Here is a 135,545-nt window from a genome sequence, read left to right on the forward strand (position 1 = left end):
TCCAGGAAGCAAGCTACTAAAAGTGACACCACCACTAGATCCTCCTTTGCGCTCGAGCAAAACTGGATCTGGTCTAATTATGGTACCAAGAATGCTTCTGTTGGGGCCCAGAGACAAGATGGCCTTCGGATTAGTCAAGGTACTAAGAGCCATCCCAAAAGCTGATCTAATCTGCATGACAATACATTATATTCTCACTAAGAGTTTTGATAGAGCCAAACAAATTCCTCACTTCAAACCTTACATAAAAGGTTGTGATGACTAAAACATGAAAGCCAACCTCATCTAACTTGTCCTACCAGGCACCGAAACCTAAAAGTCAACTATCCTTTAGAAACTCAGTTATTTATTGCATGAAATGGGAATAGTAATTGTGCCTGTGGGTTGAGGGGGGAAGAGGGTAGCAATGAGTATAAGGTCTTTCCCCCTTAAAATACAGTGACAAGAAAGAGATAATCGGTAACCTGGATAAAGTTAAATGAATTCTTCCCGATGTCATTGTCTGGAGCCTGTTTCATTAAAGAAGGGATCAATAAAAATGAATTGAAAAAACACTAGCACATCAAAGGAAGCATGACTATTGCAAGTATGGAAGGCTGTGATTGCCAGTAACATTCCACAAATTAGGATACAACAAGTAACAATATTCAAGGCAACCTGTGGATCCTCAATGGAGATGAGAAACGGCCGTCCTTTGTTTGAAAACCTAAATGAGAATCAAACCAAAAAGAAGAATATGCAATTTTAGTCACCATATATTAAGAGCAGATGATCACTTTGTCATGAAGAAAAAATTTTCCTTTTACCCTCTGCTACTCTTCAAGAAGAAAGTGCCTCCTCTCCCATTGCAAGACACACCAACATCCGCAGTGTTCAATTTGCGTCCATAAAAATCAAAAAAGTGTACCTAGTTTCCAAAAACACATTTGTGAAAATGCATGTCTGCTTTTCTTTTCTGTTTTATTCTTTTATTGCAAAAGGTTCAGATTAAAAGAGCAGCAAAAGAGAAAAGTACAGTGTCTAAGAACGCATACCAAGAGAATCCCCAAGTTATGTTCTTGATAAGCTTGGGATTCATGCAGACTCTGAAGCACAAAAAGGTATATTATAGGTTAGGCAACACCGATTAAACCAGACGAAGAAAGAAAGGTGCTACAGAGTCCAATGCATTATCCAAAATCTGAAAATGCTTATTCTACTCTCTATCGTTCATTATTTTATTCAAATTCTTAAAAGCAGAAGTAGCATGGATATCAGCCTGGGTATAAGTAACATAACTCGTCTTTGCTTATTAGAGTGAGCTCATTGGGGCCAAGCAGAAGCAAGTGCACATACTGCCTGTAGCTCATATTGAAAATTTGAATACATTGAGAATTTTGCTTACCTGCAACATGGCCATGAGCATTGCAAGGAGAGCATATGAACCTATTCCACCTGAATATACCTGCATAGTTTCAATAGCATTTCAAATCAGGCACAGTATAACGACAATATTTTGAAGAAAAAGAAGAATGCTTCAGTATAATAATAATAAAAAAAGGCAAACTCAAACCTCATTCAGGTCTCTCTGTTGCAAAAATACTTTCAAAATCAAACACAATGGTCGTAATTGAGGCCATTTCAGTACCGCTTCCTAAGAGGACAACACATAAACACAGTTTAACTTAGTAAATACAAAGAAAAAAAATCCACAAAGATATAATCAAAAGGAAGCAGAGCTTCAATACACTAGAGAATTGCCAAAAAATGCCCTAAATTTATAAAACATGTAGAAGTCAAACCCAAAAACCGCTAAATGAAATACCAGAGCACAGGAAAGTCCATATTTGCAACAAACCTTGATAAAGTCAGCTGCTTTCGGTCCATTATCCACATCAAAGCTGCAGTATTGATCACCCAAATAAATATTAAATTCTGAGATAGCACTGTCAAATATCTAAATACTAATTTGAAATGTTGATTAGTTGCAATATGTAATATCCAAATACTTCAACTCTCCATTTTTCAAGGCACCCAAAACAAATCCCACAAAAATAACTTAAAACTCCTATCTTTTTAACTTCCAAAAGAGCCTTCTCGCTAAAGTTTCATAAGTGATTCAGACTTATATGATGATATTCATGCAAAATAAACTGTTACTAAAACAAAGTCAGCTATGTTTGGAGGCAAAAATAAACGATCTATTAGGTAAGACTTTCGGTTAAAAATATATGTAGAAAAGAAAAATGAAAAAAGTTGAAAACAAATATATATTCTAAGTGTATAATACACATTACAGATTCCAACCAATACAAAGATACCAAGCAAGTAGAAAATGTAGCAAATTTGAAATTCAAATCAATCCAAAAGTAATGCAAGAGGAAACTAGAGCTACCTTATATCAAATGCAACACCACTTTTCTTTTCTACAAATTTAACTATTGGCACACGAGCTTTTGCAATCACCTGATGAGATTTGAATTGTTAGATAAATATACTCTTTTGCATCAACAACATTTCTAAACAAAGAAAAATACCTGCATCTTTTTTGCAATTCCCTTTTGAGATAATGCCCTGGAAAGAGCATGCAAACCAGTCTGTGGATTTTTTATACCTGACCCAAGAATCACAACCTACATACAGTATAAACAAATAACTATGAAACCAAAGCATACAGGCCAGGGGTGAAAATATATATACATATAAAAGCAGCCATGCTATCTTCTCTTTTATATTTCCAAAATTTTTTGGTCAGTTCTTTCCTTCCAATTCTTTTTTTTTTTTTCTTCATAAAGAAGGAATTTTATGCACTAGACTACATTACCCTAATGAAAAACCACCCAATATGTAACACATGCTATAATATAAAAGGATTAGACTTTAACACAAATTGAGTTGCCGGGCATAAATTTTATGGGATAATAAAAAGCATAATACTCACATCAATATCACTTGTTGGTAAATAAAGTCCTGTCCTGAATGACCCAAAAACTTCTGGCTGCAAAACAACAGTCTGTTACGTTTTGGCCTTATATAATGTGTGTGCCTTTGTGTGTGAGAGAAAGAGAGAGGCAGCCAATTATACCCCGCATGCAGGCCATATGTATTTGATAACATCAAAAACAGAGTCTACAGCTGCATCACGTGCTGCTTGCTCTTCTGGAGTTGGGGATAAGAAATCACAGAAGTCCACTATCTCTGCAGTACAAAACATCAGTGGTAAAGTTTAAACTCTGCTTATGATGTATACACTTATTAAAATGGCATTTCATAATGTTCATCACCATCTACCATCTACAAGCACTCTATGCACTACAAACATAAATAATTTCAATAAAACAAAGCTACAATATATATTTAATCCTGCTCCAAAAATTTACAAGATAACACGAACAGAACTCAAAAACCTGAAGTACTTGATGGTTCATATGCCCATTGACTCCAGGTTACATACAATGACCAACAATCTATTACTCTTCACTGATAAATTTATGCACCACAATGACAACTAGACATGCAACTATCCATCATTTTTCTAGACAATCCTATTCACCAAACTAAGCCAGCCATAAAATCACAAAAATCAGAGTAACAAAGAGAAGAAGGCAGAACTTAAACTGAATCATCAATTACCAGCGCACAAACTAAGGCAAAGCCATGAATTTTATCACAGGATATCTCAATTGAAAAACTAAAAATTTCAATCCCAGCTATATTCATTACTAAAAGAAATGGCATTGCAATATTTTCAAAAACAATTGAACTAATTTGACAGCAATAAAGCTAGTCCAATACTTTGAAAGAGGACCAAAAACTAAAATTCAACTAAGTTACATCACCACATAGCAAATTCTAATCCTCAGAAAAAAATTGTAAGATTTCCCAGAAACCCAGCTAACTTAATGAAAAAAAAAATCAAAATATCCATATGAAAAGGCAAAAAATAAAACAAAGAACAAAGCTTAATTTTTCACCAAACCTTTATGCAACTGAAGCATTGGACTCTTAAACCTACTATTCCCACGAAACCACCACTCGTTCTCAAGCCTCGGCTCATCCACAACACCCGGCGTCTTCGGCTCCGGTTCATCCCAAGCCGAGACCGAAGCCTGAACTATCACCGGCTCAGCCGGGTCATTAACATCAAGGGAGAAATAATCCGGCGCCGCCGAGTCCAAGGAGATGGAATTTTCAGCTGATAGAGAGATTTCGTTGCGGAAAACGGTGTAGGGTTCGAAAGGCGGTTCATTGAACGGCGGAGATTGGGCTGCAGGCAAAGAGGGGAGAGAAATTGGGGTTAGGGTCTCGTAGAGTATGGGTTGCGAACTGGTGGGAGTCTGGGGTTCCATTGTTTCATGGAGGTGAAACGATCAGGGTTTTAGGATTGGGGAAATTAGGGTTTATAGATTTGGGCGGGTAGATTTGACGGGTTTAATGATTATCGGCGTATGATTTATATTTTCTTTTATTTTCCTGATAATTTTGTTTTCTAAAAAATTAAAATTTACTATTTCAAAGAGGGCTTTCTTTTGTTCTTATTTGTTAATTTAAGTAATTAATTAAAAGTTTCTATTAAAAACTTTTCAATTTATTTAATTTAATTCTGAATTATGACACTATTATCTTGTTTGAACTTTCAATCCATAAAAGAATTTTGTTTTTGTAAAATCACTTATTAACTATGAATTAATAATAACTTACTAATAAAAAAAATAAAATTTTAACTTATTTATTATTTTCTTTCATATTATTGTTTATTAATAAAATTAATCCTCAATAAAAAATTTCTATTTTGCCAAAAACTCCTGAAAAAATTTAAAATCCATTCTCGACTCTTCATTCTTTTTAAATATACAAAACCGTATTTATATCGACCACTTCAAAATAAATATAAATATGAAACATAAATATTTCACCTTAATATTTCTTACAACCCAAGTTAAATCCAAGCACTTAATTAATTTGGTAATTATAAATAAAAAAAAAGCCTTATTAAAAGCCTCCTAAGTGTAACCAAAAACCAAATTCCATTTACTACAAGAACTAGGAGAAGCAACACTTACATATATACATATATAAATGGAAACATAACTCAAGATTTCGATAGTGAAAACCGACAGATCAAAGCACAGAAAAACAAAGCCATGTCTCCTGATTTACTGGAAACATTAGTAGTGTATCTTGCTTTCGTCCTTTATGCCATAGGATTTGCCTTCTTTCTGTTCAGCATCTTGTTTCAATGCTGGGGTTTGTTCTTTAACAGAAACCGGAACCAGCAGGTTGATGTTGACTCATCAGCTGGTGATATCGAATCAGGTGAAACAAGTAATCCTCCTCCTCCTCCTCCGGTTCATGTTCTTTCAGCTATATCCGAAACCTGGTTACCGGATATTCCAGGAGCCAAGCCGCTGACCATGTATGCTGCTTCTGATGAATGTGCTATATGCCTGGAAGATTTCAAGGAGAAAGAGGTTTGCTGGGTTCTTGTCAAGTGTGACCATGTTTTCCATAAGCCTTGCGCAGAAGAATGGTTGAAGAGAAGCCTTTCATGCCCCCTTTGTCGAACCAATGCAACCTCTATCGTTAATGTGTAATCAAATTTTCTTGCTTCTTTTTTCTTTGGATGATTACTTGATGCTTGAGAGTTGAACATGAAACCAAGATTTTCTTGGTTGCCTTTATTACATGTAAATGTTTTGTACTAAACCTGAAGTTCCTTCTCTTTTAACAAGCTCCCACTGTTTTTGTCTAATTTTATCAAAGATGAGTCTCTCCTATTATATTAAATTATTTGTTTTTATCATTTAATTTGTTAATACAATTAAAAATTGAGTAACCATCTTAGCATCTTTTACTTACTACACACTTTAACGTCAAAAATATATATGATAAATTAAATATTTTAATTTAATAATAAATATATATGTTCCCTGAATCAAATTCATGTCTCCTTTCCAAAAAAAATTATACTAATAAAAATGTAATATTTAAACCATGATGGTTCACGAATAATATAAAATCCATATTACATATCACTCTGTAATAATTTAAAGTCAAGAAATTAAATATTAAAATGAGACTTCCACCTCATTGTATATCTTGTCTTGAATCTAATAATCCTTCTCTATAAAAATGCTTTTTTTTTTTTGAAAGACAGAATAAAGTTCATTTCAGTCAAGATATATAAAAGACTACCACAGAATTAAGGTAGTGAGGCAGCTCCTTACTGCCTTTCTATATTATTGTGTATTAGCAAAATCCTCAATAAACAAATTTCTATTTTGTCAAAAACTCCGTAAATATATATAATTTTAAAATAATTAAACGTAATCTATTCTCAATATTTTATTTTTTAAAATATACAAAATCATGTGTATCTGACACTTTTAACTAAATATGAATATAAATTTCTATCGTTTAAATATAAAAAAATTTACTAAAGTTTGAGCATACTTTTGTCCAATACTAATAGACATATAAAACATAAAATTTTCATTACCATTATGCTTGAAAAAATTTCTAAACTATTTTTAAAAAATTCAAAAAAAAAAAATTCAATTCTTTATTATGTTCAATCAAGTCCATTACTCTTATTTTGAGTGAAATAGGGCTTTTATAACTAATTGTTAATCAAATATCATTGATTAAAATATTCATTTATCATTTTATACTCACGTAACGTTAACATAATGCTGACATGGGTCACTATATCATATTAATATAATCATTATTTATTATAACATATCAATATGGACGTTAACATTATGTTGTATAAATTTCGAATGACAAATTATATATATTTTGACTAACAATAATAAATTAACAATTAAGTATAATAGTTTATTTGATTCAAATAAAATATAAGAGTTTGATTTAACTTAATAAAATAATAAGAATATATTTAAAATTTTTTAGGTATTATAATTATTTCATCTTAATGTTTCTTACCATCGAAGTTAACTCCAAGCACTTAAATTTAAAAATAAAAATAAAAAAAAAAAAGATCTTTGGTAAATCGTTATAAGGAGCCTTAGTTGTATCCAAAAACCGAATTCTATTTACTACAAGAACTAGGAGAAGTAACACTTACATATACATATATATATATATATATATATATATATATAATATATATATATATATATATATATAAATGGGAAACATAACTCAGATTTCACAGTGAAAACCAGTAGATCGAAAAACAGAACAACAAAGCCATGTCTCCTGATTTACTAGAAACATTAGTAGCGTATCTTGTTTTCACCCTTAATGGCATGGGATTCGCCTCCTTTTTGTTCAGCGTCATCTTTCAATGCTGGGGTTTTTTCTTTAACAGAAACCAAAACCAGCAGGGTGATGTTGAATCATCAGCTGGTGATATCGAATTAGGTGAANAAAAAAAAAAAAGATCTTTGGTAAATCGTTATAAGGAGCCTTAGTTGTATCCAAAAACCGAATTCTATTTACTACAAGAACTAGGAGAAGTAACACTTACATATACTATATATATATATATAATATATATATATATATTATATATATAATATATATAAATGGAAACATAACTCAGATTTCACAGTGAAAACCAGTAGATCGAAAAACAGAACAACAAAGCCATGTCTCCTGATTTACTAGAAACATTAGTAGCGTATCTTGTTTTCACCCTTAATGGCATGGGATTCGCCTCCTTTTTGTTCAGCGTCATCTTTCAATGCTGGGGTTTTTTCTTTAACAGAAACCAAAACCAGCAGGGTGATGTTGAATCATCAGCTGGTGATATCGAATTAGGTGAAACTAGTAATCCTCCTCCTCCTCGGGTTCATGTTCTTCCAGCTATATCCGAAACCTGGTTACCGGATATTCCAGGAGCCAAGCCGCTGACCATGTATGCTGCTTCTGATGAATGTGCTATATGCCTGGAAGATTTCAAGGAGAAAGAGGTTTGCTGGGTTCTTGTCAAGTGTGACCATGTTTTCCATAAGCCTTGCGCAGAAGAATGGTTGAAGAGAAGCTTTTGGTGCCCCCTTTGTCGAACCAATGCATAATATATCATTAATGTGTGATCAAATTTTCTTGGTTCCTTTTTCCTTGTATGATTAGTTGATCCTTGAGAGTTGAACACGAAAGCAACATTGTAGTAATCCTCAAGTTTCTAAATTTTATCAAGATTCTTGTTATTCTCTTTTCTCTCTTATTATATTAGATTAGCTGCTTTTATCGTTTAATTTCTTTTACTTACTACACACTTTAACATCAAAATAGATTGATAAATTATTAAAAATTTAATTCAATAGTAAATACATGTGTTTTTTTCTTTATAGAATCGGACTTGAATCTCCTTTCAAAAGAAGAAACTATTAATAAGAATATAATATTATTGAAATTTCCTAAAACGGAAACTTAAGAATTTGCCCAACTAGCCAATGGAAAGACAAATCTGTTTGACAACTACTGTTTCAAGAAAGGTTATTGGTGAAAACTAAGGGTATATTTGCTTGGCAATATCTTAATAAACAACCTTGCCAACCCGAGCTGAGAACGAGAACCTTTAAATGGTTGGAATTTGGATTGAAGCAGTTGCTTTATTCTATTGATTACTATTGTATTGTATTCTAATAAGGATCAAAAACGAATACACCACCTTCACCTTGTGATAATGAAAAGCTCAACTTGCCACCAATCGTACGTTCATTGTTGGCTCAAAACCTTGCCCTCGGATCTCCTTCAACAATTTCTAACAATGTTACTTTCAATCTTGATGACTTTCCAACTTCGATCTTCGTTTGCATCATCGGGTTGATGCTCTTCTACCTCTTCTATCAAATTCTTGACAGATTTCTCAACTGCCTCCCAAATGAAAGGTACGACCGAGATATCGAATTACAAGACATAGCTAATCACCGGTCTGCAGCCAATTCTCATTGGTCTCGTGAAGTTACCGTGCACAACAGTCTATGGTTGTTGGAAACATTGAATGGATTCATGACATTGTTAGCAGAGAGACAAGGGCTAAGCCCGGAGGACTCGGAGAAAAGTCTGCCCCTTGTACATTACAAAAGCCTAGGAAAAACATTAGATGAATGTGTCATCTGCTTGGAGGACTTGGAAGATGATGAACCATGCCGAGTTTTTCCAGTGTGCAAACATGTTTTCCATTTCGATTGCATAGATAACTGGTTGAGAAATCACACAACTTGCCCGGTCTGTCGGAATTGTATATTAGATGTATCATGTATGACAATGTAAATAAATGTTCACCAAACTTCTATAGTTTCAAAATTGCAGAATCTCATCAGGTCAGTTCCTTTCTTTTACATGTTAAGAGCATAGAGCAGGGGGCGGTTTTCAATTGAAATTTACATTGATTAATATTTTCTAAGCTAAGAAAAACAAATACTGTCAGTACTTGATTGTATTCTTTCATCTATTTTTCACTATGTCAATACAAATACCAGAACTCAAAAAACCTGATTCCAGGGCTGTAAGCTCTACCAGCAACCATTAATGGGTAAAGAATTTGGTTTCACAGCTCCTCGTTCTGAATTATGGATGAAAATGATTTGGCAGAGCCTAAAAAAACCTCCCAGAAGAGCTGGTGTAAGTTTCTCAAATCAAAGGGGACAGTTTGGAACCAAATTCTCTAAAATTAGAACACGAACCAATCCTTCATTTTCCTTTTCACCATATTTACAAGTTTGTTTTTACTAATGTAATTAACTGTAAGGTTTTGTTATAGGTAGTTTGTAATAAAGAATTTAAATCAGGAAATTACATTGTAGGGTCATCAAAGTCCTAGTCATGCAAAAATCCGATCTTCAAGAACCATGGTTACCCTAAGCTTTGCGATCCATTCTTTAGATTACCCTCTTATTGTTTCTTTGATTACTGCCATTGGCATTGTCTTTCTCTTGTTATCCTGCCTGATTGGAGTCTGCATCATTGCAACATCGTTCATCATCCTCATCATCTACATTATTTGTGAATGCCTTAGCTGGCCTATATTCGGGAAGTTCATTTCCGATCTGCTGAGAAGAGCAATTCATCGAGTTCGGGTAGTGACTTACCAAGCAATAATCCCAAACTATTTGCAACAATCGGGGATGACAGAAGGGTTTCCGCAGAGTACAGACGACAGAGTCATGTTAAGGCAGCAGACCTTTGAGAAACTGTTACGGCCAATGATTTATGGGGTTGGTTCACATCCGTTGAAATCCAGAGACTGCGCCATATGCTTGGATGATTATGTGGTTGGTGAAGTGTGTAGAGTTTTTCCAGCGTGCAAACACACGTTTCATTTGAGTTGCATTGATCACTGGCTCGAAAATCATCGAACGTGCCCGGTTTGCAGACAATGTATTTAAGATGCATGCTCTTTGCATGTAATGATCAGCTTTAAAAGCCATAGATCAGTTTAAAATCAAGGTTGGATCTAATCACATCCATGCGATAATTTTATTTGACAGCTAATTTAACGTGATTAATGGTACTGATTAATTTGGTGTATATGTTCATGTTCCTCCGCTTGATTTTATAAAAAAGTGGATAGGGAATTTCAGAAAAAAAAATTGCTACCTATCTGCTGGTGGATAGGAGTAATATGGGACACAACCTGTCATTGGATCAGGAGCTAGCATGCCCTCCTCTTTCTCTTCAGTGAAGATGGAAGCAGAGAGCAATGGGCCACCAAATGCAGCGGTATATAAACCTAAACCATAAACATTAATTTAGCCGATGTGGGATGTATGGTACTTAGAGGGCGTCTCAATATTTACTGCAATTGCAAAACGTTTTCACTCAAGATTAGTTTGTTTTTATATAAAATATTTTTTCACAAAACATGTTCATGACTGATGCTTATTTGAAATAATGAAAATTTATTTTAATTGTAAAAACATTTTATGGGTGATCAATAGATAAAATAACTATTGTTCACGGAAATTATCTTGCGCCTTTGAGAGATATAAGATATTTTTTAGAGAATTAAAACAAAACTCTTATATTAAATTTAAGAATATAAATTTGATGAATATTAATTTTAAACTTAAAATATTAAAAAATTAAAAATATATTACTATTTAGCTTAAAATTTTTTTAACATAAAATATTAATATTTAAATTATTCAATACTATTAAAATTAAATTTTTTTTTTAATTTTAACCATTCAATGCAATTAATTTTTTTATTTATGAAGTGAATAAATCTTACTAATATTATAATAAAAATATTTCAATGATTATCGTTTGATGAATACATACAAGTATTTACAAGATTCATAAATTTCAAAAGCCAAAAGTTTGAAAATTATCACAAGACACTTAGATTTTTAGGGTTCTAATTTCAATGAACTAACTTTGAGCCATTGATTCTCTTAACACAAAAAGTCCCTAATCAAGCTATTGACAACAATTTAAAGAGCACATTCCATACTATAAAAACCCCAAAGAAACGACTCAAAACATTACTTCGATAGTTAAAACTATTAAAAATTGGTTTCCAATCAACTTAAAAAATTCATATATTCGTAATTACTCAACTAAATAAGGTGTTACAAAGACTATTAGAAAGATCTTTTCGAGACCTTTCCATTAGTACCTATCATACTGTCAAAAAATCACCGAAACAGTACTAGATTTGAACGAAAATTGAAAAAACACAAAATAACTTAAGACTTTTATACCAAAACTATAAAAATATAAAAATCTCATTCTTTGAAACCTAATCATACCTTGATCAACACTTCTTTGAATGTATTTCCCCTTTCTTCTTCTCCTTCTAATTGTTTTCTCCTTAACATGATGATATAAAACTAACATTAACTCCTTCTACCTTTCTTTTAAACTTACTGATATAAAACTAACATTAACTTCTCTAACTACTTCACTACTTTTCTTTTAAATGTGATAATATAAAATTGATATTAACTTCCTCTGACCGCTTTGATAATGTAAAACTGATATTAACTTTCTCCTGCTTTGATAATGTAAAAATGCTACTTTTCCTTTAAACGTGATAATGTAAAACTTATATTAACTTACTTTGATTTTTTTTTACGTAATAATATAAAATTGACATTAATTAAAATAAAACTATTCTATTTGCTTAAAAGTCCTTTCTTATTTTCTCTCTCTGTTAATAAACCTCTACATCATAACTGTAATTATAAAAAAAAATAAAACGATATTTTACTCATTTCTTTTTACAAAAACTATAACTTAATAAATATAAGCCTTGCGCAGAAGAATGGTTGAAGAGAAGCCTTTCATGCCCCCTTTGTCGCACCAATGCAAACTCTATCGTTAATGTGTAATAAAAGTTTCTTGCTTCTTTTTTCTTTGGACGATTAGTTGATCCTTGAGAGTTGAACATGAAACCAAAATTTTCTTGGTTGCCTTTATTACATGTAAATGTTTTGTAGTGAACCTGAAGTTTCTTCTGTTATAATCAGCTCCCAATGTTTTTGTCTAATTTTATCAAAGACGAGTCTCTCCTATTATATTAAATTATTTGTTTGTACCATTTAATTTGTTAATGCAATTAAAAATTGAGTAACCTTCTTATCGTCTTTTACTTACTGCACACTTTGACGTCAAAAATATACATGATAAATTAAATATTTAATTTAATGATAAATACATATGTTCCTTGAATCAAATTCATGTCTCCTTTCCCAAAAACATTATATTAATTAGAATATAATATTTATCATAATTTTGTAAAAATTTAGAACATGATGATTCACGAATAATGTAAAATCCATTTTACATATCACTCTGTAATAATTTAAAGTAAAGAAATTAAATATTAAATTATGAGACTTCCACCTTATTGTATATCTTGTCTTGAATCTAGTAATCCTTCCGTATCAAAATGTTTTTTCTTTTTTGTTGAAAGGCAGAATAAAGTTCATTTCACTCAAGATTTACAAAAGACTACCACATAAGGTAGTGAGGCAGCTCCTTATTGCCTTTCTGTATAATTGTTTATTAGCAAAATCCTCGNGAAAAAATGCTACTTTTCTTTTAGACGTGATAATGTAAAACTTATTTTAACTTACTTTGATTTTTTTTTTTTACGTAATAATATAAAATTGACATTAATTAAAATAAAACTATTCTATTTGCTTAAAAGTCCTTTCTTATTTTCTCTCTTTGTTAATAAACCTCTACATCATAACTGTAATTGTAAAAAAAATAAAACGATATTTTACTTATTTCTTTTTATAAAAACTATAACTTAATAAATATAAATATTTTTATGACATAATTAAGTATAATATTTTTTTGTGAGGGTATTACATTTTTCCCGCTAAGTGTAACAGCCGTATGGCTCTCTTTGATGTGGGAGTTACATTTGTTTATCGCCGTGACACCTTGCCTTGCTAACCTTTCTTCTGTAGCTATGGAAAGAGATCATGGAAATTAAACTTCTTTAATTGGGGCTTTAAATTATTAATCAAGAATCTCATAAATAATTCTTTTCCTCTTAATATTTCATTTTAATGATTGCTTTGAGAGACCTCTTGGATTTCTTTTGGGTTAGAAAATTCAACAAAATGCACCCAGGATGTTCTTAGCATGGACCATGTAAATTCCATATTGTAGAGATATGCTCCTAGTGAGTAAAGTCATAAGTCTCATATTGAAGAGAAGCTCTTAATGAGGAGTTAAAGGAAGATGTCGTAGTCGTAAATGAGGGTCATGAATCCTGCATCAGCTATGTACTAGAATGATACTAGACTTATAGAAGTTCATACCACTTTTAATCTGTGAAATGTCTTTTATGGGATAAAACAGTGAGGTCAATGCAAGGGTTAATGTGAACTGTGATAGTTAATGATAACGGTTCTAGTGTGGACAAAGTTATAAGTCTCACATCGAAGAGTAGTTAAGATGAACAATACCTCAAAAGAGTTGATATAGACCATTTTTTACGTAAATTGTCAAAACCCTAACCCAGTTCACCCCTTGTCAACTCATGGGCAGAGCTGACACACTTCTCTTTAAAAAAAAAAGAATAAATTCATTTCCAAAATCCTACATAACAAACTCTTTATCAATAAAACTGTTTCATGATTTAATTCATAAATTGAATAATAAAAACATGTTACAAACAATTAATTACACCAAACATAAATAAGTAAATAAATTACATCAAATATAAATAAAGTTTCAATCTTTAACACAAACTACAATCCCATCAACATAAGTATATAGCAAAATAAATAGAAACTTAAAGACTCATTTATATCCTTTCCAATTCTCATCTCAAGCAAAACATTAGAATCTTATTTGGATAGCAATAATGTTTCAAGGTATGAATCATTATCATTTAATATTCATTGCCATAAAAGAAACAAAAAAAGATAATGAGTTTTAATCTTAATTAAAATTATTAATTTGACAAGCAAAGATTAAAGATATTAAAATATATAAAATAAGCAGTACCATCGATAGCTAAATTATTAATTTTATATAACTAAATATATAAAAATATTAAATTAACAAAAATTATAAATTTATTTTTTTCTTTCAGCCCATAAGGCTAACCCATCCCAATTAGAGATGACCCACTGATCAAATGGACTAGCTCATCTAAACCCAATTTTAATATAGATATAAATTTTCATACCTCAACCCATTCTATTTTTAATAAAAAATAAACCGACCCAATAAATTAGGCCTATTTTGATAGATCTAACCCTGACATAGGGCACCAAGCCTAAGTTTATCAATTACAATTTTCCTTAGATGGACACCCCTAGTCCTTAATATCCTATCTTTTCTTCATTCTTTTGGTATTAATAATCATGTTTCAAACTTGATCTTCATCGTTATCGGTTGATTCCTAATGATCTTGCTTTCCACCTGCTTATTTTTCATTAGTAAAATTTGCACATATGAAATAATATTTCCACTTGTTTCAACCATTGGAAGCATTACATAGCCCTACAATTGTGACCAGAGGAACTGCCGGACGGCACAGCTGGAGCCAGTACCATTACAACCACAAGTGCTATATAAATAAATTCCATAATGGATCTGATAACTGTTCCATTTGCTCAAATGATTCCAAGGTGATTTAGTAATCTTATAATGTGCTAGTTTAATTGCTAAAAATCTTATATCATAGAACGTTGACCCAAAGTTATAGAAACATCATAAAGCAGGGGCAATGGAACCCAAAACCCATATTTCTAAGAGTGATTGGAAATTCACCTATTTGAGTAATCCAACCAATATAGTCAAGGCCTGATTATTATGGTTCCTCAGGCCCCTGTTCCTCCATTTCTTTCTGCTGCAGCAGTTTCTACTAGAGACTTAGGGTATGCTTTAGATCCAAATTAATATTAGTCAACTCGATTCTCTTCAGTTTTGTTCAATGGATTCCATAAGGGCAGCTAGATGTCTTATCTTGCACCCTTTAGTAGAATGCAGATTACATAAACAAAGAATGCCCTGAACATTTTCAGGATTTTTCTGATTACAGGTTTATTGGACCTAATTCTTCTATTTGAATATAAGAACTTTTAGGCTTAGTTTTAAATGTTGGAGAATCCTGCATTGTTGAGAACCAAAAGAAACATTAAACCCAAAATCTGGACTTAAAAAGGACACATGCTCATACTCAGATCAGCTCTGTTTGCTCAGAAAGGAAGCAAAAGCAAAGGGCCTTCAGCTTCAAGCCATTAACGAATAGTGAAGCATCCTTAAGATCAAAGTGAAGGCTTCTCAAAGATAACAAGGACTGACATTTACCAAAAAAATTCTTGTGACATAAATAAATGACTTTGAGTTGCAGGCTATCCCAGAGCAGAGTGGGATGACCAGAGAAATGAAGAAACTGTTTAAGTTGGCATGAACTAGACTCTAGAAACCTATGCCAGCATAGCACAATCAAGATTTTTGCTAAATTTATCTTTGAATAAGCAGATAATGCTATTCTATTTATTTCTTTTGAACTTATTTGCATAACCAAAGGCCAGATTGTGAAGCAGATATAGATTACACTGCTAAGCTTGATTGTTCTAATAGGCCCCAAACATCAAAACAAAAAGAACCAAGTTCATAATTTTAAGCAAAACAAAGTAAAATAGTGAAAGCATAGCACTTTAACGGTTAATTACATCCTTTTTCTCATATCATCCTCACCATCATCATCCTCGTCATTACTATAAAAATCATCACTATCAGCATCCTCAACGAAATCCTCAAAATCGTCCTCGATATCCTCATCTTTAATCCTTCCGTACTCATACACTTCATCAAAATCATCATCATCATCACTTACCACGCGCTTCCCACGTGCCTCGACGACGACGCCACGCATCCCACGCCCATCTCCTTCCTCCGCCAGGCTTAGCCTTCCAGAAGACCCAACAAGAGAACCCATTTCACTAAAATCAAAAATGGGTATTTGGGCATGCATCTTTTGGTTTGAAACAAACAAAGATTGAGCGATTTGATGTTCTTTAGCCATGTTATTGATATAATTGGACCGATCAAGGATTTGGCCCCTGAGAATCTGCGGCAAAGACTTGCTGTTTCTGAGTAGATTCCTTGCAACAGCTGCTGTGGTTGCCATGGATGCAAATAAGTTTGATTTGGAGGTTTTGGGAGATGGAAACTCGGAGGTTGATCTCCTGGGGTTTTGAGTCCTTTGCGACGAGCTTGATATAGGTGAGGCAGAAGGGTTAAGGGTTTAGGGTTTATGGGAAGAAGTAGCTTTCTGCCACGTGGCAAATGACGGTGTGGAAATTAGAATACAGATTCTAGAATTATCTGCAGAGAGTAACTCGACCGGGGCTTTTCCAGTTACAATTGTTAAATAGAAATATATAATGGCCTTTGTTTTGGATTTCGGCCCTTCTTTATTGAATGCATTTTGGGCCTTTAACCCAGTTTTATAAAGTTAAATCCTGTGGATATGTCCTGATATTGAAATTGATCAGCCATCTTACTTGTCAAACAATGGTATAGGTAGATTTCCAGTCTGAACTCACTCAAGTGTTCCCCCTACTAGGTTAAGCCACAGACGGCTATGTTTCTGTCATTACTTTGCATAAAAGTGCTTGCAATGGAATGCCAAAGTAATCATATTCTAATGCAAGAAATTGGAGAGTTCAAAGACCACATTATTGGCTGCTAATTCATGTTCTTGTTTTGATTCCCATTCTTGGACTTCAATTCGTCTCTAGCTTTTGTTATGTCTGAAAATGTTAAGTCATATACAGACAATGATGGATTATAAATAAATGATAAATTACTGTATAAACTTACCAAAACAAGAGTCATGTTAATTATAATTACATTTCAATCCCAGGAAATGACACCCTTAAAATTCAAAATGATGGATTAAAAGTTTTAGGATTTACAGATTCTTAGGCTCTTGTACTTCTAGCTTTTGTCATCTTTCAAGAATGAGTCATATAGAATGGTTATCACTCATCAGAACACAAGCATTTGAAAGAAAGGAAATAATCATAAGCTACCAAAATAGAAGACAATGCCTAAAAAAACAAATCATGTCATGCATATTTGAGCAGTCATTCAAAGATTAGAAAATATTATTTAGTTTCCGATAAACCATCTGTGTTAATCCACATCCATCAAATTTAGTCCAGACACTATTGGAACTAAGCATCGGTGTCTGTTCTCCATGAAAACAGAATGTAGACCTCATTACCTATAAAAAGGATGCTTCTGTGCACACTTTAAGCACCAAAAGCAATTCAAACACTTGCTAAACCAGAAAGAAAGATGGCAATTAAGTCTGCAATCTCACTAGCATTCATCAGCTCAGTCATTCTGATGCTAATTGTTGGTATCGATGCTGGTGGCATAGCAATCTACTGGGGTCAGAATGGAAATGAGGGTACATTGGCAGAGACGTGTGCCACAGGCAACTATGACTTTGTGAACATAGCTTTCCTTCCAACCTTTGGCAATGGTCAGACTCCCATGATCAACCTTGCTGGTCATTGTGATCCTTACAGCAATGGATGCACTAGTTTAGGCTCTGACATCAAATCATGTCAAGCAAAAGGAATAAAAGTAATGCTTTCACTTGGAGGAGGAGCAGGGAGCTACTACCTTGCCTCATCCAAGGATGCTCGACAGGTTGCAACCTATTTGTGGAACAACTTCTTGGGGGGACAATCCTCCTCTCGCCCTCTAGGAGATGCTGTCTTGGATGGAATTGATTTTGATATTGAAGGAGGAACAAACCAACATTGGGATGATCTTGCAAGCTACCTCTCCAGGTATAGCACACATGGTAAGAAAGTATACTTGACAGCAGCTCCTCAGTGCCCATTCCCTGATGCTTGGGTTGGGGGTGCCCTTAAGACTGGCCTTTTTGACTATGTTTGGGTGCAATTCTATAACAACCGTCAATGCCAATACACACCAGGTGATATTGCAAACCTAGAAGATGCATGGAAACAATGGACTACAGATGTTCCTGCTACCAAAATTTTCTTAGGACTTCCTGCATCACCTGAGGCAGCTGGTAGTGGCTTTATCCCTGTATCCGATCTTACTTCTCAAGTACTTCCTGCCATCAAAGGTTCTGCCAAGTATGGAGGCGTGATGCTGTGGTCTAAGTACTATGATGATCAAAGTGGATACAGTTCTGCCATTAAAAATGATGTCTAGAAGAGTTTGTCTCTCTGTTCTATTTGTATTAATGTCTATGTTTAATGTTTAATGTAATGGAAGTATGTATTACATGTTTAAAACTTCTCCTCGCTTTTGAACTGAAGGCCTCATATTAGAGTTGTGAATTTATGATATAATTATGTTTTACACAACAACACAAACATGACTATAAACGAATTAAAATATCACAGCCTATAGCTTGCATGTTTCACCGTTCACTATGTGTGCTTGGACCTTTCATCAGTCCAAGTTACCTGAACTTACAAACTGCCAATATATGCATAATACACCATGTTGGATCATTTTGTCCCAGATGGCCAAATGTTTTCCTTCCGATTTTAGTACAGTAGCATATGTAACATAGTAAGAGCATTATTTCACCATTTTGTCATAAATAATTATTGATCCGGAGTATTGTCAAAAACTGAAATAATAAAATTAAGCCATAGTTGGCAAAGGGAAAGATGCAAATGCCAGAAACACAGGCAAATTTTATACATACATGCACATATATTTGTATATAGCTTAATATAAACAGAAGACATTCTCACCCCTCCATAGTAAATTCTTGCAAGAAGATCAATAATTTACCATGATGGAAGACCAGAACATATATAGAAAAAAGAATTTTTTTCTGACATTAGAATATAACAGAAACTGATTCGTGGTATCTCCTAAAGAAAAAAAACCAAAACTCATCTGGAATTACAGGATAGCAATCAGCATCTTGGTTTTATGTTTGTGCAAGTTCTACTAGCAAAAATTCCAGCTTGAGGTGGGGCTTCTTTAAGAATATAATGCAGTTGTGACTGTTTTTCCTTCTCCTGTTTTATTGAAGGATTGGCCATACACGGATACACCTTTGTTGTTTTGCTTTGCTGCTATCTTTTAACCTGTCCTTCTATTTTTACATTATGATCATTTCTGGACAGCGTAGCTCTTTGTCCTTTTTGCTGGCTGTCTTTCTTTCTATATTTATGGATCTCCCCTGAGAAAAGAGAGTTGGAACTATTTTCTGAGTAGCATCGGTCATTGAAATAATGATAAGACTTCATCATACAATAATATCTTCTATCAGTTACAAACAGAATATGACGGTGCCTAATTTTTGTAACAAGATCAGCCAAAAATATTTGGCATACGGAGATAGACAATGCTGCCTTCCAAATACAGTAATTTTCTGTCCAAGAGAAGAAGCACCATGTCATTTGGTATGAATTAGCGCATGGATCCTTAGCACTGATGCCACAAGCAGGAGGATTTTGTCTGCCAGCAACAGTAGGCTTCACTTTAGAACACTTGGATGTGGCCTTCGCCTAATAATGATTATAGGAGCAAACTGAAGGTCCTAAAAGCAACCATGTAGCCAATATATTTAAACTAATTTATTTATTTTAAAATATTAAAAAAATTAGTTAAAATTATATGGCCTTGACACAAAGGTTTAAACTAATTCATGGATGTGTCTTGCTGTAAACGAGGATATTGGATAACAACCGGTCTTATTTTGGAGTATAGGGTCTCATGTTGATCTCTAAAGAGTTCTTAACAATGAATTTGTGGTAGTGAGCTGATAGGGTAGAGGAATTGATAACTGTTTAGGGTTTTTTGTTTTTGGGTTTGTGCTGCCATCTGCATTTTGAGCAATTAATGATATGTTGCAAATATACAGGGACCCAAACAACTAAAGCTAGAGTTTTTTAAGTCTTTGACTTACATAGCTTAAGATTTTGGGTGACATACTAACTATTGGGTGGATAATAAAACAACTGCTTGCTTTAAAAAAAAAAAGGAATTATTTCAAGTAAATGCCCTTGGATTTGGGTAACTAAACTTAGCAGTGATGTCACAAGGAGGAGGATTTTGTTTGCCTGCTGGCTTCATATTTGAACACTCGGATGTAGTATGGTCTTCAGTTCCGTTGTAAAAGAACGAACGATCAATTTCACCAATCCACAATTATGAAAAAAAAAAATGAGTTGGTGTTAAATTGAATATCTGTATAGTGTTTAGGTTGTATCGCAAATAAGGGTGAGTAAAATTGGTCTTGATCAATGACCAAACCTAACTGAATGCGATTTGAGTAAATCGATTCTATTTAATTGATCCATTAGGTCTATTGGTTCAAAAAGCTTGATTTAATTGGCTTATTTGATTGGTTTTCGATTTTAAATTTTTTGAACTGAATCGATGAATAAATCAAACAATATTTTATATATAAATTAGTATATATAATATTATATATATTATTTTTAAATTTATATAAACTACATAGTTTCATTACTAATTGTCATTCCATATTTTATAATTATGGATGAATTTTATTAAATTTAATATTGTAATTTGCAAAAGAAATGACAAAATTTTGGTCTTTTTAGTCTAAAACTGAACCAACCGAACCAATTCGATATTTAGTCTATTTAGTTCTCTATTACGTTTGGTTGGTTCTGATTGGTTTTTTAAAAATATTTATCTATTTGGTTTTTAAATACGATCGACTGAATAGGCCAATTGCTCACTCTTAGTCCCAAATAGGTGTTAATAGTTGAGATCTGGTGTTAAGTTGAATATTTATACAGTGTGCAGGTTGTGTCCCAAATAGGTGTTAACAGTTGAGATCTGGTGTTAAGTTGAATACCTGTAGCATGTTCAGATTATGTCCCAAATAGGTGTTAAGTTGAATATCTATACCGTTACGGGCAGAGGAAGAGGGATGGACTCTCAGTTTTTAATTTTTTTTTATTTTTATGTATATAAAATTCAAAATATATAGCTTTACCACCTTTAAATAAATCAAATGAACCTTGCTTCAATTTTTTTATTTTTATGTGTATAAAATTCAAAATATATAACTTTGACACCCTTAATTAAACCAAATGAATTATTGTGGAAAAGTGGTAAGAAATTTAGGTTAACTTTTAGAAGCTTGGTTCAACTTGTCTTAGGTCCAAATTTTGGAATTATTTTTGTTTTCTTTTCATTATTTTTCTTGGTGTTTTTTTAAACCCTTCATCTCCCTTTTTTTTTTTTTTGGTTTCTACCCTTCATCTTATTTTTTTTTTTGGTTTTCACCCTTTCACTTGGGTGTTTACCCTTCATCTATTTTTTTTTAAAATTTTTTTTGGTTTTCATCATTTCTCTTGGGTGTTTACCTTTCATCTCTTTTTTCTTTTTTTTAGTTTTCACCCTTTCTCCTCCTCTTTTTCTTCGTGAATCAATCAAATAACCTTTTTCTCTCCAAACCAAATAAGTATACTAAACTATTTTTAATGTATTTTTTTTGGTTTTCACCCTTCATCTCCTTTTTTTTATTTTCACCCTTTTTACTTGGGTGATTTTTAAACAACGTTCATCTCTTTTTTTTCTTTGGTTTTCACCCTTTCTCCTATTCTCTTTTTCCGTGAATCAATCAAATAATTTTTTTTCCAAAAGTAAATAAGTATACTAAACCCTTTTTAACTTATACAAATTTGAAATCCCTTTCTCCTCTCAAAACCAAATAACTATACTAAATCCTTTTAGCTCACACAAATTTTGAATTTCCTAACATTTAAGATGAATTTGTCATAATTCGCAGGTAATGTTTCTTTAATTCCCAAATCTCAATTCAGTTTTTAATTTATACATTTGCTCTATATTTATTCTCTTCTAGTGAATGTGACGGATCAAACTCACAACATAATCTTGAAGTTAGGTTTGTTATGATTGCTAGGCTAAGTTTCTTCAACTATTGATATACATTGTTCATTATTAATCACAATTTGGAGGATTGGGCTTTAACATGTATTTTTTTAGATAGCTGGATTAACCTAAATATGAGGACTTGACATAACTTTATTAGAATATTTTGCATTATTGTATATAATATGTTATTGTCCTATGGAGTAAAAGATGCATTGCTTAACTACCTACAGAGTATAATTTTTTACGTTGATTTTTCTTACAATTTGTTGATTTGATTTGAGCATTTATGCAATATGTCATATGTTAACATGAATTTCAAAGCATTAAAGCACGTTGAGCACAACTTACAATGCTTAATTTAAAAATTTAATGTTAATTTTTTTCTACTTTATATCTATTTATATTGATGAATTTAAAAACTTATATTTAAATTATTAATTAAATTTTATTTTAAAAGTGATTAATTTTTTTCTCCAAATCAAATCATTGACCTGATCCATGACCTTGTATGATTACTTTTTAACCACCCCTCATACAAAATCCTAGATCTACCACTGTGTCCTGAGTTCAAGTTGTGTCCCAAATAAGTGTTAATAGTTGAGATATGGTGTTAAGTTGATCAGGTTGTGTCCTAAATAAGTGTTAATAGTTGAGATCTGGTGTTAAGTTGAATATTTGTACCGTGTTCAAGTTGTGTCCCAAATAGGTGTTAAGTTGAATATCTATAAGGAGTTCAGGTTGTGTTCAAGTTATGTCCCAAATAAGTGTTGTACAGTAGTTGAGATCTAGTGTTAAGTTGAATATTTGTATAGAGTTCAGATTGTGTCCCAAATAGGTGCTAAGTTCAATATCTGTACAGTGTTTAGGTTGTGTCCTGAATAACTTTCCCATGTTTTTTTCGTATCAAGGATAGGTTGTAAAAGTAATAGGAATTTCCCATGTTGTACAATAATTAAGCATGTTTCTTTGGTAATAGTTGAGTTATGGTGTGAAGATGAATATGTGTACAATGTCAAAAGGTGAATGCTATGGTGCTAAGATACATGACCTCATGCTGCCAAAGCTAAGGGGTTGGATACTTTTCGTAAACTTGCTCAGCTTGACTTATAGTTAGAGCTTTATAATGAAATCATCACTTATCAAAAAACAATGTGGAATATGAAAATTCAAAAATTACATTTTAATTATTCTTAAATTAGTTTTGGAAATTATTGGACCATTTTTGTTATAAAATTTCACAAGTTTAAGTTATATAAATTTTATTGAAATTTTACGTGAATAAAAATATTTTCATGTTAATAGATTTTATAAAGATTCATCTAATTACTTAAAATTAATATTAAAATACAAACCTATCTTAATGATTCAATTGAAAGGGATTTTCCCCCATTCCCAACCCCTCTTTTATCTCTTCCTTATTTTAGTTATCTATCACACTAAAAAGTAATGCGCTTTTACTTGTAAGAAGAACAGGGCCTATTTAAACCTTATTTGATCAATTTTAATTGGTCAAAATACCCACTAAGTCCATATACGCATGCATTTTGTTCAATTTAGTTCTTGCACTCAAAATCGAAGCAATTTAATCCCTTAATTTTGAGAATTGCTCCAATTTAATCACTCTCCCTAACGACATCCAATTTGACTGTTAAAAATGATGACGTTACCGTTGATGTGGCACACAATGCTGATGTGGCAAGCAAGGGTGGATCAGATTGCTGATGTGATAGTTCCACGTCAGCATGTCAAGGTGACATTGCATTATCACATAACCATTTGGGTGTGGGTTGCGAACATGGCACTGCTAGTGTATGTTGTTGACATGGCACTACCACATTAGCATACAAAGGTGACGTGGTACTGCTACACCAAAATGTCATAGGTGATGTGGTAGTGCCATATCACCAGTTGTGTTTGGGTTGATGACGTGGCACTACCATGTCAGCATGTCAAGGTAACATGGCAATGCCACATCACCATCTTCTTCTTTTCGTTCTTTTCATTAAAAGTTTATGCAATTGCTAAGGTTCGAACCTAAGACCTTTAGCACACTAAAGCCCTTACCACCACACCTAAGCCTTTTCTTCAATTAGTTCTTTCTTTAGTTTGCTTTCTTCTTTTCTTCCTTCTTATTTTTTTGCTTTCTTTCTCCAATTGGTGACATGGCAGTATCACATCACAACCCAAATCAAGATGATGAAGTGGCATTGCCACGTCACCCTTGCATGTTGATGTGGCACTGCCATGTCTGCAACACACACTTAAATGGTGATGTGGCAGTGTCATGTCAACAACCCATACTTAAATAGTGATGTGGCAACGCCACATCATCTTGACATGCTGACGTGGCAATGCCATGTTAGCAATTCGAGCCACTTTTGCTTGCCATGTCAGCATTGTATGCCACGTCAATGCTGACATCTTCATTTTTAATGATGAAATTAGATGCTGTTAGGGGGAGGGACTAAATTGGAGTAATTCTCAAAATTTAGGGACTAAATTGATTCGATTTTGAGTACATGGACTAAATTGAACAAAATGAATGGGTGTAAGGACTTGATGTGTATTTTGACTAATTTTAATTACATTTTAATAAAGCTTCTAATCCAAAAGCAAGTGGATTTTATTTGCCAAAAACAGTAGGCTTAACATTAGGATACTCGAATGTAAAAGGTTCATGCTCCTAGTGGGGAACCAGGTGAATCCCATATTGAAGAGATTGTATGCTATCAATGGGTAGAGCCATAAATCCCACAATAAGGGAATATGTCATTGTTTTAAAGGGAAGCCATGAATCTCACATCAGTTATGATACTAAAGTGAGACTAGGTGTCACGATCCTCTCGTGGACGTGAATCCCACATCATTGAGATAATGCTCATAACGGATAAAGTCACAAAGTCCCATATAGAAGAAAAACTCCCAGCGGGGAATAAAGGTGGATGTCATGGTCCTAGAAAGGGGAGCCAAGAATCCCACATTTGGCTATGTACTAGAGTGATACTGAGCATATAAGGGTTCACACCACCTTTAACTTGTGAAACACCTTTTATGAGACAAAACTGTGAGGCTAACGAGCCGAAGAGGACAATGCCTTACAAGAATTGATGTGGACTATAACAATTGGTATCAGAGCAGACTCTGAGTACTAGCAATGTGCTATTAAGGACAGTGGACCCTTGTTGAAGTGAGGGAGGATTCACGGTCCTTGCGTGGACATGAATCCCACATCGTTGAGATAATGCTCCTAGCGGGTAGAGTCACAAAGTCTCACATTAAAAAGAAACTTCCAGTGGAGAGTAAGGGTGGATGTCATGGTCTTAGAAAAGGAAGTGATGAACCCCACATTGGCTATGTACTAGAGTGATACTAGGCATATAAGGGTTCACACCACCTTTAACCTATGAAGAGCTTTTTTTGGACAAAATCGTGAGGCCAACGAGCCAAAACGGATAATACCTCACAAGGGTTGGTGTGGACTGTGACACTAGGTGTCATAATCCCATCAAGAAGATCTGAATCCCACATCAAAGAGAATACATGGTCCTAGCAAGAAGCCATAAATCCCACATTGAATAGAATTTCCTAAAAGGGAGCTAAGGAAATATGTCATGGTCCAAAATGAGAGCTATGAATCCCACACAAGTTGTATACTAGAGTGATACAGGGTATTTAAGAGTTCATATCACCTTTATCTTGTGAGATGTATTTTTTGGACAAAACTGTGAAGCTAGCAAGGCAAAACATATAATACCTTGCAAGTTGGTGTTGGAGTGGATGGTGACATTGGACAGTTAAAGATTTATACCATCTTTAACTTGTGAGGAGTTTCTTGTGAGATAAAACTGTAAGGCTAAAGAGCCAAAGCAAACAATACCTTTAAGCTTAGTGTTGGAATGGACCTTGACACAAGACCTTCAGTTCTGTTGTAAGAATAATCAATTATCAATGTCACCAATCCCACATTGATTATTTATTTTACAATTATGAAAAAAAAGAACTTTTTACAATCCCACATTGCCCCAATCCCACATTGCTTTTTTACTTTACAATTATGAAAAAACAAAACAAAATGAGTTATTAATGAGAATGAATAATACCACATCAACTAAATATTGTAAACGCCTACATTAAAGGAGTGGGGTGAATTGGTTCCTGCTTGAAGATGGATAAGGTCATTGAAGTTGATGTCCTGTGAGATAGGGAGACTAACTGGTTGATATTCTTGGTTTTGTTCTGTCTAGGGGGATTATGTTTTGGACAGTAGGCTCATTGGAGGGTGCTTTGATTATTGGAAAAGCTTGCGAGTCACTTTGTTCATGACTTTAGTGGCAAGTGCAAGGCATGGCAGTGATTTCAAGCTCTTGAGCACCATAAGCTTATGAAGAGAGGTTTAGCAGCTTTCAATGGTGGTTCCTGTCCATGATTTCGATTCTTATCGGGAAAAGGAGGTGATCTGAGTCTTTTGAGGATTTTGAGAATTTGAAGCTAATGTTATTGGTATGCTACTTAAGCTTACCTTTTTGTTGTGTCTGTGCAAGAGCCTAAACGTCATTGGGATATTTGAGAATGGCTTTGAAGGTAAGAGTCCTTGTTGATGACAATTCTAAGGACCTTGGATGATATTCCTTATAGACTATTTGGAAAACAATAGAAAGTTTTGTTTTGGCTAGTTTAAGATTTCGATGAGGTTTTGGTGGTGGCAGGAATAGTGACTCGTTCCCTTTTGATTTCTTGGTCTTGTTGTTCTTTCGCTAATCTTGCTTTTTTGATCTGGTCTAGGTTTTTTATTGGTTTTTTTTTCTTGGTTCTGTTTTGTGGTTCCTTTATGGAAAAGAGCTGTTATTTTTTTCTTTTTTTTTTAAGCAATCAAGAAGAACTTGGGATCATGAAAGACTTGCTGTTGATGTTTGAATATAGGTTTTTAAGAAAAGGGTAGAAAGTTTCCTATCGGTTTGTTTGCTCAACAAGGAAGGAAATTGCTACTAAACTATGTGAAGCAGTTTTCTATTGCTTTAGTACATATTCTTCTCTTGGCACAAGCCTGATGTTTCATGCCAAGTAAAGTTTTTAACAATAAATTAAAAGACTTTGGATGGCATGGTAACTTAGTGCTAATAAAACCACCTTTCAAAAAAAAAATACCACATCGACTGAATAACTATTTACTGTAGATGTTTATAAACACCTCCATTACTAGCATCATTGCTCGCGCTTGTAACCTCGTAATAACTATCAAGCTATTAATCATTCATCCAAAGAGAATGTGAAAGAAAATTGTTACAGGGTAATTGGCTTTCTAGAAAATTTTACTAGAGAACGTGAAAGAAAATTGTTATAGGCTAATTGGCTTTCTTGAAAATTGGGTATGGTAGTCACTACTCATGCAAAGAGAATGTGAAAGAAAATTATTACTATTATAACTAGTTCTTCAGCTAGTGGTTCATTATTTTATGATCATGAAGAAGAGGGATTTGGAGCTGGTCCTATGTCCCAGATGTTACTCATAAAGCAATAAATTCAAAAGCTAATGACATTCTTTGATGAGAATGCATTAAGTAGTGATGGTGATAAGGTCATTCCTTGAAATATTCTACAGGCAAACAAGCCTTCTCTTGCCGAGCTTAGTAACGCAAGCTCATAACCTGAGTAGGGGCATTATGGTGATGGAACACAGGTTTGATTCAGTGATTCAGATCCAATGTGGTCTAATTCGAGCTTGCCCATTCCAAGTCAAAAGTTGGTCCATGGGAATTAAGTGAAGACTCAAGTCTCATGGTTCCTAAAATGGTGGGTACTATGTGAGGTTGGTTTCATAAAGCAGTGAAGACCACCTGCTCTTGGTAGTGGAAGGATAACAAGCCTGCGCGCCTTGGATCCAACACAGCTCATTGGGTTGACCTAGACCGTCATCTTTTTTTTTAAAAAAAAAGAAGACTTTCTTTTGTTAATTCAAACTTGGTAGTTATAATTTCTGAACATACTTGTTTCAATACCACTCATAATGTTCTAGTTAAAGTTAAACATGCACATAGCATCATGATAAAACAACATTCTTGGATCATAGACACTGGTGCAATAAATCATATAACTTGTTCTCTAGAATTTTTTAGTCATGCCAAACTAGGTCACAATTTTTTGATAGAATTACCAAATAATGCTAACGCTATTGTGTCACATATAGGGACTGTGAAGTTCACTTCTTCTTTAGCTCTCCAAAATGTTCTTTGTGTACCTACTTTTAAATTCAATTTAATGTCAGTTAGTAAACTTACTAGCTCAAAGAAAAACTTTCTTCTCTTTATTGATTCTTGCTGTGTTATTCAAGACCTTATCTCATGAACAATGACTAGGGTTACTAGGGTCTTTGTAAGCTTATATTTCAGGCAAGAGAATCAAGATGAATAATATCTTTCTTAATTCAACTTTGACAATCTTGTTAAACATTTTTTTGGTGCTCCTTACCATGAACAGCTATCTCAGCCACCAGTTCCACCCTCTGGCCCCGTCAAACCATTTACTAGCCTCACCTCCCAACTGGCCACATAACGGAGGCGTTACCCAAATTTTCCAATACCCACCAATCCAGTAAGCCCCACTACACATCCCCCAACCATGAATCTCTACAACCACCCAAAAGCCATTCCAAAGAGACCTCGGCAACAATTGGCGCTCGTCCCTTCACTCCATTTTTGTTGTGAATCTCAGTAAAAGAGTGACTAGACAAGGACTAAAAGACTTCTTTGATGTCTATGGGAAAGTGCGTGATGTCTTCATCTCTCTTAAACAAAATCCCAACAAAACCACCACATTTGCCTTTGTCCGCTACAAAAAGACATGGGAAATGGAAAGAGCCATCTTGCAAAGCAACGATAGAAAGTTGGATGGATACTATTTAATGGTCAAGAAAGCTGACTTTAGTTGGGATCAAAGAAGGAAAACCCACTCCAACAGGCACCCATCTATTCAAAGAAAACCAAACACACCAAGAAATCAAACTAATCAAAACCTTTTACCCCAACTCTTTCGTCCTAACTCTCCAAGGGATTGGATAACCTACCTTCAAGCCTTGCAAAACAAAAGCCCCACGTGACCTCCAACACATACCAGCTTCACCATTGATATCGACCAGGAAGAGTTTGAATGGCTAAATCAAAGTGTAGTCGGGACCCTCTCAAGCTATGTTCACCACGAAATCCTTCAAGACATTTTTACAGAGGAAGGATACTAGTGCATTGTTAATCCAATGGGTGGCAAGAATGTTCTCCTTACTTTTTGTATGATGGAAGATCTGAAAGCCTGCACCTCAAAGAACAGGCCATGGTTAAATCTCTGGTTTGAAAGTATTGTTCCATGGAAGGAAGCTCAACCAACCTTAGACAAGATGATTTGGCTAAGGATTAAAGGAATTCCCATCAACCTATGGACGGAATGCCTGTTCAGAAAAATAAGTGAGCAATAAGGATTGTATGTCTCCACTGATAAGGACACGGCTCATAGAAGAAGATATGATGCTGCTCGCATTCTGATCATTACCAAAAAAGACACTGTCATCCCCCACTCAATCGCATTCAAAGCTAATGGTGATTTACATACCCTCTCCATAAAAAAGGAAGGTGTAAAGGAATTTCCTAAACCTCACCCCATTGTCGATTCGTCGACAACTTTTCCCAGACAAGAGCACTCGTAACTCAGCGGGAACAGTGATTCAAATTCAAATGGGAGGGACATGATAGCATATCAAAACTTAGGCAGAGAGCCTTGTAAAGTTCAGAATGGTCACAGCACTCTACTGAATAGTAGCAGAAGACTAGCCTTTCTTACTCTAATTTGGGACCAAATTGACAACCCTCACAGCAGCTCAAGATCACCCACAGCCTCGCCTTAACCATTAGGCCGTATGCATCTCAACCTAACAATAAGTCAAACCCAAACCATGAACCAACATAAACCTACAAATACAACCCCATAACACCCTAAGTCGGACTTAGCCACAAAAAAACTATGACAAGTGGACCCTTCAAACAAAAAGATCAAGGAAGCCCAGGAGAAAACCCATACAAACAAAAACAATTTACCAACCCTTAACCCAAAAGGCAAGGACAAAGAGGAAGCCACACCCACCAGGAAATCAGACCGTACAGCTGCCAAAAACAAAAAACACTCCTTAATTCTAGTCAACCTTCCTCTAATGAAATGGAAGCCCTCTCTTCTGACAATGATTTCACCCTTCTTGCCCAACTTAAAGCCAAAATCAAAGCCAGGAAATCAAAAGAGGAAAAGGCCATTATTTAGTCAAAAATATCCAAGAAGCTTAAGAAGGTGACCAATGTTGACAAAAAATAGAACAGAAAAAGAAGTTTGAAAAGAAAGAGCCTAAAGATAAGGAAACACCCCGAAAAGAGTAAGGTCATGATTCAAGTTGATTAGACCCCCCCTCTGATAACCTATCAAGCTCAAATGAATCAACCAAGAAAAGGAATTCTCTTACTCTCAAGGAAGCTGGAACCACGATGGAGATTAGTTCTATTTTGGAGCTTTTTTTTTTTTTTTGAGGATGACCAAGACATTGTCCTCAACCATTTATCGAGTTCTTTGGTCGCAACTGAAAAAGGGAAATTTTAAATCCAGGTCTCTCTTTTGGCTTCTCTGATTATTAATGATTAACATCATTTCTTGGAATGTCAGAGGCCTTGGGTTCAGAATCAAAAGACAGGCTGTCAAAAGACTTGTCTCTTCTAAAAATCTCGAGATGTTGTTCATTCAAGAAACAAAAAAGAAAAAAATTTAGGTCAACCTTCCAAGATTCATATGGAAGGACAATAACTTTTCCTTCAAATTTTCAAAAGCTATAGGCACAGCTGGGGGTCTACTTTCTATTTGGTCTAACTGTTTCTTCGACCTCACTTCCTTTCTCACTAGTCAAAGGTCTATTCTTATCTCTATAACTATCAAGCCCATCAATTTCCATTGCACCTTTTTGAACATATATGCTCCTAACTACCCTATGGAACGCTCCGATCTTTGGATGGAAATCTTATCTCTTAAAAACTCTTATGAGGGCCCTTGGTGTATATGTGGAGACTTCAACATCATTAAATCAGCTGAAGAGAAAATTGGGGACAATCTTGACTACTCAGGTATGGCTCTATTTATTGATTTTATTAATTCAATAGAACTAGTTGATCTCCCTCTCTCGGGGGGACTTTTTACTTGGTTTGACAACAGGGAATTTCCCACCATGTGCCACTTGGATTGTTTCCTTGTAACTGGTTATATCATGTTAAAATTTCCAATAGTTGTACAAAGAGTTCTTCCACGGTCCACTTTTGATCACAATCCCATTTCCTTATCTGTGAATCAATCTGATTAGGGGCCAAAACCTTTTAAACTATTTTTTCACTAGATAGAAAACCAAAAGTTCATTAGCCACCTTTAAGAGTCTTGGAAACAGATTCAGGATTCTGCCTCACCAAACACTGGTCTCTTTGACAAAATCAAAATGCTCAAACACTCAATCAAGGCTTGGCAACAGCAACATCATGAGGAAGACTCTAAAAGAATCCTTCAACTTGAAAGCAACATTGACTAGATGGAGAAGGTGGCGGAACAAAGGCAACTTAACCAATCTGAGAAAGCAAATTATTCTGCTCTCAAATCTGAGTTATGGAAACTTCACCTTCGTGAAAAGCAATCATGGCTTCAAAAGTCTCGTCTCAAGTAGACTCAACTTGGGGACCACAACACCAAATATTTCCATCTAACAGCCTCAAACCGAAGAAGAGTCAATTGCATCTAGCATCTCTAATGCAATGGCTTCACTACTTATGATCTAAATATTATCAAAAAAGAGGTGGTTTCTCATTTCTTAAACTTCTTTAAGAAGCAGGACACCTTAAAACTTAAACAATTCAACTATCCCCTCAACTTAATCAACCCAGAACAGAAGCTTCAACTTGAAGCCCCTTTCACTAAGGATAAAATCTAGAATGCTGTCCAGTAGTGTGATGGGAACAAAGCTCCCGGGTCAGATGGCTTCAACATGGACATATTTAAGAAACAATGGTCGATTTTCAAACCTGATATCATCTCATTCATGGCTGATTTTTTCATAAAAAGGAAGCTCAACACAAAATTTAATGCCTCATTCATCACCTTAGTTCCTAAAGTCAGTAGTCGTTCTTCTCTTGCTTAATATCGTCCCATTAGTCTTGTAGGGAGTGCCTACAAAATTCTTGCAAAAGTTCTTGCAATAAGACTCAAATCATTGATCAACTCTATGATGGGAAATAACCAATTTGCATTCGTAAAGGGACGTCAAATTCTCGACTATTTTTTGATAGCTAATGAATTGGTCGACTCCATCAATAAAAGCAATAAGGCTGGCTTTCTCTTCAAAGCTGACTTTGAGAAAGCGTTCAATAGTGTTGACTAGAACTATTTGGATTTTATTATGAAAATCATGGGGTTTAGTGTTAAATGGAGAAAATGGATTCACCAATGTATCTGTACTGCTTCCATCTTTGCCTTGCTTAATGGCTTCCCTTCTCATTAGTTCAAAACTCATCGAGGCCTAAGGCAAGGATGCCCTCTCTCTCCATTCTTATTCAATATCATGGTGGAATCACTCGGCTCTCTTTTTCATCAAGCTGTAACAAAAGGGTTATTTGAGGGAATTAAAATTGAAAACACGCAGACCACCATCTCTCACCTTCAGTTCGCTAACGACACACTTTTATTCTGTGGCCCCCAACCTGACCAGCTTCAAAACATTGCTAGGATCCTTAGAATTTTTCAAGCTATATCCAACCTTAAAATTAATTTTACAAAAGTAGAGTCTTGGGAATTAGAGTTAACATTGATTTTCTTCAATCATGCGCAAATCTAATAAGCTGCAAGGTGGATAAGCTTCCCTCCAACTACCTTGGACTCCCTCTCGGAGCTAACCCACGGTCGATGAGCACTTGGCAGCCCATTGTTGATAAATTCAATGCTAAGCTTATTGCTTGGAAAAGTCAGTACCTCTTAATGGCTGGCAGGCTCACCCTTATTAATTCTATCCTCTCTAGTCTGCCTCTTTACTATCTCTCAATCCTCCAGCTTCCTTTAGCAAAAAAGAAACTAGAGAGCATCCAACGTAACTTTCTCTGAGCTGTAAATGGTGAGAAGAAAAAATTCACTTTGTTAACTGGATTACTATCTGTAAACCCAAATCTTAAGGAGGACTTGGCATATCGGACCTTGAATTGAAAAATTGAGCCCTCTTGAATAAGTGGCTATGGTGATGTGCTAATGAACCTGATAGCTTATGGCGCATAGTGGTGGCTGCCATAAATAAATTGAACCCGAGCTTCATGATCCCATCAAGAAAGGTCTCCAATCTATCTATTTTCTGGAAACAGATTTCAAGGCCTCTTCTTCCTGGGAACAATTATCATAATTTTGTTACCTCTAGGTTTGGGCATTCCCTTGGCAATGGTGCTACTATTTCTTTTTGGAATGATGTCTGGCTTGAAAACTCCACCCTGGCAGTTATTTTCCCTAGAATTCATGCTCTTGCAGTTGATAAGAAAGCCACCATTGCAAGCTTAGGGACAGTAGATAAATGATAAATGGTGTTGGGACATTAAGTTGCATAGGCAGCCTTTAAGTTGGGAAAAAAATCAGTGGACCAACTTTAGTGGTTTTATTGAAGACATTCAACCTCATCGCACTGCGATTGTGGAAAGTATAATAAAAATTGTTTTAAGAAATATTCAAATTAGTATCAAAAGGACATGGTGTTTCGTTTTCTTAATAGACTTAGTGATTCATTATTTGCATGGCTATTAATTATTGCCCTCGTGCCTGTAACCTTGGGAGGGATAGATATTTTTCCTCTCGTCAATTTTAATTATATAATAAAACTTCTAAATTCGATTAAAAGTACCATTTTTGATAACTTATTTGTAAAAAGTTAATTTTTTTAAGTGTATTGATTCGACTCTTATAAATAATTATGAATCATTTTTTTTTTGTCAATCAAGGAGATTATATTCAGTATCGAAAAAGGACACATAAGTGATGGCATCAAAAGAAACAAATACATAAGTGGTGCCCTGTCTAATAATTATTTTCTATACCTATATATAAAAGGAAGTTGTCAGAGGACTCCAATATTGCACCACATGGTAAGCTGTGTTGAGCACCAAGTGAGCTTCTAATTTGAGAGGTCTGGGGATGGGAAAGGAAGCCCCGAGAGGGCTCCACGTTAGTCTGGAATTTGTTGGTATTGATTCAAGTTTCTTCTTTGCAGAAGTTTATTTTAAGATTTTCAAAAATTAACATGGCATTTACATCTTTCCTCATATTGTGAAGCAATAAACTGATTCTAATTTTTCAAATGACAAAAATAATAATTAAAATTGCCTTCCGAAGAAACTGGCCAAGTTTCCACCCTTCCTCCAAAGTGCAGTTCACAACAGGTGAATCCAACAAGTATATCCTAAAACTTTTCAAGGCATCCAACACTGATGCTATTGACATTGTACTGTTGTTTTAAATTAGTTTTTCAATGCAAAAAAGTAGAGGAAATGGAATTATTTATATGAATGTATAAATCCCACATTTAATAAGTAATTATTTACTTACAAGTTTATAAAAGTTTACAGTACAAAGCTTCATTGCCCTCCAAGTCGAGAAGCATTGCTTGTGTCGAAGTGGGGCATGAATGGCTTAAACACATTGGATTATGTGACCCTTGACCCCAGCATGTTGCTTGGCCTTGGCGCAGAAGGGCACTTCCATCCTCCACGGATGGGTAGCCAAATAAAATTTGTTGATTTCAAACAAGCTCGGGTGGGTCTACCCTATCCTCCATGGTTAGGTAGCTATTTTTTCCCCTAGATATGTTAATCAATTACCACTAGATTAAGTTCTTTATAATTTATTTGTACCCAATTGAACTATATTTTCTTTATTTTACCCAAATGAGTGTATACGTGAAATCTACAATTGAACCATATTTCTTTTATTTTGTCCAATTGAGTGTATATGTGAAATCAAACATGGTGTGTTAACTAGATACAATAAGGACTAATGAAGTGGAATTTCTTATGATGTAAATTGTTGCTCAAACCACAATGAGAGCTGATGTGGTGTGCCACATCAGTAATAGTTGTTGTATTTGGCCAGCATGTCATATTAGATTTCACTTATACAAAAAGTGACAGTTGTCATTTAAAATACATTCGTTATATTTCGATTATGAATTTAATTGTGTGCAAATAAAAAAAATTTTAATTAAGTAATGATAAAAATATAAGGACTCAATGCAAAAATGCATACAATTGAAGAGTCTTTTTCATTGTTAAAGTTTTGTGCTGCCTGCTTTTAAAGAAAAAAAAAGGAGATGAAGTTGAATAAGCTAAGTGTAGATATTAAAATATCATTAACGTAAATACAAACCAGTCTAGGATTGCTATCCAGGGAGTCAAGCTTGACCCTCTTATCTTCCTCGTAGGCAACTTATTGGGGATGAACCAAATGTCTAGGACCCTGGAGTTTTACTAAGGGTCTTATAGTCTAATCAATTTTAGAGAACAAGTAATTCATAGTAAGTTTTAGTGGATCTTCCTCTTGATGGCAATTAATACACCTACTAACATGGATTTTGGATTAAGATTGCGTTGCGACTGAATTCATGAACTCTTTGCAATTTGCCAAGGCCTGCAATGTTTCCGGTATAAAGCAAGCTTCAATGTCCATACTCCCTTCTTCAAGTCCACCATACACTGTTATCTTCCCGTCATGCTTGTTCCCAACCCCGCTTCGAATTGCAATTGGCCTTCCCCATCCAAAATCAACACTATAATAATCAAACCTAGGTGAGCCACCTAAGACCAGAAGATTGCTGACAGTACTTGCTAGGCCTGCTGTCAATAGAAGAGGGCTTTCCTTCCATGATTCCAGGAAAGTCGTCATCTTTTCTTCCGACTGTGACGCAATAGACTTGTTTATTTCCCATGCTGCGTTTCCGAGCCCTTTTTCTAGTAGGTCCTTTACTTTCATTGTTATAACTTTACCTTGCATCGCATTTCCAATATATTGTTGAGACAGCTGATACAATCTTGATTTTGCACTAACTGGTAAGAAGAAATTGGTCTCTTCCACCGGATCAAGATTTTTGCAGCGGATAACGGTTCGCCAAATATGAGATAAGAGTGCTTGGAGAGAGGAGATTTTGTCTGTGCCAACTTCAGCATTAGCTTTTGCCTTGAGATTTGCAATGCTTGCCTTTGTGAAATGAAAAAACCTTACTTGTAAACATGGAGGAATGAAGTCATGGCCATATGTGAGATAAGAGTTCGGAATACCAACCGGACCCTCAATACCATTTGGAAACCAACGTTGAAGAGCTGGGGGCTTGGCTAATTCAATAGAACCTCGAGAGATTTCTGCCCAACAATTAAAAAAATGCACAAACGATGTGCCATCAACCACAACATGATTGTAAGTGCAGCTAATGAAGATGCCATCTGCAAGCTCAGTGACTTGTATTGCAAGTAATGGCTGGGAAGTACTCTCATAATTTTTAACTTCATTTAATTGAAATAATGTGCGAACAAAGGATGGAACAGCACTTGGCCCAATGATATCAGAAATAGTTATCCCATTAGCTGCAGCATGAACAAACAGGACACCAGCATTATTGCAGTCAATGAAAAATGAAGAGGTGTTATCCTCAAGTTCAATGGTTGCAAGGCGGCCTGCAAGGGGAGAAAAGTAATCTAGCGTTTGTGAAAGGGAGGTTTTCAATTGGTGGACTATGGTCTCTCCTAACTCTCCCTCTTTTTTGAGTTTCAGCTTGTAATAGAGAAGTCCCTTTGGCGCATAGTCCATAGCAAGGAACATGAGATCCCAGGGAGCTAACTCGATCCTTTGAACTTCCTTCTTGGGGTTGGCAGCTCGAACAATGCTATTAGATATGAATTGAATATATCCCATGTCTCTATATCTTGTTAAGTGTTTGCATAATGCTTAGAAATTGAAACATATCTTATTTATAACCTAACTCTACCATAAAAATAATAATGTATGCATTTAATTGATGATAAGTTCTATGCAAGAACCGTTAATGACCTTATTGTCACAGTTCACACCAACTCTTATGAGATATTATCCGTTTTGACCCTCTAACTTCATGGTTTTGTGGCATAAAAGGCACCTCACAGGTTGAAGGTGGTGTGAACCTTTATATGTTTAGTATCACTCAAGTACATTGCCGATGTAAGATTCATGGCTCCTCTTTCTAAGACCATGACATCTCCTTACTTTCTGTTGAGAGTTTCTCTTCGATGTGAAACTTTGTGGCTTTACTCACTGGGAGCATTATCGCAATAATGTGGGATTCACATCCAGGTGAGGACCATAACATCCTCCCCACTTCAACAAGAGTCCATTATCCTCAATAGCACATCACTAGTACTCAGAGTCTATTATAATACCAACTATCATGATCCATATACTAACTCTTGTGAGGTATTGTTCACTTTAGCCCGTTAGTCTCATGGTTTTGTCTCACGAAAGGCACCTCATAGTTTGAAAGTGATGTGAACTTTTACATGCTCAATATCACTTTAGTACATAGCTAAGGTAAGATTCATGGTTCTCTTTTCTAGGACCATGACATTTTCTCTTAATTCCAGCTAGGAGTCTCTCTTCGATGTAAGACTTTGTAGCTCTACCCGCAGAAAGCATTATCTCAATGATGTGATATTCACATCCACGTGAGGATCGTGACACTTATCGTAGGGCAAACAATCTCTCCACTCAAGGGCGGTCCAAAAAATTTTTTGAGTGCTGTCATAACTAAAATAATAAATAATAATAAAAAAATTCCTTAATTCATAATCTGTCGAAAGAGTACTTAGATCAAATTCGACACAATTTTACTTAGAAGATTGTTGAATACCATCATTAGTAGAATTATGTTATTGTTGGCCAAGACTTAAGTTTAGTGAGACAATTTCTTGTATTTTAAAATATCTTTTGAAGAAAAATTTATCCAAAAACTTATTAAAAATCATTTCTCATTAGTATAAACTAAATTATTACATTTCAATAAAATATAATTTTACATAGCAAATTATTAGGTTCAACAACTAACAATTAAACAAATTTCTACTCATTGATAAAAACAAAGTATAAGCATCCACAAACCACATAAAGTTAAACACAAAAATAAATAATCAAACAATATATCTACATAATAATTATGTTAAGGCCTTCAATTTAATCCTATAATAATTATGTTAGGCAAATGCCAAGGAGTACATTCGTTGTACACTAATTAATAAGCAAATTTAATTATGTTAGGCAAATCTCACAGGTTCAAATAAGAAAATTTAATTATGTTAGGTGTTAGTTAGATTCTACCTACGTAAGTATGTATCGAATAGATAGTATATAGATAAGTAGAGCATCGATTACACAAATAATTGATTTAAAAATTATTAAGTACTAAAATAAAAACAATTTAATTTTATTCAAACAATCAAAATTTTTAATAACTAATTAACTAAAAACTAATCAACTACAGTTAAAACTATTTATCACTTAAAAAACAAAAGCAAAAAGATATTTTACTAAAAATTCAATTTAGGGAAGCTTAGGATTATAGTATCCCTCACACTTCATTTAATCTATCTCTTAACTTAATCTAATGGGTTGAATTGCTAACCTAGAGTCTTCAATTATTTACAATGCTCTCCCAAGTTCCTTATAAAAATATTTACTTTAACCAAAACATTATATTCCTATGCAAATTGAAATTAAAATAGACTCATTAAGTTTAGTCTCTAATTTGGTTACACATGACATATAGGTATATTCCTATCCTATACACAAATCAATTTAATATGATCATATGCTATTCTAGTTTTAGTCTACAATAAACTCCCTTTCCTAAGTTTGTTTAGGTTCCTAAATCAATTTAATTGGTGGCCAATTAATTAAAAAGCATTAAAAGCAAATTGGAATAAACAATTCAAATCCCATTGAAAATAAGCTAGAAAGAGATTTAAGACTTAAACTACATGTGAGTTCAATTGCAATTATGGAAAAAAGAAATTTAGCTAGACATAACGAAGATAAAAACCAAAATTATATAAAGTTTAGCCATTAAGAGTAATAAAAAAACAATAAAAGCTAAGAAAGAAGAGAATAAACTAATTTTTTGCTACCTTGTGTGGTCAATTGTCGAGTCCGAGAACCTGACCGCTAGACATGGGGTAATTTAAGGAGTCGCCACCAATCACTTTTTTTATCTAGGTGTGATTGGCCACCTAATAAATTTGTTTTGTTTGATGAAATCCTAAATTAATTTTAGGTCCGTCGAAAAAATGGTAGACTGGTCTACGTATTTTATTTAAAGTTAGGTTCAAGAGTATGGTTACTCACAAGGAAGGATTAGCACCCTTATGACGCTCGTTCCACGAACGGTACCATTTAATCATATATTATCCTATCCCATAATTTTATTTTTATGTTTCCTTAATTTGATTTATTTAATTCATCTTTTATTCTATTAATAAGCTAAAATATTTGATTTGGTTTTACGGGTTTAACATACACATGATGCAATTATGAAATGCATGGTAAAAAATCTGAGTAGTGCCAAATGAAACCTTTATTGAGGATATTTTTTTGAATCCGCCCATCATATCGGTGGGATCTGATAATATCCTCTCACTTAGGGAATTACCAGAAAAACTCGCCTTTGCAAGTTAACGAGTAAATCTCATCATCGAGGTTGTCGTTTGTGAGTACAAATGATATTTTTTCATGAATGCAAATCCTAATACGGGTAAAAGGTTTATATTAAAGATATTCTCTGGACCTTCCCATCGTACTAGTGAAATCCAGAGGTATCTTTTCACTTAGAGAGTTTTTCGAAGAAACTCGCCTTTGCAAGCTCCCTCTAAAAGTCCCATCATCGGGGCTTATACTCGTATACAAAATATATCTATATGCCATGACATTTAACAATACAATAATGGTACGTGATGAACTCATAATTTTAATGTTTGTTCCTTATTTTATTATTTCTCTGTGTGAGCATATATACCATGAATAAATATTTTATATTTACTTATTGTTTCATTTTTTATTTCGTTGTGTATTTTGCTATGTAAGTACTTATTTATTTATTTATATTTACTAAGTGGCGCAACCAGAATTTTGTGTTTGGGGTAAAGAGTCGACGGCAATACAAAACATTAGATGGAAAAAATTCATGTAAAAACTATAGAAATAAATTCTGAAAATTATTCAAAGAATCAATCTTAATAATTTACTAAAAAAAATTAATTAGTATAATTATGTATAATTTAATAATAAATATAATCATAATTTCTAGACAAATTTAACAATAAACAAAAATTAACAAATATAATAACAAAAATCTCAATCAGAAGCAATCTCTTAAAAAATATTAAGGGCCATCAATAAATAATTCAATGGGAAGCAATTCCCTAAAATTAATCACAAAAATTAAATACAATATCAATAAACAATTCAATGAGAAAGCAATCCTGAATAAAAAATTTAATTGTCACGAGAATCTAAGTAAACAAAAAAATACAAATAATTTATAGAAAAGCAATCAACAATCCCTAAATAAATAAGTAATAACTAACCTTGAGTACTTAATCAAATCCTTGTTTTGTTATTTTCAACAAAAAATGGCTAAGATGGTAAATCTTAAATCAAATTCACCAAGTAGAAATTATTAAATAAAAAAAATTTAAAGTTAAAAATATTAAAAATAAAATAAGTAAATAAACCAAACGCACAAATTATCATGACATAAAAATTGAGTTACTGATTTGAAGTTTTTTGCATAGATGCTAGCAAGCAAAAAAGTGTAAATTTTTTTTTTTTGTTTATACAGTATATGAAAAAAAGAAAAAAGACTAAGAGGGGGTGGTTGTGAGGTTTTGGAGACGTAGGGTTTGGGTATAATTCTATTGCATTACGTTATATTTTGATCTTATTAAAATTAGTTGTTGACTAATTGTTGTAGAACATCTCACTAACAAAAAGTTATTGTAGGGACAAAATTATAAAATTTTAAAAGCACCAAAATATGTTAGAAAAATTTTAAAATTTTTGTAAGAATGAAATTATTAATTTATTTTTTAAAAAAAGATAAGTTATAAATATTTTGAAATTGTTGGACGGGCGGGGGCCCACTAGCCCCCCTTCCTCTCCGCCTCTGTCAAAAATAGTTATCCCATTAGCTGCAGCATGAACAAATAGGACACCAGCATTGTTGCAGTCAATGAAAAAGGAAGAGGTGTTATCCTCGAGTTCAATGGTTGCAAGGGGAGAAAAGTAATCGAGCGTTTGTGAAAGGGAGGTTTTTAGTTGGTAGACTACACATGGTCTCTCCTAACTCTTCCTCTTTTTTGAAGTTTTTAAAAATTTTCATTTTTCGAATGACATTTTTTATTTATGACAAAAGACATTTTCAATTTAAAATTTTTCAATAATTATGAATCAATCAATGGTTCTGAGGTGTCAAAAAAATTGAATTATTAATTTTTCTAAATTATTTAATGAAGATTTTTAAATTCCTTAAAAAATACCCTTTTTTACTAAATTATTAGTAAAAAGTGTAACAAAGGGATAATCAACGAAACTATAAAAGAAAAGTTTAGAATTGAAGCTGCGGCTTTGTATTAAATCAAGAATACAAGAACTGTCCATTCAAGTTGATAATAACGAAATGAGCTTGGATTCATGACTTGATCATCCCCTCCACCGTAATAATCGTTTTGACGTTCAAAAAATGGGGAGATATCACTAACCTAAAATGGTTAGTGAACTTTCATAACTTTCATATGAATGAAAGTCCCTTTGGCGCCTAGTCCATAGCTAGGAACATGAGATCCCAGGGAGGTAACTCGATCCTTTGAACTTCCTTCTTGGGGCTGGCAGCTTGAACAATGCTAGTAGAGATGAATCGAATATATCTCCCATATCTATATATGTTGACAAGTGTTTGCATAATGCTCAGAAATTGAAACGTTTTATTTATAAGCTAACTCCACCATAAGAATAACAATGTGTGCATTTAATTGATGATAAGTTCTATCCAAGAACCATCAATGGCCTTATCCTAGAGCAGACAATCTCTCCACTTAACTAATAGAGACTATAAAGAGAGAGGAGGCTGGCCTTCGAATATTTCTTGATGGTGGCATACAGAAAGGAAAAACAAAACAAAAAAAAAATGAAAAAGATTCTTAATTGGTTGTTAATGGAGTTTAATCACCCAATTCTAAGGGCATTATCCCACCAATACCTTTGCTCGAAGGACAAATAATTTTAGCTAAAATTTTTATGTTTTGAAATAAATAAAATTAGTTTAAATATACTGGCTCCTTGGCTGTTTTTGTGCCTTCACTTTAATCCTATGATAATTATGTTCGGCAAATGCCAAAAAGTACATTCGTTTTACACTAATTAATAAGCAAATTTAATTATGTTAGGCAAAAGCCGAAGAGTACATTCGTTGTACACTAATTAATAAGAATTTTAATTAAATCGAAGAGAATATATGTTCTCGTGGGAAATTTTTAAGCAAATTTAATTAAATTGAAGAGAATATACGTTCTAGCAGAGAGTCGCTCTCAATGGAGAGTCATGAATCCCACATCAAGTGAAGATGTCATAGGTCCCAACAAGGAGTTATGAATCTCACGTCAATGAGGAGGTCATAGGTCCAGTGAAGAGCCCTAAATCTCATCATAGCAGCCTACGGTTATAACCCACAAAAGAAACCTCACAAGTTGAAGGTGGTTCAAATGCTCAGTACACTTTAGTACACAGTCAATGTGAGATTCATGGCTCCACCCACTAGAAGCATAACTACACGATGTGGGATTGAAATGGCTCCTCGCTTGGGACCATGACATCCTTCCCCCTCTTCAACAAGGGTTCACTGTCCTCAAACGCATATAACTACCTGAGTTCACTCTAATACCAACTATCACGGCCTACACCAACCCCTATGAGGTATTAGCCACTTTAGCTCGCTGGCCTTGCAATTTTGTCTCGCAAAAATCACCTTACAAGTTGAATGTAGTGTGAATTCTTAATTACCCAGTATCACTCCAGTACACATTCGATGTGGGATTTCTGATTGTCCTCTAGAACCATGACATCTTCTCTTGACTGCCCATTGGGTGCTTCTCTTCAATGTGGGATTTAATGCTCAACCCATTGGGAGCATATCTCTATGATATGGGTTTCACATGGCTCGTCGCTTGGAACCATAACCTTGGAAATTTAAGATTTGACACCATCTTCCTTGATATATACTAAAACAATTTTGAAATTAACCTTAATCAAATCTATTTTGGAAAATAATTAAATTCAACTAAAAAAATAAATACAGCCCATTATCTCTAAACTAAAATTAAATTTAAAAGTTGAATACTGGCCTACACCAAGGCTAGTGAATTAGATACAATTTTCATTGCCTCAATAGTTAGGCAACGTGAAAATGGATAAGTTCCCATTTCTTTTTTGTTCTTTCCATAAAAAAAGAGATACAATTTAAATTTCTATTCTATAATTTCCTAGGTATCTGTACAAGCATGATCTGCATAAAATTCTATGCTACAGTAATACATCTTCCAGTGGAGAAATCAGAACACATTCAGTCAGCTATCCTAATATCTTATCCACCAACATATGATCATTTGGATTTAAATTGATTTGAGGTTTCTATATTAAGCAGTTATGGCACAGGGAGGTGGAATTTGTTTCCAAGAAATTCTAGGCTTAAAATTACGATAAAAAACTAATATATTCAAATTCAAGATACTCAACTACAACATAGGACTCATTTTAATTTGCCAATTTGAAGAATATCAAAGTGCATATCAAAGTTAGTGCCTTCAAAAGAATCGGCCCATCCATCAAGGCCGCCACCCAAGCGATGGCTTTAGACCTCAATTTTGGAGAGGTCCCACAATGTTATAATAATAATATAATTAATTATATTAGAAATGTATAAAAATTGATATAGTTAATAAAATATTTACTTATTCTCTCACCCCTAATAAATAATTATTTGCTTTCACTTCCGCATTCTTATTAATTCTCAATTAATCATCTCATTATTCATTAAAAATATGTAAAAATAAAAAATAATAAATAAAATGACATATTCTCTCACTTTTCTAATTATGTGCCGAATGAATTTCAACTTTTATCAATTCCCAATTCCTATAATGCTATTAATTTTCTACTATTTATCCTATTTCCAATCAACTAATAGTAATATATATTAAAAAATCTTTCTCACCTATTTTTTGTATTTTTGTTCAACTAACGGTAATACGTATTTAATGATTTTCAACAGCTTTTTTTCCTATATATAAACTAGTTATTGTTTTTTTTTTCAATTTATAATATCCAATTTTGAATTATTCTTCCCTCATTTGCTCGTTCTTTTTTTAATTTCAATTTTCTTCTAAAGAACACGCAAGAAGTCAAAGCGGACAATACCTCACAAGGGTCGATGTGGATTAAGGACAGTGGGCTCTTATTGAAGTGAAGGAGGATGTCCCCTAGTGTCATGATCCTCACGTGGATGTGAATTCCACATTGTCGACATAATCTACCAACGGGTAGATCCATAAAGTCCCCACATTGAAGAGAAACTCCTAGCGGGAAATAAGAAAGGATGTCATGATCTGAAAGAAGAGAGCCATGAATCCTACATCGACTATGTACTAAAGTGATAATGGTCATATAAGGGTTCACACCACCCTTTTATGGGACAAAACTGTGAGGCCAACAGGCTAAAGCGGATAATACCTCACAAGGGTTGGTGTGGACAGTGACAATTGGTATTAGAGCGGACTCTGAGTACTAGTGATGTGCCACTAAAGATAGTGGGCCCTTATTGAAGTGGGGGAGGATGTCACGGTCCTCGCGTGGACTTGAAACCCACATCGTCAAAATAATGCTACTAGCGGGTAAAGCCACAAAGTCCCCACATCGAAGAAAAACTCCCAACGGGGAATAAGGGAAAATGTCATAATTCTAGAAAGGGGAGCTATAAATCTCACATCGACTATGTACTAGAGTGACATTGGGCATATAAAGGTTCACACTACCTGTAAAACCCAACCCTATAAATACATGTCATGACATACATGCACTGAGTAGCATGTTATTACGCTAGAAAAGCACCTAAGAATAGACGAAACCTGATATTGTACCTAACGGTACACTTAAATTGATTTAATCTCGAACTAGTTCAAATAGGAATTGTAGGATGAAATTTAATATTTTATAGTCCAGGAATGACTAAAAATGATTGTTCGAAGTTGAGGGTTCATTTGGGGTAAAATTTGAAATTTTGATATTTAATGGCAAAATCGTCATTTTGCCACCTAAGATAATAATTTGATCATGGAGTGAAATTTTTGACCAAGATTAACTATTTGGAGTATAATTTAATGATAGGAAGTGAAAAAGTTTAATTCTGGTGATTTTTGGAGTGTAGGGGCAAAATCGTAATTTTGCCACCCACGGACAAAATTTGAGATTTTGAGAGAATTTAGATCAAATTTGACAAATTGGAGAATGGTATGAGTATAAGGGATGAAAAATATGTCTATGGGCAATTTTTCAATTTTTGGGGCAAAAATGTAATTTTTGACTTTTACGGGGGCAAAAGTGTAAATTTCAAAAATTACTCCACCGAGACTTTGGATGAGTCTGAGAATTTTATCTAAGCTATGAATATATGAGACAAGTGTATGGTGAAAATTTGGAAACAAATGGATGAAATTTTAAAAATGGGCCAATGGGAAAGTGACACGTGGCATTTTTTAATGAAATAATATTATTTTAATGAAAAGTCAGCCATTTAAACCCAAATTTTGAGTGCTGGCCGGCCATAAGGAAGAAAAAGAGAGGAAATAGAGAGGAAAGGAAGAAAAAAAGAAAAACCAAAGAGAAACAAGAAAATTCAAAGGGAAATTCGCGGTTTTCGACCGTTTACGCGTCTAACGGTAAGATTTTTCGATTTTAGCTTGATTTCTACCTTTCCTATGCCTTTATTTCCATTTAGCATGCTTGAGGAGAGAGATCAAAAAGTGATATCAAGGGCTGGACGAAATTCTAGGGGAGAGAAATTGAAATTTTTAGGTTTTGATTTTTAGTTAAATTGATAGTTTTAGTTAGTTAAATGTGTTTAGAAATTAAATTGGGCAAGAAATCATTAAATTTTCACAATACCCACTCTTGGCTGGATGCTCAATGCTGTACAATGATGATGAATTGATTTTATTCTAAGGAAAATGAAGAGAAAATGATGAAAAACGATTAAACGTGATAGAAAAACAAAGTAGAAAATTAACCGAGTTAATGTCCCATTTTTGGCCGAATTTTCCAAGGAAGGGAGTGAGCTGATTTTGTTGTTTTTAGAAGGTTATTGGCTGATATTTAATGGTTAGAAATGTTGGAGAGAGAATGGGATGATTTAGAGCTAAAATGGAGCGCGTTAGCAATTTATCGGGCAAAGTGCCAAAAATAGGTTAATACCGCGTTTAAGCCGTTTTAGGCTATTGCATTTCATACCATGCATTAGTATAGGATTTAAGTTAATTATATAGTGATTTAGCATCAATGTGATGAATTGTGTAAATTTTTGTAATGTGTCTAGGAGGAGAGCCTTCCGGAAAAGGCAAAGAAGTCGTACCCGACGAGTAGTGATCGGGGCGCTTAGAAAGCTTTTAGTTTGTACAAACGGTGAGTAAACTTATTATTATTGTAAATTATCTAGAGTTTATTTTTAAATGCCCTTTATGTATTTTATGAAATGAAAACGAGATTAAAACGGGATTTTTGATGTTTTAGGAATAAATGTGACAAATAAAAATATATTGTATTGATTATGAAATTGAGTAATTGGAGGCTGCAAATTGACTTGAAAAATATATATTTTCCTAGGAATGGCTTATGAGAAATGAGTATATGTGGCTATATTTTGTGAGTGCATTGGGAAATTTATGTAAGTTGTTTTTACTATGCAGGCTGGATAAATAAATAAAAGCCACGTTATACTGTCGAAATTTTATTAAAATTGGTGGGTTAGTCACTGCAGTGACGGGTTTCCGTGGACTGCCTATTAGAGGGGCACGGTAAACCCAGTTATATAGTTACTCCGGTTGTAGAGGCGAGGAGGGTAACTCCTGGGGTAGTATTAGAGCTCACTTCACGTCGAACCCCCACGTGAATGTGTAACTCGGCCAACGCCAAGGAACGGCTGGTTTTAAAAATAAAAATGTGTTTCACGTGTGAATATTTTAACACCCTTGGCGGACTCGGTTAGATGCCTCGGCCAAGGTATCCCCGAGGATTAGTTTTGGCTTGAGCCTTGTTTTAATAAAAGACATAAGCCTTAACAACTGTTTTGGTAAATTACAAATATTTTATGGTTTAAGAAATAAATTGAAAACATTATGAAATGGGTTGAAATTTGTTGTTTAAACTTGCCTCCATTTTACTCGCCTTTAGATATTTATGATAATGTCTGTTTACTCATTGGGATTGCAAAATCTCACCCAACTCCTTTCCACCCATTTCAGGTTCAGTATAGACTGTAGATAGCTGATCTCATCGAGGACTACCATTGGATCTGCATTTTCCAAACCGTAGGTTCACAGTCCTCTTTACTTTTGTTTATTCGGGGGCCCTCTGTTTTTTGTAAATTAAATTAAATATTTTGGCTTACTGTATTTCAGTATGTATAATTTATTTAGCTTTTACGCTATAAAAATTATTCACGTATAACTCTATTTAAATATTGTTTTATAGAAAATAGAATATTTTCCTTAATATTCTTTTATTTTCTTATTATATTTAAATAACCGTAATTTCGTTTTGAATGAAGATTTTAGACTTTTAAACTCATTTTGAATATGAATTATGTGTTTTGAACTTGTATATTAGCGTTTTAGCCAGTTTCGAAATTTTGAGAAAAAAATGACCAAAATACCCCTGTGTGGCGAAAAATTTATTTTGATTGTTTTTTTATCTAAAATAGTATATATTCTCTAAAAAACTCGATATTTAACAATGATTGCTCACAGGAAAGGAAAGAAACTGATATGTAAGCCTTGCGGGGTTCCTGGTTGGCATTCCGGATAATGAGTGTCAATCGGGACGTCGCGGCGATTGTCATGGGCCTGAGGGAGGTTCTGGGTCGTGACACTACCTTCAACCTATGAGGCAACTTTTGTGGGACAAAACCCTAAGCCCAACAGGTCAAAGTGAACAACACCTCACAGGGGTTGGCATGGATGCGTGGACATGAATCCCACATCTTCAAGATAATCCTCCCAACGGGTAGAGCCACAAAGTCCCACATCGAAGAGCAACTCCCAGCGATGAGTAAGGGATGATGTCATGGTCCTAGAGAGGGAAGCCATGAATCCCACATCGACTATGTACTAAAGTGATACTGAGACTGACACCACCTTCAACCTGTAAAGCGCCTTTTGTGGGACAAAACCATGAAGCCAAAAGGCCAAAGCAGACAATACCTCATAGTGGTGTGGACCGTGACATTTGGTATTAGAACGGACTCTAAGTACTAGCGATGTGACAGTGGGCCTTTATTGATGTGGGGGAGGATATCACGGTCCTCGTGTGAACATGAATCCCACATTGTCGTGATAATGCTCCCAATAGATGGAGCCACAAACTCCCACATCAAAGAGAAACTCTCAACAAGGAGTAAGGAAAGATGTCATGGTCCTAAAGAGGGGAGCTATGAATCCCACATCGACTATGTACTAGAATGATATTAGGAATATAAGGGTTCACACTACCTTCAACCTGTGCGACGCTTTTTACGAGCCAAAGCATATAATACCTCAGTGAGGTTGGTGTGGACCGTGACACTTAGTGTGGACCATGTGCATCTTACATCGTAGAGATACACTCCCAGCAAATAGAATTTTAAGTCTTATATCGAAGAAAAACTCTCAACGATGAGTCAAGATAGTCCTAGAGAGGGGAGTCATGAATCTCACATCGACTATGTATTAGAGTGATACTAAGCATATGTGGACCGTGACATCTAGGGTTGGGAAAGGAAGCCCCGAAAGGGCTCTACATGGGTTTGGGTCATGTTTGGTATTTTTTTCAAGTTTCTTCTTTGCAAGAGGTTATTTTAGGATTTTAAAAAAATTAACAAGATATTTACGTCCTTTCCTCATACTGTGAAGCAATAAACATTTTTTTAGCTTTAAATTGATTCTAATTTCCAAATGACAAAAATAATGATCAAAATTGCCTTCCGAAGAACGGCCCAAGTTTCCACCCTTACTCCAATCAGAACGCAGTTCGCAACAGTGAATCCAACAACAAGTTTATCCTCCAACTTTCTAAGACTTCCAACACTGATGCCATTGACATCGTACTGTTGTTCTAAATTAGTTTTGTAATGAAAAAAAATAAAGAAAATGAAATTATTTATATGAATGTATAAATCTCACATTCGACAAATAATTATTTACTTACAAGTTTATAAATCATTGCCCTCCAAATCGAGAAGCATTAATGCTTGTGACCAAACGGGGCATGAATGGCTTAAGCACATTAGATTATGTGACTCTGGACCCAGAAGAGCACTCCCATCCTACACAAATGAAAAGCAAATAAAATTTCAAGATTTCATTGATGCTGCCTCTACAAGCTAAGCTGGGGTGGGTCTATCCTATCCTCCATGGATAGGTAGCAATTTGTTTTTTCTCAGGATATGTTATTCAATTACAACTAATCTTAATTTTATTCTCTTTTCTTTATATATCCGAAAAAACAATTGATCTCAAATGGCTTGACAAGTGCATACTTTACTGCAGCAATGAAGAAAGGAAAATTGAAAATTTTTTCTTTTATATTTTTTATGTATATTTTTTACTCTTTTACTAGTCTTTTGGTAAGGGGATATAAAATTTTACTTAAAAAATGTTGTGAAAGAATAAAATAGAGTTATGTGCGCACTCGATGAATTCCAAACATCTCTATTCTCATTTCTTAAAAGGAAAAAAAATATACAATTTTACTTCAAAAATGTTGTGAAAGAATAAACTAGAGTTAGGTGCGCACTCAATGAGTTCCAAACATCTCTATTCCCATTTCTTAAAAGGAAAAAGAAAATTCAGTCACGTGCATGTATGAATATTCTTTTAATCTCGATAGGATAATAGACAAAGAAAATTAAAATAATTTCAGATTGTGAATTTGATAAACTAATTTACTGTTGCAAACAAGATGTTGCTAACAAGGTTTATGTGAAACTTGAAAGTATTGGTTTCTGAACATTCCAATCTTGGAATGTGTCCTGGGGAGAGGGTTTATCAGCCAAAGATAGAGAGAGTCTCAGAATACTTATATTGTTTATATTACATAGGCTCAGACAACTTACATAAGCACACAGTAATTTACAGACTTATTTCAGAACAGAAGTAGAGATAGATACATCTCCATGGTGAACAGAAGTAGTAATACCAGCAGGCACTAGTTGCTAGTTTTTAGTGGAAATTGATCTTCTGAAGCCATTGGCAGCTCCTCATTTATTACTGATTCTTGAAATCTCCTTGGAAGGAAACATCGACCACCAAATCGCTGTTGCAAGTATATGATTGTAGCCAAGAACAGGCCCAACACAGGAATAATGAAGTCCCAAGCAGTTGAGTAGTAATCTACAGCAGGATCTGTATAGATGTATGAGTCATCAACTCCATGAAAATTGCGAACCCTGTAAAGATCATATCCATGAGGTACCGGGCAAACAAGGGTAATGCTGATGTAGAAGAAACGAGAAAGAGCCTCTTCTCTTGAATTCTGGAGCATGCTCAACAGGCATGAACGGCCCAATAATCTTAAACGCCTAAAGCCAAATATTCAAATGACACCTTTTTTATTGAAATTAAAAAAAAATTATTAAATTTTTCTTTTTCAATTGATAATACAGTCCATCCATTTATTCTTTCTTGATATATCGTTGATCTTAATAAAATTTTATTAATTTTAGTTTTGATAAACTTTTTTCTCATCAAGCAACACTTACTATAATTATTAATATATGTGTTTAGAAAAAAATCAAATCTACTCATATGATTAAATATGTCGATTGGACTATTATTTTTCATTTATATAATTTTTTTTAAAATTTTTACTNCTTTTTCAATTGATAATACAGTCCATCCATTTATTCTTTCTTGATATATCGTTGATCTTAATAAAATTTTATTAATTTTAGTTTTGATAAACTTTTTTCTCATCAAGCAACACTTACTATAATTATTAATATATGTGTTTAGAAAAAAATCAAATCTACTCATATGATTAAATATGTCGATTGGACTATTATTTTTCATTTATATAATTTTTTTTAAAATTTTTTACTTTAAAAATAAATCTAAACTATTAATATCAAAATAGTTATTATATTTTAAGTAACATTCAAGATTGAGGTAATATCCTCAAGTTCAATGCTTGCAAGGCGGCCTACAAGGGATGGTTTTCAGTTGGTGGACTATGGTCTCTCCTAACTCTTCCTCTTTTTCCAGTTTTGGCTTTTAATAGAGAAATCCCTTTGGCGCATAGTCCATAGCAAGGAACATGAGATCCCAGGGAGCTAACTCGATCCTTGAACTTCCTTCTTGGGGTTGGCAGCTTGAACAATGCTAGCACAGATGAATCGAATATCCCCCATGTCTCTATATCTTGTTAAGGGTTCGCATAATGCTCAGAAATTGAAACGTATCTTGTTTATAACCTAACTCTACCATAAGAATAATAATGTATGCATTTAATTGATGATAAGTTCTATGCAAGAACCATGAATGGCCATATCCTTGAGCAGACAATCTTAACAAATAGAGGCTATAAAGAGAGGAGGCTGGCCCTCGGAGTATTTCTTGATGTTGGCAAACAGAAATAAAAGAAAATGCTTAAAGGCATTACCCAATTGTTAATGGAGTTTAATTACCCAATTCTAAAGGCATTATCCGACCAATTCTAAAGGCCGGTAAGCGAAGGTTTTCAGTTGGTGGACTGTGGTCTCTCCTAACTCTTCCTCGTTTTCCAGATTTGGCTTGTAATAGACAACAAGTCCCGTTGGCGCTCCTAGCAATGAATAATCCCACATCGTCTAAATACTTGTTTTTGTAGATGTTTATAAAGGGTTACACTACTTTCAATTTTGCTCTCATTATTATTTATAAAAGAGGGATCACCACGATTGAAGATCAGACTCCTCCCATCGAAAGATAATAAAATTTTTACTTGAAATTTTCTTTTTTCGGATGGAAAGGACATTATCGATTTAAAATTTTTGATAATTATGAATCAACCAATGGTTCTAAGGAGCCAAAAAAATTGAATGATTAATTTCCCTAAATTATTTAATGAAAATTTTTAACTCCATAAAAAAATCCTTTTCCGCTAAATTAGTTGTAAAAAGAGTAACAAAGGGATAATCAATGATACCCAAAGGCATTATTGATTTAAAATTTTCGATAAATATGAATCAATAAATGGTTCTGCGGTGCGGAAAAAATTTGAATGATTAATTTCTCTAAATTATTTAATGAAAATTTTAAATTGCATAAAAAATACCCCTTTCTATTAAATTATTTGTAAAAAGTGTAACAAAGGGATAACCAATGATACAAAAGGCATTATTGATTTAAAATTTTCGATAATCATGAATCAATCAATGGTTGTGAAGTGTGGAAAAAAATTGAATGATTAATTTCTCTAAATTATCTAATGAAAATTTTATACTCCATAAAAAATATCCTTTTCTACTAAATTATTTGTAAAAAGTGTAATGAAGGGATAACCAATGCTACAAAAAGGCATTATTGATTTAAAATTTTTGATAATTATGAATCAATCAATGGTTGTGGGGTGCGGGAAAAAATTAAATGATTAATTTTCCTAAATTATTTAATAAAAATTTTAAATTCCATAAAAGATATCCTTTTCTACTAAATTATTTGTAAAAAGTGTAACAAATGGATAATCAATGATACAAAAAGGCATTATCGATTTAAAATTTTTTATAATTATGAATCAATCAATGGTTTTGAGGTGTGGAAAAAAATTGAATGATTAATTTCTTTAAATTATTTAATAAAAATTTTAAATTTCATAAAAAATATCCTTTTTTGCTAAATTATTTTTAAAACGTATAACAAAGGGATAACCAATGGTACAAAAAGTATAGAATTGACGTTGCGACTTTCTATTAAATCAAGGATACGAGAACTTTCGATTCAGCTTGATAATAACGAGATGAGCTTGAATTATCTTTTATATATCTGGAAAAAACAATTGATATCTTATTTTATGACTTCAAATGGCTTGACAAATGCACATTTTACTGCAGCAATGAAGAAGGGAAATATTGAATTTTTTCTTTTATATTTTGTTATATATATTTTTTGCTCTTTTACTAGTCTTTTGGTTGGGGGATATAAAATTTTACCTAAATATGTTGTGAAAGAATAAAATACAGTTATGTGCCCACTCAATGAGCTCCAAACATCTCTATTCCCATTTCTTAATAGGCTTAGACAACTTACATAAGCACACAGTAATTTACAGACTTATTTCTGAACAGAAGTAGAGATAGATCCATCTCCATGGTGAACAGAAGTAGTAATACTAGCAAGCACTAGGTGCTAGATTTTAGTGGAAATTGATCTTCTGAAGCCATTGGCAGCTCCTCATATATCACTGATTCTTGAAATCTCTTTGGAAGGAAACATCGACCACCAAATCGCTGTTGCATGTATATGATTGCAGCAAAGAATAGGCCCAACACAGGAATAATGAAGTCCCAAGCAGTTGAGTAGTAATCTGCAGCAGGATCTGCATAAATGTATGAGTCATCAATTCCAAGAAAATTGTGAGCCCTGTAAAGATCATATCCGTGAGGCACCAGACGAACAAGGGTAATTCCAATGTAAAAGAAACGAGACAGAGCCTCTTCTCTTGAGTTCTGGAACATGTTGAACAGGATTTGGGGGAAAAGAAAGGCATCAAGGATCAAACCAGCATAAGCTCTTGAACCACTCAAAAGGACCTGCTCGTGATCGTAGTATGAAGAATGCCATTCGGTGTCAACAAGATTCTTCCTCCACTTAGGAAAGAAAGCAATGAGGACCCCAGCTATGTACACTGGAAAACAAACATAAAGCCCCCTCTTCTCCGCAATCCACAAGGGCTTTTTCTTTTCACCAGAGCATCTGGCTGTCCATGAGAGAATCAGAAGACGGATTTGCAGCAGAAAAACGACCATTGTGACAACCCTAATGATCACCTCGTTCATTTCTAGCCATACTCCACCTCTAACCCAGACATTTCTTTGACTATCTTGAGTGAACATTGCTTCAAGATTTAGAACCAGAGGGATTAAGTGTCCCAGGGCTAGAATAACAAGCATGAGAAGTGAAATGAAAGGACAAACGCCAGGGTTCTTTCTCACATGAAAGATTTGAAGTACTAAAAAGACGATTGCAAGAGTGTTGGATATGACAGACATGATCATCTCGAAATCCATTCTCCAAATTGATTCCAATGCCCAACTGCGATAATAAGCCCTACCGGAAAAGTCCAAGGGTCCAAAATTAAGACGGTCAGTTGTTTCGCGCATGCTCTTAATGCTTCCCTTGATAATACCTCCTTTCCTGTCTGAGTTCAATGGAGGAAACTGAACATTCACAAGGATCTCGCAGTCCACTGAATGACTTAAAGATCCTGTGTTGGCTGACCTCAGATCTCTGCAGCCAACCATGCACAGATTACCTGTTTCAGAATCATAAACCCCTTCAGCAGAAATTTTGATTTCCACGTATCCATTTGAAGATTGGTTAAATGGATTAAGGCCAGCATCCAAATTCAAACTACGTAGCGTGATGCTCATTTTGTAGCTGATATTAAGCAAGCGGCCACTGGTATCTGACTGATTTCCATAATTTATAGGCCTTGAGCTTGAGGATGGTAATAGAAAGGGAAATCTCTGGTAAGGCTGATCGCCCACAGCAAGAGGTTCTGAAGAACCCCATCCAATTCTTTCTTTGGAACCCTTGACATTTGAGATATGAAAACCCATGTCCCTGGAATAGCCATCTGGGTACTGCCCCCTGCTGTTCCTTTTAGGTTTCTGCTCTGTACATGATGACTTCTTCACTTTATCAGTTTCCGTGTACTCATATTTCAAACCTTGAAGTTGAATTCGCCCACTGCTGCTACGGTCAGTATTTCGGAACACGATCCTATCAAAGAAACCAGATTCATTCCTAGGTTTCTCACTCCAAATTTCACCGACAACAGTACTTGTGTTTCTGATAGACAAGATTGCCGAAAATCTCAAGCTCAACCTTGTTGTGCAGTCTCCAACACGAGACTTCTCCAAGGAGCTTGATGCATCAAAGATTCGGCAAGCAGCAATACAGAGCCGATTCTTCCTTGCATCCCAAGATCCTTCTCCAACTAATGAAGTGCTGAAATTGGAAGAGCGATAATACCCCATACAGTAATCGATAGGAAATTCTATCAGAAACCTCAAGCTTAGCTTATCCTCCGAGCACTGAATCATACTCAAAGACATGACCTGTGGCAAATATCCAATACCATCACCAAATGGATTGCAACTCTTTGAAGAATCACAACCACTTCCATACTCCAGTTCAAAAGCATTGGCTTGACCTAGAAACATATTACAAATAGTTCGAGTCCGTGATAAGCTGAGGGATGACTTCTCTGGCACATCAGTCCCCCCAGGACACCCTTGAGTTGATAGTTTTGAAACTTTGGTGTACTGGTAACTTTTTTGAGGGAACATCAGCAAGGAAATTTGACCAAAGTAATTTGGTTCATCAGCAGCGTACAAGCTATCCATGGTTCCAGTGACTAAAGTGTTGATAGTGCTTGACTTCTTAAGATTGTTCAACTTGAGAACAGCTGCAAGATGAAGCAGTTTACCTTCTTTGGAGTAAGTATAGCTTGTTCCCACCATGCAAAGCCTCCCGGTAGTTCTACACCAGAAGCCTTGAAAGTCGAAGTCCAGAGCTCCACGATTGCTTGAATCACTTGAATATGAATAGAATGAACCAGAAAAGCTCTCTTCATAGTAATATGAGCTTTGGAAGATCAGGTTTCCTTCTACCTTGAAGACATCCTCAACATGAGTTCTATATACATGGTGAGCTTCGAAAGTTAGAACTTTCGATCCAGATTGATAATAAAGAGATGAGCTTGAATTCAGGACTTCATCCCCTCCACTATAGTAACCGTTTTGACGTTCAGGAAATGGGGAGATATTGAACTCCTCATAAACTGTTTTTGATTCCTCAACAACTGAATCACAGTAATGACCATAATTAGATTGAGATGCAGTGGAAGAGACCATATTCAAATAGAAGAAAGTGGAGAGGAAAAACAGCAAGGAAGCATGAAAAAACTGTAGCTTTGTGGAACAATCCATAACTATAGGCTTAAATTTCTTCAGACAAGAAGATTGGGAGGAAGAACTTATAGCAAACTTGGAAAAGAGGTGAAAGAATATATAGCTCTATATCGCTCACTGGAGCTGAGGTGAACTGGACCCAAGGCGGTGGTCGGTCAAACGTCGCAGGAAATTTCCTAGTTCAAGAGCTTGGAAAAAAGAGCTACTTAAGACTTGACTAAAAATGAGCAAAGGATAAGTCTTTCAAATATGCTGGTTACAGTTCAGACATGGACGAAGTCAAGCAAGAAGAAAAATTGTTGTACTAAGTAAAGCAAATTTTCTACTTTGCAACTGATAGAACATTATGACATGTTATCCTTAATCAACTAAGTAAATAATTGATCAGATCAGCACACAAAACCAACACATTATTCAATTTAGTTCAATTGAGACAAGCCTAAAATATATGTGGGGTCCTGATTGTTAAAATCATACATTCAGCAGGATAAAGTGGGAATCCAGAAGACCACTCAATTTTGGAACACGTAATCCAATTAAGTTGTTTGTTTTAGCTGAAAAGGTCTTTGGGACCATACATTAATCTTCTTTACAGAGATTATTTAACTTCACTCTTCTTAGTCTTGGCTGGGACCGATGAAGGCAAGGCAATATGCATGCTACCTCGATTGAATTTATTGACTTTGAAGACACTCTAAGGGATCAAGAAGAACCAAAAACAATAAGGACCAACAGCACCATATCTATGGCTGAGGAAAGTCTTTAGTCTCCCCTTGTGCTGCTCCATTAATCAATTATTTTCCATATAGTTTGTGGAAATTTATCCCAAGTTTAATTCGACAATGAACTTGTTATCGCCTCTAAGTCAATGTCAATGCACAAGGTTGCTATCACATTGTCTTGTATTTGGGTCCAAGAATGGTAGTGAAGAACACAGCAAAGCACTGATAACGAGGGGATGGTCCAAAAACTAAAATTTTGCCCAGTCTTGGGTTTGAAGACTTTTCTTGGTTTACTTGGAAAATTCTGCAGGTCCTACAGTTTGCTTGACGTGAATTAGAGATCATGGAAATTCCTGGTAACTGCCAAGACTTGGAGTGTATCCCCTCACCATTGATTTTAAGATAGCTAAACCAGTCGAACCATGATTTCTCTTCATTCAGGGAAATTAACATTTTTTTCCTTCATTCCCCATATGGAAAAAGGAAAGGAAAAGGTGAAAATGCCTGAAGCTTTTAGTTATCTTTTGGTAATTCAAGAAAATGCCTGAAGTTGCAAGTTGCAACTGCATGATTTGTTGAAAAACTTGGTGGGAGAAATTTTTTGTGGCACTAAAACATTTTTCAACTGATTTCCAACCGAAATATTTCGTTGAAAAATTTTCGTCAGAAATCTATCGAAAAAAATAATAAAAAATTTTAATATATATCAGTTGAAAATTTCCAATAGAAATTTCCAACGAAAAACCTATTTTCTTGTTGTGATTTGGCGAGGAATTGTGATGGAATTAAAATGTTTTAATTGCAGTGAAGTAGGGCATTATGCAAGGGAGTGTGCGAACTTGAAAACTGTGGGTTAAATGGGGATTGAACAAAAAAAGGTAATAGTAAATATTTTTGTTTCTTAATGTTTTGGGCTTCTAATATTTCTTCTCTTCTTTTTGGAGAGAGAAAATTTCTAATCTTGATACATAAATGAGCTGGTGCGGATAAGAATTTAGATTTTTTTTAATGTTCTGGTTATTGTCGATTGTTGTCAATGACTTTGTTCTAACTCTCAATTGAGCAGCTTCTATTTTTCAAAAATGAAGCATAAAAAACATAAATCCATGCAAGTAGATATTCAAAAGAGACAAATACACGAGTGGTGCCTTTGCCTAATAATTATTATTTGTACTTATACACAAGTGGTTTAATGTGGGTTTGGGACATATTTGGTATTTTTTAAAGCTTTTTCTTTGTACGAGGTTATTTTAGAATTTTCAAAATATTAGTATGGCAATTTGCGTCTTTTTCTCAAATTGAGGAGAACTAAATTTTTTATTAGTTTTAAATTGATTCTAATTTTTAAATGACAAAAATAATAATCAAAATTGCCTTCGTAAGAAGCTGGCCAAGTTTCCACTCTTCCTCCAATCAGAGTGCAGTTCACAACAGTGAATCCAACAACAAGTGCATCCTTAAACTTTCCAAGACTTACAACACTGATGCCGTTCACATTGTGCTCTTGTTTTAAATTTAGTTTTTCAATGACAATAATAAATAAAATAAAATTATTTATATGAATGTATAAATCCCACATTCAGTAAATATTATTTACTTATAAGTTTATAAAAGCCCATGGTACAATGTTTAATTGCCCTGCAAGTCGAGAAGCATTGCTTGTGACCATGCGGGGCTTGAATCGCTTAAACACAATGGATTATGTGACCCTTGACCCCAGCATGTTGCTTGGCCCTGGGCCAGAAGGGCACTCTCATCCTCCACAGATGGGTAGCCAAATAAAACATGTTGATTTCAAGCAAGCTACCTATCTTCCCTGGTTAGCTCGTTATTTTTTTTCTCTTAATTATGTAAAAATTATATTCACCAAAAAAGAGCATGCAGGACAGCCTCACTGGACACCTTCATCATCCAGCACAGCGAGAATGTCTTTGGTATGGAGGAGTATTGTTCAACTTCCTTCTATTGAAGGGATGCAAAATCTGGTTGGTTTTCATGCCTGTCGTTGGATTGTAGGTAACAGGGAGACTATTTTCTTCTGATTTGACAAGTGGATTGCCGACATTCCTCTTGCATCTAAATTCCCTAGACTCTTCTCTTTGGTTGTTGACAAAGACATGAGAGTCCTTGACGCTTGTCAGAATGGATACGCTTGTCAGAATGGATTATGTTCAATCAATTTTAGGTGCGAGTTGTATAGCTGGGAGAAAGAGGACTTAGACCGGATTTTAAACTCTCTTTCCTCTATTTCACTTGTGCCATTGAGAGATGATGAGCTGGTCTGGACGCATGATTCTAAAGGCTTTTTTTCAGTCAAAACTCTTTGCTCGCTATTGGATTCCACAGGTGACTCCAACATGGTGTGGTTTCACTCCATTTGGAAATTGGCTGTTCCCCCAAAGATCCAATGCTTCCGACGATTGGCGATCCTCAACTCTATCCCTACGAAAGTCTTCCTCTCTTCACGTGGAGTCCATTTCTCCCCCGACCAGCTTCGTTGTGTGTGGTGTGGCCAAGTTGAGGAGTGTTGTTCTCACATCCTTCTCACCTACCCGTTCAGTTGGAGAGTTTGGGGATATGTTCTTAAATGGTGGGGAATCTCTTGGTGTTCTCCGTGTTCTTTATCCTCTTTTATGCTAGCTTGGGATGGCTGCCCTTTGGGGGAATTATCTATAAGAGATGGTTGATTGTTTGTGCTACTTCATTATGGTCTCTTTGGTTAGTGCAAAATGAGACAGTCTTTAACTCTAAGGTATGGGATGGCCTCCAAATTTTTTTCCTCATCAAATTATGTTCAATGTTCTAGATACGAGCTTCTGAAGGTGTCGATGCCATTGATGATATGGGATGGTGGACTGACCCACGTCTATCTTCAAGGAGGAAAGCACCACATCACCACCACGTGGGCACTTCATGGTCTCCACCCCCCACTGGTGAATTCAAATTTAATGTCGACAGCTCAGCTAAAGGCAAACCAGGACTTGCTGCTAGCGGCGGCGTCCTTCGAGATTCTAATGGACATGTTGTTGGCCTTTTCTTTTGCCCTATTGGCTTTCATGACTCCAACTTTGCAGAGCTTATGGCCATTCTTAAGGCTCTTAAACTCTTTGCTGCTACTCCTTATACATTGCAACGACCTCTCCCCGGTCGCTGCTGGTGTCCAAGACTTCTGAAAAAGACTCGCCAAGTCTTGAACAAGCCTGTCTAAAATTTGCTCGTTAATCCACTACATTCAATCACCATGTAATATTGATACTTTCATATACTAAATTGAACCATAAATATAAAATTCAATACAAACTTTTTTCCTTTTATTCGTAAGTATATGCATTAAAATCTATTATCTCCAAATTAATGCTTATATAAAAATTTAGAATTCGTTTACAACTTAATAAATAAAATGCTACAACTTGACCTATAACAGCGGAGTGACTCGGAATAAAATGCTAAGAGATACCTTTACCTATTCCCGGTGGACCGAACGCGTCACTAACTATACGCTAGGCTGATCCCTATCTGCAAAAGGGGAAATAAAGGGGTGTGAGTCTCATAGACTCAGTGATAATCATCGACTCAGTGAGTAGGGTGTAGATGAGAAACAAGCAAACGGCACATCAGTTGAATATAAAAATGCAAGATTATAAAAATAATTCGTTTCAAACGAGGGTTTGTGCCTTATATAAAAATCGAGAATTTCTTATAAAGTATAAATAATCGAAGTAATAAAATTTTTCGCATCAAAATATATTAATAATCATTTTTGAATCAAATCAATAAAATTTAGCAAGCTCCCGCGAAACCAAATAATATTTAAAATCATGCCCAAATCATAACTCGCCCCGTATGCGAGGAATTTTAGATTTATTTCACAGATAAACAAATACGGAAGTTGCGAAAAATCGTTTAATTCCATTTTCACCATGCAGAGAAATAGAATTCATAATATTAAAACTTATTTCAACTCATATAAAATCATTACATTTTTGTCAAAAATAAACAACATGGCTTATGACTTCCTTAAAACTTTGGCTCGTGCCAAAATCATTCTCATACTTGATTGTCAGGGATACCTTGGCCTGGGGCTATCCCAACCGAGTTCGCCAAGGCTTTTAAAAAGTTATGTAAGCATAAATCATGTTTTTATTTTAAAAACATAGCCGTTCATTGGCGTTGGCTGAGTTCACCCTCACGTGGTGGTTTGGAGTGAAGTGAACTCTAAAGTTTTACCTCGGGAGTTACCCTACGCGTATCTCCGACCGAGGTACATATATAACCAGATTTTATACCCCTCTAATAGGCTGGTCCACAGAATCCGCCCACTGCAGCAAGCTAAACCCACCATACAATAAAATTCAACAGCATGATGTGGCAATTATTTTACAACACAGCATGTCAAAGCAAAACAGCAGTTTATACATTTTCAACACATTTACCAATCCAGCCAATCATGCCCACATTATCATAAGCCATTCGATTCAAAATACAATTTATAACACAACAAATAGCAGTCTCCAATTACTCTTAAATTTCTTGATTAAAATGAAATTACCTTTTAAAAGAATTCAAATTTGCTCTTCAAGGGGATATTTTAAATCTTTCTCAAAATATTGGTCCCCACATCACGTTAAAACTCTCTTTTCGTAAAATGTTCATTGTAAATATTTGCATGATATTTTGTATCAAAATAGCATGGTGAATATGTAATAAATTTCATGAATGCACACCACACAAACAATAAGGCACAATTTCCTTTGATGTAAATCTTTTCAAAAAGCTTGTTTCCCGGTTTAAAACACTTTACGTCTAATATATATATATTTCAAATGATTTCTAAAAATAACTTACACCCACAATTCCTTAAAATTCTATCAACGCATGCTTTCCATAAATTTTGCACTTCACGTAAAATATACGTACATGTATATATATACGAAAGTTTTAAAATTGACATCCCCTACTCACCTCATAATAGTGGGATATTACTTCACTATTAATTCGTACGCGTATATAATTATTCCTATTTGTCGGTCACATACTTCGTTCGGTACGCCTCCACGACAAACTTTCCTAGCAACAATTTAAACTCAGTATACTTAATCACACATTTGTATGGGTAGCAACTTAATTAAAAATTCCTTAAGCAAGTTGCATATTTTTCATCTAAAAAATGCACAATATTAAACTACCCATAAACCTTAAAATATAACATTAACTTACCATTGGGTCTTTTTCATTTTTTTATGACCTTCGGGTCCTCTCCATGGGCTTCTTCATTTTTCCTATTTGGGCCAAGCCCATTTATTTTTATTTCTTATTGGGCCATGCCCACTTATTTTCTATTGGATCATGCCCACTTATTTTCTATTTCTTTTCTTTTCTCTTTCTTTCTTTTTCTCTCTTCCACCGTCACTCCCTTCACCACCATGTCTTCCTCTCTTCACCACCGTGGCTTCCTCTCTTCCTTTCCTCTCAAAACCGGTCACCAAAAGCCTCATTTTCTCACCCTTTTTGCTACCATTTTCTGCTCTAAAATCAGCAGATTTCCAGCTCAATTTCCAGCAACAAAACTTCTCAATTTTGGCAGCACAAAGCTGTCCAATTTTCCTGCACAAACTACCAGCAAACAGCTCCAATTTTTCTGCACAAAAGGGCAACAAACAGCTCCAATTTTTCTGCACAAATTGGCAGCAAACAGCTCAAATTTTTCTGCACAAAGTTGTCCTTCAATGGCAGTAAAAACCTCCAAAAAGTTCCAGCAACAAATTCACACAATTTCAGCAGCAACAACCTTGAATTTTCAGCATCAAAATCAGCCATAAAAACCTCAAAAATTCCTGCAATTAACCTCAAAAAAATTCAGCTTTCTCACCTCAAAATTTTCAGCTTTTTCTTCCTCCAAAAATTGCAGCAAAAAACTCTCTTTTCCTCCCTCAAAGTGCAGCAAAACCGTGCCAAGAAAAGAGCAGAATTTTTCACTCCTTCTCTCTCCCTCTCCCATGGTTTTTCTTTCTTTTTTCCTTTCCTTTCTTTTGCTTGGCTTTTGTTTCTTTCTTTCCTCTTCATAACCGACTTCTCTTCATTTCTTTTCTTCTTTCATCTCACATGGCCAGCCCCACCATCATTTTTACACTCTTTTCTTTTGTTTTCTTTTTTTTTTGTCTTTCTTCCATTCTTTTGTATGGCCGGCCATTCACCTCACTTGGTTCCAAATTTAGTATTATTCCAAATGACTTTAACTTTTCTTCATTCCCATCCAAACCACGTCATTCCCATTCTTGACTCATGTGGTCACTCATGCACATATAAAAATATTGTTTGACTTTTCAACATCTTTTCTTCATTATTTTATCATCCATTTTATTTTCTTTTTATTTTTATTTCTTCAAAACAATAAAATTTACATATTATGCCTTAACTTCATTTTATTTGGTACTCAATCTTTCAATTTACGTATCTTAAAATTTGATCATTCCGACACGTTTAAAAATTTTAATTTCCTTCTATCTTTCTTTTCTTACACGTGTATAATCAAAATATCGAGATCGCATTTCAACGCGGTGTCACCATAATATTTAAATATTTACTTACCCGTGTTAGCTCGATTTAATAAAATCACACTGACACAATTATCGTCGTTTTCCTTCAAAATTCTTCTTTACTTCTTCTACGCCACTTAAATTAGTCATAGTCCATTTTTCATGACTAATTCCGACAACATATAAAATACTAATATTTTAATATTATTTTATTAAATAAAATATTATTTTATTTCAAAATTTTTCACTTGCCTTCTTTGGTCCCGAAACACATCTTTACATCTCGGTTTACTTCTGAATCATCATTTAGCTTACTAATTCCTCTCCAATGAAAATATTATTATTTAATTGTTGTTTTTACACGCGCGAAACATTTTATTCTTGAACGCTCATTTCATCCTTTGTCGCTCTTTAGCACGTCAATTCACATCAAACGATCATTTGTTTGATCAATAAGGTCTTATTTGTGTCCAACGAGGGTGCGGGGTATTACATACATCATCTCCCTTAATCATTGAATCTGATTCACGCGTTGCTCTCTCGTGGGTTAACTCAGTTGAAAAAAGACCATGGGACAAATGGAGTATTTTTAACGAGTTAGACTCTCTCCGCGTTATGCTAGGTACAGTTTTTTTTAAGCATATCTTCAGAGAAGGAAATGGTTTTGCTGATTCCTTGGCAAAGTATGGTGTCAATAATAACACATCATTTTCTGCTTGGTGGTGACCTCAATGGTCTCTTTGATTCTAACCTCTTTTGTTGTTCTTACTCTCTGATATTTGGATCACCACATCTTGTTTTTCTCACCAACGTTTGGCTGCTCTTTGCTATTCTGTTTTTTTTAGTTCATTTCATAGGCAAGGCTCTCCTCAGGTTTTTCTTTTGCCTTTGATCTTTTGTAACAATGAGTACCTCTCATCTGCTACCTGCAATTGCTGTTCTTATGGCTGACATGCCTTCTTTTGCACTTACTAATTAATCTTAATGAATAGCTTAGCAAAAAAAAAACTAAAAAGAGCACGTATGCAAATGAATTATAATGGCTCAAATAATTAAAAAAAAAGTCTTGAAATATAAATGCATTTTTGTAATTAGGTTCTTACATTTTTATTGCACACAATTAAGTTCTTTTTAATTTAATTGTGCCCAATTGAACCATATTCTTTTATTTTACCTAATTGAGTGTCTAGTTCAGAAGTGTAATGTTTTGTTTTTCTCTTGATTATGTAAAAATTATATTCACCAAGAAAGAGCATGTATGGAAATGAATTATAAAGGCTAAAATAATAAAAAAAGTCCTGAAATATACATGCATTTTTGTAATTAGGTTCTTACATATTTATTGCACCTAATTAAGTTCTTTTTAATTTATTTGTGCCCAATTGAATGATACTCTTTTATTTTACCTAATTGAGTGTATATATGAACTCTAACGTGCTGTGCTGATTAGAAACGATAAGTACTATTGAAGTGGAATTTCTTAAGATTTAAATTGTCGCTCAAACCACAACGAAAGCTGATGATGTGGCGTACCACATCAGTAATACTTGTTATGCTTAGTCAGCACGTCAGATTAGATTTCACTCATTCAAGAATTGATATTGATAGTTTTCCTTCAGAATATATTTGTTATATTTTGATTACGAGTTTAATTGGGCACAAATAAAAAAATTTAATTAACTATGATAAAAATGTAAGAACTCAATGCAAAATTACATACAATTGAATAGTTTTTTTAATTATTAAAGTTTTATGCTGCCAGCTGTTAAAGAAAAAAAAAAGGAGATAAAGTAGAATAAGCTAAGGGTAGATATTAAAATCTGTTGGCCTTCCTCATTTTAGCACATGTAAGCTTAAAGAGTGGTCACGGTAGGCTTCAATTAGGTGACTCTTAATAGTAGGCTTCAATCAACTTTTTTGGAATAAATACTAATATTTTAATATGTAAATAAACATTATCACATTAATTCTACTAAATTATTTTCGACAATTACCTTATAAATAAATTTAAAAAAAAAAAGCGGGCTAAAGTCTAGTTTTATTAATGTAAATACAAACCAGGTCTAGGATTGCTATTCAAGGAGCCAAGGTTGACCCTCTTATCTTCTCGTAGGCAACTTGTTGGGATGAACCAGGTCTCTGGAGTTTTACTAAGGGTCTTATAGTCTAATCAATTTTAGAGAACAACTTTTAGTGGGATTTTCCTCTTGATGGCAATTATTACACCCACTAACATGGTTGATTTTGGATTAAGATGACTGAATTCATGAACTCTTTGCAATTTGCCAAGGCCTGCATTTAATGTTTCCGGTATAAAGCAAGCTCAAATGTCCATACTCCCTTCCTCAACTCCACATTACACTGTTATCTTCTCGTCATGCTTGTTCCCAGCCCCGCTTTGAATTGCAGTTGGCTTTCCCCATCCAAAATCAAAACTATAATAATCAAACCAAGGCGAACCACCTAAGATCAGAAGATTGCTTACAGTACTTGCTAGGCTTGCTGTCAATAGAAGAGGGCTTTCCCTCCATGATTCCAAGAAAGTCACCATCTTTTTCTTCAGACTGACGAAATAGACTTGTTTGTTTCCCATGCTGCGTTTCTGAGCCCTTTTTCTAGTAGGTCCTTTACTTTCATTGTTATAACTCCACCTAGAATCGCATTTCCAATATATTGTTGAGACAGCTGATGCAATCTTGATTTTGCACTAACTGGTAGGAACAAATTGGTCTCTTCCACGGGATCAAGATTTTTGCAGCGGATAACAGTTCGCCAAATATGAGATAAGAGTGCCTGGAGAGAGGAGATTTTGTCTGTGCCAACTTCAGCATTAGCTTTTGTCTTAAGATTTGCAATGCTTTCCTTTGTGAAATGAAAAAACCTTACTTGTAAACATGGAGGAATGAAGTCATGGAAACCAAACAGACCCGCAAAACCATTTGGAAACCAACGTTGAAACCTCGGGCCTTGGTTCATTCAATGGAACCTCAAAAAATTTCAGCCCAAGAATTAGAAAAATGCACAAACGATGTGCCATCAACCACAACATGATAGTAAGTTCAGCTAATGAAGATGCCATCTACAAGCTCAGTGACTTGTACTGCGAGTAATGGCTTGGAACTGTCCTCATAATTTTTAAATGATATCAGAAATCAGTAGCGGAACCAGGATTTCACATTTGGGGTAAAGAGTCGAAGACAATATAAAGCATTAGATGGAAAAAATTCATGTAAAAATTATACAAATAAATTCTGAAAATTCAAAAAATCAATCTTAATAATTTACTGAAAAGAATTAATTAGTATAATCATAAATAATTTAATAATAAAAATAATCATAATTTCTAGATAAACTTAACAACAAACAAAAATTAACAAATATAATAACAAAAATCTCAATCGAAAGCAATTCCCTAAAAAATATTAAGGTCTATTGATAAATAATTCAATGGGAAGCAATTCCCTAAAATTAATCACAAAAATTAAATACAATATTAACAAACAATTCAATGAGAAAGCAATTCCAAATAAAAAACTTAATTGTTCACGAGAATCTAAGCCAAAAAAAACACAAATAATTTATAATAAAGCAATCAAACAATTCTTAATAAATAGGTAATAACTAACCTTAAGTGCTTAATCAAATCCTTGTTTTGTTGTTTTCAACAAAAAATGGCTAAGATGGTAATTCTTAAATCAAAATTACTAAGCAGAAATTATTAAATAAAGAAAAATTTTAAAGTTGAAAATATTAAAAATAAAATAAGTAAATAAACCAAACTTACCAATTATTATGATATAAAAATTGAGCTACTAGCTAGAGGTTTTCTGCACAGAGAATGCTAACAAGTAAAAAAGTGTAAAATTTTTTTTTTGTTTATACACTATATGGTAAAAAGAGAAGAGATTAAGAGGAGGTGGTTATGAGGTTTTGGAGAAATAGGGTTTGGGAATAATTTTATTGTAATAGGTTTTGTTTTAGTCTTATTAAAATTAGTTGTGGACTAATTGGTGTAGGGCATCTCACTAAATAAAAAATTATTGTAGGGATAAAATTATAAAATTTTAAAAAAACTAAAGTATGCTAGAAAAATTTTAAAATTTTTGTAGGGATGAAATTATTAAGTTTTTAAAAAAAAGATAAATTATAAAAATTTTGAAATTGTTGAACGGGCGGGGGCCACTAACCCTCCTCCCCTCCGCCTCTGTCAAAAATAGTTATCCTATTAGCTGCAGCATGAACAAACAGGACACCAGCATTGCTGCAGTCAATGAAAAAGGAAGAGGTGTTATACTCGAGTTCAATGGTTGCAAAGGGACCTGCAAGGGGAGAAAAGTAATCGAGCGTTTGTGAAAGGGAGGTTTTTAATTGGTGGACTATGGTCTGTCCTAACTCTTCCTCTTTTTCGAATTTTGGCTTGTATTAGAGAAGTCCCTTTGGCACATAGTCCATAGGAAGGAACATGAGATCCTAGGAAGGTAACTCGATCCTAGATATGAACAATCCCACATGATCTAAATTCTTGTTCCTAGAGATGAAAAGAATATATCTCCCATATCTCTATATGTTGACAAGTTCTATCCAACAACCATCAATGGCCTTATCCTAGAGCAGACAATCTCTCCACTTAACTAATAGAGGCTATAAAGAGAGAGGAGGCTGGCCTTCGAATATTTCTTGATGGTGGCAAACAGAAAGGAAAAACAAAACAAAAAAAAATGAAAATGATTCTTAATTGGTTGTTAATGGAGTTTAATCACCCAATTCTAAGGGCATTATCCCACCAATACCTTTGCTCCAAGGACAAATAATTTTAACTAAAATTTTTATGTTTTGAAATAAATAAAATTAGTTTAAATATACTGGCTCCTTGGCTGTTTTTGTGCCTTCACTTTAATCCTATAATAATTATGTTAGGCAAATGCCCAAAAGTACATTCGTTTTACACTAATTAATAAGCAAATTTAATTATGTTAGGCAAAAGCCGAAGAGTACATTCGTTGTACACTAATTAATAAGAAATTTTAATTAAATCAAAGAGAATATATGTTCTCGATGGGAAATTTTTAAGCAAATTTAATTAAATTGAAGAGAATATACGTTCTAGCGGAGAGCCGCTCTTAACAGAGAGTCATGAATTCCACATCAAGTGAAGATGTTATAGGTCCTAATAGGGAGTTATGAATCCCACATCAATGAGGATGTCATAGGTCCAGTGAAGAGCCCTAAATCTCGTCATAGTAGCCTATGGTTTTAATCCACGAAAGAAACCTCACAAGTTGAAGGTGGTTCAAATGCCCAGTACACTCCCCACCTACTAGAAGCATATCTATACGATGTGGAATTCAAATGACTCCTCGCTAGGGACCGTGACATCCTTCCCCCTCTTCAACAAGGGTTCACTGTCCTCAAACGCATATCACTACCCGAGTTCACTCTAATACCAACTATCACGGCTTACACCAAACCCTATGTGGTATTAGCCACTTTAGTTCACTGGCCTTAAGATTTTGTCTCACAAAAATCACCTCACAAGTTGAATGTGGTGTGAATTCTTAATTGCCTAGTATCACTCCAGTACACATTCGATGTAAAATCTCTTACTCGCCTCTAGAACCATAACATCTTCTCTTGACTGCCCGTTGGGAGCTTCTCCTCAATGTGGGACTTAAAGCTCTACCCATTGAGAGCATATCTCTATGATATGGGATTCACATGGCTCCTCGCTTGGAACCATAACCTTGGACATTTAAGAGTTGACACCATCTTCCTTGATATATACTAAAAAAATTTTGAAATTAACCTTAATCAAATCTATTTTTGAAAATAATTAAATTCAACTAAAAAATAAATACAGCCCATTATCTCTAAACTAAAATTAAATTTAAAAGTTGAATACTGGCCTACACCAAGGCTAGTGAATTAGATACAATTTTCATTGCCTCAATAGTTAGGCAACGTGAAAATGGATGAGTTCCCATTTCTTTTTTGTTCTTTCCATAAAAAAAGAGATACAATTTAAATTTCTATTCTAGAATTTCCTCGGTATCTGTACAAGCATGATCTGCATAAAATTCTATGCTGCAGTAATACACCTTCCAGTGAAGAAATCAGAACACATTCAGTCAGCTATCCCAATATATTATTCACTTATATATGATCATTTGGATTTAAATTGATTTGAGGCTTCTATATTAGGCAGTGATGGCACAGGGAGGTGGAATTTGTTTCCAAGAAATTCTAGGCTTAAAATTATGATAAAAGACTAATATATTCAAATTCAAGATACTCAAGTACAACATAGGACTCATTTTAATTAGTCTGTCATTTTAATTTGACAATTTGAAGGATATAATATCTCCAAAGTGCATATCAAAGTTAGTGCCTTCAAAAGAATCGGCCCATCCATCAGGGCTGCCACCCAAGCTAGGGCTTTAGACCTCAATTTTGGAGAGGTCCCACAATGCTATAATAATAATATAATTAATTATATTAGAAATGCATAAAAATTAAGATAGTTAATAAAATATTTACCTATTTTCTCATCCCTAATAAATAATTATTTTCTCTCACTTCCACATTTCTATTAATTCTCAATTAATCATCTCATTTTTCATTAAAAATATATAAAAATAAAAAATAATTAATAAAATAACATATTCTCTCACTTCCCTAATTATGTGCGTGATGAATTTCAATTTTTATCACTGCCCAATTCTTATAATACTATTAATTTTTTACTATTTATCCTATTTCCAATCAACAAACAGTAATATTTATTTAATAATCTTTCTCACCTATTTTTCGTATTGTCATTTAACTTACGGTAATATGTATTTAATGATTTTCAACAGCTATTTTTTCCTATATATAAACTAATTATCTTTTTTTTTCAATTTATAATATCCAAATTCAAATTTTTCTTCCCACATTTGCTCCTTTTTCTTTTAACTTCAATTTTTCTCTAAAGAATACACAAGAAGCCAAAGCAGACAATGTCTCACAAGGATCAGTGTAAACTAAGGATAGTGGGCACTTGTTGAAGTGAAGGAGGATGTTCCCTTAGTGTCATGGTCCTCACGTGGACGTGAATTCCACATTGTCGACATAATGCTACCAACAGGTAGAGCCATAAAGTTCCCACATTAACGAGAAACTCCCAACGGGAAGTAAGGGAGGATGCCATGGTCTTAAAGAGGAGAGCCATGAATTCTACATAGACTATGTACTAAAGTGATAATAGTCATATAAAGGGTTCACACCACCCTTTTGTGGGACAAAACAGTAAGACCAGCAGGCCGAAGCGGACAACACCTCACAGAGGTTAGTGTGAACAGTGACAGTTGGTATCAAAGCGAACACTAGGTACTAGTGATGTGTCACTAAGGGCACTAGGCCCTTGTTGAATTAGGGAGGATGTCACGGTCCTCGTGTAGATATGAATCCCGCATCGTCGAGATAATGCTACTAGGGAGTAAAGCCACAACGTCCCCACATTGAATAAAAACTCCCAACGAGGAATAAGGGAAGATACCATGGTTCTAGAGAGAAGAACCATGAATCTCACATCGGTTATGTACTAAAGTGATATTAAGCATATAAGGTTCACACCACCTTCAACCTACGAGGCAGCTTTTGTGGGACAAAACCGTGAGCCCAATGGGCCAAAGCGAACAACACCTCACAAGGGTTGGTATGAATGCATGGATGTGAATCCCACATTGTCAAGATGATGCTCCAAGCGGGTAAGGCCACAAAGTCCCACATCAAAGAAAAACTCTCAACGAGAAGTAAGACAGGATGTCATAGTCTTAGAGAGGGAAGCACTAAATCTCACATCGTCTATGTACTAGAGTGATACTAAGAATATAAGGGTTGATACCACCTTCAAGCACCTTTTGTGGGATAAAACCATGAAGCCAAAGGGCCAAAGCGTACAATACCTCATAATGGTGTGGATTGTAACATTTAATATCAAAGCGGACTCTAAGTACTAGCGATGTGCCACTGAGGACAATGGGCCTTTGTTGAAGTGGGGGAGGATGTCACGGTCCTCGCGTGGACATGAATCCCACATCGTCAAGGGGAGTAAGGGAGGATGTCATGGTCCTAGAAATGGGAGCCATGAATCCCACATCAGCTATGTACTAGATTGATATTGGGAATATAAGGGTTCACACCACCTTCAACCTATGAGACACCTTTTGTGGGACAAAACTGTGAAGCCAGCGAGCCAAAGCGGACAATATCTCAGAGTTGGTGTGTGGACTGTGACACCTAGTGTGGACCATGTGCATCTTACATCATAGAAGATAGTTAGTGTGATAATGGGCATATGTGGACCTTGACATCTAAAGTTGGGAAAGGAAGCCCTAGTAGGGCTCCACATGGGACTGGGTCATGTCTGGTATTTCTTCTAGTTTCTTTATTGCAAGAGGTTACTTCAAGATTTTAAAAAATTTAACAAGATATTTACGTCCTTTCCTCATACTATGAAGTAATAAATATTTTTTTTAGCTTTAAATTGATTCTAATTTCCAAATGACAAAAATAATGATCAAAATTGCCTTCCGAAGAAGCGGCCCAAGTTTCCACCCTTCCTCCAAAAGCTGGCCAAGTTTCCACCCTTACTCCAATCAGAGTGCAGTTCGCAACAGTGAATCCAACAACAAGTTTATCCTCCAACTTTCCAAGACTTCCAACACTGATGCCATTGACATCGTACTGTTGATCTAAATTAGTTTTCTAATGAAAAAAATAAAGAAAATGAAATTATTTATACGAATGTATAAACCTCACATTCAATAAATAATTATTTACTTACAAGATTATAGATCATTGCCCTCCAAGACGAGAAGCATTAATACTTGTGACCAAACGGTGCATGAATGGCTTAAGCACATTAGATTATGTGACCCTGGACCCAGAAGAGCACTCCCTTCCTCCACAGATGAATAGCAAATAAAATTTCAAGATTTCGTTGATGCTGCCTCTACAAGCTAAGCTGGGGTGGGTCTATCCTATCCTCCATGGATAGGTAGCAATTTTTTTTTTCTCAGGATATGTTATTCAATTACAACTAATCTTAATTTTATTCTCTTTTCTTTATATATCCGAAAAAACAATTGATCTCAAATGGCTTGACAAACGCACACTATACTGCGGCAATGAAGAAAGGAAAATTGAAAATTTTTTCTTTTATATTTTTTACGCATATTTTTTACTCCTTTACTAGTCTTTCGGTAGGGGGATATAAAATTTTACTTCAAAAATGTTGTGAAAGAATAAAATAAAGTTATGTGCGCACTCGATGAGTTCCAAACATCTCTATTCCCATTTCTTAAAAGGAAAGAAAATATACAATTTTACTTTAAAAATGTTGTGAAAGAATAAAATAGAGTTATGTGCGCACTCGATGAGTTCCAAACATCTCTATTCCCATTTCTTAAAAGGAAAGAAAATATACAATTTTACTTTAAAAATGTTGTGAAAGAATAAAATAGAGTTATGTGCGCACTCAATGAGTTCCAAACATCTCTATTCCCATTTCTTAAAAGGAAAAAGAAAATTCAGTCACGTCCATGTATGAATATTCTTTTAATCTGGATAGGATAATAGACAAAGAAAATTAAAATGATTTTAGATTGTGAATTTGAGAAACTAAGACTCATTTGCTGTTGCAAACAAGATGCAGCTAACAAGGTTTATGTGAAACTTGAAAGTATTTCTTTCTGAACATTCCAATCTTGGAATGTGTCCTGGGGCGAGGGTTTATCTGCCAAAGATAGAGAGAGTCTCAGAATACTTATATTGTTTATATTACATAGGCACAGACAACTTACATAAGTACACAGTAATTTACAGACTTATTTCAGAACAGAAGTAGAGATAGATACATCTCCATGTTGAACAGAAGGAGTAAAACCAGCAGGCACTAGTTGCCGGATTTTAGTGGAAATTGATCTTCTGAAGGCATTGGCAGCTCCTCATATATTACTGATTCTTGAAATCTCTTTGGAAGGAAACATCGACCACCAAATCGCTGTTGCAAGTATCTGATTGCAGTAAAGAACAGGCCCAACATAGGAATAATGAAGTCCTAAGCAGTTGAGCAGTAATCTGCAGCAGGATCTGCATAGATGTATAAGTCATCAACTCCAAGAAAATTGCGAACCCTGTCAAGATCATATCCATGAGGTACCGGGCAAACAAGGGTAATGCTGATGTAGAAGAAACGAGAAAGAGCCTCTTCTCTTGAATTCTGGAGCATGCTCAACAGGCATGAACGGCCCAATAATCTTAAACGCCTAAAGCCAAATATTCAAATGACACCTTTTTTATTGAAATTAAAAAAAAATATTAAATTTTTCTTTTTCAATTGATAATAAAGCCCATCTATTTATTCTTTCTTGATATATCCTTGATTTTAAATAAGATTTTATTAATTTTAGTTTTAAAAAACTTCTTTCTCATTAAGCAACACATACTAAAATTATTAATATATGTGTTTAGAAAAGAATCAAATCTACTCATATAATTAAGTATGTCGATTGGACTATTATTTTTCATTTGTATAATTTCTTTTAAAATTTTTTACTTTGAAAATAAATTTAAACTATTAATATCATAATAGTTATTATATTTTAAGTAACATTCAAGATTAAGGTAATATCCTCAAGTTCAATGCTTGCAAGGCGGCCTACAAGGGATGGTTTTCAGTTGGTGGACTATGGTCTCTCCGAACTCTTCCTCTTTTTCCAGTTTTGGCTTTTAATAGAGAAGTCCCTTTGGCGCATAGTCCATAGCAAGGAACATGAGATCCCAGGGAGCTAACTCGATCCTTTGAACTTCCTTCTTGGGGTTGGCAGCTTGAACAATGCTAGCACAGATGAATCGAATATCCCCCATGTCTCTATATCTTGTTAATGGTTCGCATAATGCTCAGAAATTGAAACGTATCTTGTTTATAACCTAACTCAACCATAAGAATAATAATGTATCCATTTAATTGATGATAAGTTCTATGCAAGAACCATGAATGGCCATATCCTTGAGCAGACAATCTTAACAAATAGAGGCTATAAAGAGAGGAGGCTGGCCCTCGGAATATGTCTTGATGTTGGCAAACAGAAATAAAAGAAAATGCTTAAAGGCATTACCCAATTGTTAATGGAGTTTAATTACCCAATTCTAAAGGCATTATCCGACCAATTCTAAAGGCCGGTAAGCGAAGGTTTTCAGTTGGTGGACTATGGTCTCTCCTAACTCTTCCTCTTTTTCCAGATTTGGCTTGTAATAGACAACAAGTCCCGTTGGCGCTCCTAGCAATGAATAATCCCACATCGTCTAAATACTTGATTTTAGAGATGTTTATAAAGGGTTACGCTACTTCCGTCTTTGCTCTCATTATTACTTATAAAAGAGAGATCACCACTATTGAAGATCAGACTCTCATATCAAAGGATGAGAAATTTTTTCTTGAAATATTCTTTTTTCAGATGGAAAGGACATTATCGATTTAAAATTTTTAATAATTATGAATCAACCAATGGTTATGAGGAGCTAAAAATTTGAATGATTAATTTTTCTAAATTATGTAATGAAAATTTTAAATTCCAAAAAAAAATCTTTTTCTGCTAAATTATTTGTTAAAAGTGTAACAAATAGATAATCAATGATACAAAAGACATTATCGATTTAAAATTTTCGATAATTATAGATCAATCAATGGTTCCGAGGTGTCAAAATAATTGAATGATTAATTTCTCTAAATTATTTAATGAAAATTTTAAATTCCATAAAAAATATCCTTTCTTGCTAAATTATTTGTAACAAGTGTAACAAAGGGATAACCAATGGTAAAAAAAAAAAAGTACAGAATTGACGTTGCGACTTTCTGTTAAATCAAGGATACAAGAACTTTTGATTCAGCTTGATAATAATTGGATAAGCTTGAATTCAGGACTTCATCCCCTCCACTGTAATAATTGTTTTGATGTTCAGGAAATGGGGAGATATCACTAACCTAAAATGGATAGTGAACTTTCGTAACTTTTGTATGAATGAATGTCCCTTTGGACTATGCGCATAATCCATAGCAAAGAACATGAGATCCCAGGGAGGTAACTCGATCCCTTGAACTTCCTTCTTGGGGTTATTGCCGAGTTTCGTTTTCTTATACCAATATCAGAGATCAATCCTTTCTCAACAAACCAAGCCTTAAAAGCAACGACAACAAATACCACTTAAAAAATTTCAACACGGATGGATAGCCAACTAAAATTTCAACATCATTTCATTGGTGCAACTACTACTAAAAAATTGAATGATTAATTTCTCTAAATTATTTAATAAAAAATTTAAATTTCATAAAAAATACCCTTTTCTATTAAATTATTTGTAAAAAGTGTAACGAAGGGATAACCAATGATACAAAAGGCATTATTGATTTAAAATTTTCGATAATCATGAATCAATCAATGGTTGTGAGGTGTGGAAAAAAATTGAATGATTAATTTCTCTAAATTATCTAATAAAAATTTTAAACTCCATAAAAAAAATCCTTTTCTGCTAAATTATTTGTAAAAAGTGTAACAAATGGATAATCAATGATACAAAAAGGCATTATCGATTTAAAATATTTGATAATTATGAATCAATCAATGGTTGTGAGGTGCGAGAAAAAAATTAAATGATAAATTTCCCTAAATTATTTAATGAAAATTTTAAATTCCATAAAAGATATCCTCTTCTGTTAAATTATTTGTAAAAAGTGTAACAAAGGGATAATCAATGATACACAAAGGCATTATCGATTTAAAATATTTGATAATTATGAATCAATCAATGGTTTTGAGGTGCGGAAAAAAGTTGAATGATTAATTTCTTTAAATTATTTAATGAAAATTTTAAATTCCATAAAAAATATCCTTTTTTGCTAAATTATTTTTAAAACGTATAGCAAATGGATAACCAATGGTACAAAAAAAAAGTACATAATTGACGTTGCGACATTCTATTCAATCAAGGATACAAGAACTTTCGATTCAGCTTGATAATAACGAGATGAGCTTGAATTCAGGACTTCATCCCCTCCATTTGGGGAGATATCACTAACCTAAAATGGATAGCGAACTTTCATAACTTTCGTATGAATGAATGTCCCTTTGAACTTTGCGCATAATCCATAGCAAAGAACATGAGATCCCAGGGAGGTAACTCGATCCTTTGAACCTCCTTTTTGGGGTTATTGCTGAGTTCAGTTTTCTTATATCAATATCAGAGATTGATCCTCCCTCAACAACCAAGCTTTAAAAGAAATGACAACAAATACCACCTGGTGACCCCAACAAACTCAATAGCTTCAAACAATAACAAATTAAGCTCTCATTACCCTATGCTGTATAGATATTTATCATATCGTCATCCACCACAAGAGAAGAGTGAGTCATCCACCACAAAAGAAGAGTGAGTCATCCTAGGTTTGGTAACCATAAGTTGGAATTGTTATACTAATTAATGCTTGCTTCAATTAGACAAACTGGCTTTACTCTTGAGATGCCCCATAATGTCACCCTCCCATCGTGTTACGGTTTGATTTTCACTCACCCAGATCTCCTCAGCTACTTGGTTTATAAGCCTAAAATTACAGCTAACAAGTACCAAGCCACCGTGTTATGGTCCTCGCATGGACGTGAATCCCACATCGTTGAGATAATGCTCTCAGCGGGTAGAGCTACAAAGTCCCACATCAAAAAGAAACTTCTAGTAGGGAGTAAAAGTGGATGCCATGGTCTTAGAAAAAGGAGTCATGAATCTCACATTGGCTATATAGTAAAGTAATACTGGAAAAATAAAGGTTCACACCACCTTTAACCTATGAGACACATTTTGTGGGACAAAATCGTGATATCAGTGGGCCAAAGAGGACAATACCTCACAAGGGTTGGTGTGGACTGTAACAATTGGTATCAGAGCGAACTTTGAGTACTTGCAATGTGCCACTGAGGACAGTGGACCCTTGTTGAAGTGGGGGAAGATGTCACAGTCCTCGCATGGATGTGAATCCCACATCGTTGAGATAATGCTTGATAATTTTATTTTATAAAATTATTTTAATCCAATTTTGTTATTAAATATTAGCTAAGTCCTCAATTTTTAATTATAATTTACTTATTTTTAGTTATTTTTATAATTAGTTTATTTTTAAGTGAGTTATTTTAATTTTATGCTCATTTTTTTAATTTTGCTATTATTTATTAGTTTTATATTTTTCGTAGGAACTAAAGGAATTGCGCTTAATTTTGAAAAGTAAAGTGTTGAAAGACTTGGAAGTTTGCTTACATATACTTCAATGTTTTAGCCATAACTTATAGTACAAAACTCCAAATGATGCTATTCTTTAACCATTGGAAAGATAAGAGATAGAGCTACAATTTTCATGAGATCTCTTTGCCTAGTTCTGCATTGAAGATGGAGAAAATCGAGTCAGAAAATGGTTGGATGTACTATGACGGAAATAGAAATTTTTAAAGATTGACAATTGATTTTTTGAGCCTCTCATTACACTTTTAAACCAAATTAAATCATAAGTCAACTTAGGAAACTATAAGTTAAGTTTATTAGTATCAATAGGATATTTTTAAGAATATTAGGATAGACAACTTTTTGGAAACTCAAGAAACTAGAAGTTGAGGATGAAACTTGGAGAGCAAGTGACAAATATTTGTTTTGCTTTCTTCCTTGGCTTTTATTTTTTCTTGTTACTCTCAATGGTTGAAATTATTATAATGTTCTTTGTCTTTGCAATCATGAGTAGCTAATTTCTTTTAGGATTGCAATTGAACTCACATGTAATCCAAATTTTTAATCTCTTTCTTACTTATCTTTAATGGGAATTGAATTGTTTATTCCAATTTGTTCTTAATACTTTTAATTGCTTGGCCACCAATTAAATTGATTTAAGAACTTAAACAAACTTGGGAAAGGGAGTTTAGTGTAAACTAAAATTAGGATAGTATATGATCATATTAATTTATTTGCGTATAAGATAGGGATATATCTATAGGTCATATGTAGATAGATTAGAGCCTAAACTTGATGAATCTGTTTTAATTTCAATTCATATAGGGATAGAGTGTTTTGGTTAAAATATATGTTTTTATAAAATGAGTCAGGAGACCCTTATAAATAAATTAGGCCTCTAAGTTAGCAATTCAACCCAGTGAAATAAGTTAAGGAAAAGAGGTAAGATTTAGATAAAGTGTAAGAGATATTGTAATCCTAGACTTGTTTAATTTAATATTTACTCAACTTATTATTATTTTGATTTTTTTTAGTTTAAATTTTGATTAAGTATTTTTAGTTATTTAATTTAATTATTCAATATTGATTGTTTAGATAAGATTAAATTGTTATAATTTTAATACTTAGTAAAATTTTATATCAATTCTCGACGGAATCGATAGTCTGCTTACTTATATATTGCTTATTCGATATGTATACTTATGTAGTAAAATTTTAACTCACAATGCTCCTAGCAAGTAGAGGTACAAAATCTCACATCGAAGAAAAACTCCTAGCGGGGAGTAAGGTGGATGTCATGGTCCTAGATAGGGGAGTCATGAATCCAACATTGGTTATATACTAAAGTGATACTGGGAATATAAGGGTTCACACCATCTTCAACTTGTGAGGTCCCTTTTGTGGGATAAAACCGTGAGGTCAACGGGACAAAGTAGACAATACCTCACAAGGGTTGGTGTGGACCGTGACACACCGCCCCACTCATTCAATGTCTCAGCCAATATCCGAGTGGTTAACAGGCTCATCCAGCAGCAGTGAGTGGGGTTGTGTAAATGCTAACCATGCAAAGAAGACCCGAGTCCTTTTTCTAAATTATTTAATGAAAATTTTAAATTTCGCAAAAAATATCTTTGGGTGTTAAATTATTTGTAAAAAGTATAACAAAGAGATAATCAAGAATACCAAAAGAATAAAAAATTAACGTTGCGGCTTTATATTTAATCGATTTTGTAATAAAAAATTAAAAAAAAAAACAAAATTATACATGTGAATGCATAAATCTCAAATTCACTAAATAATTATTTATTTTACATATTCACGAAATTCTGTGCTTCGGTAATACAGTTTCCAGTGGAGAAATCGTTGAAATTAAATTAATTTGGATTGTAGATTAGGCAGTGATGGCAAAGGGAGGTGGATTTTGTTTCTTCAGCTATACATATGAATGTACAAATCACATGGTCCCTAAATAATTATTTACTTTACATGTTTATAAAAGCCTACATTACATACTAACGCTGCCCTCCAAGTCGAGAAAAAGCATTGCTTGGGACCAAGTGAGGCATGAATGGCTTAAACATGTTGGAAAATGAGACCCTATACCCTGCATGATATATTAATCAATTACTACTAATTTTAATATTATTCTCTTTGTTTGTTAGTATGTATTATCTTTTATATATCCGGGAAAAACAATTGATATCTTATTTTATGACTTCAAGTGGCTTGAGAAATGCACATTTTATTGCAGCAATGAAGAAGGGAAATATTGAAATTTTTTCTTTTATATTTTTTTATATATTTTTTTTGCTCTTTTACTAGTCTTTTGGTTGGGGGATATAAAATTTTACCTAAATATGTTGTGAAAGAATAAAATAGAGTTATGTGCGCACTCAATGAGTTCCAAACATCTCTATGTCCAATTCTTAATAGGCTTAGACAACTTACATAAGCACACAGTAATTGACAGACTTATTTCAGAACAGAAGTAGAGATAGATTCCTCCCCATGGTGAACAGAAGTAGTAATACTAGCAAGCACTAGGTGCTAGATTTTTGTGGAAATTGATCTTCTGAAGCCATTGGCAGCTCCTCATATATCACTGATTCTTGAAATCTCTGTGGGAGGAAACATCGACCACCAAATCGCTGTTGCATGTATATGGTTGCAGCGAAAAACAGGCCCAACACAGGAATAATGAAGTCCCAAGCAGTTGAGTAGTAATCTGCAACAGGATCTGCATAGATGTATGTGTCATCAATTCCAAGAAAATTGTGAGCCCTGTAAAGATCATATCCGTGAGGTACCAGGCGAACAAGGGTAATTCCAATGTAAAAGAAACGAGACAGAGCCTCTTCTCTTGAGTTCTGGAACATGTTGAACAGGATTTGGGGGAAAAGAAAGGCATCAAGGATCAAACCAGCATAAGCTCTTATACCACTCAAAAGGACCTGCTCGTGATCGTAGTATGAAGAATGCCATTCGGTGCCAACAAGATTCTTCCTCCACTTAAGAACGAAGGCAATGAGGCCCCCAGCTATGTATACTGGAAAACAAACATAAAGCCCCCTCTTCTCCGCAATCCACAAGGGCTTTTTCTTTTCATCAGAGCATCTGGCTGTCCATGAGAGCATCAGAAGACGGATCTGCAGCAGAAAAGCCACCATTGTGACAACCCTAATGATCACCTCGTTCATTTCTAGCCACACTCCACTTCTAATCCAGACAGATCTTTCACTATCTTGAATGAACATTGCTTCAAGATTTAGAACCAGAGGGAGTAAGTGTCCCAGGGCTAGAATAACAAGCATGAGAAGTGAAATGAAAGGACAAACGCCAGGGTTCTTTCTCACATGAAAGATTTGAAGTACTACAAAGACGATTGCAAGAGTGTTGGACATGACAGACATGATCATCTCGAAATCCATTCTCCAAATTGATTCCAATGCCAAACTGCGATAATAAGCTCTTCCGGAAAAGCCCAAAGGTCCAAAATTAAGACGGTCAGTTGTTTCGCGCATGCTCTTAATGCTTCCCCTGATAATACCTCCTTTCCTGTCTGAGTTCAATGGAGGAAACTGAACATTCACAACGACCTCGCAGTCCACTGAATGACTTAAAGATCCTGTGTTGGCTGAACTCAGATCTCTGCAGCCAACCATGCACAGATTACCTGTTTCAGAATTATAAACCCCTTCAGCAGAAATTTTGATTTCCACGTATCCATTTGAAGATTGGTTAGATGGATTAAGGCCAGCATCCAAATTCAAACTACGTAGCGTGATGCTTATTTTGTAGCTGATATTAAGCAAGCGGCCACTGGTATCTGACTCATTGCCATAATTTATAGGCCTTGAGCTTGAGGATGGTGTTAGAAAGGGAAATCTCTGGTAAGGCTGATCGCCCACAGCTAGAGGTTTCGAAGAACCCCATCCAATTATTTCTTTAGAGCCTTTGACGATTGAGAAATGAAAAGCCATGTCCCCAGAATAGCCATCTGGGTACTGTCCCCTGCTGTTCCTTTTAGGTTTCTTCTGCGGACATGACCTCTTCACTTTGTCAGTTTCCATGTACTCATACTTCAAACCTTGAAGTTGAATTTGCCCACTGCTGCTACGGTCAGTATTTCGGAACAGAATCCTATCAAAGAAACCAGATTCATTCCTAGGTTTCTCACTCCATATTTCTCCAACAACAGTACTTGTGTTTCTGATAGACAAGATTGCCGGGAATCTCAAGCTCAACCTTGTTGTGCAGTCTCCAACATGAGACTTCTCCAAGGAGCTTGATGCATCAAAGATTCGGCAAGCAGCAATACAAAGCCGATTCTTCCTTGCATCCCAAGATCCTTCTCCAACTAATGAAGTGCTGAAATTGGAAGAGCGATAATACCGCATAGAGTTATCGTTAGAAAATTCTATCAGAAACCTCAAGCTGAGCTTATCCTCCGAGCACTGAATCATGCTCAAAGACATGACCTGTGGCAAATATCCAATACCATCACCAAATGGATTGCAACTCTTTGAAGAAGCACAACCGCTTCCATACTCCAGTTCAAAATCACTGGCTCGACCTAGAAACATATTACAAATAGTTCGAGTCCGTGATAAGCTGAGGGATGACTTCTCTGGAACATCAGTCCCCCCAGGACACCCTTGAGTTGATAGTTTTGAAACTTTGGTGTACTGGTAACTTACTTGAGGAAACATCAGCAAGGAAATTTGACCAAAGTAATTTGGTTCATCAGCAGCGTACAAGCCATCCATTGTTCCAGTGACTAAAGTGTTGATAGTGCTTGACTGCTTAAGATTATTCAACTTGAGAACAGCTGCAAGATGAAGCAGTTTACCTTCTTTGGAGTAAGTATAGCTTGTTCCCACCATGCAAAGCCTCCCGGTAGTTCTAGACCAGAAGCCTTGAAAGTCGAAGTCCAGAGCTCCACGATTGCTTGAATCACTTAAATGTGAATACAATGAACCAGAAAAACTCTGTTCATAGTAATACGAGCTTTGGAAGATCAGGTTTCCTTCTACCTTGAAGACATCCTCAACATGAGTTGTATATACGTGGTGAGCTTCGAAAGTTAGAACTTTCGATTCAGATTGATAATAAAGAGATGAGCTTGAATTCAGGACTTCATCCCCTCCACTATAGTAACCGTTTTGACGTTCAGGAAATGGGGAGATATTGAACTCCTCATTAACTGGTTTTGATTCCTGAACAACTGAATCACAGTAATGACCATAATTAGATTGAGATGCAGTGGAAGAGACCATATTCAAATAGAAGAAAGAGGAGAGGAAAAACAGCAAGGAAGCATGAAAAGCCGGTAGTTTTGTGGAACAATCCATAACTATAGGCTTGAATTTCTTGAGACAAGAAGATTGGGAGCAAGAACTTATAGCAAACTTGGAAAAGAGGTGAAAGAATATATAGCTCTATATCTCTCACTGGAGCTGAGGTGAACTGGACCCAAGGTGGTGGTCGGTCGAACGTCGTAGGAAATTTCCTAGATCAAGAGCTTGGAAAAAAGAGCTCCTTAAGACTTGACTAAAAATGAGCAAAGGATAAGTCTTCCAACCATGTTGGTTTCAGTTCATACATGGCCGAAGTCAACAAAAAGATAAATTTCTGTACTAAGTAAGACAAATTTTCTACTTTGCAAGTGATAGAACATTATAACATGTTATCCTTAATCAACTAATTAAATAATTAATCAGATCAGCATCCAAAGCCAACACATTATTCAATTTAGTTCAATTGAGACAAGCCTAAAATATATGTGGGGTCCTGATTGTTAAAATCATACATTCAGCAGGATAAAGCAGGAATCCAGAGGACCACTCAATTTAGGAACACGTAATCCAATTAAGTTGTTTGTTTTAGCTGAAAAGGTCTTTGGGACCATACATTAATCTTCTTTACAGAGATTATTTAACTTCACTCTTCTTAGTCTTGGCTGGGACCAATGAAGACAGGGCAACATGCATACTACCTCGATTGAATTTATTGACTTTGAAGACACTCTAAGGGATAAAGAGGAACCAAAAACATTAAGGACCAATAGCAGCATATCTATGGCTGAGGAAAGTCTTTAGTCTCCCATTGTGCTGCTCCATTAATCAATTATTTTCCATATAGTTTGTGGAAATTTATCCCAAGTTTAATTCGACAATGAACTTGTTATCGACTCTAAGTCAATGTCAATGCACAAGGTTGCTATCACATTGTCCTGTTTTTGGGTCAAAGAATGGTAGTGAAGAACACAGCAAAGCACTGATAACGAAGGGATGGTCCAAGAACTAAATTTTTGCCCAGTCTTGGGTTTGAATACTTTTCTTGGTTCACTTGGAAAATATGCAGGTCCTACAGTTTACTTGGAATGAATTAGAGATCATGGAAATTCCTGGTAACTGCTAAGACTTGGAGTATATCCCCTCACCATTGACTGTTAGATAGCTGAACCAGTCCAACCATCCTTTCTCTTCATTCAGGGAAATTGACAGTTTTGTCCTTCATTTCCCATATGGAAAAAGGGAAGGAAAAGGTGAAATTACAACTGTCAGAGAAGACATTCTAGAGAAGTAAATGGCTGAAGTTTTTAGTTATCTTTTAGTAATTCAAGCAAATGCCTGAAGTTGCAAGTTGCAACTGCGTGATTTTGTTAAAGGGTAGAAAGAAAAATGCTCTCTACAATTTCATCAGCCTAAAGTAAGAATCAAAAGTAGGAAATGAGAACAGGGTATATAAAACCTTGACCATTTTGCTTCAATGGATCCACAAGAGGCTAAAACTTAAAGGAGGTACATAGATAAGAGAGACATTAGGTAATTTGGTATTGAATGCATTTATTGTCTTACTTTAGGCAGATGAATTGCCTTCTGTTCCATTGATTCTGAGAAACATACAGCAAACTAAGCACTGGAGTTTTCAAGGAATTATGATTCACTGGCCACAGGGATATTTCCATAGCCTTCCAGTCCTTTAAATCTCTGGGGGAGAATGCAACGACCACCAAACCACTGCTGCAAGTAAATGATTGCAGCAAATAGCAAAACACCGAGAGGGATAATGACATCCCAAGCAGCGGAGAAAAAGTCCTCAGCAGGATTCACATAAAGATATGTTCCCTTGTATTGAACATAGCTGTGATCACCATAAAGATCATATGCATGAGGCAGCAATCGAACAAGACTGATGCCAATATAGAATGAGGGGCTAAGTACATTTTTTCTTGAGTTTGAGAACATATTGAGCAGTATCTGAGGCAGAAGAAAACCATCTGAGACTAAACCGGCATAAGATATCAAGTCATCCCAAGTAGAACGCTGCCAGTAGTCTACAGGATGAGTGGGAAGCAACACAACCTCGCGTCTATAGTTCCCCCTATCAACAAGCATAACAATGAATGCCCCAGTAGCATACAATGAGAGAGTCACAAGCAAGGTCATCTTCTCAGCAAACCACAGGCCCTTCTGGTTTCCTTCATTAATTGATCTACCTGCAAATGCTAGCTGAAGTATACGAAATTGCAGCAAGAAAGCTACCATTGAAATTATCCTTACAATTACCTCATTCACTTCAAGCCATCCACCAGTTTGAAACAAGACAGTTTCCTGATCATGTTTTTGCCAGAACAAGGCTTCATAGTTAAGCACAAGAGGAATCATTTGGCCCAAGGTAAGAACCAAAAGCATGACAAGTGAAATAAAGGGGAGTGCTTCTGGATGCCTCTTCACATGATAGAGCTGACATCGAACAGATAGACATGCAAGTGTTTTAGATATTAGAACCATGGCAATCTCAAGATCCATGGTCCAAATGGAATGTCTTGCTTGCTCCCTACTATAAGCAAGTGAATACACATCTAGATGATCAAAGTAAAGAGGATCAGATTTTTTCCGTGTACTTTCAATTCTTCCCCTGATGTAACCTCCATTTTCAAATTGGTTTACTGGAGCAAGTTGGAAGTTTAGAAGAATTTCACAGTCCATAGAAGCATTTTCTGGCACTAGATTGATTAATGAAAGCTTTCTGCAACCTACCATACATAAGCCACCTGTGTCAGCATCATAAATCCCTTCAGCAGTAATCTCTACTTTCTCCTCAAGTAGGCTTGATACATAAACTTCATCAGTTAACTTGGGAGGATGGTACAGTCTCATGTCTATCTTGTAGCTAATATTGGCTTGGCCCTGAGGTTTCCACCTAGTAGGCCTACTAGATGAAAGCTCTGAGACATCAGTAGCAGCTAGAAGAGAACTCTGCTCATAAAACTGATTACCGACAGTTAGAGCAACTGCAGAACCCCATCCGGTTTTTCCTTTTGAATTTTTCATTGCCATGTCAAACTTCATATCAGAAGAAGAAGGATTAGGGTATCTTTGTCCCTTGTTTCTGACAAGTTTCTTTCCCAGGCATAAAGTTTTTATTCTATCAAGCTCAGTGTATTCGTATTTCAAACCATGAAGGGCCTCCACACTATTCTTGGTACTTCGAAACACAATTTTATCAAAGTAACCTGAATCATTCACAGTTTTGTTGGTCCAAATTTTCCCCATTATGCTGCTAGCCTCTTTAATTGACCATATTGCAGGGAACCTCAAGCTTAACCTTATCGTGCAATCTCCAACATGAGCATTAGACCAAGAGTCTGTGATATCCAAAAATCGGCAAAGAAAAACACACAGCTGATTCTTCTCATTATCCCACATTCCTTCTCCAATCAATGTTGTGCTGGGATTGAAAGGCTGGTAGAACCTAAAATTGCTATTATCTTGAAATTTTAAGAAAATTCGAACTCTCTCTTGAACATCTGTACAATTAATGATATCTAAATGCACAGAACCAGGTAAATTCCCAATCTCCTTATCAAAAGGGAGGCAGTTCTTCCCAGAGCTGCAGCCTGTATACTGCAAATTAAATACCTTTGTAAGACTTGAGAATTTTGAACAAAAAGTTCTTCCCCAGAGTAGACTGTATATTGGAAGATTCTTTTCAGCATCATTTTCACCAGAAAAATCATCCATGGAATCTCCAGACACAAAAGTCAACTTGTAATTCAATTGTGGAAGCATCATTATGGAAATTGGTTCAAAGTAATTCTTATCATTACTAGGACTCAAACTCTCTAAAGTTCCAGTAATCAAAGTAGTGATGATACTTGAATTCTTGATATTATGAAGCCTAAGAATAGCTGCAGGAGTAAGCAGATTACCTTCTTTCAGGTAAGCAGAACCCGTTCCAACCATACAAAGTTTCCCGGAAGATTCTGACCAGAAGCCATGCAGCTTCAAATTGAATGGATTTTTGTAATCAGCAAGCACTAGCTCGCGAGGAGTGAGACCTGCATTGTTTTTTGTTCCATCTGAGATGCTTCTCACATGATATGGACTTTGGAACTCCAAGCTTCCTTCCATCATGAACACGCCATCTTTATCAGTTTTGCTCACTATGGTGGTGTAAAATGAGAATGAATTTGTGTACCTGCTTATATTTGCATTCAGAATTCTGTTTCCACCAGGGTCGTAAAAGCCAGTTTGGTATTGACCATATGGACCAAACTCGTTAGTGGGAGGCTCAGAGGTAGGGACTGATGCGGGGACAATTAAAGAACAATGATCAGAGTAAGAGTCTGCAGTGGATGAGACAGGTGTCACTGACAGAAAGAAAAATGTCAGTGTCCATAACCATAGCATCATTGGAGGTTTCACTATCATGGCATGAAGAAGTTTTGAAGAAAAACCTTTTAATGATGAACACTTGAAGAACAGAGGAAAATTGAGAGAAAAGCTGGTATATCAGAGAATCATAAGCAACCACTTTGTAATGGGTGCAGTTACATTTATATACTCTCCAAAAAGTTGTGAATTCTTTAGATTCAGCCTTGGGTGACTAAATCGAGGTGAGTCAGCTAAGCACGGAAAACAATACATTGTCTTCTATGCAATGCCAACGTTAACAAACTCAAACTAGCAGACATGGTTGGTAGAACCAAAACGGCATCACTACTGTGCGTACAAGGAAAAGGTTAAGTAACAAGACCTAAACGACACACGGAAGTACAAGGAAACAAACTGAGCAGGAAACGACACTATATGAAGAACGCCCTTCTTCAACCTTCAACTTTCTGTTGGTTCCTGCCAAACCTTCAACCAGATTAGGAATCAGATCTTCAACATGGCAACCTCAAAGAAGGAACAATCAACTTTTGCTGTGTAAATGAAGGTCTGGTACATATCTGAAATGAATTTGTCGAATTTGTCATTTTATGTCAATACAGTATAGTTCCACCAGCAAAACAATTATATTCTGCCATGAATAAAGACACCATCAAAAGTCAAGGATAACTTTAAAATTTCAGCAAAGCCTGACCAAGTCGGATGGCTTTTTCTCCTTGTATGCTTTGTTCATTGCAGGCCTGCACCTACTCTATTTGGTTTCCCCTGGAAACCGATATACACATGCCAAGAAGGTGTTGGTGGAATGGGTTAGAAAGCAACTCATAAGATGTTGACAGAAACTGTATGATTTGGATTTATCATGCAAAAATCTATATACAGAAAACGAAAACCCTGTAAGGATGTTCAACTTAATTGTTTATAATCTTTCTTTAACTAATTACTTCTGTGGAAGAACTTTGTTTATCTTTTTACCAGATCAAAGCTTGGCAAGTGTTAGAATTATACCAAGGTCCAAGAAATGGACAACAGAACAGAACAAAAGAGCCTTGGCAAAGACCATTGGGCATCAACTACTAAGATTTTCATCTTGAATTCTTAAAAGAATAAGATGAGATAAAGCTTTCCTATGCAAATAATATTTCTTCATTCTCCAGGTTTCAAACATACATCTTTTACTTGCCAAAGAAAAAAAGGAGAAGGAAAAAATGCATCTTTGGACTGTCAAGCAGTGCCCTTTTTTACTGTTCAATGAACGATTTATCAGTGAATATCTGATTTGATCAATGTATTATCTTTCGAGACTAGATGCTAGAATTCTCAATCCTATTATTAGAATGCCTTTGGAACTGTTATGATTCACAACAATAAGAAAATTCAAAGAAAGCTAACATTAGGATAGCCTAGATTCCTCAAAAAGAGGAAAATAATAGTGACTTTGGATATACATGAGCTCCAGGGGCTCCACCAACAATGAATTCAGGGAATGGAAACATCTGCTACATATCTCTTGGTCTTTCCTTTTCTACTTTCTTTTTTCTTTTTGAACTTATAACCTCCTATTTAGAAGACTACAGTGGCTAGTATTATAGTATCAACTTTTAACTAATATGTCAAAAATTGCTCTTAGTGTATTGTATTGGAGGGAAATGAGCTTTGAATTCTGAAGTTGTTGGATAATAGGAACATCCTAACTTGTTAAGTTTTATTCTTCAAATATGTTGTATATATATCTGTCAAATATGTAACTATCCTCTTGTATATATCCAAAGAAAAAATAGAAGCACAAAGAAGAGGATTCAAAAGCAGATCTTGCTTAAATAATTCTTTTCAGTTCATAGAATAAACCATTATATTCTATTGATCATCACAAAAAGTGTGGCATGCCAATAAGAGAGAGAAAGAGAGAAACTAGACTTTTCAGTGCATTCAAGAGTATCCTAATCCTCATGACATATAAAAAAGTATTCATTGCCACCAGCTAAATACTTAAGTTACATCTTGATCCACTTATGCACTTTGTTGTACAAATATTGGATTGACCATACAACTTTCTGTTGTGCAGCTCAAAATTATTTGAAAACAGTACTGACGAGGAAATACCATATCATGCACTAGGTTTCACTGGCCTTGATGATTTACTGAGCAGTGGACCTTTCTCTGGATATGCTTCCAACCCTCTAAATCCATGGGGAAGAATGCTATGACCAACAAACTGCTGCTGAAAATAAATGATTGCAGCAAGCAACAGGAGTACCAGAACAATAATGACATCACAAGCAGCAGAGAAAAAACCTTTGTCAAGATTCACAGAAAACTGTAATATGTTATAGAGAACATAGCTGTGATTACGATAAAGATCGTATGCATGTGGCAGCAATCGAACAAAAGTGGTTCCAATATAGAATGAACAACTGAGAGCATTCTGTTTTGAGTTAGAGACAATGTTGAGGAGTATCTGAGGCAAAAGAAAACCGTCTAAGAGTAAACCTGCATATGATTTTAAGTCATTGCAAATAGGATGATGCTGGTAATCTACAGGGGAAGAGTGAAGCAACAAAAGCTGTGGTCTGTACTTCTCCCAGGCGACAAGCAGAGTAATTTTGGCCCCGGCAGCATACAGTAACGCAATCACAAGTGAGGTCATTTCCTCAGCAAACCACAAGTGCTTTTGGTTGCCATCATGGAATCGAGCTGAGACTGTTAACTGCAGAAGGCGAAGTAGCAATAAGAAAGCAACCACCATAACTACCGTCACAATCACTTCATTTAATTTAAACCATCCACTGATATGGAACAAAACCTTGTCTTGATCTTGTTTGTTTGGGCACAAGGCTTCAAAGTCTAGCACAAGGGGAATCATGTGGCCCAACGTAAGAATCACAAGCATAACAAGTGAAATGAAGGAGAGTACTTCTGGATTCTTCTTCACATGATAAAGCTGCAATCCCACAAAGATGCATACTAGAGTGTTAGATATTAGAACCATTGCAATATCAAGGTTCATTGTCCAAATTAAACTTCTTCCCTGATCAGTTTTGTAGGCAGCTGAAGACACATCTAGACGGTCAAAGTAAAGAGGATCAGATTTTTTTCGCATGCTTGTAATGCTTCCCTTGATATAACCTCCATTTTTATTTAATTCTAATGGAGCAAGCTGAAAGTTCAAAAGAATTTCACAATCCACAAAAGCATTTTGGAACACTTCATTGTCTGACCGAAACTTTCTGCAACCCACCATACACAAGTTTCCAGTTTGAGAATCATATACCCCTTCAGCAGTAATTTCCAATTTCTCTTCAATTGGATAAGAAGAATAAACTCTTCTATTTAAATTTATGGGAGTTTGCAATGTGATGCTCACCTCATAGCTAACATTGATAGGCCTACTTTGTATCCAGTTTGCAGGCACTGCTCTTTCAAACATGGAGCTACGATGAGCCACTGGATACAAGTACTGCCTGTAGAACTGATCACCAATGGCGAGAGGAACTGGCAAACCCTGTCCATATTTTATTCCAGAACTTTTAACTAACATGTCAAATTTCATATCTGCGGAATGGACATTTGGATATTCTCCCGTTTTTCTAACCTGCTCTTTTCTCAGGCATAAATTCTTTACTCTGTCAAATTCAGTGAACTCATACTTCAAACCTGGAACCCCCTCCATATGATTTTCAGTTCGTTGAAATACAATCCTATCAAAGTAACCAGAATCATTCACAGTTTTCTTGGTCCAAATTTTCCCCATCACGCTGCTAGTCTCTCTTATAGACAAGATTGCAGGGAACCTCAAGCTCAACCTTGTTGTGCAATCCCCAACACGAGCACTAGACCAAGATTCTCCGGTGTCTAAAAATTGGCAAACAAAAACAAACAGCTGATTCTTCTTATCATCCCACGTTCCTTCTCCAATCAATGTTGTGTTGGGATTGAAAGATATATAGTTACCAACATCAACATGGCTATTATTTCTAAATTCTACCAAGACTTGAATTCTCTTTTGTACCCCTGAACACCTAATGTTTTTAATAGACAGTACACGAGGCAAATAGCCAATCAGCGCACCAAGAGGAAGGCAATTCTTCTTTCTAGAGTTGCAGTCACTTGAGTACTGCAACTTAAATACACTTCCAATGGTTGATATTATTGAGCAAAATCTTCTAACTGGAGGCGCATTGAATGGAAAATTCTGCTCGGTATCACTTTCAGCAGAAAACTCCTCTAAAGACTCTCTAGAGTCAAAAGTGTATTCATAATTCAATCGTGGAAACATGATTAGAGAAATTGGTTCAAAGTAATTCACCTCATCACTAGAACTTAGACTCTCCAAAGTTCCAGTAATTAAAGTGGTGATGTTACTTGAATTCTTGAGATTGCTAAGCTTGAAAACTGCTGAAAGAGGAAAGGGATCACCTTCTTTGGAGTAAGCAGAACCTATTCCAACCATACAAAGCTTCCCAGAAGATTCTGACCAGAATCCGTGTAGCTTCAAATTGAATGAACTTCGCAGATAATATGATCTGTAAAGTGTCAAGCTCCCCGTAATCTTGGACACACCATCTGCATTGGTTTGATAGACATATCTGGTTTCAAATGACAATAAATTTGAGATTCTGGTGATCTTTGGGTCAAGAATTCGGTTTCCACCAATGTAATAACCAGTATCAAAAGGCCCAAAGCTCTCAGTGTCAGTTTTAGAGTTCGTGATTGACTCGGGGACAACTGAAGAGCAATAATCAGAATAAGAGACTTCAGGCTCACTCTCACTGGATACTTCAACAACAATCTCAGCAGATGAGACGGTAACTGCTGAGAAACTAATGAACAGAAAGAAATACGTGAGTGTACAAATCTGTAGCATTATTGAAGGTTTCATTGACATTGTAACATCAAAGAAGAAGAAACAATTAGCTATGTAAAGCTCTGATATGCACCTCAAATTTATTTTTGGAATTTGTCTTTATCCAAGTATACCTGTTCCACAATATAAAATCATTTATTACCTGTCATATTGAACATTTTGCCGGTACAACTGAAGTGATGCTTGGAGCAGTCCGCCCAATCTTGCATCCAAAAGACTCTTTTATTCTCATTGTAGTGTAGCACACATAAAGACAGCATGAAGGTCAAGGAAGACTTGAAACTTTCTGCATAGTAAAACTAAGCTACAAGGAGCAACAAGAAAGAACCAGGTAGCTTTTACTCCTCGTATGTATCATTCCTTGCAGGCCTGCATAGCAACTTTGGTTCAAACTCCTTTTCACTTTCATTTCTACAGAACCCGATAAAGATAAGCCAAGAAGGTATTGATGCCAAAGCATTGATCAAAGAGCAACTATGAAATGCTAATAAGAAAGATATAAAATTCTAAATGGAAAATGAAAGCATGGAAGGATTTTAATTTGGTTAGGCATAGTCTTTTGTTTATCTCTATTTGTTAGAACTTTGGTATTCTTGATCAGATTAAAGGGATCTCTTCATCTAACAAAACTTATCCTCGGCTTGGAATTTGAGCTACTTCTGTTATTCAAAATTAAGGCATCTTTTGGAGGAACAAAGGGAAAATTTGGAGAAGGTTCAGTCTACTTTGGAACTTCTAAATTTCTTCCAAGAAAGAAAAGGCAAAAGTGATTTTCACATTACGGTTTACATGAGCATCTAAAAGCTTTGAAAATGAATTCAACAAATGAAACTGCTACATAGTCTCCAAACCATAGCAGCACATTTCTGTTTTCCATAGTCATAACAAGGAAGATATAAAACCTCTAATAGAGAGGGTTAATGTGGCTTCCAGTAATGCTATGTCTCAACCATACTATTTTCTTTGCTTTGTACAGTATCTACAATACAACTTTCTCGAAATTGTTAAAAATTAGAGGAAAATGATGCTCTTTAATCTAAAAACCCACAGTACCAACTGCAAATGGCATATAAAATTAAGGAATTTCTCTGGAGTTCATGAGTCACCAATCGCTGGTACCTTCTCATATGCTTTTAACTCTCTAAATCTACCAGGAAGAATGCAACGACCACCAAACCTCTGCTGCAAGTAAATAATTGCAGCAAAGAGCAGGACTCCAAGAGCAATACAGAGATCCCAAGCATTGGAGAAAAAATCTTCACTCGCAAAAAGGTGCATTCCCTTCTGTTGAATGTAGCTGTGATTGTTGTAAAGATCATACACATGCGGCAGCAACCTAACGAAAGTGGTTCCAACATAGAATGAACAGCTGAGAGTATTTTCTCTTGTGTTTGAGAAATTGTTGAGCAGTATCTGAGGTAGAAGAAAACCATCCAAGACTAAACCTGCATAGCATTTTAAGTCTTTCCAGGTGGAATACTGCTGGTATTCTACCTGATGGGAGGGAAGCAACATGACTTGCTTCTGCTGCTTGACAACCTTAGGGCTATGCTTCCCCCAGTTAACAAGCATAAGAATGAAGGCCCCAGCCGCATATAGTAATACAGTCACAAGCAGGGTCATTTTCTCAGCAAACCACAGGCCCGTTTGGTTTTCTGATCTAGCTGACAATGCTAGCTGGAGGAGGCGGAATTGCAACAAGAAAGCTACCATTGTTGTTATCCTTACAATTGCCTCATTCAATTCAAGCCATCCAGTGCTATGAACCAAACTAGTAATTTGACCTTGTTGTTTTGAGAACAAGGCTTCAAAGTTTAGCACAAGAGGAATCATGTAGCCGAAGGTAAGAATCACAAGCATAACAAGTGAAATAAAGGAGAGTACTTCCAGATTCTTCTTCACATGATAGAGCTGCAACCCTACAAAGACACATACCAGAGTGTTTGATATTAGAACCATTGTGATCTCCAGGTCCATAGTCCTAGTGGATTGTCTTGCTTGCTCAACACTGTAGGCAGCTGAAGACACATGCAAACGATTGAAGTAAAGAGGATCAGACTCTTTCCGTGTACTTTCAATGCTTCCCTTAATATATCCTCCATATTTATTTGATATTAATGGAGGAAATTGGAAAATCAGAAGAATTTCACAGTCCACAGATGCATTTTGCGAAAGTTGATCCTTTGACCTAATCTTTCTGCAACCAACCATGCACAAGGCTCCTGTATCAGCATCATAAATACCTTCAGCAGTAATGTCCACTTTCTCTTTGGTTATGTTAAATAGAACACCTCCACCATCTACCTCTGGAACAGGTCTAATTGTGATGCCTATCTCATAGCTGATATTGACAGGACCATCCAGCACTGTTCTTACAGGCCTTGAGCTAGGAGGAACGCCCATCAGATACAAAGCCTGCTTGTAAAGCTGACCACCAACAGAGAAAGGAACTGCAAAGCCCCATCCAGTTTTGCCTTCAGAAGTTTTAACGAACATGTCAAATTTCATATCAATGGAATTATGACCAGTTGGATAACTTTCTACCTTTCTTGTGGCTGGCTTCTTTCTCGGGCATGACTTTTTTACTTTCTCCATTTCTGTGTATTCATACTTTAAGCCTGGAACGCCCTCCATTTGATTCTCAGCACTTTGAAACACTATTGTATTGAAGTAACCTGAATCATTCACGCTTTTGTTGGTCCAAAATTGACCCACAATGCTACTGGTTTTTCTCAGTGACAAGACGCCAGGAAACCTCAAAGTCAACCTTGTTGTGCAATCCCCAACACGAGCATTAGACCAAGATTCTGCAGTATCCAAAATTCGACAGACAAAAACACACAGCCGATTCTTCTTATCATCCCAGAATCCTTCTCCAATCAATGTTGAGTTGGGATTAAAAGGGTGGTAGAACCCAACATAGTTAACATTGCGAAATTCTATCAAAAGACGAACTTTCCTTTTGACCTCTGAACAATACTCAAGTCTTCTCAAAGATATAGAAGAAGGCAAATACCCCAGTACCCCATCAAAAGGAAGGCAGTTCTTTCCAGGGCTGCAACTACTTGTATACTGCAAATTAAAGACATTTCCAGCGGTTGAGATTATTGAGCAAAAACCTCTTCTTGGCTGCACATTGTACGGCAAACCCTGCACATTATCACTTTTACCAGAAAACCCATCCACAAAGTCCTCAGAAACCAACGTGTAGTTATAATGCAATTGTGGAATCATCAACAAGGAAACTGGCTCAAAGTAATCCTTATCACTACTAAAACTCACGCTCACTAAAGTCCCAGTGATCAGACTAGTGATGTTGTTGATATTCTTGAGATTACTAAGCTTAAGAACAGCAGCAGGCGTCAGCAGCTTACCCTCTTTGGAGTAAACAAAGCCTCTCCCAACCATACAAAGCTTCCCAGAAGATTCAGACCAGAACCCTTGTAACTTCAAATTCAAAGGACTTCTTGACGAAATTCCAGGCCCGTAAGCCATGTTTCCCACATAGTATGGGCTTTGAAACACCATGCTGCTTTCAATCTTGAACAACCCATCTCTATAAGTTCTATACACCAACCTGGTACGAAAAATGAATGAATTCGATAATCTGGTTATGTTCGAATTGAGAATTCTGTTCCCACCAGAGTAGTAATAACCAGTCTCATATTGGCGGAAAGGGCCAAAAAAACTGTAAGCGGGAGAATAATGATAATAGGGGGTTGATTCAGGGACACTTGAAGAGCAATAATCAGAATAAGAGACGGCACTATCAGTAGATAATGCTTCAGTTTCAGTGCATGTGACAGGTTGTATAAAGAAACTAATGAACAGAAAGAAAAATGTGAGTTTACAAAGCCATAGCATCATTGCCATTGTAATATCAAAGAAGATGAAACAGATGAACCCCTGATTAACCAAGGTCAGGTATATATCGACAATGGTTTTCTTGAGTTTGTCATTTTTCACACTTATCTGGTATCGTTTCACCAGTAAGATCATTTGGGTGGCTTTCCGTCCTCTTCTGAATTATACTATCCAGTGTTGTTTAGTATTGATAAAGACAGGATCAAAGTTCATGGAAAACTTGGAAATTTCCGCAAACAATTTCGGATGGATTTTCCTAACAGGCCTGCATTACATGTTAAAAACGAAATCTTTCCATGCTTATCTTAAATGCAGGATGTTTAGTTATCTTTACCAGGTCAAAGGTATCTTCTTTATCATGAAAGACCTGCCAAGTGCTAAACTTTTACACTATTAACAAAGAACAAAAACACAACACACAAACACACAAAGCCCCAGTTAACAGCCATATCGGAGACCCTGTCTTTTTCTTCCTTTTCTTTTGTAACCGTTAATACGATTCTAATGACTCCTCCTATCACCAGAAAATCAGTTCAGATGTTATTATTCATATCAAGAAGATTTGAATTTGCATTAGCATACAGAATCTGTGAAAACGAAATAAAGAATGGGAAACTTCTACATTGCATCCAAAACCAACAGGAAAACATCCAGAATAATTGTTAAGATTTCTCTGAATCCTTATATACAAATTACTCAAGAAACAGAACAAGCCATCAATTTACAGCAATAGTTCCAAGGCACCTCAGGTTCTCATCTCCAGTGATGATACGAGCAACTGCTAAGCTGTAACAGTATATTCCATCCTTGTGTTAAGTATATAAGTTAAGTTGTGCACCTCTAATCAAAAATGATTTTGTACGGTTGAGAAATCGAGAAAGAACCTATAACCCCCATCCATATATACATCTATGTACAATGTCGAAACTCTATGTAAGAGTCCTATGGATGAAAGCATATGACACTCTGCAATTCAAATCTAAACTTCTTGATAAGAGATCAGTTAAACTACTTTGCATATTTATAAATAAAACCATTCTGGTCAAGTTTCAAAATTTTAATTTCAAAATGTAGTTCAAATTGCAGCCTGCATATTATCAACTCGATTATTTTGACATTTGGGGACAGTAAGGAATTTCTCACAATCCTTGGCTCCAAGTACTGTAAATTCTTTCACGAGCATATTTACACACCCAGCCACAGAGTCCTTAAACTTCTGAGAGCAGCTCTTGTCACCTTCATCGACATCTTGAACCCCACCTTTTACCAGGCAACCTACCTGAGCACCATCCATATATGCTTTACACGCCACGAGAATATCATGAGCACGTTTGTAGAAATGGCCCACAACAAAGTCCTCAAAATGCTGCATCCAAACATGATTTTGTTAGAATTTAAAACCAAAGAGAAGCATCAGTAATTATACATTCTAACTGGCATTGTGGAACAAAATTTCCTTATATTATCATCAATATCAATAGCAAATGCAAATGATTAGTAACACACTACAGCTCAAAAGCTAATGGAAGGATCAACAAAAATTCTTGCAACTTACCTTTGGTGGCCTCCTCATGGAGTAGGTCATTGTCTTCAGTGACAAGATAAAAGTCTCCTCATTGTATTGCCGGGACAATGATTCACCTTTTGGTGTGCCACAATGATGTGCCCATCCAGGCTCATTAAAGTAAGGCTTCTGATTCAAGATTAGAGCCTGAATAGATACCAGAACTTGGAGCATGGTTGACATACCAGGTATCCACTTTTCATTCTTATTACCAGACCAGGTGTTAAGAAGACTAAGGCATACTTTCCCACAACTATACAAATTTGGATTGAGTCGAAGTCCACCAGAGTGGTAATAAACATGCTGAAACAAGCAAATCCCCAACCATCAGAACAAACATGTATAACAGAAGATAACATCATACAAGATGCAAGATAATATTTCAAAATCATAAACCTAAACTACATACCGGTGGTACTTTAGGATAGCTAGCAGGGAAGAAAACATCAAAGAAGAAGAGACCATCATGATAAGGAGTACCCTCTGCTCCTATAATTACAGCCCTTAAGAGATCCATCCTTGATTCATAAACCCTAACAAAAATAGTATCTGTTGAAACAATAAAAACGAGATAAAGTAAGAAACAATATTATTTACTACATTTCATCAGCAAAGGAGGAGAGTTTTGCAAGCACAGTGGAAGACCTCAGCCGTTAATATTGCATCCAAAACTGAATGTGCATTTTAAGTCGCAATTCAAGTTCGCAGTATTCACAAAATGACGGATTTATTGAAAAAGTTATCAAATGAAAATTCTCTCAGAGAAGTATATCATGCATAAAACTCACCTGGCAAATCTTTCTCAAGTATTTTCCACTCCTCCTGAATCTTCTTTGCCCAATTCTTTGGTGGCTGCCCCAAATAGCATTAACAAAGACCAAGTTTATTGGTTGAAAAATTAAGAATACAAAACAAAGAACGAAGACCTTACTATATCATAAACAAACTAGTCACCTGCTTCGTTGAAGCACCACTGGAAGCATAGTGATGGTCTGAAAAATCATCAACAGTATCAAACTGTTTAAAAAGTTGGAGCTTACTGAGGATTTCTTCTTCATTTACAATTCTCTGATTTCTGATTTCTGCCACCTCTTGAGGAGTTATATAAGCACCATCAACTGGATCAGGAAAACTTGAATACATATTATGCTTATTGAAACTAAATTTTGATTTCATAGGTGGCCACCAAGACACAGAAGGTTCCACAGCCAGAGTGTTATTTAATGCATCTAAAGGTGTAGGGAAATTTGAATGAAACAAACTGCTAGCACCAATTTGCTTCTGTATAGCAGAATTAATATGATCCCAATAAGCTGCTGGAGTTACTGCATGAGGGAGTATCATCGCATCAGAGTGACTCACATTACTACCATTAGTTGAACCACCAGCCTGGGAAGACTGCAAAGAATGCCCAAATTGAAGATTTTGACTACTCCATCTAGGTTGTGATGTAGCTGACTTCTTCTTACTTTGAGAACCTTGTGGAAATAACAAAGGTGAAGACAGACTTGCTTCTCCAGGAGAATGACTCAGAGGATCCCCTGGGGTCTGGAAACTAGAACTATTAACTAAAGCTGCCTTCTTGTTGGTATGAGTAGGCTCTGATAACCATGGTGAAAGAGATTGGTCACTCCCATCAACACCAGATGAAATGTTTCCATGAGAGGTTTTCTTTTTACTCTCTGAAAAATCTGCAAACCAAGGGATAGATGCCTCTACTCCAGCAGGAATATCAACATTATCAAAATGTGCTTGCAACATAGCATAGTCATCAACATCCATGATATCATTAAGGTAATAATTATCAAAAATCTCATCATCATAGGACAAATCACAATCAAGGTTAACTATGTTCTGTGATCCTTGGGTAGGATGCTTAGAAGGTTCAACCTTGTTTATCGAACCAAGAGATTTATCCACAAAGTCCTGTATAGAAAATGTGGAAAAAGTAAACAACAAAATCGATGGGTCCAAATGTACATTAAAATTAATGCTAAGCACAATACAGGTAACTATTGCAAGAACACAACAATCACTCACATACCTCAGCTCGAATGGTACTATAACCGCCAGAGCTACTTTTTACAGCCTTCCCTTTGTTCCTTGCATCAACTCTCTCATCAAGAATCATTATATCAGCTGAATCTTCCTCTTTATCAACATCAATTACTTCATGAATAATAACCTGCCAAGACATGCAACACTAATTTTCTAGTAACCCATGAGATAAGGAAGATTTTTTTTAGAGCAACAAGACTGTTTGTGAGAAACCAGTTAAAAACACATTAATTAATAAAGAATAGTTTAAAGAATATAAAACTTTGCTAGAACCGTGATTGTCCCTATTTCTAGCAAGGAAGCTTGTAAAATCTATAAGATCTTTCTTTGTGCTGAGTAGCTAGATTTGGAGTTTGTTTATCTACAAAGATCAATTTATATAAACTCAATCTTAACATCCAAACAGTAGAATCAACCACAAGAATTCTTTTCAACATTCTATCCAATCAAAGGTAATGCTCCACGAACAATATGACCATCCTGTGTGCTCTCTTTCCCATTTTCAAATAAGACACGATACTAACAAACAGTAATAAACTAACCTACAAAGTACATAAAAAGGCTATAAAACAATCCACGCCAGAAGGAAATTAAATCTTCAAAGCCCCCCATTTCAAAAAAGCTACTATCAGTATTTTATCTACCAAATGGTGTCCCATTTTCTTTGTGCAAGAAGAACACTAGAATAAACAAAGATGAGTTCAAGAGAGAACTCATGCACACTAATCACCAACTTCTTTACCAAGTATGCCTAATGTATTGACAAGGCCTAATGTATCGACAAGGTCTGGTTATTTAAAACCCTGTCACAGGGGCCTAAGGAAGGACAGATTGTCACAAGTTGTTCAATGGCGGCCCCTCCAATCATTGGTTCCCTAGCAAATAAGAGCAGGGAGACACTTAACAGTCACCGTAGTTGCCACATCAACTACTCCCTTATACTTATAAGTTCAAAGGATAAACCCCAACAACAACCAAATTTCAAAGTGGAAAAGAAAAACAAACAAAAAACTAAATGTGTAATAAATTTGGCAACTTTAAACCCCCATGATTGTCAGTACACAGTCCCAACCCACAGTTTTGAGTGAACTCATAAGTTTTCACTGTAAAAATCCGAAATTTAACTCCTTTAAACCCTAATAACTCAAAACTAATAACGATCCAAACAAAAATAAAATCAATAAAATTCCAAAATGAACCGATCAATCTAAATTCTCTTAACAAAAGTAACAGCAGAAGCGATCACTGTATTTATTCGAAATCAAGATATAAAAAAATGACATTTTTATTAAAACTATTTAAACGAACAAAAAAATGAGAGAGGAAAATTCTAAACAAATAAAAAGAAAACAAGAATTGACTATTTTGGACCTGTTTTTGCTTAGACTTAAAAGAGCGAGGAATCGGGGGAGGAATCTCGATCACTTCGGGGTCCATGAAGAAACTGGAATTCGAAGAACAAAACACTCGTTTCCTGTTTGGACAGTGAGAAAGTGAGAAGAGAAAGTGAGAGAAAAGTCATCAAAAAACCCCAAAAGACGCTCAAATTTTTTTTTTATTATTATTAAACAAAAAACAAAAACAAACGGATTCTAAAGAAAGGCTTGGAATTTCGCGTATTGTAATTGGCTTGCCTAAAGAACGGCGGCGGCGGCGGCGGTTGCAGCGGCTTCGTAGACGACCTGCTCAAGAGTGAAACGACGCCATTTTGGTGATCTTTTATACCATAATCTCTTCAAGAGAACTTTCGGGCTACGGCTTCGCGCTTAGTCGGGAGTATATATATTGTAATCCGCTCCTTCCTTAAAATTACCATTTTACCACTATTTAGTTGCAGGTAGGTCCCACATGTGCTTGCTTGTCAGGAATTTGTCACGGCTGATGTGGAAGTATGAGTGTAATTAGGTATAGAAGATCACGGCCTCGGCTTTCCGGATAAGCCATTGGGAGTTGACTGCTATACTAGAGAGAATGTTGACCCTTTAGTGGATCGTGGACCGTCTAATCAAGACTTCTGGACCTACCAACGGCTGAGATCGAGGAAAGCGTACCGGATAACTTTTGTGCAGGGATTTACTGTATTTTACTTTACTAGGAATATGGGGAACTGATGACGTCCACGTGTGCAACAAAGTTTTTCTGGTCAGTGGGGACCAGGGCACGAGAATCGGATAAAACATCTGCTGACGTGGAAAATTAACCATAATTGGTTTTTTGCTATAAAAAGAAAGTGCAAATCCTAATTAATTGCATCCTGCCATTTTAGGCCCTTTATTTCCTTGCTTGGAACTTAATACTTATCTACAAAAATCTAAAAAAGTCTCTCAAAACACTTCAAAAAGAAAATTAGATCTCTCCATCTTTACCGTTTGATTGTTAATACCGTTAATAAACAGTTAAAAAAATTCATTTGATTGTTAATATCGTTAGTAAACAATTAAAAAAAATAAACCTAATACTATATATATTTATGAATTACCTTTTAACGGTTAACTAACGATGTTAACAATCAAAGGATTAAAATTATTATTTTGAAACAAAGAGTATATGTAATATCTTTTAACAGTTAATTAACGATATTAACAGTAAAAAGATTAAAAACATCTTTTGAAACGAGAAAAACTAAAATGTATTTTTGAAATGTTATGAACAGACATTTTGGATTTTACCCTAAAAAATCTTTACAAGAATTTCTTTCTTAACAAACTCAGTTCAACAAGAATAGGAAGTTAACCTCATTAGACCAAGAAAGATTTTTGATTATTAATTAACACGAAAATCATGAAGATTATCTCAATGGGCAAGCCTGTGGCAGTTTTTGGGCCTATGAAGGGTCTAGATATATAGTTTGGGCCGAATTCTGCAAGAAAGATAAAAGCCACGACTTGATTTTGGACCCAATAAAATGGATCAACAATGAATGGTCCAATGGATAATTGGGTATGTATTGAGAATGGGAGGGAACGTATAATACTTTAAAAAGTTTCTTAATTTTTTTAAAAAAATTAAATAAATTTTTATTTATTATTAAAATTAATTAAATTTTTATATTTTTATTTTGAGTTAAATATTTTTTTATAACTAACAATTAATTATTTGTCATTAATCAAAACGTCACTTGACATTTTATATCATATATGATTCTGTTGTAGCATATTGATGTAACATATTGAACGATGATGTGACATAATGTTATGATCACGTAATATTTTTTACTTTACACGTCAACAATACGTGAGTATAAAATAATAAGTGTTTTTAACTAATGGGATTTTGTCAATCATTAGTCATATACAAAAGTTTATTGAATTTAAAATAAAAATATAAAATTTTGATTAAATATAATAAAAGAATAATGACTTATTTAAATTTTTTAAATAATTTATATGCTTTTTAAAGAATTATGCATTCTTTTTATTAACTAAAATTTACTTCAGGGAAGATTGAATTAAAAAAAAAAAAGAAAGAGAGAAAGAAACTAGTGAAATCATGATTATGAAATTTACTCTTTTATCATGAAATTATGGTTTTAAGTTGGATAACATTTTTTTTTAGAAGTCACACTAGCATTAAAAAGTTCTTGTGCAATAATCCATGTCATTTAGAATAATAAAAAATATTATATAATATAAAATTGTATAAGTTACATGAAAATCTAAATTGTATATATTGAGGAATTTAAATTACGTAAGTTATATAGAGATATTATATATATATATATATATGATTAATCTTAATCTTATTCATAGTTTAACTCTAAGTAACTAATAATATTATAATATAACTCTTAATTAGATATTATAATTTAACTAGATAATAATATTATACAATAATTTTAATTAAATAATTTATATAATTATCTTAATAATATTAAATATTAATTTTTTATCGAAAGTGGAATAAAATAACATTACTTGAAATAAAAAGAGAGAAAAGGAAATAAAATAACCAATACAAAAGTTGCTTTAAGTTGATATCAACATGGGCTGGTTGAGTGTTTTGGTGGTTATTCTTCCATTTGTTAAAAGACCAATCATAGTCATAAAGTATGTGCTTTGGTATGCAAGTTGCCTTTCAAGGGTGAAGGAAAGGAATCCTCATAACCATTTCATTGTTGGGTAGTTTTCCCTTAGCATGGCCACCACACAGCACTGCCTACTTTCTTGACGGGTTACTTTATCTACCATCAATGGCGGAGTCAAGGTGGTGGCCGCCGCGACCACTTCTCAGTTTTTTAATATTAATTTTTTTATTATTATAAATATAAAATTTAACATATATAGATTTATAATTTTATATAATTATCTTTTAATCATTTTTTATGTAAAATTTTAGATTAATCACTGTCAACCATGAAATCCTATTTGGCTTTCATAATTTAAATTATGATTCACTTTGTTTTCATACTAATAGAGTCTTATTTCGGACCGGACGCCTGAATGATTTGTAAACCAATACTTTTATTCATCAAATTGTGAAAATGGGTTTGATTTTTTTTATGCAATCTTACAAATTTTGAAATGGACATGTAAAGGGAGAAAAAAAATGAAAAATGGAAAGGTAGTTGTGAGGAGGACAACCATGATTTTCTCTTTGCATCTTGTGGATAAAAAGATTGAAAACATATATGTAAGGCTATACTTTCTTTGACAAAAAGAGATTTGAAAGTAACGTTGGCTAATTGGAGAAGCAATTGCTCTTGGAAACCCACCACGCAACACCACACCAAGAAAGGTTTTTTTGTTTGCAAATATAAGCAATTCAACCTCAAGAAGGAATATAAAAGAACAATTGAGACTTCCCAATCTTGCTATTCCCTTCATCATTGAATTTATTCCCATTTTCTTTCTTTTAATTTACAACAAATATCAATGATTGTGACATCTTTTAAGCTTACCCTTTTATTAGGGTAAAGTATTGTTTCATTAAGGAAAAAACATGAGTTATTATTAGGTCAAAATTAACCATAACATGTCAATTAAATGAAACAAAATACACGAATATATATAGAGCAACAAACTATACCCCCTTTTTTTTCCCTTTATTTCTTTCCATCTGTCCAACTTTCTTTTCACCTTTTCTTATTGATTTCAAGGCTTTCAAGGATAAGGAATTTATATATATATTTTTAAGTATATATGAGCCCAAAGAGAATTAATTCTCCATCAGTCTTTCCAAAGGAGATGCCTAACATTTTGGATGGTCAATATTTAAGGGTATTTATGCCTAATATATACATGTTAAATACTATTGAGCTATTTTCAGAAGCAAATAGAAAATAAATAAATAAAAGAACGCATGATATTTATGGGATTTTTGAGATAATTTTTTTGGGATATAATTAATTTATGAGATAATATCATAATCCTTATAAAGTTTTAAGCTCTATTTATCTATTTATATGTTTATATTATCTTTGTTACTATTATTACTATTTTATTTACCTTGACATTGCAAAATATTATAGCATTACAAAAAATGATAAGAAAAAGACAAAGAAATTAAAAGCTCATCACTGCAATGCCATACTGCTAGAGACAATGTAGAGAATCAAGAAAGAGTTGGAATAAAGAGAGAGACATATATATATATATATATATATACACATATATATACACACGCATATATATATATATATATATATATATATACATACATATATATCTTTTAGCATCATGAAAAGAGATAAAGAAAGAATAGAAGAAAAAGGATAATTATCTTATACAATTGAAATAAATACAAAGAGAAAAAATATAATATAAATTACGATAAAAAAATTATTATAATTTCGTATTTAAAAAAGATATAACAAGAGAGAATATAATATTAAATTCACAAAATTTAAACGAATTTTTATGAATATAATATATTCAGAATATAGTCACGTGAATGATGTAATTGCCACTCAAAATCTTGTCTATAGGATTGATATATTACCATATAATCCTGATACCATGTTTATAAACTAAGGGCAAGATAAGGTGCTAGGGAATTTCAATGCCATTGGACAAAACTAAAGCATTTTTTACCATATCATGGCATGGTTTACCATGTGTTTGAAGCATCAATCTTGACAAAAAAATTCTCCTTGGAGAATCCTGAAACAGATCTCTCCACTTGTATAGTCAAGAGCAGTGATTAGAGCTCGTGTGGATCAGCTACAATAACTTGAGGGAAGATATAGATAGATATCTATGCATAATGTAAATCATCTTCTTCTCTTTCGGAGAAGAGAAATGAAGTTGACATGAGAGGAGGATATCAAGCCAAGCGCCCCCCTCCATTATCAAGATTCCTTCGGACTCTTCCTCGAGAGGCGTGTGCTCCTCTCATGCCCGTGTGGACCCCATGCTAGAACACCCCCGGACCTTTCCTAGCGGGGTCCACATGGAGGAAACCACACCCCTCCCTTTTGCACCAGTCGCACTTCTTCTCCATCTATAAATACATGACCATGGTGCTAAGCTTGGGAGATATAGCAATCCGTTCTACAAAGCTTAGAGCTTCAAATACCTTCAGCTTTTCACGTTCAAAAACTCTCTCAAGATCACCATGTCTGACAAGTGCGGAAACTGCGACTGCGCTGACAAGAGCCAGTGCGTGTAAGTAACCCATGATCGATGACAAACGTTGAGCATTTCTAGGGTTGTGTCTGGTTTGAGATTATGTTGTTTATGTTGTTAACTTGTTATATTCATGATTTTTAGCTTCATGCATGTTACATGTTACTCTTAGGATGAACAAAACCTTTTCGATCCAAAACATCTATCATCTTTGAATTCCTCCCATGGCTTTCTCAAGGACAACCGGTGGAAACTTGTACTAGTTGTTATCTTTAAGCTCTTTGTAAGTTCGTGCATGAGTTTTCAGTCAATATCATTAAAACTAAGGCTTTTTCCGGTTTTTGCTTGCAGGAAGAAGGGAAACACCTTGGTCATTGAGACTGAGAAGAGGTACATATACTTTTGCTCTTCAAGGAGTCTGATACCTGCAAAGAAACAAACCAATAATACACATAAATTCCATATACATATGCTGCTAAGATCTGAAACATATCCATGAGATTTTCAAACAAGCAATCAAAAACTTCCCCGATGCACGATTTTCTACAATCAGTTGGTTCAGCTCTTATTAGTTCATCATATATGCTAATACTCTAATTTGTTATTCTTGTGCAGCTACATCACCACTGTCGCGGTGGAAACTCCAGCAGAGAACGATGGCAAGTGCAAGTGCGGAGCCAACTGCACCTGCACAGACTGCACTTGTGGTCATTAAGCAAATCCTGTGTTCCAGTTCCTGAGAACATTGGGACCTAAACAATAATGAAAAGCTGGGTTGAATAATCTGTGTCTTTTATGTTATAGTTTGTGGGTGTTTGTTTTCCTGTCTGCCAGTCATGTTTGTGTCTCCTTATATACTGTGATGAAATGGCCATGTCTATGGCCTTGTCTGTTTAAATGAATTACTATTAGAGTAAACTCTTTCGGCCTTTATTAAAGCATAAGCATTCTCTTCATAGCTATAATGATCAGACTCCAAAAGATATGCTCCTCTCTAAGGTAACAGATAAATCAGGGTATCAAGAGTTATATCAGGAATGATGCATCCTTCCAAGTTTCAACTTTCAACAACAGTAACAAATGGTGGAGCAATGAAATTGGCATTCAATAAATGTTTTTATTAACGTTGAAATATACAAGTTATCATGTTCTTACTCTTAAACAAGTATGCCACATATAAACAAGCAACTGAAAACATAGTTTCATCAATATGTTTAAGCCATTATCCAAGTTAAAATTGCAGCAGTTGCAGCACATCCAGCTTATTCATAAGCTAAAACTGTTCATATCAACAGCTTCTAGTTACAGAGAGAGAAGAAGAATAAACAAGAGTAGACTGCTCCACTTTCATTATCTATAACTTCTATATAACCTCAAAGAATCAGGACGGAAAAAGGTTAAATGCTACTGATTATTCTAGCATCCTATTCCATCCAAATCCTATTTCATAATTCCCTCCATATAGGTCTAAATTACACTACTTGTACGCATACGAGCAACAGGTGCAGACTCATTTTAACCTGTGATTTGGACTATAACTGATTTTCTTGATGGGTGATAGAACCAGAACCAAGGGTTAAGGGAATCACACGATCTTGCAATGAAGAACCTCTAAATGAGAAAAAGAATAGCAGGAAGTCTGAGGTATAAATGGAAACTCAACCAAACTGTTGTTAAATTTTCTTTTCCTGGAAATTTCTGTTGTTGTTTGAATGTTAATTTCTGATCAACCATATCCAGAAGCAACATATTATTCTATCATTAGAGATTCCAAACATAATGATAGGAAAGGGGAAAAAAGGATGTGACAAGAATCAATTCTTCATGTTGGCCATTAAAATACTCATCTTCTCATTAGTTTCTTTCAATCTACGGTCAAAATTTTGACCAATATAAATTACACACTAGCGCAAGTAATTGAGAGAGAGAGAGAGTAGACAGGGATAGTCAGCTAATAAAATAATAAAACGGGGAAAATGTTTACTCAATCAAGAACCAAGACATAATTGGACTCATCTATCTGTCCATATCCTGACTCATGAAAGTATTTTGGCGGTTCCAATTCACACCATAGGGGTACAACCTCATAAAACAAGAAAATACAATAAAAATTAACTTGGCTGCATCCAATTGCCTTGAAAATCTATCTTTCCTTTATTCCTAGATGGTCAAATCATATCTGTGTGTAATCCTCAAAGTAAATAGTTTGTAACTCAAAATGTTTTAATTCTATAAACCTTGTATGCCAATCTCAAACATTAAAGCCCTCTGCACGAAGGCACTTCCGATGAGCCTCTATCCATTTTGCGCAAGCCTCTTCACCATGCTCCACTATGCATTCATCTCTCAGCTTCTTAGTTTCGGGGCAAGCACAGCAAATTTTCTTCTTTGGCTTTGATTCTGGGCCAGATGTTACTGCTGACACTTGATTTTGCTGCGAGCCAGGCAAAGCTAAGGCAGAGGTATTTTGCATAGGCAACCCACCCATTCTCCCTGGTAATAAGTCAATGTAAGATACTGTGAGAGAGAGAGAGAGGAGAGATACCAGAAAAACAAACCAGATCAGCAATATCAAATTCAAAACTTTTATGGTTCAAGAATATTGAAGAATGTTTCATAACTTACAAGAACAGCAGTGGCCTTTAGTTTCAAGACAAGGAAAATCAGCAAAGGACATTATAACATCATATTACAGCAACAACTGGCAGCCAATATTAATTACTTTTTGGCCATTCATGTACCATATTCACATCTTTATGCCATATAAATCCAATCCAATTAATCAGAAATGGAAAAGCAGGTGAAGAATAACCACAGTAATAGTCTATCCAGTATGATTTAAACAGCATCATAGAGAAAACAGTTGGTTAATGTACTGAAAAAGTGAAAACAGATCACATGAAGAGAATATTGGTATATCACCCAAACTATTCCAGGAAGTAATTAGTTGTAAAAGTTTCAAACTGAAGCACCAATTCTACCAACATATAGGCTTACTTAACAAATTTATGTCTCTTGAATGTTTTCTATACCATCATAAATTTGGAAACAATAATCTCAAAGACAAGGATAGCAAAAGAAATTATTAAAGCAAAGAAGAAAAACAGAACAATTTAGTCAATGTCACTAGAATGCATTCAATTTATCCCTCCCAGGATTAAACTTCAGGTAACACATAATAATATTACAAAGGCTTACACAGCAAGTTTTGATTCATTAGATGGTGAAAACAAAATACGAGGACCTGAAATTCTCTGAGTCATTGGAGCTGATGAACAATAGGTCGGATAAGAGTCAATCAAACAATTCAACCGAACACTAATACTAAGAACATAAATGTTCAGCAAGTAATGGTACCAAAAAATTCAATCTGATAATTAGAATTTCCTAGTCTAAACTTATATTGTTGACTTCTAAACCTAAACTAGACAAAAGTCTTCTCCCTACCTTATCCCTTGAGCAATTTAGAAGCTAATCATTTACTAAGATGCAAGTTTTCTTCTTTGTATCTAAGCATTTCAAACAGTCCTATCAACTAAAAGCTAGCCAACAGCAACAGCATTGGTATATCAGTTCATCTTAACTTAAAGCTAAATCTTTTTTGCAAGATCCAAACTCCAAACAAAGGCCAAATATCTTGGCATCCAGTCTTTCCAATTTATTCTATAAAAGAACCAACCACTGCACAACAAATGTGATTCTCACCATTTAAATTCTTTAACTTCTAGCTCTACACCTTCCAAATCGTTAAAAGAAAGAAAAACCCAGAAAAGAAAATAAAATTCTAAGACTAGTCCCACCACTTTTCCCTACAATTCAGTCCAAAAAATAGCCAGCTTTCGTGAGAAAAAAAAAAAGCGGCCACAATTCATCAGAACAACAAAAACCCAGATAGAAACTAACATGAATGAATCAAATTAACACTTTGCAATAATAAAAATTGAATCTTTACTGCTACAAACTTTAATTTTTTTTTCTTCCTTTTGTTTCCTATAGTTTAAGCTTTTGCTTCTATGGAATCAAGAAATAGAAAGAAAGGAATAATAAATAAATAAACAAATAATGGAAAGAAGAACTTACTGTTGAATTTTAAGCAAACGGGGGATTCAAAGCCGGCAACTGGCGGTGGGGGTTTTAGAGGTTTTAAGGAAGGCAGCAAAGCCAACAAAGTTATAATGGTACAGAGCTGGCCAAGTTGAAGTCGGGTCGGGTCAAACCTTTTAGTCTATTCTTTTGATTTTTCTTTTCCAAAGAAAAATAAATTTAAATACGTAGGAATATTAACTATTTTTATAGCGATGACTTTTAATGTTCAAAATTCAAAAAAAATAATGATGAAAAATTATTGTAAAATATAGAAAAAAATTACATAAGAAATAATTTTTTAATATTAAAATAATCAACATTTAATTTGGATGAGATTACAAAACATATCATATATTAATAAATAAATTTTTTTTCCAATTAAATTTGTAAGCATTTCAAAATAGATTATTAGAATATTTGAACTTGTTGTAAGCTATGACATAATCTCCTTGATCACAGGTCACACCAAAAGTAAGATCAAGGAAAAGAAAAAAAAATTTCCAATCTAACCAATTAAGTAAGTATAATAATTTTTCGGGATAATTAAATCTCGATTTTTATTTTATTTTGCGAATCAAACAGTGTCATGACAATCTTATTGTTTTTGGAAGAAAAAATTACATGGAAAATTTGTTACATGTGAGCCATGGCCCCAGCATCAGAAGCCAACATGTAGGCCTCATATCACTTTTCTTTGAACATACGCATGTTCCAGATCCTAAGCAAGATCCAAGCAGCTTCCAAATCCAGGATCCCTTCACTCCATCAGTTCTCCCATGGCAGCTTTCTTAGGATCCAGGATTCGCTTCTCAGTTTGTTGTGAAGTTCAGAAATCCAACCTGGTTGAACCCAGACAGTTTTTGTCATCAATTCCTGTCAATCCTAGTACTCTTCCTGTTCAGCACAATTAATCATACTTCTCTCTCCATGAATATGCAAGTAGGAACAACCAGGACAGTGCCAAGGCCATATCCCCAAGAGCTTGTCTAGGCCATTCATGAGCAAGATCCTCGAGCTTTCCTTCAAAAGAAACTCTCCAGATAGCCATTGAAACATGAAGAAGTACACACCCTCTAGCAAAGAAGCTTTGGAACTCTGTGTCTTTAACGAATGCCACCATGAACAATACAAATCCGATAGTGAACAGAAGCAATCCCGAAAATGATTCAGATGTTTGGATCAAGAGTTGATCATGGGGTGTTGAACCTTGTAGCTTACTTGCAATCTCATGACCATGACCAAACACTGAGACTTCCTTGGTGTAAAAGATCATTAAAGCTCCAGAAGTAAGAGCAACTATGGAATGGAGCATACAGATAATGAAAAACCCTGGTATGCTCATTGATCAAAAGAAACTAATGGGAAATTTTTTTCTTCCTTTTAAACAAATCTGAGCTTCAAAACAATAGCAGAGCTAAACAGTAATATGACTCTAAAGTCTAGACCATACCTTAAACACAAGTGATTAGAACCTGTAATATATGATCTCAATGGAAAAATACCAAGAAAGGAAAACTTACTTGAACCCTGACCCCATTGCTGAGGATTTGGATGGCAGTAACTGAAAGGAGTATATAAAAGGAAGAGTTTCTAAAGGAAAGAAGCAAGAAGAGTTTATCACTTGGGATTAGCCGTAATGGGATACCAAGCCAGCTGTATAAATGAATACTATAATTCTGATTAATTTATAGGAGATATAGTATGGATTTAGAGAAACAGCTTTGAGATTGCTTCCTTCCATATACCAACCAATCCACCATGCACAAAACGCCATGCTTTTTTTGGTTAAGGGTTACTTGCTTCCTCATTCTGCAAAGCAACTCAAACGTTTGTGGGTCATGGAGTCATGGGTGAATATTAATTTTTTTTCCTTATTTCTCTTTGAGACAATAATTTAGAGATATCTTTGTTATATGTGAAATGGGATCATGTAGGGCCAAAACTTTAGACTATTTTTTTTTTGGTATTTTTGACCAATCCTAATAAATTTTCTTACCCAAAAAGAAACACTTTAATGTCTTGAATTGAGGATATGGGGTTGGTTGATTGGTCTTCATTTAGAAAGTAATGGGTCACCATATTTGGGACTTTTGGCTTATCTGCTCTACTTGTCAAACCCTGTCAATTTTTATTTCACAAAATAAACACTTCATGATTTCATAAGATAACTTAATCAAAGTTTCTCTCATAATTCTGTTTTCTTTTCCTAATTTCTATAAACAAATCCAAAAAGGTAAAATAACCTTGAGCCCCTCAAAGAGGCATGTATCTAATCAGTGAAAAGCTTTAGTTTCATTGGCCAAAAAGAACTAGAATGGTGAACTTAGAATTTAGTAGCAATGCCAATAACAACACTTCTGGAGTAGAAGTGTCAAAATTCTAAAAGATTTTGCTGTAAAACTTTGGCATTGAGTTCCCATGTGAATTCTAACAAGACAAATACAACATAGAAATCTCAACAACCACATAATTCACAGCATAGAAATCCAAAGTTGCCTTTAGTTTCTTTTTTTTTTCTTTTCAAATTGCTTTTGATTGTTTGAAGATTGCTATGCTTACTTTACCACAATCCAAGCATTGTTGCTTTGTTCTGTAGGCCAACCAAATGACAACTATGCTGCTCTATCAAATAAATACAGGTTTTTCATGAGGAAGCCATCATTGCTTGCTCTCACCTTACAGCTGTAGAGTAAAGGATTCTTTCAACATGAATATGGATCACATGGACAATCTTGCAAGATAAACTGCATTTCATTTCATCAAACATGTCTCTTCACATAAAACTTTTGCTGTCTAGATTCTGATGAAACCCTATCAGAACAAAGATTTCTGCTTTGGGCTAAACCATTGTAACTTTATCAGAATAATGTAAAAGAGAGAAGAGACAAGAAATTAAATCTTGTGCCTGGCTTTCACATTGATCTCTTCAGTGGACTATAGATAGATTAGCATGAGCAGGATCTTGTCAAAGTCTGCCTTAAGGAGGCTTTGATAATCGAAAGTTTTTACTCCAAAGAAGCAACAGACAAGATTCAAAGCAAGATACAATGAAAATGGCAGCAGCTTGTATGGAGCTCATTCAGGATGTACAATAATAAAAGAATAGATATCAAAATTTCAGACAAAAATGCGTGGCATTTTACTCCTTATGTAATCCTAAAATTCTCTAATTAATCCTCCTACTCCTTGGTGACAATTAGAAGCAATCTGATTTTGTTAAAAAAAAAGAAAAGAAAAAGAAAAAAGAGCTACAACTTCCTTTCTTTTCTTTTGGCTCAGACAGCAGCTAAAAGGAATTGCTGTCTCTATTACCAGCAGCAACCTTACGGTGACGCCTTGAACCAGATCTCTTATCCCTCCCATGTCTAGGAATCCTCTTCCCCGGAGTTCTTCCGCGTGTATTGATATTGGGCAAAGCTGGTGGGAGTTGAGTCACAGCAGCAACTGGTGGAGGCATTTGCTCCAATAAATCTCTGTGGTATGCCTGTAAACAAAAAATCACTTAAAAATTATTACATGCACCTAGCAAACCTACACATGCCCCCCCATGCATATGCATAAAGAGAACGCTGGTTGTATGCAACAGAAGCCTAGTGGAATCCATCTAATCAAAAAAAAAAAAGACTACAAAGCCTCAAATCTTTAATTAAGCATATATCATGTACTAATATGCATGATTTTAGACATCCCAAGATATTTGAGAACATGTGTTCTTCGTAACTCCTTGTGTATTTGAGGATTTGGAAAACATGATCCTAACCCCTCACCCCTTTTTTTTTCTTCTTTTTCTCTTTCCCCTGCTTCTTTCTGACTCCCAGTAAAAATGAAAAAGAATATATTTAGGTTTTATGCTCTAAATTCATAATCCCGTCAAGTAATATGCCAATACAGAATATGTACCTGTATAACAAAATTGCGTCTTTCACAATCCAAGAACATATTGATACTCCAATCAACTTTTGCCATTATTTTATCCCTTACTATGGCAAAACTTAACTGGTCCCTGGATGTAAAACGATCAACTTCATTGAACCACAGGCAGGTAAACAGATTTGTGATGGGAATATGTTCCTTTATGAGTACACAACCTTCAGGAACATCTGCAGAAAACCAGTCAGGCACCAAAAAGTTAAATGCTTTTTGATAGAGAATTGGTTGAAACATTGAATAAGGAAAAGGCATGTAATATTTGTATTTGTATACATACCACTGGTTAGAGGAAGCTTGGCCTCTGAATATGGTGTTAAACCCTCTTTTTTATAAAAATCCACCTGTTCATCAATCGAGGAATTATCATATTTTCCTGCAGCTTTATTTGCTTCAGCCTCTACAAAGACATCAAATCGTCTGTAGTGTCTTGAGATTGCAAAATTAGCATTTTGGCGCCACAAGAATCTGAGAGGAAGAACAATCAAATAAGACAATGTTCAAATCAAATTCAATTATATCCTCAAATCTAAAGTCAAAATGGTAAAGCATGCTTTGTACAAATGATTGATGCCTAATGGGAGGCTATCTTCACTAAGTTATAAAAGCTTTATATAGAACTGAGTTTCCTAAATCAAGTAATTAGTTTTCATTAAGCCCTTACTCTCAGGTTGTACTGCCTTTTCTCTTTGTCATACTCCAAATCAACGAATATATATCTCAAAAAATCATAAATGTCAAACATTTACAAGAATTTAAGATTAAATCTGGAAACCAGGAAAGCATACACAAACATGTCACATAACTTTTGGGTTAATGAATAATTTACAAATTCAAATACAAGATGAAGCCAACTGTTTGTTGTCAACGCGTCACAAAAATATAATATTATAATTGGAGGCCAGAATCTCTCATTCCACTAATATCAAATATTAAACCAAGTAAAGCTTATATTTAGGTAGCTATACAAACCAATAATTAAGGTTAATATTCTAGAATACAAAGAGATCTTGATGTTTCATTATAACTTAGAGATGCAGTCCATCTGACAGAATAGAAATCACATTATCTAGAAATTTAAGAATCCTTCTTAATCAACTTCATATAAATAAAATCATAAAATGGAATTTACCTCTCAAGAAGTTGATATGGATCCACAACAAGCTGGAGCTTTCCATCAATCCATATGGAATAGCGAACATTTGGGAAGATTCTATGCAATAAAAGCTTCGGAACCTGCCAGATATACATGCCAGGTAAAAAAAATTCAGCAGCCCTGAAGTGTAGATTAACTATGAAATTTCTAATAAGGATTTATGCACAGGATATCCCTGAAATTTCACCAAATAACAACCTCTTCCTTAAACTCTTATTTTGTGTGATGAAGTGTATAAATTTAGGTCCATTTTGAAGAAAAACAGAGCCAAGGATGAAAATCAACAACCTAATCCCCACTCTTGACACTGATCCAACTACTGTAGGACAAGTTCACCATAGTTGCTAAAAGTCTAGGAGACTGCCTATCAAAGTAGCCATACTTGTACAAGCCATAAATACCATGACACATCATTTATCCTCCACTTCTTGACCTAACCAACCAAAGACGTGTTTCTTCCTGTTTGTCTATTACAACCAAACAAATTTTTTAAAACACGGTCAACACCCCTTACACACAGCAATCTGTAAAATGTAATACCCTAAGTCACCATTAATATTAAGTTTCTAGCAGCCTAGAGCTTAAAAACAGAGAACCAAATTACAAAATCTGCCCTCACATCCAGGTACAGAACTATATACAAAACGCACAAGAACATAAAAACATAACATCGAAATTTCTGCATTTTGAGAGTGTATTTAAATGATTTGATGAAATCAGCAACAGTAATTCCTACTTTCTTGTATATATATTCAGAATTCAATATCCTTGATATCAAAATAACAAAAAACTAAACTCAGATTCAAGGATTTCAAAAATGCTCAAAGGTGAACATATTCCAAAAAATCCAAGTAAGAATAAAACAAGTGCAAATCAACCAAACAGAAGTAGGCTGACCTTCCCATTTCGTCTTGCATCACTGTAAGGAACATTGTGGATGACAACAATTCTCCACAAACCCACCCTTTTACTGCTGTCCAAAATGCTTTTGTTCTTCATATATGCTTCTGTTTCTTCATCAATAAACATGTAGAAAGGAATATTTTTCTTTGCCTCCTCACTAATATTCCTGGGCTGTTGCATTATGTCATAGTTCCCTGGAGAAAAATAGATAAAGCAATGATGAGGATCAGGCATGCATAAAAACAAGAAGCTCTTATGGAAGCTTGAATGCCTAGAAGTACCAAATATGGCCGACGCAACAATGATGTCATGGAACTGCTGCAACTCTGCAAGGTCAGCTTCATCAAAGTCAAATCCAGTCAGGTGACCAGGTTTACGTCCCTTGACAAATCTGACAAAAAAAGTATACAAATTATAATATTAAAGCTCAACTAGAGGAACGAGACTTATTTATGAAGACAAATAATTCACTAAATCATTTACATGCACCATATAAACAATAAGAAACATAAATTTCTACCTGAAATGTCTTCCATGAATACTGGAAAAAGTAACAAGAAGAGTGAAACCTACCCACAGTGCACTGTCATTGACTCTTTTATGTCAAAAGAATCATTTCTTTGCTTTAGAGATGGATATCCACCAAAGTCAGAGCCCCCATGAGGTTCACTTTTGATAGGATTTTCATCATGAACATATGTCAAATTATGAAGCACTGGAGATGCTGATGGGGAGATTGGCATGCTAGCTATGGCCTGATCCACTGGGAGGTAACATACTGGGCATGCTGAAAAAGGGATGAGCAAGGATAAAATCAGTACCAAGATAATGGCACATATACTAGATATTCACATAAGAGAAAGAATTATTTCATTCTTATGACTATGAGTAGATCAATTTATTTTGGTGCAAGAGTGATTATTATTTTAAAAAAAGAAACATAATGAATAAACCAATCGCTTTCTGGTGATATATTATGTTATTCTTATACAAATACGTTTGCTTCTATCTAAAACTACTGCTTTAAATGCATTCATATGAAAAACATTAATACAATTACATTACAGGCCGTGTTCCAATATTTAATGCAACTGTGATAATGAGAACAACAAGAATGAACTCAAACTTACGGCGAGGTCCAATTCGTCTAAGGGTAGGTGGAGGGGGAGGAGGAAATGTGAAATTCGAACATGGATGGTTAAATGGCAAAACAGTAGCACCTTCAGAAGCGGGAACTAAAAATCTATTTCCATCACCTCCTTTCAGACCGTTTACCACAGAATAATGTTCATCTTTCTGCTTATCCTTCCTTCCAAGGATGCTTGAAGCTTCAGGATTGCTAGGGGCACCATTGACATAAGGAACCATACCCAAAGTTCCAGTCCGTTGATCAACATTTGGACTAGTGCTTTCTGGTCCATTAATCATACAGAAGGCAAACCAGAAAAGAATTGAAAAGGTTATTGCCTAAAAGCAAATTATCATGCTGAGAACGAAAAGTCACAGTCATTACATTAAGCAGAAAGTAAGCCAGCAAAAGACTAAGTACACAAGAAATATGTCAACTGATGCCTATTCTACCTAGAAGTAAAACTTAATGCTCTTACAATTAGGATCCCAGAATCAAGTTAGAACTTAGAACCCAGAATAACAGAAGAAAGAACAAACCTTTGTTGACTACAAAAGAACCCAAGACAAAGACCAAAAGGGCAAAGGCAACCAGAAGCAGCATTGACACCTTCCGACGACCTAGATATCGGCACCAAATGTAGGGGAGAGACCTCTCCTTTTCCCTAGAACCTGAAAGCATCTTGGTTGAATTCTTTCGTAGACTAACCAAAGATTTAGGTTGCAATAATCCTCCACCACCAACAACAACACTGTTGATGCTCTGCAATGACCCATAACTCCCTGTACGTAGACCCAATGACCCTCCAGTCATTGTATCTGAAATCCAACCCCAATTTCCTCATTCATTTCCTTTCACCCTCTCATTCACTCACAATCACCCCACAAAAATTCTGTCTCCAAAAACTTTACAAGAAAGAATATATTTTTTTGCTATGGCAATTTGGAAGCAAAGCCAATGACTCAATTCTCAATTTTAGACAAAGAATACTGTGAATATTGACCTATAAACCAATCCTCTAATCGTTGCATATCATCGGCTATACCAATAACACAGTTCTCCAAGGCACTTCACTTTTCAATGTTCCCAAAAACCAATGTGATTGACTTCTGCTAACATACACAGACCAAAAAAACATAAAATCAGAAAATTCTTTCTCCAAAACGCTTAAGACAAAGAATATAAGTTTTTTGCCTGTATATATGCACTTTGGAAATTTAGATTTCAGAAATAAAAACGAATAACCCAATTCTCCATTTTTTACAGTGCAAAAGATTGAGATGACCATAGAGCATCTAAAATCAAACCTCTAATCGTGGAAAATACACAAACTTAATGCCAAATTGTAATAAAATTGTTCCTTTAACCAATGTGATTGATTCTGCTAAAAAAAGAAACAATTTAAACAAAAATTATAAAATGCGGCAAGAACTATAACTTTTTCTACATCAAGCCTTAAAATAACAAAAACCCATGATTAAATTTCACTTAACTTGATCTCATAAACCAATGTGATTGAATTCTACCAACCCACCAAAAGAAATAAGAAAGAAAAGATCAAACACAGAAAAATATAAATATGGCATTGAAAATTACAACCCAGTTTTGAATTTCATTACACTTGATCTCAAGAACCTATGTGATTCAATTTATTAACGAATACCCACCTTCAATTAGAATTGTTTTAAACTAAAAACTGGGTTTTTATCCATGAAATGAGACGAAAATCAATAAGCCCCAAAACCAAAAAATAAAAATAAAGAAAAATCACATTTTAAATGAAATAATTCAATTTCCAGGAGTTCAAATCCAAACCCAAATCAGACCCAAAACAAACAAAAATGAAATAAAGAAAAAGAAGAATTGCTAAAAAAAAGTGGGGAAATTACGTACCTTTAAGAAAATGTAGGTCCCTCTTTTGATTTCAACTTTCCTTTTTCTTTTTGGCTTCTTTAATTCTCTATAGAATGTTAGAGTTTTTCTCTGATGGTGACTGTTTTAGTAAGGGCGAAACGATAATTACTGATTGAATTTTCCTTTTTTTTATTTGTAAAAAATAAATAAGATCTCGAGATAAATGTGACAAATGTATTTAATTTTTGGACCAATTTATTAATTCCATGTTAAGTGGATAGAAACAAATCCAATGCAGATGACCTATTTTATTTTGATAAAGATTCTAGTTGTCTTATAGATATTGGGAACACTCAAGTTCTGAAAAACTTGCTACTTTAATAAATAAAACTATGAATTTTTTAATTAACTTTTAAATTTAAATATTTTATTATAAAATTTTAAGTTTTTCAAAAATTCAAAATAAAATATTTTTTGTCTGACATTTGTCATGTGTTTAACAGAGAATAAATGTCACGGATTTCATATTAATAAAAGATAAAATAAATCTTTACTAATGTGAACCTATATTAAAATCAAGATGACTCGAATTAGTATAAGGGTATCTCTTTTTATGGATAAATAACTTGTGCAACATGAGTGAAGTAGAATGTATCTCATATGAATAAAAAAAAAAAGATAAACTTTAGGTTTATAAATAAAAATCTTCCTTTACTTATCATGTATATATTTTAAGTTAAGATCGTGAGCTCATGACACAAAGACGATGAATGCATTCTTAGTTCCACACTCGATCCATTAATATCTTTGAAATTATAAAAAAAAAAAAAGTGCATTGGAATTAAAGTTTAGAGTAAAAACTAAATCTTTAAGCCATGTGAAAAACAATACTTTGAAAGCGATGATGTTCACTATGGTAGGGTAATGCTTATGGCAATTTAATAAAATGGTGAATGATGGACTGGGGAGAAAGTTGTGGGCCTTGTGGCAATGTAATCATATAGCAACTAAGAAGACAACTTTGTTCATTGGTAATTTAAGGCAATGGTGGGCAATAGGATAAGAATGAACTATTATAGTGCTACTTGAAAATGTCCACTAAATTATATCTTTATATTTAATATGAATGGAGAAGAATAAAGTTGAGGCAATAAAATAATTATTTATTTGAATTCTTTAAAGTGTAAAAGAAAATAATTATGAACATAGTTTACAATTAGAATACCCCTATGGGGCTATAGCCCATCCACCCAAAGGCCAAGGAAGAGATTAGAATTTGGACTAGGCCTTTAATTGGGTTCAAACATAATACTTAGAAAATGGGCTCCATCCAAAGAGCTGCCTTCCAAAGTCTAAAGTTTAGAAATTAATCCTCTCATCATCAAATAATGTAATATTATCTTCTTGATAATTACATTATCGGTGATTATATTTTCATTAAGATACTAAACATTATTTTAAAATATAGATTAAAATATTAAAATTTTAATTTGATATACACCACAAAAGGCTATGCGCCAATTAAGCCTAGGATTGCTTGCATTGGGAAGCAAAGGCAATGGCACCTAACTTTTCCTATTGCTCTTTATGCCAATTTTGATAATTGAGTTCATTCAAGAACTTTTTTTAGTGCACTTTGATGCTGTAAAAGATTTGTACAACCCAAAAAGGTTTTAAAGATTAGTTTTTATTACGAATTGAGATTATGTTTCCACCGTAATCTTAACCTAATTTCAATCTACATAAGATATTTTCTCTCCTTTTGTCAAATTGGAAAGATATAGAGAGAGAACTAACCATATTTTCTCAAAGTGGATCAACAACTTTAGGACTAAACTTGACTAGCCACCAAGCTTTCATAATTTTACCGCACTCAAGTTTTTTACTAAGAAAAATATACACATACACAATAGACAGCTATGTAATGGTGGCGGCGGGCATCATTCAGTCTTTTTAATTTTTAATTTTGTTATTATAATATATAAATAATTTAAAATATATAAATTCATAATTTTATATAATTATCTTTTAATCATCTAAATCTGTTATTGTTAATATTTATCTCCTTTCATTAGTTCATAAAGATATATTGATTTGAGCTTATCTCCAACACAACATGGTGCTTTATATTTCATAGACTTCATGAATTTCAATCAAATTAATTTGTGGTTCAGGTGTTGAAGACTACAGCATCACCCCAAGAAGGACACTGGATATTGACAATGGTCGAGATAGAAAAAACAAAAGCCCAAGTTGCTAAAAGTTCATTAAGATATTAGAAGCAGTAAAAAGCTAGGCAGGCATGCTGTTTGTGTAGCAATTAGACAGTAGCTGCTGCAAACATTGAATGGCAATAGACAATAAATACTTGGGGTTCATTTGTGGGGTAAGATTGGTGGTCCAATGTGTTAGTTCATCTTCCACACATGAAGAGGAAAAAAATACTCATAAAAACCATGGGTCCATAGCTTGACAAACTGGAAAACTGCTTACCAACATTACAAAATCTCTCCTACACATGACATTGATATGATTATTCTTTTGCAGTATCATATCCATCCAACTACACACATGTTGTATTAAACATTGAGAATAGTTGTTCACCACCTAGATTAATAAATAGGCAGTTATAAAGAGGGAGATTTAGACGTACATTATAGATTAAAATCATATATATTCGTAAGAAAAGTAAAAAAATATAAGAGATTTGAAGTTTAAAACTCGTCTCTTTTAAAAATGAATAGTATCGGTTTAATTAAAACTTACTTATAAAATTTTAAATTTTGTCTTTTTTTATTATTATTATTTTAAAAGAATATACCTAACCTTGGAAAACCTTTGAAATGTTCCATGCGGGGCACAATTCTAATTAATGAGGTTGGCCTTGTGACCATAGCCATTGCTGCTATGATTTCACCACCATTCCCCCCCTCCCACCATCACAAGTGCCATTAGTTTTCTTTTTCCTCCACAAACTTTTGTGAACTAAAAACCCTTTTGAAAAGGCAAAATCACCATCATCACTGATTTTCATACCTTACCATCCAAAAGAAGATGAAAAATATTGTAATCAAACAACTCACATAGCTTTTCAATTCTTTTAATCTTCTGTTGTTTTACAACAAGAGGCCATGGCCCCCCTCCCTCACCACCCCCACTTTGCACAATTCCCATTTGAAATACATAAACAATTTGCCCCCCACCCCCCACATAAAAATAATGGAGTTGGTAACTAAGATACAAATTAGAAAGCCCATAATCATGAGAAGCTTTACCAAATGTTGAATTGAATGGAGACATGGGTGATTGAGAAGCCAAAAAATGTGGACCAATCCCAAAGCCATGAACAATGGAGGGGGGTCCCAAGTGTATGTTCACTTGTCTTGGAGACAGAAGACATAGCCATAAATTTCACATATGCATGATCATATGGATAAAACTGCTTGTAAAATTAAATAGATTTGGACAGCAATTGTTGGCTAGCTTCCTTCTAATGTTTCCTTTTCTTTTCCTTCTTTTCATTTTCTGTTTTTATTTTTTTTGGGAGGGGATTTTTAAGGACAAAACATTGGACAGCACATGACTTGCATTGGATCCATGTGGGTTGGTTCTTCACCTATTTTTGTTCTACCCCTTGTATTTGTCTTTTATTGAATCTTAAATATTCATGAAAAACCCAAAATATGTCATTTTTTAAATATATTAATTTTTTTAATATTATGAAATCTTAAGTTCAAGTCTCATCAAATGTAAATTTAATCTAATTTTTCGTTAAATTTGTCTGACTATATGTTGATTTATTGACTGATTTTTATGTTCAATGATTTTTCATATGATATGTAATTTTTTTAATATAATTATTATTACTATTTGTACATGCAACTTCACATTAAAAAAATAAAACTTGCATAAACTTTATCTCACCTCACAATGCTCATATAAGTTTCTCTGCCATAAACTATGTGTAAAATTTATCAAATTTTAAATTATATACAGAGAATTAAATTTATTACACTTTATAAACTTTATCGACTCTTTTTCAAAACATTTGAATTTAAGATTTTAAATCGAAAGTATGAATTTTTAATCGAACATAGAATGATTTAGAGATTTAAGATGTTAGATGGGTTCATCCTTATCTAATGGCTTCAACCCAAATTCCATCGAATTGAATGATTAAAGTTATTACCTAATTACAACAATAATTATACGTGCTTAATTATTTAATCTGAACTAGTCTTTTACATTTATGGTCCATAATTAGTTAGAATTGCATAATAAAAAAAATATAAATATTGACCTTAATAACCTCAAAATAAAGTCTATGATTACTATTTTAATATCCCAAAGTCAAAGTTGATAGTCACACTTGAAGTGGCAAATAAGTCATCAGCGCATGGAAAAAATAGGTCATCTTAAAATTGGTCAAAACTAGAAAATTCTGACACACAAAATGTCAATTCTTAATTAAGAATAATAATTGTTTATTTAATTAAATTAAATTATATATAAATGCTGTGATTAGGTTGATAAGCAATTGTGATGGGAAAATGGACGTTGATGATGTCATTGAAAATTAATTTGGGGACCTGGGACCCAAACAAAAGAAAGGGGAAAAGATTTACAGTGTGAGTGAGTTGGATGGTAATTCTCTCACCTAACAGTATTTATGAAAGTAAACTGATAAAAAGCCAACGACCTTCTCTCAACTTTTCCTTACTGTCTTAATCCCAGAAGTCGTTTCAATATTTTCACACGCTCCTAGTCAGCGAGTGAAAGGTACGCGTTGCTTTCTTAACCTCCAAATGGAAGGGAAATTAATCATTGAGGGATTATAGAACCTTTTTGGCAAAGCAATTTAAGTTTTTGCTTTTTAAAAAATTTTTAGTGCTTTTCAATTTTATGAAGAATTTATTCAATTTCATGATTTTTTATTTAAAAATATTTTTAAATTTAATTTTTTAAACAAAATATATATTTCATTGAATCAAATATTCGAGTACATTTTTATAAAATTTTTAAAAAATAAGAAAAGATTTTTAGTTATATGAGAATTTAATTTTCTAATTTACAAACTTTTTAAGGTGATTAAATGTGAAAATACATAGTATTTATTTACATGTAACTATATTCAATTATATATATATATATATATGTCTCGACGTTAAATTGATTACAAAAATCGAAAACATTTTATCAAAGAAAAAATGGTACTACTTACTTACATTGCTATATTGTTTTTAGGTTTGTTAAATGGGTTTTTTTATTGTTTTTTCTTCTTTATATATGAATTTTATCCAATCATTTTAAAATTTTATTATTTTTTAACATTAACCACTCAATTTAATAAAAACTTTTTAAAAATAAATTTTATTTTTTTTGACCAACACAAATAATTAAGCATAAGTTTAGATATGAAAACATTAAATAATATTATTTTTGTAATTTTTTATTTTACATCGAATAGGAATATAGTTGTTAAAATTTATATAATAATTTAAATCGATCATTGCTAACAACTTACATTTATAATTAATTTTGAAAATCATATGATTTTGATATAAAAAGTTAATGGGTCGATGATAATCAGACCCAAATCATTATAATTTTTTTCTCGCAAATGATTAATCGGTATTATGAAATCCTAAAGGCAAATCATTATTAAAGAAAAAAGAGAAAAAGCAAAAAAGAAAACTTATCATTGCTTTGGTTTACTTCTTACCCTAAAAAAGGAAATTATTCCCTAAATAGATAAACAATAAAAATAAAAATGACCATTTAGCAAGGCCTTAACAAACAAACTCTTTCCTTTTCAAAAGCGCGTGGGATCGTCAAACACATCAAGAATGTCTTTTAACGCATTGGTTTTCACAAAACCCTAAATCCAATAAAATTAAATTTTATATAAATATCGAAAAATATTAAATACCCGCCGTTAAATACTATTATCAATAAATTATTGCCTCAGGATTATTAATTTCTCCTTTTCCACACTCGACCAAAAAAAAAAAAGAAACTCTGTAAAACAATTTTATTTCTTTTCTTTGCCTGCTTTAGATCCATTTTTCTCTCTCAATTTTTTACTTGCAAACCCTAGATCACTTAACTCTCTCTAGGGACTGCAAAAGAAAGAAGCTTTTTCGTAAAGGTACTTGAAAGAAAAAGTGTAGATTTTTAGTGGGTTTTTGTTGTTGTTTATTTTTTATTTTTTGGTTTTTGAGACTTTTAGGTAGTTTAGAATTGTGGGTATTGAGTCATTTGATTGGGAAAGGAGAGTTTGAAGAAAATTTGAGTGTATGAAGACCTGTCATTTTCAAGGGTGGTATTGAATTTATATTAGTTTGTTTATCTTGGAAGCTTGTTCTTTGGAAGTTTTATTTTTTACTTTTTTTTTAGTTTTGTGGTGACGTTTGTAGTTTTATTGAGTTTTCTAGAGAGTGGTCTTCTGTTTATTTTTTCAATTTGCTTAAATGTTGTTGAAGAAATGCAATTTTAATTAGATTGGAAAATTTGCATTTTTATGTTCGGTTTATAGCAAAGTTTGCAGCTTTATTGGCGTTTTTCTAGAAAACTGGGTTCTTGGTTATATTCATTTGGTTGAATGTTGGTGAAGAAATGAGATTTTCAAATAGATTGGAATTTGGATGGAATATTGGGGTTTTAGTTTTTTAGTTGAGTCTTTAAGCTTTTTGAGTACGATGGGAATGGACGAGGAGGATAGGGTCGGAAAACTAGAGTTCTTGAAGGAATGAGGGGTAGTTATTGACTATAGAAGAACTGAATAAGGTTTTGTTGAGGGGTTTTGGTGTATGATGGGTTGCATTTGTTGCAAGCCTTCTGCTATTGAAGATAGCAAGGAGAGTCCTAGAGAGAGGCCTTCTAGTAAGGCCTCATCGGATGTTAGGGTGTCAAGGGCCACTTCTTCAAGGAGGGAGGAAGCATATAGAGCAAAGGATCGGTATGATAACAATGAAGGGAGGACAATGTTGATTGATAAACAAGTGAATGGTGCGGTTCGGGTGCATGGTGAGAATTTGGAAAGGAAGAGGGACAAGATGGAGTATGTTGTTAGTCAACACCCAGGGATGGGTAGCGTACCGAAAGCTACAGAAGGAGAGCAGGTGGCAGCAGGGTGGCCTGCTTGGTTAGCTACAGTGGCAGGAGAGGCAATCAGGGGATGGGTACCACGGCGTGCAGACTCATTTGAGAAGCTAGATAAAGTAATTATGTCTTTCCTTAATTTAGTTCTTTGTTTACTCTTGTGTATGCTTGGTCCTCCTGTCGCAAATACCATTGAAAATTTCTTTATTTGTCTTATCAGTTAACTTTTAGTAGTTCCTTGTTAGTCTCTGCATTGATTGTTGAGATTCACATTTTTGCTATTATATTTAGAATCATAGTTCCTTGTAATCCATTTGGACATCTGTTAATGATTGTAAAGCATGTTATCATAATTCATAATTCCTAAGCCACTTGCCAATTAGTAGTTTTGGTAATTTGAATCATAAAGATATCTTCATTCCAAGCTCATACGTGACAAAGCTATACTTGGAGGCATTTTACTGACTTCTAGATGTCTAATTTTGATAATGTAACTTAAGAAGGTGTATTATTGGAATTCAGTATGTTTTGTTGATTGTATACCACAGGCATTTATTGTGATTTCTCTTATCTTATAACCTAACACTATGCTTTAAGTTGACAGTTTCTCATGGCTAGTAATCATGCCTGTTACCTTAACTTATATTTTCTATGCAGATTGGCCAAGGAACTTATAGTAATGTTTATAGGGCTCGTGATTTAGATCAGAAAAAAGTTGTTGCTCTGAAGAAAGTAAGATTTGATAACCTCGAGCCGGAGAGTGTTCGATTTATGGCAAGGGAAATTCACATTCTACGTAGACTTGATCATCCAAATGTAATAAAGCTGGAAGGTCTGGTTACCTCGAGGATGTCTTGCAGCTTGTACCTTGTTTTTGAGTACATGGAACATGATTTGGCTGGTCTTGCTTCACACCCTGGTCTGAAGTTTTCAGAAGCACAGGTACTTCAGATTGTTTTGCTTTATTATTCTTTCTTAGCTGCAATTTAATATATTTCCAAAGTTTACATGTTGGTAAGTAGTAACTGTGGTCCAGAATGATTATTCCCATAAACATGGGGATTACATGATTTTGCATTTTTTTTATATTGCAGTCTTAATAAGTAGAAAATATTCTGTGAAATCAGAAAATTTTGCTTTCATTGAACGGCTATCCTGACATTCAATTCATTGAACTTTTGGGCAGGTTAAGTGTTACATGCAGCAACTTTTATGTGGTCTTGATCATTGTCACAGCCGTGGTGTCCTACATCGTGACATAAAGGGTTCCAACCTTCTAATTGACAATAATGGCATCTTGAAGATTGCAGACTTTGGCCTGGCTAGTTTTTATGATCCCCATCAAAGTCAGCCCTTGACAAGCCGTGTTGTTACTCTTTGGTATAGACCACCAGAGCTTTTACTTGGGGCCACTTACTATGGTACTGCTGTGGATTTATGGAGTACAGGTTGCATACTTGCTGAGTTATATGCTGGCAAGCCCATCATGCCTGGAAGAACTGAGGTGTGTTTTTGTTATTAAATGAAGCTTTCCTGCTAAGCATTTACAGTCTTAAGTAGAAACTTTATTGTGTAATGTGAGATGCATAACATGTATTTTAGCTACAGAATGTGTGATATGTGGCTGTTAGACTTCAAGTCATATAGCAGCCTAGCATTTATTATACAAATGATACTGATTTTACCAAGGTACTGATTGAGGCTGAAACATCTGTCCCCAATTGGGGTTTTTAAGGAAGATTTAGGCTTGATCAAAACAGCTCAAAGCAAGCTGTTGCAACTTGAATATGCATGCAGGAGTCTTCAATGAGTCTAGCGTTAATGATATTTTCGAGAGCCAACTTGATTGAGATGTATTGGAAATATCTTTTAGGATGTTTCTAGGCAGGTTCAGGCTCAACGATGGTGATAGCTCAAAGCAAATTGTTGGATATGCAAGAATCTTTGGAAAATCTAACGTCTGAATCGAATAGTGAGAGCCATGGTGGAATATGTGTGTGTGTGAGAGGGGAAGAAGCCCATCTGCAGGAAGTGATATTGATATGGATTATGAGAGAACTTTTTTCCCGTAACCTTTATGTGTATACTGACTGCTGACGAGGAGAATAGACTTTTTAATTGTTCTTAGGTCTGTCATAAGCACCACTGGTCAAATATTCTCGGAGATTTCTGGACCAGTTCAAAAGCTTATATTGTTCCTTAGTAGTGCCAAACTACCGTGTATCTAATCAGGGTGTGCTACTACAGGGATTATTAGGGAGTTGATGGTTCTTGTAGGTGTAGTTTGAATAGCATGTTGTCCTCATAATAATATGTTTCTAAGCTGGTAAGCTGGTATTTGAGATAGCCTTGGTTACAAGAATTTATTTTAATGGGAGATTTAGTGTAACTTATGATAGAGTGCACCGTAATAATTTTTTTAGTAGGTGCATCAGCTAGAACACTATGTGTTATATGGGCTTCTCTCTTCCTGTAATACTAATTTTTATGTGTATTTGTGCAAATGAATTTGAGTGGTGACAAGCCAATGCATATAAGCTGGCTGTATGGCCGGGGAAATATTGTTAATGTGAACTTTGAAAGCAAGTATAGGTGTTCATTCTTATGTTTAGCATTATCTCATTTTTCAATTAGGAATATTTTTGTGGCAATCAGATATAGCTATTAAGTTTTCTTCAATTATGTGTTGTCTCCTTTGTTTTGTTTGTGGCAATCTGACGTGGTTTTGTCCACTCAAATTGGAAATAGTTTGGTTATAAAATTAAATGATTTGAGGTCTGTCATTCTGCTTTGTAGGTGGAGCAGTTGCATAAAATTTTCAAACTTTGTGGCTCACCGTCTGAAGACTATTGGAGAAAATCAAAGTTGCCTCATGCAACCATTTTTAAGCCCCAACAGCCTTATAGACGCTGTGTTGCAGAAACATTTAAGGAATTCCCTGCCCCGGCTTTAGCACTCATGGAGACCTTGCTTTCCATTGACCCTGCTGATCGTGGATCTGCAACTTCTGCTCTCAAGAGTGAGGTATAATGTTTTTGAGAAATTAATTTCTATTAAAATTTTAGATAATGATAATCCATGCATATCTGCAAGCATGTCTATTTTTTCAGGGGGATGGTGTCACAGGGTGAATGTTGGTAATGAAGGTTGAATTTTGCAAAATGACTTGATTATTTTAGCAAGATGACATGCAACCAATGATTATATTGTAGCTCTTTTGCCTTTTCAATACTTATATTCCTTTTTAGGAATTTTATCATTGTTGATTAAAGTAGTTAAGGGAACATAATTTTTCATTGAAAGGGTAGGACACATTCTAGTATCCTAAGACAAGTTGCACATCTTATTTGTTTGACAACTGGATCAGAATTTTGTTCTACTATATTTCATTTATTCAGGGTAAATATTAATGGTATTAACGGGCATATTTTTGTGTGCCTAAAGGTCTGCTATCACAGTTATTTGTCATGTATTAACATGAGCCTCCGGGTCAGGCTTTTTTAGAGCATTCGTGCCAGAGTTCAAATATGAAACTTGAATACCAAAACCCCTTGACTTGTTTTACCATCTAGGTTGTGTTCAATCCCCTGCTGCCTTGGGATGCAAGAGAACATTACTTAATCACCATCTCATCTAAGTCACTATGACTTTGGGAAGTTTCCTCTGGAATGGATTCTTTAGTATAGTACTGCCAATTGTATTTTAGTCCTAAATCATATTGTTATAATTTTTTGTTGTAATGATTTATTAATCTTATCTATATTATCTAGTGTACTTGACTTGTTTTTATTTGTGTTTTGCAGTTCTTTATAGTGAAACCTCTTCCCTGTGATCCTTCAAGCTTGCCAAAGTATCCCCCAAGCAAAGAGTTTGATGCAAAAATAAGAGATGAGGAAGTTAGAAGGTGCATATTGTATAGTAATTACAATCAAATGTTAATCTTCCTTAGTTTGTTTCTGTGAAAGTATTTATGCTATATGGAAAATTTCATGCTTCTTAAGGAATATTTTCTTTAAACTCTTTGGATACTTTTGAAGGATTTACTTCCAAAGAAAATTGAATGCTTCAAAGGGATCATCCAAAAACTTATGATTGCATGTCAGTTCAGCAATCAAATAATTTGATCTCTTGAGTCTCAGCCTATGCCGGACTGCTGTAAACTTGGTGTTTATTTTTACTGGATGAGCTAGTATCCTCATCTTTGGCTGTTCTGCTGCTGCTGTCGCCATAATGGCCTAAAATCTTGAGTGGTTGGTATAGGTGCTAATAAACTACTTTTGTTTGTATTGGCAGACAAGGAGCAGCAGGAAGCAAAGGCCAGAGACCTGATCTTGACAGGAGAGGAACAAGAGAGTCTCGAGCCATACCAGCGCCTGATGCTAATGCTGAACTAGTCTTGTCAATGCAGGTAACTTATGATTTAGTTAATAATTTTCCATTTCCTTTCTTTGTGCTCTACATGTTTGGTGATGGGCATTATCAGCTAGCATATGCATCTGGATATCAGATTAATTATCAATTTCACAACTCACAAGATTTTTAAGCTTAATGATATACAAAAACAGCAATTAAGCCTTTTCCTGCTACATAGGTTGGTTTTAATGCTTAATGACATGTTCTCATGACTTGTTTTAAGTGCTTAGTCCTCCTCTAGACATGTTATTAAATTATCCCTCTGTTTTTAAACATGGTTGAGATATATATTCTTACCCCCTTTTCTTCTTTCAATCAAGGGCAGGCTGTTATACGCTTATGTGTAATAAGCATAAATTAAACCATAAAGGAATTGAAAATGGAAAATAAGAAAAGAAGCAGAATCTAACTTTTGATTCTGAAAATCTGAGTAAAATCAGGATGGGAGAGGAGGGAAGAAATGATAACTAACAAGTTGTAGAGAGACCTCATTGATTGAAGTAACAGGTGGATGGCTTGTTTTCTTTACAATTGAGGTGCAGTGCTCATGCTGCACTAATGACCAAGTTAGCTGATGCTTTACCGTATAACTGAATTAAGCCAAAAGGGATGAAGTTCCTGGGACAACAGTAACTGGAAAATAATGGAGTAAAGTGTAAATTGGTGATCATCCATATGACCATCATGCTTGCAATACTAAAACACCATTGAACAACCATCATATAAAGCAGAGCATAAAACATGATAAATGTCTTCCAATGATCTCCGTTGACCATATGCCTTCTGGTCTGAAGGCTATCACTTCTCCATCAGACCAATTTGCATTCCTTTCCCAAAAAGTTCTGATAATTTTTCCTTGACTTTATTTATTTAGTTTTTGCCTGGGAAATAGGCATTATATGAACAAATGCCTATCAGTTTGTAATTTGGGTAGGGCAATTCCAAGTACATAAACAATCTGCTTTTACTTGACTTTATTAATTTATTTTTGGCATGTCTACATTCTTCTGTATCAATATGATCCAGTTGGCTAAAGAGATTATAAGGGGAAAGAGATTTGGAAAATGGATTGTTATTTGTTAGAAAATTTCAGTCTTAACTTTCTTTTCTTCATTTACATGCCGCACAATGCTGGGACTGATGTGGTGCTAGGCCAACTGAATTGCTTGTTGAAGTCTGTTATGATATTAATTTGAGTGATTATTACTAGTAGATGGATTAGATTTAGATATCCAGGTAGCTAATATGGTGCTGCTTGATTTTGTGATTGCTTCTCCCCTCTTTTGCTAGCCTTTATAAAAAAGATGTAAATTCCAATTCATGTTTTTGCTTATAAGCTTTCTACTTAAGTAATTGAATTTTTTTTGTTATTCTATTTTATCAAATTTGCCTCTTCTAGACAGTTACATTAATTTGATGTTACGAACATTTCTTTGACATTCCAGAAAAGACAAGGTCAATCCAATTCTAAGAGCCGGAGTGAGAAGTTTAATCCTCATCCTGAAGAAGTTGCCTCAGGCTTTCCTATAGATCCACCTAGACCATCACAAGCAGTAGAATCAAATGCAGATGCGCAGGGGAATCATTACAAGAGAGCCTCACATTCAGGGCCACTGGCTCACCGGGCTGCATGGGCAAAGTCTGGGAAAAACCTGGATGATGCTCCAAAAATTTCTACTGGGGCTGACTTGTCAATGATGTCAGGTTTAGTGGCAGCAAGGAGAAGTAGTCTTATATCTGAAGATCGCAGGGAAAGATCTGGTTCTTCGCAATCAGAAGCTCCAAAGATTGCAAGATTTCCAGGATCCTTCAAGGAGGCTTCAGAATCCTTCATCCAACAAGATCAGAAACATAATCTGCAGCAGAAAGAAGATGGAAGAAGTAACAGCAAAGATCCAGTTCTGGTAAGTGGTGAACCTATTTTTTGTGCCTTGATGATTGATCATCCTGGTCAACTTCATGCTAAAGAAGAGCCTCATTGTAGTGAAGTGGGATATTTGTGATAATTTGTTGATTCTTGTATTCAGTGTTTTCTGGTTTTCTGCATTTCAACATGCTTTTGGGTTTTTGGTTGATTGCTAGTAACTTATATCCATTTCAAGTATCTGATACATGCTTTTTATGATTTTTGTTTCCAGCTTGGTTATGGGTCAAAGGGTCACAAAATTCACTACTCTGGTCCGTTAATAGTTCCGTCAGGCAACATGGATCAGGTGCTCAAGGATCATGATCGCCAAATCCAAGAAGCTGTTCGACGAGCACGCCTTGATAAGGCAAAGATGAGAAAAGTTCAGTTAGAAGGGAACCAAATATCAACCAATTCGTTATTTGTTTCTGGTCGTTGAGCTAAATTTTGTAAACAGCAAATGAAGATGAGCATCATCAAGATGATCGCTGCAAGTAATTTGGCTGCAGATTCTCTTGTGAAATATGATCCGAGTTGTTGGGTGGGTTCTTTTTGTATAGGTTGGTGTTTTTAGGAAGATGGCTAGGGGTCATATTTAGCTAAAGCTTATAGCTTATTGAGAAATATCTCTCTGTGATTAATCATGTGTATTTCTTTCCACTCGGCAACTGTAATTTGCTAAGATATGGCCCATTCTTGTAGAGCTTATTGTTAGCCGTAAATTAAATGCAGAGATCTGAGATCATTTAATGTGATGAAAAAAGAAAGAAGCAAAATCTAGCACGTTTATCATTGCCTATTGTCTAGAAAATTGCAGTATCAATAATGTTAACCGAAGAAGAAATATAGCAGCCATGTATAAAGCATAATGTTCTAGCTCCATTGTTTTACCATGTATTCATTTGCATATTTCAATATTTTATATGGTATGATACTTCATGGTGGTTAAGGTTGAATACATTTCCTTTGTACCTTGTGTTGCAGACCTGTGAAGGCTAGCAGCCTTGAAAATGAACTGTTCATACAGTTGAAATTTCTAACATAGTTAACCCTATTAGAAAGCTGCTTTCTTTTGACTTTCCTTAGCCGCCACCTTCGGTCGTTATGCAGTTCCCAAAAGTACTGCTACCGATGTTTGCTGTACAATCCTTTCATTCATCTGCAGTGCAGTTAGACTCGTTGGCTTTGATCCATCAGGCATGTTACTCTTTGGCAATGCAACATTAGAATGATGTGTTTTTATTTTTATTTGGGAAAAGGAAGAATCTAACCCTGTTTTGCTTTATCATTGAGCCACGCATTGAAATGAAATGTTGTGTTCTTTCTCTTACCAACTATCTGTTAGTTCGTCCATTTCTTACAACGAATGCTTGACCCTGGTTTGGTCGAACTACAAAGAGAAATCACAAGACTGGTTGGTCTATCCATGACATGAAGTTGCATGGAACAATGTCAACAAACTATGAAGTATGGATTGATTGATTATGTGAACACTCAGCTTAATTGATCAATGTTTCTCTTGACCTCTCCGATTAGGCCCGAACCCGTTTATATATATTTTTATTATTTAAATAATTGAATCCAAATAAGAAAGAAAGATATCCAAAGTTTGTACCATCTTGATCAACAGTTTTCTTTGTTAAATGTTGACAAATATATTAAAAATATAGTTAGTTAAATTATTAATGTGATGATATAAATATATATAAATAAAAATATTATTAGATTATTAATTATATTTAAATAATATGAATATCATATCATATTATAAAGGAATATAATTACTAGTATACACATTTTTAATAAAAATGTATTTACTTTTTATTTTGGGTTAAGATTACAAAAATTATAACTTATAATATATATACTTAAAGAGAGCTTTAAGATTAGAATAGTTTTGGAATCTAACTAATTTTTTTATTTCATGTAATTAAGGGTAAATTCATGTAGTTAATTAAATTAATTAATGAAACAATGATTATTAATTGACTTGTAACGTCTTTTAATATATATACTTTATAATATAAAACTTATAAT

The 135,545-nt window shown here is 34.6% G+C and overlaps 17 protein-coding genes and 1 pseudogene across 24 annotated transcripts in view; 5 read left to right on the plus strand and 13 right to left on the minus strand.

Annotated features, from left to right (window-relative positions):
- The window catches only part of LOC18593968 (non-canonical poly(A) RNA polymerase PAPD5), a 5,138-nt gene extending 733 nt beyond the window's left edge, over positions 1-4,405 (minus strand). The window contains exons 1-13 of one of the 2 annotated variants that reach the window (XM_007021396.2): positions 3,959-4,405; positions 3,065-3,177; positions 2,921-2,977; positions 2,517-2,612; positions 2,375-2,445; positions 1,838-1,880; positions 1,553-1,633; positions 1,385-1,444; positions 1,035-1,085; positions 807-907; positions 658-706; positions 465-509; positions 1-171 (exon numbers count right to left, since the gene is read on the minus strand). The exon at positions 1-171 is cut by the window's left edge and continues 733 nt beyond it. In XM_007021396.2, coding sequence (XP_007021458.2) covers positions 1-171; positions 465-509; positions 658-706; positions 807-907; positions 1,035-1,085; positions 1,385-1,444; positions 1,553-1,633; positions 1,838-1,880; positions 2,375-2,445; positions 2,517-2,612; positions 2,921-2,977; positions 3,065-3,177; positions 3,959-4,328 — 1,308 coding nt within the window. In that variant the 5' untranslated portion in view covers positions 4,329-4,405. The remainder of the gene's footprint in view (positions 172-464; positions 510-657; positions 707-806; positions 908-1,034; positions 1,086-1,384; positions 1,445-1,552; positions 1,634-1,837; positions 1,881-2,374; positions 2,446-2,516; positions 2,613-2,920; positions 2,978-3,064; positions 3,178-3,958) is intronic. The other variant, XM_007021399.2, reaches the window with a different exon arrangement.
- On the plus strand, positions 5,124-5,573 carry LOC108662727 (RING-H2 finger protein ATL39-like). The gene has a single exon (XM_018124240.1). The coding sequence runs from the start codon at positions 5,124-5,126 to the stop codon at positions 5,571-5,573; it is 450 nt and encodes a 149-aa protein (XP_017979729.1).
- LOC18593969 (RING-H2 finger protein ATL39) lies at positions 7,596-8,024 on the plus strand. Its single transcript, XM_018124241.1, has one exon. It carries the CDS (start codon positions 7,596-7,598, stop codon positions 8,022-8,024), a length of 429 nt encoding a protein of 142 aa, XP_017979730.1.
- On the plus strand, positions 9,804-10,446 carry LOC18593971 (putative RING-H2 finger protein ATL19). The gene has a single exon (XM_018124631.1). The coding sequence runs from the start codon at positions 9,804-9,806 to the stop codon at positions 10,338-10,340; it is 537 nt and encodes a 178-aa protein (XP_017980120.1). The 3' UTR covers positions 10,341-10,446.
- On the plus strand, positions 17,737-18,633 carry LOC18593973 (hevamine-A). Its single transcript, XM_018124622.1, has one exon. The coding sequence runs from the start codon at positions 17,737-17,739 to the stop codon at positions 18,631-18,633; it is 897 nt and encodes a 298-aa protein (XP_017980111.1).
- On the minus strand, positions 35,659-37,305 carry LOC18593975 (uncharacterized acetyltransferase At3g50280). The gene has a single exon (XM_007021407.2). The coding sequence runs from the start codon at positions 37,303-37,305 to the stop codon at positions 35,977-35,979; it is 1,329 nt and encodes a 442-aa protein (XP_007021469.2). The 3' UTR covers positions 35,659-35,976.
- Positions 54,083-56,821, minus strand: LOC18593977. The gene has a single exon (XM_018124243.1). It carries the CDS (start codon positions 56,819-56,821, stop codon positions 54,083-54,085), a length of 2,739 nt encoding a protein of 912 aa, XP_017979732.1.
- Positions 61,016-63,749, minus strand: LOC108662675. 5 transcript variants are annotated; one of them, XR_001928620.1, is made up of 4 exons: positions 63,470-63,749; positions 62,818-63,388; positions 62,563-62,662; positions 61,016-61,116 (listed from the first exon to the last, which is right to left on the minus strand). XR_001928620.1 is itself a non-coding variant. In XM_018124081.1 (2 exons), the coding sequence occupies exons 1-2, from the start codon at positions 63,596-63,598 to the stop codon at positions 62,955-62,957; spliced, it is 447 nt and encodes a 148-aa protein (XP_017979570.1). In that variant the 5' UTR covers positions 63,599-63,744; the 3' UTR covers positions 62,824-62,954. The 5 variants fall into 5 exon arrangements, 1 of the variants encoding a protein (XP_017979570.1); XR_001928619.1 differs by having other exon boundaries at positions 62,563-62,667; XR_001928622.1 differs by having other exon boundaries at positions 62,563-62,667; positions 62,818-63,238; positions 63,470-63,748.
- On the minus strand, positions 66,696-75,044 carry LOC108662728 (annotated as a pseudogene).
- On the minus strand, positions 80,827-84,348 carry LOC18593981. Its single transcript, XM_018124244.1, has 3 exons — positions 84,250-84,348; positions 83,877-83,949; positions 80,827-83,664 (listed from the first exon to the last, which is right to left on the minus strand). The coding sequence occupies exons 1-3, from the start codon at positions 84,346-84,348 to the stop codon at positions 80,981-80,983; spliced, it is 2,856 nt and encodes a 951-aa protein (XP_017979733.1). The 3' UTR covers positions 80,827-80,980.
- Positions 85,379-88,159, minus strand: LOC18593982. The gene has a single exon (XM_018124245.1). The coding sequence runs from the start codon at positions 88,157-88,159 to the stop codon at positions 85,379-85,381; it is 2,781 nt and encodes a 926-aa protein (XP_017979734.1).
- On the minus strand, positions 90,228-93,005 carry LOC108662729. Its single transcript, XM_018124246.1, has one exon. The coding sequence runs from the start codon at positions 93,003-93,005 to the stop codon at positions 90,228-90,230; it is 2,778 nt and encodes a 925-aa protein (XP_017979735.1).
- On the minus strand, positions 93,302-96,902 carry LOC18593983. The gene is made up of 2 exons (XM_018124051.1): positions 94,104-96,902; positions 93,302-93,353 (listed from the first exon to the last, which is right to left on the minus strand). The coding sequence occupies exons 1-2, from the start codon at positions 96,855-96,857 to the stop codon at positions 93,339-93,341; spliced, it is 2,769 nt and encodes a 922-aa protein (XP_017979540.1). The 5' UTR covers positions 96,858-96,902; the 3' UTR covers positions 93,302-93,338.
- Positions 97,439-102,029, minus strand: LOC18593984 (probable ubiquitin-conjugating enzyme E2 26). Its single transcript, XM_007021416.2, has 7 exons — positions 101,842-102,029; positions 100,457-100,597; positions 99,367-100,338; positions 99,201-99,264; positions 98,822-98,961; positions 98,404-98,715; positions 97,439-98,214 (listed from the first exon to the last, which is right to left on the minus strand). The coding sequence occupies exons 1-7, from the start codon at positions 101,905-101,907 to the stop codon at positions 97,924-97,926; spliced, it is 1,986 nt and encodes a 661-aa protein (XP_007021478.1). The 5' UTR covers positions 101,908-102,029; the 3' UTR covers positions 97,439-97,923.
- LOC18593986 (cytochrome c oxidase copper chaperone 1) lies at positions 108,978-111,243 on the minus strand. Of its 2 annotated transcripts, none has more exons than XM_007021419.2 (2): positions 111,114-111,243; positions 108,978-109,526 (listed from the first exon to the last, which is right to left on the minus strand). In XM_007021419.2, exon 2 carries the CDS (start codon positions 109,519-109,521, stop codon positions 109,285-109,287), a length of 237 nt encoding a protein of 78 aa, XP_007021481.1. In that variant the 5' UTR covers positions 109,522-109,526; positions 111,114-111,243; the 3' UTR covers positions 108,978-109,284. The 2 variants fall into 2 exon arrangements, with proteins under 2 accessions (XP_007021481.1, XP_007021482.2); XM_007021420.2 differs by having other exon boundaries at positions 108,978-109,550; positions 111,114-111,242.
- LOC18593987 lies at positions 111,668-112,967 on the minus strand. Its single transcript, XM_007021421.2, has one exon. It carries the CDS (start codon positions 112,459-112,461, stop codon positions 112,027-112,029), a length of 435 nt encoding a protein of 144 aa, XP_007021483.1. The 5' UTR covers positions 112,462-112,967; the 3' UTR covers positions 111,668-112,026.
- LOC18593988 lies at positions 114,030-120,188 on the minus strand. 2 transcript variants are annotated; one of them, XM_007021422.2, is made up of 10 exons: positions 120,128-120,188; positions 118,774-119,343; positions 118,236-118,517; positions 117,679-117,892; positions 117,387-117,496; positions 117,100-117,299; positions 116,179-116,282; positions 115,327-115,514; positions 115,020-115,219; positions 114,030-114,603 (listed from the first exon to the last, which is right to left on the minus strand). In XM_007021422.2, the coding sequence occupies exons 2-10, from the start codon at positions 119,045-119,047 to the stop codon at positions 114,406-114,408; spliced, it is 1,770 nt and encodes a 589-aa protein (XP_007021484.2). In that variant the 5' UTR covers positions 119,048-119,343; positions 120,128-120,188; the 3' UTR covers positions 114,030-114,405. The 2 variants fall into 2 exon arrangements, with proteins under 2 accessions (XP_007021484.2, XP_017980714.1); XM_018125225.1 differs by lacking the exon at positions 120,128-120,188 and adding an exon at positions 119,542-120,071.
- Positions 126,129-134,300, plus strand: LOC18593989 (probable serine/threonine-protein kinase At1g54610). The gene is made up of 8 exons (XM_018125120.1): positions 126,129-127,308; positions 127,847-128,131; positions 128,376-128,693; positions 129,986-130,213; positions 130,993-131,093; positions 131,483-131,597; positions 133,048-133,506; positions 133,741-134,300. The coding sequence occupies exons 1-8, from the start codon at positions 126,898-126,900 to the stop codon at positions 133,945-133,947; spliced, it is 2,124 nt and encodes a 707-aa protein (XP_017980609.1). The 5' UTR covers positions 126,129-126,897; the 3' UTR covers positions 133,948-134,300.

The sequence above is a fragment of the Theobroma cacao genome, chromosome 7, assembly GCF_000208745.1.
Source record: "Theobroma cacao cultivar B97-61/B2 chromosome 7, Criollo_cocoa_genome_V2, whole genome shotgun sequence".
NCBI lineage: Eukaryota > Viridiplantae > Streptophyta > Magnoliopsida > Malvales > Malvaceae > Theobroma > Theobroma cacao.

Excerpts from the sequence above, each read along its gene's own strand:
- LOC108662675 (XM_018124081.1), bottom strand. The coding sequence starts at position 63,598 with ATGGGAGAGGGAGAGAGAAGGAGTGAAAAATTCTGCTCTTTTCTTGGC. Across the intron at positions 63,273-63,469 it reads AAAAAGCTGAAAATTTTGAG|AAAAATTGGAGCTGTTTGTT; the intron begins GTGAGAAAGCTG and ends CAATTTGTGCAG.
- LOC18593971 (XM_018124631.1), top strand. The coding sequence starts at position 9,804 with ATGGTTACCCTAAGCTTTGCGATCCATTCTTTAGATTACCCTCTTATT.
- LOC18593975 (XM_007021407.2), bottom strand. The coding sequence starts at position 37,305 with ATGGGATATATTCAATTCATATCTAATAGCATTGTTCGAGCTGCCAAC.
- LOC18593981 (XM_018124244.1), bottom strand. The coding sequence starts at position 84,348 with ATGGTCCCAAAGACCTTTTCAGCTAAAACAAACAACTTAATTGGATTA. Across the intron at positions 83,950-84,249 it reads CCTGCTTTATCCTGCTGAAT|GAAATTTCCTACGACGTTCG; the intron begins GTATGATTTTAA and ends CTCTTGATCTAG. Across the intron at positions 83,665-83,876 it reads CTCCAGTGAGAGATATAGAG|TTGTTCAGGAATCAAAACCA; the intron begins CTATATATTCTT and ends ACTGTGATTCAG.
- LOC18593977 (XM_018124243.1), bottom strand. The coding sequence starts at position 56,821 with ATGGTCTCTTCCACTGCATCTCAATCTAATTATGGTCATTACTGTGAT.
- LOC108662729 (XM_018124246.1), bottom strand. The coding sequence starts at position 93,005 with ATGTCAATGAAACCTTCAATAATGCTACAGATTTGTACACTCACGTAT.
- LOC18593989 (XM_018125120.1), top strand. The coding sequence starts at position 126,898 with ATGATGGGTTGCATTTGTTGCAAGCCTTCTGCTATTGAAGATAGCAAG. Across the intron at positions 128,694-129,985 it reads TCATGCCTGGAAGAACTGAG|GTGGAGCAGTTGCATAAAAT; the intron begins GTGTGTTTTTGT and ends TCTGCTTTGTAG. Across the intron at positions 131,094-131,482 it reads AGAGATGAGGAAGTTAGAAG|ACAAGGAGCAGCAGGAAGCA; the intron begins GTGCATATTGTA and ends TTGTATTGGCAG.
- LOC108662727 (XM_018124240.1), top strand. The coding sequence starts at position 5,124 with ATGTCTCCTGATTTACTGGAAACATTAGTAGTGTATCTTGCTTTCGTC.
- LOC18593986 (XM_007021419.2), bottom strand. The coding sequence starts at position 109,521 with ATGGGTGGGTTGCCTATGCAAAATACCTCTGCCTTAGCTTTGCCTGGC.
- LOC18593973 (XM_018124622.1), top strand. The coding sequence starts at position 17,737 with ATGGCAATTAAGTCTGCAATCTCACTAGCATTCATCAGCTCAGTCATT.
- LOC18593983 (XM_018124051.1), bottom strand. The coding sequence starts at position 96,857 with ATGGCAATGATGCTATGGCTTTGTAAACTCACATTTTTCTTTCTGTTC.
- LOC18593969 (XM_018124241.1), top strand. The coding sequence starts at position 7,596 with ATGTCTCCTGATTTACTAGAAACATTAGTAGCGTATCTTGTTTTCACC.
- LOC18593982 (XM_018124245.1), bottom strand. The coding sequence starts at position 88,159 with ATGATAGTGAAACCTCCAATGATGCTATGGTTATGGACACTGACATTT.
- LOC18593984 (XM_007021416.2), bottom strand. The coding sequence starts at position 101,907 with ATGGACCCCGAAGTGATCGAGATTCCTCCCCCGATTCCTCGCTCTTTT. Across the intron at positions 100,598-101,841 it reads TTAAGTCTAAGCAAAAACAG|GTTATTATTCATGAAGTAAT; the intron begins GTCCAAAATAGT and ends ATGTCTTGGCAG. Across the intron at positions 98,716-98,821 it reads GCTATCCTAAAGTACCACCG|CATGTTTATTACCACTCTGG; the intron begins GTATGTAGTTTA and ends TGCTTGTTTCAG.
- LOC18593988 (XM_007021422.2), bottom strand. The coding sequence starts at position 119,047 with ATGACTGGAGGGTCATTGGGTCTACGTACAGGGAGTTATGGGTCATTG. Across the intron at positions 118,518-118,773 it reads TTCTTTTGTAGTCAACAAAG|AAAGCACTAGTCCAAATGTT; the intron begins GTTTGTTCTTTC and ends TTAATGGACCAG. Across the intron at positions 115,515-116,178 it reads CCATATCAACTTCTTGAGAG|ATTCTTGTGGCGCCAAAATG; the intron begins GTAAATTCCATT and ends TCTTCCTCTCAG.
- LOC18593987 (XM_007021421.2), bottom strand. The coding sequence starts at position 112,461 with ATGAGCATACCAGGGTTTTTCATTATCTGTATGCTCCATTCCATAGTT.